At 40.0% G+C, this 144,179-nt stretch overlaps 3 protein-coding genes across 9 annotated transcripts in view; 2 read left to right on the top strand and 1 right to left on the bottom strand.

Annotated features, from left to right (window-relative positions):
- LOC145656494 (phospholysine phosphohistidine inorganic pyrophosphate phosphatase-like) overlaps nt 1–15,270 on the bottom strand; it is a 22,066-nt gene extending 6,796 nt beyond the window's left edge. For 2 of the 3 annotated variants that reach the window (XM_081709656.1, XM_081709657.1), the window contains exons 1-6: nt 14,165–14,312; nt 13,027–13,214; nt 12,159–12,312; nt 11,804–11,867; nt 11,508–11,600; nt 11,217–11,308 (exon numbers count right to left, since the gene is read on the bottom strand). In XM_081709656.1, the coding sequence (XP_081565782.1) occupies nt 11,217–11,308; nt 11,508–11,600; nt 11,804–11,867; nt 12,159–12,312; nt 13,027–13,214; nt 14,165–14,295 (722 nt within the window). In that variant the 5' untranslated portion in view covers nt 14,296–14,312. Of the gene's footprint in view, nt 1–11,216; nt 11,309–11,507; nt 11,601–11,803; nt 11,868–12,158; nt 12,313–13,026; nt 13,215–14,164; nt 14,313–15,134 lie in introns of those variants that run through there. The other variant, XM_081709658.1, reaches the window with a different exon arrangement.
- A 62-nt stretch (nt 15,271–15,332) lies between these two features.
- On the top strand, nt 15,333–29,625 carry LOC145656499 (ornithine aminotransferase, mitochondrial-like). 2 transcript variants are annotated; one of them, XM_081709688.1, is made up of 10 exons: nt 15,333–15,440; nt 19,819–20,043; nt 23,497–23,721; nt 23,882–23,977; nt 24,213–24,340; nt 24,681–24,803; nt 25,077–25,205; nt 26,979–27,092; nt 27,375–27,519; nt 27,982–29,625. In XM_081709688.1, exons 2-10 carry the CDS (start codon nt 19,827–19,829, stop codon nt 28,140–28,142), a joined length of 1,338 nt encoding a protein of 445 aa, XP_081565814.1. In that variant the 5' UTR covers nt 15,333–15,440; nt 19,819–19,826; the 3' UTR covers nt 28,143–29,625. The 2 variants fall into 2 exon arrangements, with proteins under 2 accessions (XP_081565814.1, XP_081565815.1); XM_081709689.1 differs by lacking the exon at nt 15,333–15,440 and adding an exon at nt 15,690–15,812.
- A 44,581-nt stretch (nt 29,626–74,206) lies between these two features.
- Nucleotides 74,207–133,858, top strand: LOC145656500 (carbohydrate sulfotransferase 15-like). 4 transcript variants are annotated; one of them, XM_081709693.1, is made up of 10 exons: nt 74,207–74,796; nt 116,214–116,471; nt 118,275–118,377; nt 119,366–119,725; nt 120,644–120,983; nt 125,112–125,255; nt 128,682–128,838; nt 130,006–130,162; nt 131,180–131,327; nt 132,148–133,858. In XM_081709693.1, the coding sequence occupies exons 4-10, from the start codon at nt 119,366–119,368 to the stop codon at nt 132,348–132,350; spliced, it is 1,509 nt and encodes a 502-aa protein (XP_081565819.1). In that variant the 5' UTR covers nt 74,207–74,796; nt 116,214–116,471; nt 118,275–118,377; the 3' UTR covers nt 132,351–133,858. The 4 variants fall into 4 exon arrangements, with proteins under 4 accessions (XP_081565819.1, XP_081565816.1, XP_081565818.1 ...); XM_081709690.1 differs by lacking the exon at nt 118,275–118,377; XM_081709691.1 differs by lacking the exons at nt 74,207–74,796; nt 118,275–118,377 and adding an exon at nt 113,217–113,386.
- Nucleotides 133,859–144,179: the final 10,321 nt, after the last annotated feature.

Here is a 144,179-nt window from a genome sequence, read left to right as displayed (position 1 = left end):
ACCATTTTATAAAAGCAGTAAACCACTCAAGGTTGTGCATCACAGTCATTTTATCTTTGATCCGTGTTAAACAGCACTCCTTAGCCATGGTAAATCGCTGCAAGACCACCATTGAGCGACTTAATGCTCCAATAACTAATGAAGTTTAGCTTTTAGAATCTATGTAGACCAGAAATCTCGCGCAGCCGAACCAGCATTCTAGAACGCTGCTTACTGAAAGCAAAGAGTATCTCTTTCAGGGATGACATCTACTTAAATAAACTATAGGCATTAATATAGAGCATTGCTATGGCTTTCTTTTGCGGCAAGTTGCTGTTACCGTTGCTGTTGTGTGTGGATGAACATAAGCTTGGAAAAGAAAAAGGAGGAGCGTGTAAAAGGAAGAGCCCGTTGCTCTGAGCAAAAGCTCAGCACCAGCCACACGCTCCCCAGAGTGATACTGGAACCCTTGCTGTCAGACACTATTTTGTTTGAGCATTTCTAAAGCATAGATGACCTTAGTGCACCTCGCTCACACTCTCTCGCTCTCTCTCTCGCTCTCTCTTTTTCTCTATCGCTCTTCCTCCCTCTCGTTCACTCCTTTTCCTCCACATCCGTCCATTTGTTGACTTGCAAACAAACAGGCGGCCCTGACACACAATGAGTGTATTTTTGGTGCTGATGACGCACTGGTCTGGGTTGGAATGGAGAAAGAACAACAAACTAAAGTGGTGTTTTGTTTCAGTATCACCTCACCCACATCCATAGAACTTTAATTGCAATTGTGACATACACGAATCAACACACACACACCTCAGATGCCCTCAGTTTATGTTCCTCCTTCTCTTTTACACACACACACACACACACACACACACACACACACACACACACACACACACACACACACACACACACACACACACACACACAGTCACTTTGTCTAAAAGCTCCTTGGTGATTCCTACAACACATCCTTCATTACATAAAGTATAAAATAGCAAGATATTTTCATTTTTGTGGTACTAGGTATGTCAGATAAAAGTCCCCCCTAATTAGGGGATCCTGTTCTTCTACTTTACTGAATACCCAATGACTTTCTCTTAAAGTCCTTTAGCATCTTAGCATAACATGGATAAGGAGTACTTGTTTTCAGTTGGCAAAATCTTAATCATATTCAAGCTACTGCAGTTCTATGAATCACAATTTGCATTTGGGCCAGGGTTCAGTTCCTTTTCGTACACACTTCTCAGAGTGGCTCAGGTTCCCAAATGTACAAAATCGATCAACTCCAGACAACTTTGATTTCAGTTCAAACTGTTTTTAAAAAAACTGAACCAGAGTTTGAGAACTATTAAGCATAATCTAGAACACAGTCCTGTATGGCTCTGCTCTAACATATGTCAAGGGTTTAATTATTACCTGATGACCTGAATCACATGTTTTAGAACTGGACAATGCATTAATCCCCCAGAACTAGCAGTGTTCACCTGTGGTCTTAAATTAGCTGAAAAATGTTTGATTGCTTCTGAGTTAGGCCAGGATGTGTGACGAAGGCAATGAAAATGTACGCAGTTTGCATGCACTCCAACATATCCGTCACAGCTCTTGCGCTAATTTCGGCCTTGCGGGCAAGAGCCACTGTGGGAAGACGAGTTTCCTTCCCATAAAGTGGCGCTGGATGGTTTCACAGCTGCCAAATGCTCATGAGCTGACACCATAATGAGAAAACACCCAAGAGCTGACTAATCTCGTAAAAAGATAAGATGACAGCACGAACGTGCAGGCTGGCTGTGCTAGGTCACTGCATGCTAACGCTGCCACCACAGATTGACTTAAGTGAGCCACTAACTATTCAAAGGCTACCACTCGTTACACTGGCTCTTTAGAGTTCCCTGTATTCATTTGTTAAATGTTCACGCACTTGATTAAATGATCTATGTTCCCCTTGACTAGAAGAGAGAAATGTGGGTGTTGTCACTGTCCTGTTCAGGTTGGGTTTTAATACCATAATCTGGGCCCAGACATTGGCTAGAGCTCAAGGCTTATGCTCCAAGTCCTTCACCAAGATTAGATGGGTTTCCCCCCCTTTTTAAGTGTTGGATAGTCATTGCAAAAAAGAAACCTGCTAGTCCTGGTACTTTCAGCAGTGCCCTGCTCTAACACACCAGATGACAACTCAGACACTGCGCAGTACTATAGTGTTCCAGGATTCGACTTTGGGAACATGCTTTGGGATTTTCAGTGGAGTATCCCCTGTTCATGAATCCAAGGACTAGACTTGACATGTCTTTGTGTGACTTTATGTATCCAGTTCTTGTTGTTTTATGATGTTTTGTTGTTTTACACAGAAATGTGTGAAACAAAACACACAAACAAGCAGTCACTGTGCGCCAACCCCCCAGCAGGAAGGACACGCCCGCCCACACACACACACACACACACACACACACACACCCAATCTGTTTCCAATCTCCCAGTTACTGATAATCACAAGCACCTGTTCCGCATTTACCCTCTTCTGCTATTCCCACTATTTAAAGTCCACAGGTAGCTGTCGTCGGTGCCGTGTGCTGCCCGTCATCCTGTGCTTGCTTCCGAGCACCATTTTGACTTGTGTAGCTGTAATTGCATATTGAGCATTTACTGCTGCCTAATCAGCTTTTAATTTGCATTTGCAAGCGTTGAGCTTTTTATGGAGAATAAAGACTCTCCAAACCTTTACTCGCCTCTTGCTCCCTCCCTGCCGTCAATGTTGCAATCTAATTGGAAGTTGAGGTAGAGTATTCTGTTGTGACACTACAAATTAAATGATACCCCTATATGTCCCATGCCTTATTAAATGTTATTTAAACAATTAGTATTTCTGCATTTCTTATAGAAACAGAAAGTTTGTGTTACAGAAATCCACAAGTGCAAGCAGTAGACTCTGATGTGGTTGTGGTTGATAAATGTTGCATCAAAACCAGCAGCCAAAGCGCTAGTACATTGCTTCTTCCACCAACCCTTCTGAACATCAGACATACTGTGTGGGTAATGGTATGTTTTCTTAAACCAAGAGCTGCTTCCTTGTTTTTGTTAGCATGTTTCAAAAACATGCATCATGCAAACAGTATTAACTGTTTATATTCAACAACAGTGGTCTTGAAAAGCTGCACTGCATTACAGATCTAATGTGTGACTTTGGAAAGCGACAGGCTTGACATACCACTGCTGATTAAAGACAAGAAAACTCAGAAGGGATCATTGAAAAATATCTGAAGGCTATACTCTGTAATTATCATGCATCTTAATTCTGGTCCAGGGTCAGTCCTACCATCCATCTCCCTAAGCAACTGATCACAAAAGTTGCTCTGATGAGTTTCTCACAAGGAAAAGGAATGAAAGTTTGTAGGATTTATTCCTATTATAGTCTTATAAACTCTCTATTCTCTCTCCACTGATTCTTGAAAAACAGCTCATAAACCACGATGTGAGTAAAGTAAATGCAAAAGCAGCATTAAGAACACAATGTCATTACTAGTCTTCTATCATAGCATCACATCCAGTTCTACCAGTGTTCCAGGACAGATACACATACACAAACACTCACAAAACACTTCAGATGTCCAATGGCAAAAACAGTTACCTATCTTTCATTAAGGTTTCAGAGAGGACATAGTGAAGGTACAGCTGTGTCAACTTGTGTCCCTACTAACTCTAATTTCCTGTTAGTAACATTAGCATAGAAATGTAAAGGACTACAAACAAGCACAGAAATTTGGTGTCTGGATGGAATGTTGTAGCATGAAGGACTGGGTCATACTCTATGCCTGTCATAATTCTTTTTAAACACATGGAGAAGAAATGGGGAACTTGAGGTAAGAATGCAGAACTCCCACACACTGCTACACACACACTGCCCCAGGTGTTCAATGATTTGCATGAGGCCCAGATGAAAGATGGTTCAACAGATATTTTGGTTTTCTCAGTGAAGCCTGTAGGCCTGTATCCTGTATACATGAAACACCTCATGAATGAGGGTTTGTTTCTGGGAAATTCAAAATGACGGATCAGATTGGTATGATCAGACCACTATGCTCCAGACCAGTATGTTCAGTTTATCTGAATCGGCAATACTACCGGGCCAGTTTGGCATTTAACATTAAAAGCTGAAAGATACCAAAAGGCACCAAAAGATAAGCACTAGCCAGTACTCAGTGCTCTATCAGGATCAGTTTTGCTTTATGCATAATGAACATGATTAGCAGAGACAGAATGGAGATATGATCCCATATCAAGCTTGCTGCTCCAAGATTCAAGGTTTATGAACAGGCAAACTATAAGATGCCCCAGAGGACCCGTTACAGCATGCTGAGAGATTAGAGGCACAGCATTTAATGTTGCAAATTAATAGTTGTGTACACAAAAAGGGTTTTATATACATGCAAGAATATCTGAGTGAGAGAGAGAGAGAGTGCTGAACAAACACAGGTGTGTTCCTATGGAATGTTGCCTACAGTAACAGTACATTTGCAAAGTCCAGAGCTCTCTACATTTGAACAATGACTTCAAGAGGAACTCAAGCTCAAAACCATTTATATGGTACTGCACAATAAAAATGTACTTATATAGCTACATCTGGAAAGGAAGGCAAACGTTATACCTCAAACTGTTTACACATGTCCCAGTGCTCTTTCTGTCCCATCACCTTTCAGTCCTTTTTCTTTCCTCTTTTTGTTGACATGACCATTTCTTACTCTGTGTGTCAGGATCAGGTATAGACAAGGGGGGTGGGGGGTGGAGGCCTAGAACCTAGCTTCAGGCTGAACTGTCTGAGAGAGTGGGCAAACAAGACAGGCAAGGCTCGTCTTTCCCTCGACAAGAGAGCTCCAGGGAGTGTTTAGTCTGCACAGCCCCTGCCTGGGGAGCATGGGACTTTTATCACCTAGCCAGACCTGCTTAACAGAGAGAAAGAGCAGAGCTGAGCAATGTAGAGGCAGCCATCTTGTTCACCTATCATGGATGTTTGTGTGAGTGTATGTGCATGATGCACCTGCTGCACCAGGTTCACATTCATCGATGTGAGAGGAAGTCGGTGTGCACATGGATTTTGGATTTATCAGTGGTGATACTGACTAGGACCCGGGGGAGGTCATGGGAGGTCCCCAGCCTCTTCTCAGGATTGTGTGTCCCACTTAGAGCCAGAGGACACCGGTAAAGCCACTACCTATTTTCCAAACACAAGTATATGTAAATGAAATTCAGTCCAAGGCTTCAAGCCATTAAATGATAACTGGGAGTCTTAGTGTGACTAAAGCAGAAAGCTATTGAGTGTCAGGGGGGAGACGTATGCAAAGGCAAGACTGAGGCCTAATGTTGAGTGTTAACATTCAGAGAGAGACTGTAATCAGACAGCATTCAGCTGCAAGTACAGCTTACTGTGAATATGCTTTACTTCTCTATGAAGCAGCTCAAACCCCACTGCAGCTCACCATTATACACACAGCTGAGCTGTGCTGGAAAGTAATTACAGGTGTACACGAGAAGGAATTCTTCATACAAAGTGGGATAGAATGCAGGTTGTGGTGGCTCGGAAGAAAGGATTTTACTTTGCGTGCTGGTGTAAATTACAAAGGACAAAGTGATCTTCCTCAGCTTGGAGAAACAGAGAAAAGGGAACCATCAACAGTTCTGTTACTGGTGGTTATATCAGATTGTTCTCACACACTAAAGATACTACAAGGGCCATTCTTTCTTCATGTATTTTTCTCTTCCTCTCTCTCTCAGCTGGCAGCTGTTGGGGCAGAACATATCAGCAGTAGTTCTTGGTACTGCTATGGTGCCCTCGAGCCAGAGCTGCAGGTAGTTCTTGTTTTCTTTGGCAGAATAGCAAGAGAGTCCAGAGGGCTGGTAGAGATGGATAAGGTATGTTGAAGAAAGGTACAAGAAAAGGTAAAAAATGAGAGAAGAGGATTAGTACGTACAGAGGGCCTTGGAACATGCCCACAAACCATTCCCAGGCTAGTCACTGAAGACTAGATAGAGGTTACAAATGGGTAAGCACTGGGCAAATGTAGGCTGGGTGGATCAGGGCTTGAGGTCTTAACATGACCGCTTCATTAAAACAACGCTAAAAGACTGGAAATGACCAGGGTCCAACTTTAATCTAGAACCATAGTTTATGGTCGTAAGATGTCAGCTTGGACTGAAAGAGCAAATTCTCAGATTTCCTAAGCCGCAATTGTTTCTTTTCAGACACTTTCTTTGGATGCCACTGTGATGTTACCTGATGAACAGCTTCTGTTGTAATATGTGTGTACTTCTCTCTCCGTCTCTTTGAAACAAAAGACATGTGGTCATGGGAGTGTGTGACCCAACAGAATACAGAGCAACCAAGCACTCCAGGAGGCTACCCACCATTTCCTTTTTCCAGTCAGTGAAGAAATTGTTTGTAGAAGGTAATAGCATGTAGCATGCTGTTACTATCTTAGATTCTTTCATGAAGCAGTCACCACTACCATCATTACACGTAAACAAAGTTCACCTCCCAAAGAGGCCTTTCCAAGCTGTTCTCTCAGGGCTTCAAAGGCTCTGAGGAGAACCTTACATGGATCCTAGGTCAGCCATTTCCAAATGCAGCCCTGCCCTTTCCAGTTAAGCGAGGGACCTTCTGGCTGTTCTAAGATCAGAGCGTGAGGAGGACTTTCCCCAACAGTGCTTCAAAGCGTGGCATCCTGTGTGTGTACTGCTGTGCTGAGGCACGCTCTTGAAGATAAGAGGACTGGGCCAGTGGGGGGATACTGGATCCCTCATTTGCAGTGGTGCAACAGGCTTCAAACAGACGCTCATTAAAAGTGCTAATTTGATAACTAAAACAACCCGTTCTCCCATGTCTGAACTGAAAACCAGAAAAGAAAAAAACGCTCTGAGCGTCAGGTAGCAAGGATGGCATAAATCAGCCATTGCATAGGAAAACAAACTCCAAATGTATAACATAGCCACATGGAAGGCCATTTTTAAAAAAAACTCTGGCATTGCCCCCTGCACAACAGGTAGGACCTAATCCGAAATCAGCAATGTCAACATCAACATTCAGCTCCACACACCACAGGTAGGACCTAACCCAAACTCAGCAGCGCCAACATCAACATTCAGCACCAGACACCATATCAACACTTATCAGCAACAATCACAAATCAAGATCCCGAGTTAATGAAGGTTTCAAGAGAGCTAATGTAGGATCACTTTCCACTGTTCACATCCTAATGGGTTAAATTATTTGGAAAGAGGGGGACCTGATCTCAGACCAGGAAATGGTGGTTAAACATGGGCCCAGATTCAAGTATTTATCTTAAAGCAGTCTTGTCTTCGTTTAGCTCACTTTAGAAATCCCTTAAGCATTAAGAGTCCCAAGGGATGTCTGATTTAATGGGGGAGCTTGTTAAAGCTCGCTATGGGAAAGTGGATTCTCGTTTGGAGGCAAATCTCCCTCATCTCTGCATTGCAGGAGAGAGCCTTCAAGATTCTGTAGTTGCATTACAGTGATTCGCAGTTAGCGATTAGCCCCAAGTTGCTTTTGTTCTCAGAGTAAGCATAATCTCAAAGAGCCATCAGAACAGGGTTTAAGTGCACACATTATGCAGGTCATAAACACGTGCACGCACATGCGTGCACACACCCATAGGTGTAAATGGGAAGGAATGACTTAATGGGTAAAATACCACGACAAGACAGTACTGCTATACAACATAAAAAATGGAGTTGCCTAATCGTTTGAATTCTTCTTGCCTTGACAGTCATATTTTGTAGAGTTATTGTTTTTCTTTGAAAGAAAAGACAAAAACAAGACTAGTGTAGTCTGACCAGCTAGTCTAGTTGAGGCAGATGTCTTGATATACACTTATAATGACAACACTTGCTAAAATTGCAGATGCTGACTAAGGCATTGACTATGTAATGAGATTTTATGACCCGTCTTATTAATATTTATGATTTTGAATATCTTGTGTTTTAATCTACAGACTAGAGTCCTTAATGTTCCATTTTAAACATGCAAACTGAAAGATTTATTCATTTTACATAATTATTAATTTTGGTGGCCAAAATGTACAATTTTCAGTATGAACATTTTTCAGTATAACATCTTCAGTCTCAGGATGATTTTGTTTTTTTGTGTGTGTGTGTGTGAGAAAGTTTGTCTGACCTTGGCTCACCATACAATCTTGACTGAAAGAAAAAAAAGCCCGGGTTTCTATTCTTGCCCTCTGTGCTCTTTGAAGCAAAACCCCAGTGGGTCTCTTGGACAGCCAGGCCTGGTCAGCATTTGGCTGCCGTGGCAACAGCTGTGTTTCTTATCCAAATATCCCACGGAGGCAGTCATTGCTTCTTGTCATGGCCAGATTCACTGAACTAGCACAGCTCTAAATCTCTCAAATGGTTTAAAGCATCACACAAACACCATGTCCTCCATATTTATATTAGCAGGGACAGACTGTGTGGTGTATGTAAGTGAAACTGTACAAGCCATGTCCACACCAACTCGTGTTGACAGAGGTACAAATGGAGTAAGGACTGTTAGTGACTTAGGGTCAAAGGTTAAGCTTGCGCTTGTACTAGAAAATTTTGAACTATTCCCTGTTCTATGCCCTGTGGGAGCTCATTTTGCTCTGCATCCTATTTTAGAAGCATTCTTCTACTGTTATTGTTTTAAAACTCAGTGAAACATACAGAAAATATGTTTGCTCCATTAAATTTGTACTGGGCAAAAAACAGGCAGCCTGTGTCACATTATCACCTTATACATTGTAAAGCCCCCCAATTAGAACACTCCAGCATCAGACTAAATTAGTATTAACATCCTGGTATTTACAGGTCAAATGTCTTAAACTCTTGCATAGCTTCATGAAGAGGAATGGAATCTGCAGTTTATATGACAAAAGCAGCTTCATGAGCACAAATGCTGACAGCCCACTCAGAACCATAAAAAAGCCAAATAAGTAAAAGAAAAAAATTAGAAACAACGGGAGACAAAGAGTGTTAAGATTTTCAAATTAAGTAAAACAGACATCATCTAGCACAAGTCAACGACTAGACAGACTGCTTAAACATTTCTGAAAACCTCACCCTGTAAATACTGCAGTAAATCAGGAGTGTATGCCAGCATCGAGGGACTTTACTTCCCTCGTTTCACAGCCAAAGGGCACTGGTGCTGCTCATAGGGCGATGACATCACGCAGTGCAGGGCTTTGGTGTCCATTCCCCTGCGCTTGCTCACGTTAGAAAATCTCAGTTCACTCGTGATACGCAGCATTTGTGGTTCCTCGTAAAACACATGGATGCATTTACACAGACTAGCCATTCTCTCCAGCAATACACACTCACACAAGAGTGCACACATGGGGCCAGTTCTGACGCCAGTGAACCTTTCAAACAACCACAGTGTGTGTGAGAGAAGGAAAGAGACAGAAAGTCAGACATGCGAGTGTGGATATATATGCAAAATATTTGCATCCATGTGTTGGTCATTTCACCATCACATGCATTATTTTGTGTGTACAGTATGTGTGTGTATGTTTGTGTGTGTGGAAATTAATGTGTCCATGAAGAAAGGCGAACATAAGATAGTGAATCAAATGCACAGTGCAGACCCCAAATGTTACTCACTGTCTGTCAGGCACACCCCATAAATCACCAGTATTTATGAGCCTTTATATCCCCATATATACAGGCCTAGCACGATGTCCACACCCTCTCTCCGCCTCTCTCTCTCTCTCTTTTTTTATCTCTATCGCTCAAGATTAAGTGTGTGAACTGCTTTCCAAATGTTTGGACATGTGTGAAATTGATGGAACACATAGACATCTTATGAAAGGTGAATGTCAGCACTTCCTGTGGAGCTAGGCTCTGGCTGGATTCTGGCACTGCTTGATTTTATTAGGAAATTCCAACTCGGTCACTTGTTAGTGTGAACTGACATTTTATTAAAGATAATCCCAGTCACTAATAGATGTGGGATTTTACCAATGCTGACTGACTGAAGGGTGTTGTAAACCACATTGATGCCTAGATATATGCAGACAGTGTGAAAGTAGGCAGTTAAACATTGTCTGGGCATAAACATTCAAGTAAAATCCAAGTGACAGGCAAGAAGTGAACCAGATTACATAATAAAGTGAGCCACCATCTCTTTTGAATAGATTACAATCTAATATGTACATTTTAAACATATTTCTATATGATGGTTTTGCAAAGTCAATTGTACAGACTTTTTTTACATCTAAAAGACCCTGAAGGGATATGATTGGTGGAAAACTTCAGGAGTGATGGGATTGGTCAGGGGGTGGATGACACAATAGGCTTATTTCCAGATGGCTCTTAAACCCGCCAAAAAGCCCAGATGAACAAAGACCAGTCTGGGCCCTCCCCCCCCCCATTTTTTAGGTTACATTTTGTTAGTGTCTATCGTGGTCAAATGTTGTTGACCATGAAAAAAAAAATCTAAGAGCTGACAATGGAGATAATTCAGGGAATATGTAAATGAATAAGAGGATGCATGTGATACTGACTCAAGCACTGTGAATGTGTGTCTGTGTGTCTGTCTATTCTACAGCTGAAGTTATAATTTTGTGAACATTCCCTTAACAAAGTCCTTAAATAAAAGTGGTAAATATAGCATATCAAACCTAAAAACACCTCTGCAGCACACGTACACACACACACACACACACACACACACACACACACACCCACATCTGTGTATGTCATAGTGTTCCATTACACAGGCCTAGTTCCTTTGGATTACAGAACAGTGTTCAAGGCTCGCACATTCAACACATTCTCTCACTGTCGTACATATATGCATGCACACACTTACTCTTTAGGGATTAAACAAAAAAAAATAACAAAGAGACCAGACTGACACATTCACCAGGTGCTCTTCCTCTCCCACATGCACTCTCACCCTCCTTCCCCTTTCTCTCTGCTTGAATGGGTAGCCATATGGTTCTGCAGTTAAACTGAACCCAAGAGAGCTCTAATCGCAAATATCTGTACTGGTTCTCACACCATGTTCAAGTGCTGGGCTTTGGTGCCCTCTAGTGGTTCAAATGGTGCAGTCTCCCAAGTGTTTCTGGGAGCCCCAGTACTGCACTGCTCACCAGGTATGTTAGAATAAGCAAATAGCTAAGGTGTCATATGTGGCTGTTTAGGCCTGCAGATAGGATACGGCAAGTGAGCCTCTCAGTATGAATACAAACCTGTATTTTCCTGTCCTGACCTGAAGCCCCTTCATGCCGCACTGCTGAGCACCGCCAACATCATTCATAAGATCATCACCAATCATTATTACCTGAGAGCCAGAGAGAGGGACAGTGAGAGGGTGAAAGGACAAGAGAGAGAGGATAAGACCTATAAGGAGGAATGTAACGTTATATATGGTGTCTGTACATGTAGGAAGTGCATTATCACAGCAAACATTTAAGATTAGTGTATTTCACTGTTTTGGTCATTCTGTAACTCTGCTGCGTGTATGAGTGTGTCTGTCTTACCTCATGAGGCTGGATGCCCATGTCTGTCAGAACACCTTCAAAGAACATGGGGGCAGGTTTCCCCACAACCTCTGCCTCTAAATCACATGCGTACTGTAACACACAAACACACCCAAAATTCATAATGTAGTCTCTCACTTTTGCTCAGTATAAACCTATAGTGTAAATTATGCAAAAGTGAAGTCCTGCACAATGCTCCTGAGCTCAGAAGTATGATAAAATATACCCAGTAAGGCTTTCACAGTAGATGGAGACTACTGTGTATACTGGAGTAGATTCACAATGATCATAGTCACCTCCAGAGCTTTCATATACACTCCAACATCCAGCTTTAGCCCGTCCGTCTCCTTATAGTAACGACTAGAAAAGAATTGTGGTTTAAAGATCAGTCAGGAGTTTTCTAGGATTTTCTGAGGCTCTTAAGGTTATGACACAGATAATAAGCATGTGACAGGGGTAATGCCATGATTTAATTTTTCATTCTAAGAACTTTTCACTTACAGTCCCAATAACAGACTATAAAAACACCAAAGCTAAGGTAAAGAGAAAACAAGAACTCCAACCAATCACTTTCCATAAAATACATGAGCCTGAATTTAGCCATTAGACAAAATTCAGCAATGCAGTACACTGTGACTGTGAATGACGTACCCTCTGCCCATTGAGAAGAGCACTGGCTTCTTCAGTCCAATCAGAACACGGAATGCAGCATTCATGTTCTGATAGGAGAAATAGTCTGCAGCATCCCCGATAACCACGCAGTTTGGATTGTTCTTGTCCACACTGTCAAACTCTGGTACCACATCTGCAATGATGTAAAACACACACACACACTTTCTTCTCAACAATCCACTGAATACCTAGCATGTTGTAACCATAAATAATGATGCTACTAAGTGTTTAATTTTTACAAAAGTGATTGGAACATTAACTGTATTACCTTATGAAAGGTGTAAAGAACACCTATTGCACATTTATTAATAAAAGAATAAAGTTTAATGTGGCATTCATTATGTAAGATGTAATCATACACATCTAAACCTAATACTAGCAAGTCTTGTACACACCATCCACAGAGTACAACTGAAGTTCAGTACTTTTCTTTCACTCTTTCCTTTTGTTCCTCTAAATACACGAGTCTAACATGACTTTTGTTTGGTGAAACTAATGTGAGCAAATCTCAGAGAAGTCAGTGATCTGTATTGACTGACTAAATTAGTACTTATTGCAGGGTATTGTTTATTACACTGATGTTGTTTAACAAACTCTAGCACTTATTATTTATTACACTTATCATTGTTTAAGATAGACCCTGTGCATTTTGTACTTCTAGGCATCATCAGTGATCCTTGTATTTCTACAGTATTCTAGATCATTGGTATATTGGATGTATTCTATGAGTAAATGACAAATCACTTTTGTTAGACGCTCTGGATAAGAATGTCTGCTAAATGCAAATGTAAATGTGATCAGTGTGATAGATCCCCGGATAAATGTTTGGACAATGTGCTTGTCATACCATCGTGCACCAGCAGGTGGGGTCGGAGACCGCGCTCCTTTAGGACAGCCACTACTGCGGGGGCAGGTGAGAACACTTCAGTGATGTCGATCTCGAAGCCCATACGACGGAGCTTCGCGACAAACTTCTCCCGGGTTGCTTGCGTCTCATTGGTGCAAAAACGAACCTGCAGGTCGGAAGCCTTTAGCCTGCACCAAAGATGATGAGTTAGTAAGGTAGTACAGAGACACTATTTTCATGAATACTGTTACAATATAATCACTACAAGCCTTCAGGAAATGTGAAACTTGAAGAGCCACTGACAGCACAGTTTAGTGGTTCACCTGACTCCCACTCAGATCATTTTTAATTCAATTCCAATTGTGTAGTGCTTTTTACAACAGATGCTGTTACAAAGCAGCTTTACAGAAACCTGATTTACAGCAAATTCAAGTGAAGATAACGGAAAACTCAAGAGGAAAATTCCCTAAGAGTTAGAGGATAAAACCTTGAGAGGAACCAGGGCTCAGAAGCAGAAACCATGACAAAATAACAACACTGCATAATTAACTTTGTGTTGTTGCTTGTTTTTTGTTTGTTTTTTTTGTTTTGTTTTTTTCTTGCAATTTTTTAAATGATAGCACAGACCTAAAATGTAATAAGGTGTGTTGGACCAGGGGAAACACTGAACTGTGCAGTGTTGTGACTATCCAAATACAATGTCCAACAGCTTGATATTTGATAATATTGTATGAAAATAAAATATAGGTCTGAGTTGATTTACTGTTTTTATACAAATATGAATTCCATTAACGCACAGCATCTAAATAAATAAATAACATTTTAAAAGCACTGCTTAATGGTAGGCCTACCTTAGGTATCGCTCTAAAATTAGGCCTAGCTAGTATTAGTTTTGGCAGGTCTCTGAACGCATGCGCGAGGCAAAATATGCCTTATGGCGACGTTACCGCGTGGACCCATGTAGATAACACATTAAATGTGCACCTAATCACACAAACAACCGATTCCGTGTTAAATCTGATATTCTATTCGAGTGAAACTGGGATTCATATTCAAATGGAACAAAATAGTACGTCTCACTCAGTACACGTTATTTAAACTGTCCGGAAATCGCTTAGAAGCAACAGAATAAATGGACCTTTTCACAGCTTCCACAGAACCTTCAATCGGAAATCCTCCACCTTCTCCACTGTCATATAAGACGCCACACATATCTAAAATAACTCCTTTCAGATTGTTCACACAATCCGTCCACTTATCGTCGGCCATAGTGATATCTACTGTAATCTGCGCCTGTGCTGACTGAGCTTTCTGGGAAACGTAGTTTATTCTTATCAGCAGAAGCGTCACGGAACTAATTTCAATTTCAACTCTTTTTCATTGGCTTTGGGCTAGCAGCAGTCAACAACAATAATTTATATGTATCCCCTTTAGCATTATATCGAACGACTGAATGAACAATGAACCCTTTGAAAAATTCAACCTACAATTCAAGTGTCAATCTGTTTTCTGGCGCTGTCCGTTCAGCACCATAGACGTTTGGACACTTTCAAAGTATTATACTGATGTATCACTTGCCCCTAAAACATTATGTGATGAAATGTGATGTTAAGGTGAAGGAAACGCGCCAGTAGGCCTTTCTCCAGGCTGAGACGGCAGAGTACTCCGCTCAAGGGCCGTGTTGTTTTTCCGTGTAAAATATTGGGGTTTCATGCGAGGCGAATTAATTCGTTTGATGGAATGAATAAAACGTAGTTCATTAGTTGAGTTGGAATAAGTTATATCATGCTGTCCAGTGCTGCGCATAAAAATGATGCTATTTTTATATAGTAGAAAACGATATGACTGGTTAGGGTGCCGGTGTCTTACTGTAGGTTAACATAATTTCAAATAAGCAGTATTTTACTATCATGTAAAATCAATTCAAATTTCCAGCTATTATATGATCATATGGATTCCTCGGAAATTAAATACTAAAAACTACAAAGCGTATTTGTATTTTGTTGTACAGCTCATTTTAAGCAAGTCTTAACATGTCAGTGTGATTAAATTAACTCGTGTGATCAGATTAGCAGATAATCAATTAATTTTGTCTACACAATACATACCAATGATTCTGTGAACTCGCTTGAATTTGATGTCGAACATTTTGTAATAAATCCATGATAAATTATCGCAAAATGCTACATTTATACCCCGACTATACTGAATTCACATTTCTCTATCTCGTCTAGGCTATTAATGTTTGTGCAGTATTATGCTGAGTTTCATAAAATGATGCAAGCGAAGCGTGTGCGTCATGAGTCCTGACATATAAAGGCGCGTTGAACGCCTAACACGCCCACCGGTGACCGCGGTTGTAGGGCATACGTCGACGCTCCAGGACAATATCAAGAATTCAGAGTACAATAACGGTAACGTAATTAAACACATTCTGTCGTTGACTGTTTTAGAAAAGGTAACACTGTGGCTTGGTACATGGTTTGAGTGAGTTCATTACATCCATATTAGGTGAACGCGTCTAGGTGGCATAATTCAGTTTACTTAGGCTACCATCATTCACTTAACCAGACGAGAACGTTTGGCTAACGTTAGCTTTCTCCCGCATGGATGTTCGTCTAGTGCGGGCTCCATCACCTGTGGAAAAAGGCGGGTCGTGTATGATTTAATTTTAACGTATAGAAAACTCTTATTTGGGCTTATTTCTTTATCGACGTATTGGTTAGTTATCCATGTGACGGTTAATGTTAAACGTACCAGCTGTTTGGTGGTTGCGGAATTGCTAGGTAAGTAGGTTAACCTAGCTAAGCCGGCTAGCGAGCTAGTCGGTAATTTTCCACGAAGTTGATGAGGTGACGGGATGCAGAAAAGGAGCCTCGGTACCTGTGATGTGCTGTGGACCGTGACCGGAATAACCGGATTCGTTAGTCCTTAACTAGCTAGGCAAGATCCAGATTTCGAGATACTGAATTCACTGGCTAGTTACCAGTCTTGGCTAGCTAGCTATAAATAACCAACGTTAACGCTAGAAAGATAGCTGAGGCTGGACAGCAGCGTTGCCTGTAAATTACACGTATCCAGGTATCGATGCTAGTGGTTAAGTTTGCTAGTTGGCTACGTAGGATAGTTAATGATACAACACCTTTCCCAATTTTTGGAGTGCATTTTATAAATATCTGGAAAATTACATCATTAAACTTCAGTTAGCTAAGTAGCTATCTTACTGTTCGTCATACACAAAAAGGCTAGCTAGCGTTACTAGTTAACTAGCTAATTAATTTATAAGTAACGTTGACAAAACAAGTTTGCATTATGCTAATGTGTTGCGCATGGTAAAACATGTATAGGCTTGTATTAAACCAGTTTAGCTAGCTACTTGGCTAGTCCTTTTTCAATATTCGGTGTGGTTTCAAATTTGATCTAACCCACGATATGGCATTTCCAGTCTGCACGCATGCACGTTTACTCAAATAGTCGTAGAAACGCTTTCCTAGGTAAATTCAAACGGTTAACTAGTTAACAAATCATATTTTCGGGATATTTTGCTTTAACGTAAGTACATGTAAAAAAAAAAAATAAATAAATCAGTCTGCTCTCAGCAGCTGTCTCAGTCATTCATTTAGTAAACCAGAGGGAGTGAGAGATTGTACATTCACTTCAACTGTTTTAAAAACGTGCGTTTTGGTTTCATGCTTGGTTTACTGCTTCATGCGGATTAGAAGATCGCGCGTGTTTGCGCGCACATGCTTTTCTTAATTTAGCAGCAGCCTAGTAGTGGGTGTGTGTGAGAGGGTGTCGCGCTGCAGCCTATCGCCTTCCAGTGACCAATTTTGACAGGCAAAACAAACGCAACTCTTTTCCCTTGATGGGGTCACTGTCCTTGGTGAGGTCGAAGCGCACATGTTATAAAATCTCACGGTTACAGGTTTCTGTAATATTCCCCCCTTTTTTAACTACTTCTCAAGAAGCAGAATATCATTCTCCTCGCCTGATGAGGCACGAGTGAAAATCATTAAAAAATAATTAACGAATGAAATAAGGAATTAAAATGAATCATGCAGACATTCGCATTATGCCTGGATTGTTCAACTATGTAAATCACATATTAACTATTTTGATTCTAAAACCAGGAGAATTATCTTGGGTTTGGACTTTAAACAGTTGAATACATGTCAAAGCAGAAGTTACACTTATTGTAGTACTGCATTAATTCAGTTAGTTTTTGAAATGGGAAAGTTAACTCAGTTAAATATGGTGACAGATTGAGATGTTGGTTAACCTCATCACAATTTTGGAAAAAAAACAATAGACCAAAACACTTATCAGTTTGCCTTTTATATAGCTTTAAATATTGAAGTTGAATTCTGAATCTTTATTTTAAAAATGTTACATGACATGAAAGGTCTGGATTTAACTGAAATTAGTGGGGTTGGTATAGAAACATTGAAGTGGAAATGGCCTATTCTGAATAGATTTCAAATGCAGCAAATTTAAATTTTGCTGCAAATATGGCATCTGTATACAGCAGCAATGCTAATAAAGACTATTTCAATGGCCACCATCTCACCATATGAAGCCATTTTTTTTAACACAAACATAATCTCAGATAACCTTTGTATCTAAATAAAGCCCAGTTGTGCATACCTCTGCACCTGGAGGTCCACAGGCCAGAACATTTTTGGTAATTTAATTACTTGAAATGCCTGATTCAACTCCCAATGTAATATCCAGTTTTAGGAGGTGTGTTTGGGCAGGGACATCAAACTGTTGGACTTTGCCCTTCAGGACCTGATCCTAGCATTGCTGCTCTGGAGCTTTCTGAACAGCTGTCCCTAAAATGATTCCAAGTATTGATTTGAGTCCAGAAATCCATGCCGAAGCTTAGAAAAAGACCAAAAAGAAAAGACATGCGACTCTGAAAATACAAAATGGTTGTTTGCTCCTCAGAATGGGCTAAAGTTGAATAAGAGAGGGTGGGGGGGAACTTGCAAGTTACTTGGTACAAATCTTAAAAAATAAAAATAAAAATGTAGTCTCTTTAAAGAGTAAGGTAAATTTTATGTGGACCTAGTTCTAGGTGTTTTGTCAGTTCTTGTTTTCTGATTAAATTTATCAGTATTGCCTCACCTTTCCGGTTTGTTTGCACGAGTCATTAATGGCATTGTCTGGGCACTTTGAGCTGCTGTTTCTGCAACCAGATACTCAACAAAATGGCAGTGTGTGCTAACAGGTTGGGGATTATGCATACAAGTAGTCTGGTTCAGGCATCATGAAAATCCCAGTTGTGGGTGTACAAGAAGGGTGCTGGTATGCAGGATGCTTATTTTGGTAGGATGCATAGTGCTTTGTGGCATTTCGTCTGCTGTGCATTGGTATTAGTTTCATGTGTTGTAGTTTAGGTGCTGTGGCAAAAATGGGGAAACTGGTTTGTTGCATACATCATTTCATGTGACCTTGCTTAAAGGCCAGAATTATTTCACCTATCTTGGAACAGGTAACCCAGAAATTTACATAAGACTATGAAATGCTTTATTTTGAAACAACACAATTTTGGCAAGCTAACCTCTCATCGCTGCAGTTATTGTTAAAGTACACGGATATAGGCTCTTAGGAACAGACCCAAGCGATACATGTGCAGTCACTTACTGCTTGGTTTTATGGAACAAATGTAACAGTGGAACAGTTTACCAGTCAAGATAAATATGACCACTAGACCTATATAGCTATAAATACACAGTAAATCTTTGAACTACTTTATAATATTTTGACCATGTTTCAAGTAAAGATGAGCTCTTTACTTGATGAGAAAAGATGAGAACTTGAGCTCACCTAAATACCATCTCTGCAACTACTCACAAATAGCTTGGATATCCACTAGTTTGAAAATGAATACAAGAAGTACTGAACATGCTCATCACCAAATGTACCTGGTCTCCCTCACTGCTTGCTAGCTATCTTTTCACTAGACTGAAAAGTGACTGCATAGCTATCTAGCAAGCTAATCTTAAAATGCACATTCAATCATGTAAGTACACAGCATAATGGTTAAAATAACAATTTGCACTGTTGTAATAAAGTGCTAGTAGATGTGTGCATAACAAAATGCAACAATTTGGGCCTGGTTTAGATTTTAAAATATTGACTGGTTCTTTTGCTTCAAAAACTGCTTAAACTATGACAAAATTGATCAGATTAGTCATGAATCTTGTCATGGTTTCAATAACTAACAATGTATAGTTAAATATCATATTTTGTGATATATCTGAATATACCAAAGATGGAGTTATTGCTCACTACCAAAAATGGGTAATGTTCTGCAAAAGTGCAGACACCAGTTCTTTGCCCTGAGCATTGTCACTGTTTAAAAATAAACTTTACTGTAATCAACATTAGCTGAGAGCCCTCTCTTTGTTACCATGTGTCATGCCATCATTCCTAATGTTTTTAGTATAAGAGCAATAAACCAAAATATGTCAAAACCGATTTGCTTTGTTTTTAGTAAGGCAGAGACAGATTTCCAACTCTCTTCTCACTGTTGTCAGATGCTCTCTTGCTAATGCTACAACTTGCTCGACAGAAATGCCTTGATTACTGCAAAGCAAAGATATAATTTAAAAAAACAACTGAATATTTCTTAAGCTAAAGCACTAGTAGTGTAATGATGCATACAGAACAAATATATGACCACAAATTAAGCAAATCAACATAAGTTCTAAGTTGGAGAGAAATTGTTTGACCTTGGAGGTTTTTAATTTGAGTTCTGTTTGTGTACTTTCTTCTCTGTTTCTGCAGGAATCATAATGAAGTCCATGTTGACCCATCTGACAAGGGCTGTGGGCAGGGCCTGTCCTGCCCTCAGCTGCACAGTGCATTCTGGGACACGGGCAGTCTCATCAGTAGCATCCCAAGCCAAGCATGAGGAGCGGCAGCTCACTTCTGAAGAAGTGTACAGTCGCGAGGAGCGTTATGGAGCACACAATTACCATCCTCTCCCTGTCGCCCTGGAGAGAGGAGAGGGTGAGTAAGACCTACAGGCAACAGTCACACTGCTGTTGTGGAATGGCTATTTATATTTTCTCATTTGCATGTTTGATAATATCTGTTATTTGCATAATAATATTTGTAATATGCAAATGATTCCTTAAGGAGTCAGGAATTGTTTTTGTATGTTGCAAGCTTAGGATCTTGGTTGGTTAAAGGGTTCCTTATTTTTAAGGGCACTATTTCATTACCATGTTGACTTCCAGGAACCCATAGCTACTCAAAAAACAAACCAATAGGTCACCGTGTTGCCACTTATAGCTTGGGTTTCCCACTGAAGTCCTGGGGCCCCACTGCTGTTCCATATAGTGCCTAATCTAGCACACCTCAGTGTTTGACTGTTTGAAGTATGTTAGGCAGGTTGATTGGTCATTTGCTGACAGTGTTTCCTCTAATCACAGATACTAGAGCTAGCTAGCAGTATTAAATATATGGCTAGCTAGAATAATAACTTGCCTCGCCAGGTTAGCATGCAATGTTAAGATAATAGCCTACCTTAATCCTCAGCACTGAACATTGACACAGTGTTAAGATTCATTCTCTCAGTGAGTTGAAAATACGTGACACAGTTCTCTCTTCATATCAAGAATAGGCAGGACTGTACTAATGTTTAGCAAGATTGTGGAGCCTCAAATTACTTCCAAAATGTAACAGTGATGCTTGAAATGATCAAAAACAGGAATGTCAGTGTTTATTACATTCAAATTCAAATCAGAAGGTGAACTCATGCAGGTATAAAATGCAGAGAAATGTGATATTCTCATTTGACATGTCGTAACAGCAACAGAAAAACATGAAGGTCAGTCACTTAATTCTGTCCAGGTGTTTTTTCCTCCAATTTTCCTGCATTTCAAGGATAATCAAATTTCAAAGTGATTACATGAGTGAATTTGAGTGGCATGTCTAGACTCTTATTTTAAACCACGTAATATTACTGCATTCTATTGTTTTGAAAAATTATTGCATGAGTGAGACCCTTTCTCCATCTGCAAGATGCTAATAAATTGATCTGTGCTCCCCCCCATGACTACTGTAATGTATTGATCATAGGACTTCCAGCAATAAACACGACCTCAATTTGTTTATTGTATATGCAATTAATAAATTGATAGTTTTATGGAAAAGTGTGTTTTGAACTTTTTTTTTTTTTTTTTTTTTCCCTGGGCCTGTTAAAATATACAAGGGGTGAGAAACTGATCTGCTGGCCTAGGGTGGACACTGTACCTGATCCATCTCTTCAGCACATCATGGCCTTCAGGGGCCATGAAGTTAATTGTTTTTTTTTTTTTTTTTTTTTTTTTTTTTTTACATATTTGTGCATTCACATAAGGCATGTGTAGTTGGGAATAAAATGTGTATTAAGTATTTCTCTTGGCAAGGAACATGGAAAAGCATAGGTTACTTACCCTATATAGTTAGTAAGAATGCAACCATTGTGGCAGGTAAATTAACTACAGAATAAATGCTAATATTAGAAGTTGGACTTCAAATTCTTTAGTAAATATTTTAATTTAAACACTGTGTTTGAATAGAAATATCCAAATTAATAGAAATTACCATTTTGCAACTTTGAAATGCAATTTGGATATGTCCATCATTAAGGGTAACTGAGAAGATCTCTGCATCCAAAAAGTAATATTTAAAGGAACAAGTCATTTAGTTTTGTATGCTCTAGCTACTCTTAGCCCTATCTGCTATGCAGATCATTTTAATAAGACCTTCCATATACACCGCCATGCAAAAGTTTGTGTGCCCCTGGTCAAAATTTGTGATGCTGAATAGTTGAGTGAGTAGATGATGAAAATGCATAAAATTAAAGGTGGTCTTTTTTCAAAATTAAGATTAGTGTATTTTTGTTTTGTACAATTTTAGGGTGGGGGGGGAGTAAAGGAGTTTGGGTTGCCCTTTGAGTTTTGAGCTGTTGGATAACTTTTACCAAGATCTCAGACCTTAGACTGTTAGGACTATGACTTGTTCAGTCATTTTTAGGAATGGCTAGGTGGTGCCAATTTTCAAAGCTTTATAAATGCTTGGATTCCTCAAACCTTGTGTTGACAGCACCAATGGTCTACTTTAAGCAGCTGCTTCATGCTCTGAAAGGGGAAAATAATTGATGCCCACAAAACAGGAGGCTTTAAGAGGATAGGAAAGTGTTTTCATATAGCGCTGTCTGCAGATCATGATGTAATTAAATGACAGTTAACAGGAATGGCGCAGTCATGCTGACGTTGGGAAGACTAAGAAAGTTCCAAGAGAACTGCTTGTAGAATTACTACAAATGCAAATCCTAACCCATGTTTGACTGGAGGGGGGAAAAAACCTTCAGGAAGACTGTTCAGACTCTGGAGTGGTGGTGCACTGTTCTACTGTTCAGTGACACCTGGACAAATATGACCTTCATTGAAGAGTCATCAGAAGAAAATCTTTCCTGCAAATGGAACATTTGCTGCACTGAGCAAAGGTATGCTTGGAGAAAGGATGCAAAATTTAATGAAAAGTATATCTCCCCAAGTGTTTGATCTCATGGCTTTCACCGTCCCCTGACAAACATTTGAAAATCTGTATATCGACCTCAAAAAAAGCAGTGCATGAAAAACCCAGCCCAAGAATCTCACCCTTTGAAGGATTTTCAGCCATGCTTCCTTTCAGTCAAGAACTGAGAGACTGCTTGGTACAAAAAGCATTTAGAAGCCATGATGCTTGTTCAAGGGCTGTTAAAGTACTATGCAGAAGCCCAAACATTTGCTTCAGGCCCTTCTCCTTTTTTAAGGATAAATATTTGCATAAAATGTGAAGTGTACGTTTAACTTTTATGCCTTTTGGAAATCAGCTGATCTGCTATACAGTAACGGAGGTTTTGACCAGGGTGCTTATGCCACGATCATAGAAAATCTAGATAGTATGTGAACCCTAAAACTGGGGGAGGGAGAAAAACAAAAACTGACAGAATGGAGAATTATACTGGGTGGCTCCCATTCCTGTATCAGATGGCTGTAGGTATGATGAACAAGCTGTCTTGTTCAAGCTGTCAATTAAGCCCTTCTTAGAATTCAAAGACTCTTTTGGTTTAGCTGCACTATTGTCTTATGGTTGTATCTAAGCAGTTATTAAAAAGCTAATTTTAGAACAGGAGTAGTGAACAAATCCTGTATCTGCTGTATGTTTGTATTTTATTGAATTTATTGCAAGTGGCTAGGGATACATGTGCCTAAGAAAAGAAAAAATTAAATGTAAACTGTTACCTGAATTCACAGCGCTTTCTCTTAGAGCCAGTTCATCTTAGGATTGCGCTTAATCATGGAGCCATTCTCATTCTATGTGTGCCAAATTTTGAGTGCATTGACTGACACAAATTTGTTGGCTGGTGTATGCCTGTTCATGATGAATTGAAGTAGGCAGTGTTTATTGTCTGCTTCATGTCCATTTCAGGAATTTACGTGTGGGATGTAGAGGGCCGTCGTTACTATGACTTCCTGAGTGCTTACAGCGCAGTTAACCAGGGCCACTGCCACCCGAAAATCATTGCTGCCTTGAACACCCAGGCCTCTCGGCTCACGCTCACTTCTAGAGCATTCTACAACGATGTTCTGGGCACCTACGAGGAGTACATCACAACCTTGTTTGGATATGACAAAGTCCTGCCTATGAACACAGGTTATTTAGTATTCTTCTGTTTTGAGTTTTTCTTTTACAGAATCTCACAGAACTCAGTCACTTCTGTAACACACCACAGGACTAATCTTTTGCTTGACTGTGTACCTATGTTTGTTACAGTGGTGGTACTTACTTTTTGCTGTTGTGTTGAATGGTTAAGGTGTGGAGGGTGGAGAGACAGCCTGTAAACTGGCGCGTAAATGGGCCTACAGTGTGAAGGCTGTTCCTAAATATGAGGCAAAGATCTTGTTTGCAAGTAAGTCCTTAGAGGAGTTGAATATCTGTAAATGTTGATTTATTTTTAACTTTCTGTATTTGTGTTTCCCTTAATGTTAACAGTATAAGAGAGCTTTACTTTTCAGCTATAAACAGCTACAGTATTTGGAGCTACAATATTTGACTTGGACTTAATGTCAAGCCACATGGCTCAGTAGTCACTGTTTGTAATGTGATGTTCTAGAAGATTAATTTCTGCCTATCTCTTTCAATAGAGGGTAATTTCTGGGGCCGCACTATGGCTGCCATCTCAAGCTCGACGGACCCCAGCAGTTACGATGGCTTCGGACCGTTTATGCCTGGCTTTGAGCTTGTGCCTTATAACAACATCCCTGCACTGGAGGTACTGCCCCTGCTCTGCTGGAGGCTTCATCTCTTCTCCACTGGCTTTGCCTTTCAGTGTTTACTTTTTCATTGCCTTTCCTTGTTTCAGATAATTTTTATTTTTGAATCCAAGTCATAAAAGTAATTTGTCCACAGCAGCCTACATGTATAGGAAACTGTAGTTTTGCAGTTTTTTGGTCTGAAGCACAGCAGCGACTCAGGTTTGCTTGGTTGATCATGCAGCTCAGTTATGATTTGCTCAGACACCCAAACATTTACATCCAAAAAACTACACCACTGAAACATAATCACATTTTAAACTCTGTGCTTCTGGGTTCTTGGTGTCTGTGTGTGTGTAGAAAGCCCTGCAGGATTCCAGAGTGGCTGGGTTCATGGTGGAGCCCATACAGGGTGAGGCTGGAGTAGTAGTCCCAGACCCAGGCTACCTAACCAAAGTGCGTGAGCTCTGCACAAAATACAATGTGAGTAACAAACCTACCCACAACTGTGGCTCCATCTGCACACATCACTTTAGCAATGACATGACGTGCTTTATGAGCCCCCGTCATGAAGCAGTGCAATGCCCCCACTCCTTGTTTTAAAATAGAGGGGGGGAGTGGGAATATGAATTCATTGAGTATTGCAGTTTGTGAATTAATGTATAACTGCCACAACACACATCAGAATTAAATGCAGTTTTTTGCTTTTAAGCTTTTGTGTGTGTGCGGGCGCGTGTGTGTGTACGCGCACCATAGGTCCTGTTTATTGCGGATGAGGTCCAGACGGGTTTGGCACGTACAGGCCGCCGGCTGGCTGTGGACCACGAGGCTGTGCGGCCAGACCTGGTGGTGCTAGGCAAAGCTCTCTCCGGGGGCGTGTATCCTGTGAGTGGCTAGAACACACAACACACTTTTATAAACATATACAAACACACCTGGTATTTCTTGGAAAGGTCTACAGGTATGCCCTTGCTGGAACAGACAAACATATCCACACAAACACTATGGGTTCTAGGAACAACTGGTGAGTGCAAGAAGGTGTTTATGTACTGTGGTGTTAGAAAAAGCTATAACAATATAAATAAATAAACAAATTTATGTTTACAATATTTATTTGATGCTTTTATTCAAAGTGACTTCTAATTGAACACAACTTGAGCAATTGATGGTTAAGGGCCTTGCTCAAGGGCGCAACACTGGAAACTTGGCAGTGATCTTCTGATTACTTGTCAAGTACCTTAACCACTGAGCTACCCCTGCTAAATAAACAAATCAATCCCATTGTGATTGATTTATATTAATATAATTATAATAATACAATATTAACAGTGGTGCAACACACTGTAATATGATCTTGGCACATTCCTCAGAAAGCAGGAAGTGAAGAGGCTTTTACTTGTTTGTCGTGATAACTTAAAGCAGGCTCATCCAGTTGCTTGCTACTACAGGGACACCTGCAATTAAAACCCAAACACCCCCACCACAACAGCTGTGCATGCCAGCAATGACATTCTTTTAGCAAGGACAAATAATTGTGGCAGTAATCCAAAACCCAGTGTCAGAAAGGGTGTGGGGCATGGTAAGTCTTTCACTGTGTAGGCCCAGTCCTAACGGGTTTAAATGTGTCTTAAACAATGAGGCATTGAGCTAGGATGGTCCTTTTCCACTTCTGGGTGTGGTCATATTTTTGTGATTTATTAGCTGGGTTACAATTTGCATGTTTGATCATGTGCTTCAGTTGCAGAGTCAAGTATGTACCATTTTGCTCAGGGACTACCACTAGGGGGCACAGCTGTATATGGTTTGATAATGGAGCGCTGCTGCCCAGCTTGCATCGAAGCTTGGTAATGTCTTATTTGTCATGAGTTGAATGACCTGTGTTTAAGCTGCCTTAGTCACTTCTCTTTTTGACTGTGTTCATTACTTTGTGTTATTTCTATATTCTCGGTAAAAGAAAACTCATTTCACAATAAATGTATACTGTTCTTCAGATTCCTGGTTTATTAGTTATGGGAATGCTGCTAGGAATGTCTTCCTTATTCCTGTTTTGATTTTGTATGTTTTAAAATTCTCCACATACGAGTTGTTCTGCGTGTTTTTCCTGAGTAGTCTTTGCGACAATGTTTAAACCACCAAGACACAGGTTGAGGATAAACATTTGGGTCTTAAATCTAACAACGATGCATGTTAAAATGGAAGACACTGCAATGTGATACACACAATGAGATCTGAATGATGATAAACACCACTTTAACAGGGCTGGGAAAGGAATGCACCCTTTGTTGTGATTAACAGTCTTGTGAGCGGACTTTTGACTAACACAGACAGTAATATGACTTAGCAGGGGAATGGGAAAAGAATGACATTTTCCGCTTTAGTGGAGGAGTGTAAGCCACAATTCTGCAATCCTGGCCTTTGAGTTCTGCTGCACTGCACATTTGAGGATCTTTTTAACCTCCCAACACATGCCTTTACTAAGCAGCTCAAAGTGTCTTTCATGAGTCTAGAAGTGATGTGTTTAGAGCATGAGAAACATTTGAATGTGTAGTGCTGTGCTCCTGCATTGCTGGTTGAGAAAGGTCTAGGGTAGATCTGGGCACTGTGTTGCGGGTCTGTGTCTTAGTTGAGTCAGTGGTGTAACTACTGTTTTTGTTCCAGGTGTCTGCGGTGCTATGTGATGATGAGGTGATGCTGACTATCAAACCAGGTGAGCACGGCTCCACCTATGGAGGAAATCCACTCGCTTGCAGAGTTGCCATCGCTGCCCTCCAGGTCTGTTTCCACCCACCCGACTCCTTATCTCGTCTTCCACCCACCCACACATGTAGCCATTTTGCATTTGTATGGAGCATTGCGTGATGTTTAGGCATTGCTTGACTGTGAAACCTGGCTTCTTGTTCTATATACCTCTATGAAGAGTTATTTTCCGTACCTCATCTAATGACTTTTAACCCTTTGATTCAAGTTCTGATTAGTTCCTGATTCCAACTACTTTTGTCCATTTCTCAGTTCATTGACTGGTAATGGTGCTTTTGTTTCTTCTCATCTGATCAGGTCTTAGAAGAGGAGAAGCTGGCACAAAATGCTGAGAGAATGGGTCGCATTCTGAGGGCGGAGCTTAGCAAGCTGCCCAAAGAGATTGTGACAGTGGTGCGGGGGAAGGGCCTCCTCAATGCCATAGTCATCAAAGAGACTGAAGGTATGACTCAGTTTAATATACAGGGCAACTGCTCAAATAGTATTCTAGGGCTAGTCTACAAACAGAGAGTTAGTCTCACATCATCAGGTGCTTAATGCATCCTCTGCTCCTCCTCTAGAGGATGAGCTGCATTTCACATGGTCCAGTCTATATGGCTTAATGTGAAAACGCAAGTCTTCACGGCAGACAAAAGTTCTTTAAGTCTTATCCAGATTCTGCAACACAGAAAGTAGACATGCCAATTACTGAGCTTATGTTTTGGTTTTTGTTTTTTTGTTATGGATACAGCATTGGGGCAGTGTTGTGTTGAGAAATCTGAACACTGCTATCTGAAGTTATACTCCTTGGTTCAGTGTATTTGTTCAAAGTCTGTGCCTCAGATGCTGCTGATATGATCTTGCTATAGCTATGAGCTTAGGCTAATCTGTCCTTAACAGAGACTGTGTCTGCTTGTTCTTTTAGACTACGATGCCTGGCGAGTGTGCTTGCGTCTCCGTGACAATGGGCTCCTTGCCAAGCCAACTCATGGTGACATCATTAGACTGGCCCCACCCCTCATCATTAAAGAAGACCAGGTCAGAGAATGTGCTGATATCATCCAGAGAACCATCCTCTCATTCTAAATTGAAGAACCCTAAAATAAACCTCAATCTCTCTCCATCTATCTATCCATCTCAAAATCTCTGAACTGCAGGTAGAATGTCAACCCTATGAGTACATATATTAAAATATAATTTTGAAATATATTTGGGTACTTATGAAGATTGGTTTTGGTTTTAAATGGAATCACATACTTTTTAAAAATATCCTTGACTTTTAGTGTTTCTCCATGCAGTTTTTAGTTTTATGACGGTTTCTGTTACGATGCAAGGAATATGAAGGGTTGTGTAATTCTGGGTGAAGAGGACCCTGAACAGTACTGGACTGTGAGTCTCATAGATGCTGCTAGTTTTCAAGTGTCTCTCAGTCCCAGGCCTGGACACCCTGCATCACTGTGTGTTCCCAGTTCTAGCACACCTGGTTCAGGTCCTCAGGTGATTAGCAAGCATTTTGCAATTGAATCCCGGTGTGTTGGGGTCAGAGAGAGCATCATTAGCCACATCTATGCACCAGTCTGCTGACTGATGCTGAGTCTAAGCTTAGTTTTGGATAACATTCAGTGTATATAGGGTGTCCAGGACTTGGACTCAGTGCCTCTTAGCTGTTCCTTTTTATTTGTTTTGTTTGATGAATGCTGTGTATTTCTGATAAAATCATCAAACTGAAAATTATTCGAGGGAAAAAACTTGACTTAGCCAGTCTAAGTATACAAATTAAAAAGCTATAGATGTATTTTTTATCATACATCTTATTGCACACATTTTTCGTTAAAAAAAAAAAAGTTGGCTATTTTAATGCAACAAAAAATGCTGCATTGAGATATCAAAAATGGTCATTGAAAAACAGGAAACATTTTAACATGTCAACTGAAATGTTACAAAAGCTGATTTTCTACTGAAAGTGACATTCATGTAGGACATATGTAAAATTTTCTTGTGCGCTTGCCAGATGGAACAGCTTCTGTAAGTACGCATTACAAGTGTTAAAACATTCTGGTAAGGTCTTATCTGCTGCAGTGTTGATTTAACCTCTGCCCTATTTGAAATAATTATATTGGTACCATGATGCTGTTGGAGGACCAAACCTTTTGACTAGGACTTTTACAGCAATAAAGAAAACAACAAAACAACCAAAAAATCCAGAATGCTTTTGTTCCAAGGTCCCAGTCTGAATACACTGTAAAGCAAAGCAAGTCAGTCTGGCTAAGCAAAACATAACCTTTTGGGTCACACAAACCAATTTCTGTGTATTTAGAGACTGGACTAATTTGTTTATCAAGAAATGTATTCTGCTCTCCAGAAGTGTGTGTCTGTGTGTTTGCACTTGCATAGACTGGGACACTTTCATCTTGGCTTAAGCCTGTGAGACTAAACTTATTTATCTGTACAGAATGTTGTTAAAATTTTAATGATCGATTGTTAACTAAACAGCGTGCATACGGATTCAAAGATGATGTCCTGGTTAAACTTGTTTCATTATTCTTAAAATAAATGGCTGATGAATCAGTGTGGTGGCTAATTGTTGTTCTTAAATGTTTTGTTTACAGTTTTTTCCTAGATTTGTAATTTTGTCAAATATCTTCCTAGATTTGCAACAAACAATGAGTAAAGAATGGAATAAAGATTCCCCAGGATGTAGTGCTACATCTGACATGAGAGCAGCAGATGCAGTGCATACAGACAAGAAATCTGATCAACACCAACCACAGTGCCACTGTACAGATCACTATATGCAGTTTTAAACAATCATTAAACACAAAACAAGAGAATGGATAATAGGTCATTGGTGGTACTGTTTTAGAGGTAATTTCAGTCAATGTGCAGATGACAATCTACAGATTAAGTGAGAAAAGTGACTAAATGAAATAGGTGGTGCAATAGAAATGAAAATTGGGCTGAGTTATTTAAGGTGGGCTTGAACCCAGGTCAGCTAGGTGATGACACCACGTGAGCAACCACGGCCCAACAATGGTGGGCCTGTGTGCAGAACAGTTAGAGCTTGGATCAAGTAAACCTAAAGGAAAAAACTAAACCACACTAAGCTTGGAAAAAGGGAGAACAAAGGATACCACAGGAAGAAATGGCAACCCCGATGTACTGGGGAAAAACAAACTAAAACTTCCCAAATAAAACCAGAAAACGGAGGAACTTGAATGGCTAAGGGAAGCCTCAGGAGAGAGACAAACTCGAGAAGGGAGGGTACATGTTAAAACAGACACCCTCGCAGAGCAGAAAAGTGGTGTAGCACAAGGGCTTGATGCCCAAAGTTACCAGCTAGGAGCTTGACTTAAAACTAGCAAAGACCCAGCACCGAATGACTGTCACTGGGCTTATATAAGGTCTAGCCCAGCTGTTGGGTGTTAAGCCTGATTAGTGGTGTGCCTGACTCGAGGCCTCCCTCTGGTGGCCGGAGGGGACCTCGGCCTGGCACCAACCCTTACAAGTTAGGATTTCAGTCAGAATGTGCAGGAGTCCATTTGGTTGATTTTGTTCAAAAACCATAAGGACATGGGTGTTCCATAGCCTCGGTCCCGCTGGGAGTGTTGTAAACGGTCTGTATGATCAGGAAGCGAGGTTCTTCCTGACGCGCCAGGCCTTCCTTATACACCACTCGGTGTAAATAGTAGGAAAACTTGACCCAGTAATGCGCCACCTTTTGAGCAACCCTCTACAATGCTTTCCTGTCTGAAGCGAAGTTTCTGTACCAGACAATGACTTTGGGCCGTTTGGGCAGCTAGAACCTTAGAAAAAAGCCTTTGCACCCCAATTCAAGTCCTGAAAGTAAATAATATAAATAAAACTAAAGCGCACAATTTTTTCTATAATTTTGCTGTTATACTTTAATCGTTTTCTCGTATCAACAACAGTATGCAAAGTGTGTTTGTAAATGGGCATTTGATTCAACGTGATGTATCATGTTGATTTAAATATTTAAACTTTAAATATTTAAAAAAATCCTTTGAGTATTAGGAGCTACAGCACAAATATGAAACCAATAAAGTATTGCTGTTATGTTGGGCGATGCAGTCATGACTCAACAGACACTGCAGCAGAGGACTCTGCACATGGCCCAGGGGGGCTCCGGTCTTTAGAGTGATGGAACCATCTCTGAATCAGAACTACCCTGAGCTCTTCACTCTGCTACTGGGTTCTTGATGTGTGAGCAGCCTCTGTTGCTCACACATCAAGAACCCAGTAGCAGAGTGAAGAGCTCACTCCGAGTTCAGTTTACTGATTTTTGAGGTATGATGGTGTTGAATGCTGAGCTAAAGTATATGAACAGCATTCTAATGTGTCCATGCTGTCACAGTGGCATAAAGTCATGTGGATGGCAGCCTCTGTGAAGTGGTTTTGCTTGACAGTTGGAGGGAGTGCGATTGTTATTAAGGCACATGACCAAGGGCTTCATTGTAACCAGAATGATGGTTCCTCATTTGAGCAAGTAAGGACAGCAGTCTGCTCCAGGAAGATGATGAAAATGTCCCTGAAGACATCAGCTAGCTGGGGGACGCACTCCTGGAACATGTGACCCAGAATGCTGTTGGGTCCAGCAGCTTTGGGTGGTTTCACCCCCAGTGTGTCCTGCTTACATCAGCCATAGTCATAGACAACACCTGGTCTCCAATGGGATGTGTGATCCTCTCTGCTGCGTAAGGTTTTTCAGAGCATCTGGAAAGGTGCTGCCACTGGTGTAGATGAGGTCATTATTCCTCCTGTATTTACTGCCAGTTGGAACACCCTGCCGCATGCGTTGTTTGTGAAATGACCATTAATTTTATTTGCATAGCTTGGCTTTACTGATATTGGTGATTGAGTGTGTTCCTGGCTGTCCTTTAGTAGTGAACAGACCTCGGGATATAGGCAGGGCGTCTGGTTTGGTTGTGCAGAGACTGTTTGAGTGATCACTACATTGTCCACACTCTTATTATGCAGCAAGTGACAGGTAATGCCTATTCTTCCAGCTCTGTGTGATCCTCATATGAAGCAGCATTTTTAAATCTGCTGCATGCAGTGCAGCTGAAACAGTGCTGCAGAGCTGAAACGGCTCCTTCTGTCCTCACATTTATGGGTTTTCTGACTGTTTGTTTTTCCCAGTTTCAGCAGTGGTTGTTGTGAGGCATCAGCAGTACAGAGTCTGAGCTGGAGGCAGAGGACAGTCCTGTGTGTGCTTTTTGTGTTCATGTAAACATGAGCCAGTGTTGTTGGGATGAAATGTTTGTAAAATTTGAGAATGTTTTTCAGATACATATGGTTGAAATAAAACAACAATGAATTGCTCCGAGTGTTTGTTCTGCAGTAAGCTGGCTGTGTCATATACTGCCTCCAGTGTGTCCTTGGCAATAGCATTTGGTACTGTGTAAACTAATTATGTAGATGGCCCAAAATTCCCTGTGGTGGAAATGGGGGTGTCATTTTTTTTGTCTATTCTACTGCTGCAGAGCTGTAGCTACAAACGACAGATGCGTTCATGCACAAACCTTTGTTCCCAGACGCACAGTTCACTTCCTCTGGTCTTCCCAGACAGAGGGTTGCTGTTTACAAGCTAGTTCTAGTTGAAGAAGTTGCCAAGTATGGAATGTGCTTGTGAAGCCATGTTAAAACGCAGCTTTTCCTCGTCTTGTGCTGTGCAGTCAGTCTGAGTTTGATTAAGTACAGATACCTGCATACATTTCAGATGCAGCAAACCAGATGGTAATTTGGATAGATGTTGTTTCAGAGACTTCATTTTTCAATTAAAACTGCAGTATCCATTGGATAGTAACGTAATTTGACTCTTAAAGTCCAGCCTACCCTTATCATTTGTAGTGCCTTTTGATTGCACACATTTTCCACTAGATGTCACCACCTCAACACTGCTGCATGCTGGGGTATGACGTTAAATACAGTATGACGTTAAACTTAGATTCAGGACATATTACATTTATTACTGGTAATCATAAGAGTGTAATTAATTGGGATAGCATGGATCAAAGTGAAAATAGAAATAGCCATTTGGTAAACATTAGTTAAGTACTAAGCTATGTCTGCTCTTTTGTTGTGATCCTTAGGCAGGAGCTTTTCAGAGATAGTATGGAGCAAAAAGAGAGATAAAAAGAGAGATTTGGTCACAAAAAATATTACCTCTTGCAAGAAAAAGTATCAAATCTAGTATGAGGACTTAAATATTACCCCATAAATTACATGCCATACCTTTTGAATAGTACCTAGTACCTAGTTGACTTGACTTGCAGATATACAAATCTAGCATGATTATATGCTCATAAATGTCAATCGTCGACTTATCTGGTAAACACATCCACACAGATCCTGAGATCCTGAGGTGAACACTAGCTGAGTAAATCTGGGCAGCTGGGAGAGTCTGTCTAGAATCATATAACTTCTTGTCTCTAATGGATATATTTTTACAATGATTTACAATTTGACCTGGTCAGCAGACAACACTCCTACATCTTTTAGAGTAAGTGTGTATGTGTTTGTGTGTGTGTGTGTGTGTGTGTGTGTGTGTGTGTGTGTGTGTGTGTGTGTGTGTGTGTGTGTGTGTAGTTAGCCTTTATACTTTATACTCTGGTTAACTGATTTACAGCAACATTTTTTGTTCTTTGCATGCTTGTGGCATGTTTCCTGTGGCTACTTCCATGTATGACCTTTAAAAGAAAGAAGCATGTGCTATCTGGTTATTTTGGATATGCATATATACAATCACTAATCACCAGCCATTTTTGTAGGATCGCCTATACACATGTAATTATCATGTAATTATCCAATTAGTCAGTTGTGGCAGCAGTACTATGCATAAAATCCTGCAAACACTGTTTAAGAACTTCAGTTCATTGTGACAGTGGCAGGGATGGAGCAAGATGCATGGTCAGTTGAGGAGTTGTCTTTATTCTCCATAACAAAGATAAATGAAAGGGTACAGCATCAAGCTGGAAAAACTAGTTAACAAAAAATGAAACAAGTTTGCTGGCAGTAAGGCTCGTATTTTGGCGATGTGAGAGAGCAGGTGACTCTGTGGTGATATCTTCTCAGGTGCTCTGGATGAGCAATGCTCAGCAAAGGACCTGTGGGCTTTATATAAGGAGTGAAAAGAAGGCACAGGTGTTCACGTTTAGCAATCAGGTGGTTAGGAGTGGTGCAGGTGCGAGTGTGTGTGTGTGTGTGTGTGTGTGTGTGTGTGTGTGTGTGTGTGTGTGTGTGAGTGAGTGAGTGTGTCCCTCATGCTGGATGCCTGGTGTACCATGATAGGAAAAATGTGATGTGAGAGCTTTGGACTGTGGCAGGGTTTTTGGTGTCAGATGGGCTGGTGTGAGTATTCCAGAAACTGCTGATCTTTTGGTACTTTCATACCCAGCAGTCTAGAGTTTACATAGAGTGGTGCAAAAAACAAAAAATATCCAGTTAGCAGCAGTTCTGTGGGCAGAAACTCCTTGTTGATGAGAAAGGTCACACAGGAAGGCTATGGTAACTCAACTGTGGTGAGCAGGAAAGCATCTCAGAATGTACAGTTCATGGAGCCTCGAGGTGTATAGGCTACAACAGTTGAAGAGCACATCAGATTCCAATCCAGACTAAGAACAGGAATCTGAGGCTACAGTGTGTACAGGTTCACTGAATCTGTTTAGTTCAAGCCTGGAAAAATGTTGCCTTGTCTGATGAACCTCAATTTCTGCTGTGACATACAGATGGTCAGTGGATCCATCCTGCCTTATAAGAACAGTTCAGGCACCCAATGGGCTCCTTAATACCAATCCAGCATCCAATTTGAATTCCACATCATATCTGAATGTTGCTCTTGACCATGTACATCCCTTCTTTATCAGAATTTATAATCTTATAATTGCTACTTTCAGCATAAAAAATAGGCCATTTCATAAAGCAAAAGTGACAACAAACTGGTTCCATAACTCTGAACATGGGTTTAGTGTTCTTCAGTGGTTTTCCCAGTCACCAGATCTGAATCCAACAGAACATCTTTGGGATGTGGTTAAACTGAAGATTTAAAGCATGAATGTATAGTTGATATATAATTAGCAAATAAATGATGCCATCATGCCAGCATGGATCAAAATCTCAAAGGAATGCTTCCAACACCTTGTGGAATCCATGCCACAAAGAATGAACAATGATGTGAGAGCAACTGGGGTTATACTCAGTACTAGAGTGGCATTCCTTATAAAATGACAAATGCATGGAAATGCATCTATATGCTATGTTGTATTCACAAACAATTTACAAGCATATTTGCGGTAAATGTACACTATAAGGCCAAAGTTATGTAGACACACCTTATATTTACTAAGTTTAGGCCTTTCAGCTACACCCATTGCTAGCAGGTGTATAAAATCAAGCACATGCAATCTCCATAAGCAAACCTTTGCAGTAAAAGGGGCATACTGAAGAGCTAATATGACACAGTGATGCCTTGTTGTCCACAAGTGAGTTTGTGAAATTTTTGCTACATATGCCCAGTCAATTGCAAGTGCAAATGTAAGTATATAAGAACAACAACAGCTCAGCCATAAAGAGGTAGAACATGCAGACTCACCAAACTGGCTCTGGAAGCAACATCAGTACAAGAACTGTGCACTGGGAGCTTCATGAAATGGTTTTCCATGTTCAAGCAGCTACAGACAAGCCTACGATCTCCATGTGTAATGTCAAGAATTGGCTGGAGTGGTGTAAAGAACACCACCCCTGTAGTCAGTCGCAATGGAAATGTGTTCTCTGGAGTGATGAAGCACATTTTGACAGTTTGATAAATGAACCTGGGTTTGGCTGATACTAGGAGAACGCTACTTACTTGAATACTTAGTGCCAACAGTAAGGTTTCGTGGAGCAGTGATTATGGCCTGGGGCTGTTTTTCAGGTGTTGGTCTAGTCCCCTTAGATACAGTAAAAACTAATGTTAATGCTACAGTATACAAAAATATAATCTTCCAGTTTTTTGGCAACAGAGTGTGGAAGGCCATTTCTTGTTCCAGCATGAATGTGCACATGTGAACAAAGCAAAGTTTGATGTGAAGGAACTTCAGGACTCTGGTAGTGGCCTGCACAGAGCCCTGACCTCAAACCCATTAATCATCTTTGGGATAAATTGAAATTAGATGTAATGGTCAGGAGGCTACATACTTTTGGCCATATACACCATTTGGCAATATGCACTCAGCTAAAACCTTCTGTTTGATCAAAAGCAGGTTGCATGAAAGTGACTAATGAAGATTGACACAATTAAACAGGATGCAATACTCAAATACAGTCAATCAAGGTATAGTTATACAGTAAGTGTACCTAATGAAGTGATCCCTTAGTGTACAAGACATGTCAGAAAAACAATGCTTATTTAGAGTTATATTCCAGAATAAAATTGTATTCTTCAGGCCAGAGGTTCTCAGTGCTCATTACTCTTCCAGCATTGCACATGTTACCAGGTAATGAAGAGGTCTTTGATCACATGGTTCCTATGTATAAGGAGCTGGAACAGAACACCTGGTCTGTCTGGGGGTCCCAAAGGACCGGAATGATGTTGGGAAACAGTTATGCACTACATTGCTTTCCCTGTGTCTCACTCTCTATATCAAACTGCTGCTTTGTTGAAGTGAAAGGAGAAAGTATTCTGACCAGCATGTCTCAGATCTGCTCTTTTTCCTGCCTCTCTGGCATGGCTTATGGCATGTAAAATGTGCTTTTCCCTGTTTTTTGTGATGTTCTAGTTCTGCACATTAAAGGAACATGTAATGTCCAGGACTGCCAAGATTGTTGCTGTCTGTATGAGCTTTCAGGACTCTTTCTTTAAGCAGTGTTCCTGCTAATAATAAACATAAATAGAGGTAAATAGAGACCGTGTGTGTGTGTGTGTGTGTGTGTGTGTGTGTGTGTGTGTGTGTGTGTGTGTGTGTGTGTGTGTGTGTGTGTGTGTAAAAGAGAAGGAGGAACATAAACTGAGGGCATCTGAGATTACGAGAGAGATTAAAATAAACATGAAGACTCTTAGACAGACATGAACCAGGCTTCCCATTTCTCTACCTGTACAAACAGTGTCAAAACATGCAAATTGCAGAGTTTCTAATGTCTTTTCTAATATCCTGTATTATGTCCTCCCTTAAACCCAGAAAGCCTTTATCAGAACACAGACCCAGCTCAACTCTGGGTCTCATTACATTCATGGTTGTTTTGTCCTTATCACCATAATCTTTCATTTCCATAATCTTGTCTGGGGCATTGGGGCTGGTAAAAATACAAGAGCACAGTGAAACTGTAATTAAATTATGAGAATGAACCAGGGAAAAACTAAAGGATTTTGCACAAATTCAAAGCTTTGTGACTCTTAGCTGTATTGTAGACTTTCTAAATTTTGCTTGAGCTTTAGTGTTTCGTGAGTGTAGAACACACAGGGCAAGTTTCCCAAAGCCATACTAATCTTAACACTAGACTTAGAAGAAGGTCTACTAGTGATTCACCATTGGCACTAGAATTTAATCCAAGACTAGGCTTAATCCATGTAATGAAGTTAAAAATCAATTTACTATTCCCTCATGTTCCCATCTTCTTTTGGGGCTCCTAACCTGCTATGTATTCATGGCCTATATGATCAACTCTGCCTTAACTTGGTTTATCGTCAGATTTAACTAATTTTACCTATTGATTTATCTCATAGATCCTTTCGCTGTATCATCGTAATGGCTTCATTTCTTTTGACTAATGCTTAGGTAAATTTAATCCATGTCTCTCAGTACTGCCTAGAGAAGGGCAGTTTGCCTTTTTGAATGTTATCTTTTCTCAAGTTTTTTTCCTCCTGTGGTTTCGATGAAGTTTCCTCTTGCCACATTCACTCTCAGCTTGCTCATTATGGGGCTGGACAAGGATTTCTATGAAGCTGCTTTGTGTCCATTATAAAAAATACCAAACTACACAAATAAATAAGGGGAATGAAATGGAATGAGGTAGATTTGTCTAATATGAACTAGATGTGAAGACTGGACTTCCTTTATCTTAGGCTTTTATTTGAAACCTTTCCACACAAAAAACTGCAGCATGTAAATTAATTCAATTTAAGATGTATACTTAATGTAAATTAATATAACTAATTTTAAATTTTCTCCTCTTCTGTATTTCTCATTTGTATATAATATAAAAATATAAATAAAATGTTAAAATATTTTGTATTGTTTTAGAATACTGTGTAATATACTTTACTAGCTGTTCCCCACTATTATATTACAGTATATACGATTGCAATTCCTGTAAAACTTCAGTCCATATGCTGTCACTGTGTTCCCCATAAAGGTTATTGATGCTGGTGGCCTTTTAGTGGGCACTTGAGGACCATGCTGGCAGTTTTTTTCCCCATCACCTTAGTTGTCACACCAACCTCAGATGAATGGTGTTCTTAGGCCAAGGTCTCTGAGGAATTCTTCCTCTTCGTCCCTCTCTTCCGGCACCAGAGGACATGCAGGATGAACAGTGCAGATGGGTTTTGCCCTCAAGAGCAACTGGAGCCTGCTAAGGAATTCTAAACATAGTCTGGTGAAGCTATGTTCTTCTGGGTTAATGGATGATTGGTGTGCTAGCATGTTGTACTGTATTTTCAGAGACTGCTTTCGGTCTGGCACTCAGCGGTAAACACTGTGGTGCCTCCCGAGCACCCTCTCCTGCTGTACCAGATGCCCCAGACTCACTGGAAAAGAACCTCTCACCCAATTGATTATCAAAGAGTCTTGCTAGTGGTTTAGCAGTGATCTGAACTTTTAAAATATTGACCAAATTTCCATTGGCTAAGGAATTGAGAGAAGGCCAGGTTTTATGTAAAGGTCTAAACTTTATAATTCTTATAAACATATCATCGGGTATGAGGTTTCCCAGCACAACATAATTTTAGTTTTTCTTTGTCTGTAGAGATTAAATAATCCTGTACAATTTTATGGTGATGTTATCTTTGTGATACTTTAAGGAAATTGCTTTAGCTTTGACTAATAAATTCAACTTGAACCATAACTTCAAGTGTTCTCTCATGGCTTAACGTTGATTTGGTAAGAACCATGTTCCTGAAACCAGGGGTTAGGTTCATGGCTGCCCATTTCTTCCCCTGAAACAGAGGAAGTGGATGCATGTGGGAATGGAATTAGCAGCTAATGTGGCAGAGAGCGTGCCCCATCATTCCACACAGACAACCAGTGCAGAGCACAGTCGGTAATTGGAGAGCCACCAGTCACTATCACAACAGCCTGAATAATGAGAAGCCTCTCACACACACACACACACACACACACACACACACACACACACACACACAAAAAGACCAACACACGTCTTGGCTACAGTTGTGCAGGCAAGCATCTCCCAATCTGACATATACACAGATGAAAACACCCACTCACTCCAAAAAGAGAAGCATTCAGTATAAATTGCAGCCATACAAGCAAATCAAATAGCCTCAATCTCATACACATAGATGAACACACACACACACACACACACACACACACACACACACGCACACACACAGTGAGTAGCAAACTCAGAATTACCCAGTGCAGTTGGACTGACTTGGCCTGGGGAGGTTTGGAATGAAGGCGCTCAACTTCATCAAAGAAACACATGGAGTTAGAGGTGACAGATATGGGTTGGATATGCTTTTGAGATTCTTCATATATAGTTAAATCTAAAATCTTTGCATGTTTTACAGAATAGTATAATTCTCAGACTGTAATCAGTATAAGCCATGCTCTTGGAGATTTTACAGTGATGTAGAGAGTATAATTATAAGGATTAATATGGGGATTGTGATGTTTTTGTAGAAAATTGGGTGTTGTTTCTTTTGACCTGAATATTTTTATTCACGTAGGTTTTCATAACACCATTTCACCACACACATTTCAATTTAAATGTGTCCCACTGAAGATCTCATTCGTTTAATTTACTGTGAGTCTGCCAAAAAAGATGTTAATGGTGAGCTTTGTAACTGTCATGATTTGTCCCACCTTGTGTGTGATTTCTGTTCTGATCCCTTGTTTACCTTCCCTTGTATTTTCCTTGATCTTGTGCTCCATTGTTTTCCCTGCCTTGTGCGCAGTTTTCCTGACTTGTTTTGGTCATCTTCTAATCCCTTCACATGCACTTTCTGTTTAGGTTTTAGGTGTCTCTAGTTTAGTGTTCATTGTATAGTAACCCTTGTTTGACTTATTCCAGAAAGTGGGTTTAGCAAATGGCTCAGCTCTGTTAACTTGGAGTTCGTGGATAATGAGGATTTTCCATTCCAAAAACCGGCCCGTGTAGTGTAGGTTAGTTGCTATGGCAACATATGCTCCAAAGCAAACCTGCTTTCTATCAGGTTTACTGGATATAAACCAGAGTTAATCGTCAGAGCACAGCCGATTCTGCAGTGTGAACATTCCTAATTCTATTCCTAGATTATTAAATTTATGTTGTGGCACATATTATTGATTGCAAGAAGGGATTAGACTTTCTTTAAATATTTTTATGACTTTCTTTACTAACTTCATCTGACTTAATCTTTTGAACATTCTTCACCATCGCATTTCACATGATGGATTATAGGATCCCAGATTCGTCCTTGGTTTAATTACAAACTGAATGCATTGGTATTCTATTTAACCACTCCCTTAACCCTCCCTTAAGGTTTTAACAGAGAGTGACGAACATAACACAGGGCCTGTTCTTTTGACCATTGTGTGTTGGTGTACTCAAAAAGTAGTGTATTCATCTTATTATTCAAACGTAGAACTCTGGGAATAAATCTGTGAAAGTCAACAGGATATCCATAGAATATTAAGTATTTAAATTAGACTTTTTAAATGATATGTGGCTTGGCCAGTTTAACAATATGAATTAATGGACGTTCTCTTGCGGGATGGGTTTTGGACACATGCACACCATCAGGACAACAATAGGACCTCTGGAAAGTTGGACTAGACATTAATTGCTTGATTTTTAATTTTTTAAAATTTATTTTTCTATTAAATTGTTATTGTTGTGGTGACTGTTGTCGGCCAGAGGATGCCCCCCCCTTGGAGTCTTGGTTCCTCTCAAGATTTCTTCCTCATGCTCTAGGGAGTTTTTCCTTGCCACTGTCACCCTTGGCTTGCTCAGTGTGGGCTTGGACTTGGACATTTGTAGAGCTGCTTTGTGACAACATCTGTTGTAAAAAGTGCTATATAAATTAATTTTGATTTGATTTGATTTGATTTGATTTGAATTATACCATGAATCTTACATTTCTTATAGCCCACATAGACCCACATTCCTATAACTGATCCTTCAGTAGTCGTTGTATATGAATAGAAATCTTTCTATTCTGTGCAGGCAATGACAAAACACCTTTTTAAAATTCAAGACTTTATTTTAAATAGATTTGCTTTTTTCCACTAGCAATAATATTTAATAATAGTTATAAATAATATAATAGTCGTTAATAGCCTATTAATAATTGCTTGTGTGATGGTACACTGTGGGCTACAACAATTGCACACAAGGCATGTCACTTCATGGCATTGTGTTATAATCACATTTTGCCTCCCATGTGATTAAAACAGTTGCTTTCCTTCTTGGGTAAGAGGGTACAGAGGGTAAGGTACCGCTGCCTGCTGTCTCTTATGGCACCACATCCTCACCCTTCTACAGTCTTGCCCACTGCAGTACTAGATCCAGGACTGAGACAGAACCATAGGCCAAGACATGCCCCTGAGAAGGCATGAGACTTTAGCATGGCTTGTCTGGTACTACAGACACCCTGCCATACCACACAGTGACCCAGAGGAGGAACCGCCACTGTGGTAGAGATGAGACACCACTGGCATAAAATTACTTCTTATTAAATGTTCAAAACCATCATCATCCCCTTGCATGTATGTTTGAAAAAGGCAGTAGATACTTTTTTTGACAAAGTTTTCAAATTTGTTTCATGTCAGGTGAATAATCTCCCCTTTCGAAATTAACCATGAATAGTTAAATTTGGTCTACTCTGAGTTGAATGACTTCGATCAATGAAATTTTAACCAGCATTTCTGGAACTGGTAAGTGGGAGTACGTCAGATCAATTTAGGTCAACTCAGAGTTCACAGTTAAGTTTAAAGTTTGTTAAACCCACTTTCTGGAACACCACCCCAGTGTCTTGCATTAGTGTGATAGTTGTTTTATAGTCTGTGCTCTACCTCATTTTTTTTCATATGTTTGAATGTACTTCTCTTTTTGTACTCCTCTTATTAAGTTTTGAGTTTTGTTTCAGAGTTTTTGTTTCCTAGTTCACTTTTGCCTTGGTCTCAGTCTCCCTGTATTTTTTTTTCATGATGGACTTCAATAATCTCATATTTTCATCCTGCTTTGTCCTTGTCTGTCAACACATTACAGTAACACACCCTTTTAGGCTCTGATAGTTCTGTCCCACTAAAAGGAATTCAAACAGAGTGCACCATCATTGTGTGGTTAGGGGTGTGTGTAATGTCCACTGGGTCATGTTAATTTTATACCGTGCCTCCCATAGAAGCTGCCAGTGTTAGCCAGTGTTAGCCAGAGGGACCGCAGAGAGTGGGCTCTCTTTATTGTTTGGTACTGACACTGACAATATTGAACAAGAGAATACAAATACAAACACACAACCACACACACACACACACACACACACACACACTTGATATGGGTCCATACATCAAATGTCACAAAATATGAATGATAAACACACACCAGCTGTGCCCTGTCCCTAAACTTGTATTCATTAGAATACAATAAATAAGGTAATATTGATCAGCACCCATTTGACATAAAAGTACATTTTCTGTGCCTTCAACCAGGTCAAAAGTTTGGGCGTAATTCACCTTCACTGACAGTTTGCTGATTTTGCAGCTTTCTGTTCTTTCTGTTTGGCCTGTTCCCCTAAAAACACTGAACAACAATGGTCATGTTCTTATAGCCCTGAGCCAAGCATTGCTACTAGGCAGTATTCATGTTTATATTTAAATGGTGGGCATTGCTTAGGTATTTGGTATTCATCCATCATTAACTTACATTCCATCTTTCTACCCATTTATCCATCAATTCCTTCATTCCTGAGTGTGACGTTTAACAGGTTAAGGAGGATGCAGGGACGAGGCACGTTAAACAGAACATACGTTTTAATCATAAGAACAACTCAACACACACAAACACACTACATGGGTCATACAACGACAACCGTGACGATACGACACGAGACTTATATACACTCATGACAATTACACACAACAAGGATCAGGTGCACAACACAAGAGGGCGTGGCAATATGAACACACAGACGCACACGCACACATTTGAGGGGGGAGGGGCTGTACCGTGACACTGAGTTACTCACCTGAGAATAAATCTTCCAAACATGTTGACCAATGTCAAGAGAGATTTTTTGCTCATCATGCTACATACCAAAATTAATTAACTACATCATTCCCTGTAGTGGTTTTGTAATTAGATACTGATCCAGCCTCTTGAGTCTCAGTTACTCTGCAGCAGGGATATGGCACACATCAGATCAATCAGCAAGCCCTCTCATCTTTATTTAATAGTGGAACCTGTCCAACATCTTATCATTGATTTGAATATATATAAGTTAAAAAGACAAACATGGTTTTAGTTCACATGCTTCCTCTTGAAAAGACTAGAGGAAGACACACCTAGCTGTGAAGTCTGTCATGATGGTGAGATATGACTGTTAACTTAAAGACTTACACAACTTCACACCACCTTCCTCTCTGGTTCTATCCCCAGATGATAGTGGAGTTATGCTATGTAAATATACATTACAGAGAAAGAAAATAGTCATATTTTAACTAAAAAGCAAAGAATAGGGGAACTCAAATTTTTGTGACGATGACTTGGGTAATTATACACGGGATAAAAACAGCATTACGCAGTATATTGTCATGGTTGGCCAGCCATCAGCCAGGAAGAACACAATCCTGAGAGGAGTCGTACTTCTGTTCTGCCACGAAAATCAAACAAGGGGCGGAGAAAACAAAACTATGGCATGGAATTCAATAACACAAGACAGGGAAAACACGGAACACAGAACCCGGGAGGGACTGATCATGATAATTAGTTCATTAGCCAGTGTCACCCACTCTTAGAACAAAGTTTTTCCTGTTTTTGTATTATCTCCAGCTATACACAGTTTGCATTTTAAAGCTGGATAAATCATTTCAAAGTTCTCCAAAGATCCTAGGTATATGAATACACTCATGTCATGCTGCACAATGCCCTCACTGTCTTTTTTTCCCCACACAACCTGGACATTTTTATTTTCTTGCCCCCTGCTAGGCTGGAGACCCTCCTGCACTAATGGGAATGAGGAAGTGATGTTATCTCCACTTAGATACCCATGTACTTTTTGAGTATTTGGATAGAGTGGTTGAATTTAACAAAAATATGTTTATTGATTTTAGAACAAAGTGATGATCCTAATAAATTGCTTTGAGCTGTTGGCCCATTAGATGGGATCATCTATACGAATAAATGTAGGCATATCCTCTAATAGAGATGTAAATGTAATTGTTTGGAAATGCTGTGTAGGTAAATCAAGCCTGGTGAACGGCACATTATTTACATTATGTCACATTTTCTCAAAATGATACATTGAGTCAATGTTTTCACCAATCCCATGTTATGTATTATTTTTCATGTTACCTTTGACTCAAAGGCCCTGCATGGTTCTACATGGTCCATGAATACATAAAAGATACTATCTTTGCCAATCTAATTTGTGTGGCTTTGTGAAGTATGATATGGTTTGGGGAGAATGGCAGAAACAGCAGTGTTCTCGGAAAGCGGCTGATGTCATAATCAGGACAATCCATCAAATGAAAACATCCTCTGCAAATTACCCGCAGAATAGATGGAACCTGGCGTGAACAGAGCCTGTGATTAGAATATGGGCCAGATATCCTCAAATCAAATCAGAACCTCAGCCCCAATCTGTCACACACATGGTAAGAGAGAACAAGAAGAATGGGGCAATGATGGAAAGGGATAGCTTTGAGCAGAGATAGATGATGGTTGACTGTGTTAAGATAGATGATGGTTGAATGCTTTAAGGAGTTGGGGAGACAAGCCATGGGACCCTGCCTCATCTTAGGGCTTATTTTTGGAATATGACATTGTTGTGCTTTTCTCTCTCTCTCTCTCTCTCTCTCTCTCTCTCGCTCTCTCTTTTTTTTTTTTTTTGGTCTGCAAAAAAAAAAAAAGAGTGGTGCATGCTAATGCAATCCTGCAAGAGTTAATTCATGTTATGGTGGTTATTATCACAGCATAATTTTGGAAATGTGTGTTTTACCTTTTGAGTGCAGAAGAACAATACTTTATTTGCCTCAGCAGTTGAAATCCAGGTGTCATGTCTCTGTGACGCTACGAGGCTTAAGCAGGATGCGGGGACGAGGCACGTTGAAACCATTGTTTTAATAACACAAAACACCTACACTTAGCACACATGCTATATTACATCAAACACCGACAAACATGACAACATATGAGACATATATGTACACACTCAATGATTACACACAACAAGGATCAGGTGGATGACACAAGAGGGCGTGGCACTACAGACTAATGAACACACGCACAGAGATGTTTGAGGAGAACGGAAGGGCCTTATCGTGACATGCTCTAATTGAAGCCCATGTGCTCAGCCTTTAACTGAAGCCTAGATGTCATGCCTTTAGTTGATTTGGATGAAAATTTGCAGAAAAAGCTACATGCATTATGAAACAACCACAAATATTTAAAATCATATTTACACATTGAAATGCAACTTGCAACAAACACATTTAACAAATAGAGAAGAACATATGCAGAGAGAATGGTTTGTGAGCTCTTCTCTGTGATTTTCTGTTCTTCACCCCTTCAATGATTCAACAACTGCCTCCTTCCCTCAGAGAGACAGCAGATGTTCACAAATACCAGAGCGTAATAACCAGAGGCATCATGATGAAGTGATAGTCATTCTGAAGGATAAAAGATCCCTTGGACAGAATTCTGACTGCTGTAGTGTCCTACCCTTCATCAGCTCTGAAATTCTTTCTACCTGCCTAGATGTTTTCATAAGGATGCAAATAAGTTAAATACAGTAGATTAGCTTGATTTATTATCTGTGTTGACTCTTGCAACTGGAAACACAGAAAATAAACAAGAAATACAATAACAAATAATGTGTAAAGAAAAGGACTTGAGGCTTATCTATTTGTGTGTGTGTGTGTGTGTGTGTGTGTGTGTGTGTGTGTGTGTGTGTGTGTGTGTGAGAGAGAGAGCAAAAGAGAATACAATATCTGTGTGACTTGGAGCATCTGGAGGGTAGATTGCTGTACCTCAGACAGTGGAGGCTGCCACACAGACTGACTGTTGGATAAAATATTCTCAAGACTCTCATACTGCAAGACGGAAGATCATAACACTCTCTCTGCTAAAGTGTTGTGCCTTATGTAACCACAAAAAAAACCCCTCAAAAAAACCAGACAGACTACTGGTGCTTTGCAAACAGTAGTTGCTCTTTTGTTCCAGTTGTATCGCCATTGCACCATCAGTCTCCTGTGTTCCTGCACATCTGATGTAGTCAGTAAAGGGTGTTGATAATTAAACACATCTCCAAAGTTATTGGAAAACACTTACAATATAACAAACACCTAGAATCATTGGTCACATTATAAGATACACTTGTGTTATTGCGACAGTTTAGACATATATAATTACAGACGAGGTGCATTGTTGCATTGTGCAATTGTTGCAATTTTTAGATATTCTGTGGCCATTTACTGCTCAATATTTGATCACACAACCACTGCTGACATTATTTGGGTGACAGACACATTCTCAACACAGCAGAAACACAGAACACAGAACATTTTCTGAGGGCTATGACATCATTTTGTGACCCCTGCACTGTGATGGTCATTTCTAGTAGGAATAGAAGGAATTCTGCTTGTAGGACTGGTACGTATATTCCAGCCTTTAGTGTAATCCCTCAATGTTGGCGGTGGAACCACAAATTTTAAAGACTTTCTTGTCACATATTAAAATATTCTTATTATGTTTAATAAGAAGATCTTTTCTATAAATTAGAATATTGCATTAAGGTAGAACATTGTATCTGAGCTGTAATCTGATGAAAGGAAGCAGATAGTTATTTGCCTGTAGCCCACTTGCCCATGACAGCTGCTTTAATTAAGGAGAGATGGAAGATGCCAACCAACATCAACTTTGCATTCTTTTCAGATTGCGTGCTCTGTCTTATGACATTTACAGTACATTTCCAAACATTTCCATAGACAAGACTAGCCCCTCAGGTGTGAGGTGGGGTGTGCTGGGGTTTGGGAGCAGGTAATCAGTCCCATCTTCAAAGCTAAGGTGAGAACAGGGGAACCCACACCACTTTACTCTTCATCTTCACTATTAATTATCTTATGGATATGTGTAGAATTTGGACCGAGCAGCAGCCATGCCATTTGGGTTGCATTATCAGAAGAGGTCGGGCATGAGTGGGAGAAAGAGAGTTTGTAAGGCAGATGGAGGAAGATAGGATCTGAAGTTGCATTTGGGCTGCATTATGAAGACCAAAAGCAGAGAGTCCAGTCAGCCATGACAGCTGCTTCAATTAGTGAGAGTCCAAGGATGCCAAGTAAGAAAATCTACTCTGTGTTCTTTTCAGACTCTCTCTCTCTCTACCTCTCTCTCTCCCTCCTTCTCTCCCCCTTCTCTCAGTCTAACTCTCTCTCTTACCCCTCCCTCTGTCTGTCACTTTCTCAAGCTGTCAGCCCTAATGTCCCAGTCATTAATTCTGGAAGCATTGTCATCTTTAGTTTTAAATGAGTGTACTAACACAATGAATGCTAACAAATCATGGGTTTCATGCTTATTAAACAGTACATAACAAAGGCATTATGGAGGCATAGTGAACCTTTATAAACATTGAAGATGCATGATATGGACAGAATATATTATGATTATTTTACACTGCAATATTGCAATATTTTTTGTGGTCATCTCCAGCTGGTTCTACAAAAATCCTTTATTGTCGATATTAGTATAGATTGTATAATGATTTAACATTTTCTGTATTTCAGTAAATGTACTAAGAATTTCAGTGTGCAAGAAATCACATGACATTAGCAATGACAACAAACTCTAAAAACTTCTAAAACCTAACAATTAAAAGATGTGCTATTTAACCAACTGGACTAACTGCAATGTGCTATATTTCATTCAGGCTCTGACTGCTGACTCTGATAGTGTATTATTAATCTTTTTGCTTTATTATAATAAGCCTACTCAGTCATGGAGAGCTAATCCATTAGCACATTAGTGCTAACGAGCTCCTCTAGATTTCCTCAGCCTGTTTGATACATCCTGCTTAATAACCCAAGAGAATAGGGAATTCACTTCTGTTTGGATTTTGTTTGACCACCATGTCTGTGCATGTCCAGCTCGGGGGAGGGGGACTCTGAGTGGATGCAGAACAGACTCATTATTGTTCACTGGCTCTGCCTGGATGAGGTTGGGGTAAGCTTTCCTGTCTGCAGGAGGGGCCATTATCTGTAAGAATGAGACATTAAGTGCTCACACGGGGGCTGCCTATCTTACTCCTCCTCTGAATGGCATTTGGGAATCAGGCTTGGGCCAGCACACCAGCTGGCCACTGCCATCTCTGTCCTTATTATGTGCAATGACACTCCACTGGCAAACCTCAGCTCTTTAAATGAAACAGTGGCCTCACCTGCTTCCTTAGTTCAGCACTGAAAACAGAACCACTGATGAAAGGGAAGATGTCACAAAAATATCACAAGCCATCAGGGAGAAACGTTTGAGATTACTGTATGTGGCTTTTTTGGAAACAGATGTGAAATAGCTCTGGGAACAGACTGGTTTGGTATCTTGACTCTATCTGCTTCACTGATACATTAATGTCTGCAAATGACATTGAATCCCAGTTCTCCAGAAGCCTTGGCATGTCCAATACTGTAGTATTTAATCCCACTGCAGTGCATGCATTGTGTTTACCCCACTTATAAAAAGCTTGGTAATTACCTGAGTAGTAGAAGCAGGTGTATTTGAGTAGGGGAAACCCAAAGTGCTCACCTGGACTGTAGCACAACCATTGGTCTGGTGTTTTGCTTATTTTAACCGAATAGTTAAAATCAACATAATTCAGAAAGTTTCACTTACAGTTAGCTTGTTTGGTCCTGTTGATGCTGGTGTTCTCCCATTTGTCTATATTATAAATTATATAGAAAAACACTGGAGGTGAGTGCAATTTCCTTATTTTTATGCAATTATTTTCAATGAATACATACATAAAAATACTTTTGACTAATAATAAATCAGTCTCAGTTGTCAGGCATTGGTGATCTGCTCAGGTATTTGATTGTGCTTAGCTCCATAGACATGTGGTCTGATGTCTTGGTGAGATATGAGGATCTTTAGTGTTTCTATAGTGGGTTATCTGTTTCTTTGAATGATAGGGAGGTCTATAGCAGATCAGCAGGTTGTTGTGGTTTTGGCTTAAAATGAACTGTTGTGGCATGTGGAGTTTAATATTAGGTTTAATTTTATAGTTGTTACAGGAGAATATTACAGGAGATTGAAAAACCTCCTCAAGACCTCAGTCTGTTAATAGAACCAAGAGTTAATGAGAGTGATAAATGATTTCTTGCAACAAGAGCTGTTTGTTTGTATTTATGTGAAAAGATGGGTGGTATTAGAGAACAGAACATTCAAAATATGTATGTATTAGTAGTGAAAATCTGTATAACAAAGGCAAGTGGATACATAACGTTACCTGCATACATAATCAAATCAAATAGTCACATAAGCATACAAATGCAAAGTGACTTGCATAACTCCAGGCAAAGGCATTTGGCAGGCTCAAATACGAACAATTTTCTCCTCCACACACCCCATCAATCTGTTTCCTTCACTATAACTCTAATTTTAACAGGTTCATTATAAAACATAATTAAAATAAAAACATTTCCATAGGTCATCCTGAGCTCCTAACAAGCTTCACCCTGAACCTCTCTTTCTGAACTGAATTTGTCACTACGTATGTTCTAAGCCAATAACTAGGAGCTGATTTCATAGACTCATTTACATGCACTCTAGCATACTTCAACTTGGAATGCTTCCTTCATAACACTCATACATTTACCCACAAAAAATGGACAATGGCTCTTGCTTTGAAGTGCAATCATGGAGACAGGAAATCATGAAGGAAGTTTCTTGTTCTCCAAAATGTGCCTGACCTGTTGTCACTCCAGTTAGTTTTGGTGTCATAACATCATACATGTGGAGAAATCTTAGTGTTTATATGTATAGTTGGACCATGACAATCACACTGTTCTGATTACATGATCAAATCTCGGTAGCCTTAATAAGACTAATATCTATAAATTGCTGTACATATACACAGTTAGTGGTCTGCTGCATTTTATTAGAGTTCTGTAGCTTCCATGTGGTGTTCTGTTTTTCCAATCGGTTTCTGGTTTCTGGTTTCCATGTGGTGTTCTGTTTTTCCAACCGGTTGCTGGTTTCTGGACAGCAAAGACCTTTTCACACTGACTTGTTCGTGTGAGTTGCCTACATACCAAGATTCTAGCTTTGGGAATTCAGTGGAAATTTGCTTAAAATGTCCAGGCAATGTGACAGCACTGTGCAGTGTAAATGTCATCTGGTGATCTGTTATAAATCTATAGCCCAGTGTAGAAGTTCTGTTCAGGGAGCATCTGAATTAAGCCTACTTTATTATGCCTTTTAAGGTGAATGAAATGGACAATATGTGTCAAGAGGTATTCAAACCACAGTCCTCAAGTTCTGGGTACTGTTTCCATTCTCTGTTTACCTAAGTAAGGTGTAAAGTGTGTGTGTGTGTGTGTGTATATATATGTGTGTGTGTGTGTGTGTGTGTGTGTGTGTGTGTGTGTGTGTGTGTGTGTGTGTGTGTGTGTCTGTCTGTATGTATGTATATATGTATGTATGTATGTATACTGTATTCATAGTTGCTGGGCAGTGCTTCTTACAGTGGGTTCTCTTTCAGTTCAGACAGCCCATCAGAAACTATAGAAAAGCATGACCAAATTCTCACAAATTGAGAAACAAATTGGCAAATTTGAACAAGAGCTTTTTAAATGAGGATTTAAGCACTGAGGAAAATATGTAAGGTTGCATGGGGGTGGATAACTGTGTGCATGCACACTTTACTAAGCTTATTTGTGTGTGTGTGTGTGTGTGTGTGTGTGGCACACAAAATTCTGTACCACTGTGGGCCCTTCAGATGGTGCATGCTGACCCAGACACAACGCTTCTGGCACTGGAGACCCAGCGGAAAAACCCAGGCATGGCTGCAGCTGAATTAGCCACTTGTTTCTGCTGTTTAAGGCACTCACTCATCCCCCATCAATACAAGACTAATGCAACCCACTCACAAAGTCACAGCTATTAACAGTTGGTAGTGATGCTGGTAGCTGGTCATAATGAAATGGAGGGTGGGTGGGGGACTGCTTAGTTTTGGCTTCTGCATTTTGTCTTTACTTAACTGGTGTGTTTTGTGTAATTGTGCAACTTACTGCACATGTTTTACTAGTTTTATAGTATGCCAATCTAAGGGCTTATGTATGCAAAATAATTATTGCATAACTAGTGATTCTGTAAATACAAGAAGAACATGTGGGAAAAGCCGATGTATGAAACTGTTTAAATACTTAGATAGAGCAGTATAGGACTGTCATAACAAAACAAAAGCACAAAATCATGTGTTTTATCATTAAAGTCACATTATAGGATGATACTGTACTGTGTGTGCTGAATTGGGCCATCATTTAGCATTTTTGTGTACAAAACAGTGTTCTAATGTTACCACTGGCCTCAGAATATTCTATATATTTCCAAAAGTCACACACAGATGCAGCACACAAAACTTTGGGGAATACTGGGTTAGTATGCTGTGAGTCTTCTAGCAGAGTGGCACTATATTGAGTATTTTAATTATTTGTAACAGTATGTGGTGATGCTGTGCTAGTGGGTGTCCTACTTAGCTTTGGCTACTAGATTTTTTTATTTACTCTAGTGGTGTGTAGCATGTAATCATATGAAGTTATGCTGTACATGTTGCACATGTTTTTCTAGTATTCTAGTCTAAGAACTAGTCTAAGAGTGGCCTAAGACTTCAGTGGACCCTGTGTTACAGAATGATATTTACAGTTCAGTTACAGTTCAGTTACAAATGATGGTTATTCATCATAAATTATGTTTTAAAGTCTTTAGAACATTGGCAAAAAGAGCCAACAAGCCAAATGATATGGTGTATCTGTACAAGAACATTCTATAATCTTCCAGCATTGACACACATGTGCAGCAAGCTAAACCAATGTTTGGGTTGGTTTGTGTTTCTTGGGGAATGTTGGGTGAGTATACTGAATCTTGAAACAGAATAGCACTGTATCAAACATGTTAAATTACCTATAACTGTGTGTGGTAATGGTGTGTTGAGTATAAGTGAATGATACTCTATAGAGTAGATTTTTGGACATGGATTACACCTTGTATTGACCTAAATTGCAGTGCCTTAGTATAGATTTACAGTGCATTTACACTGCACTGAAGTGAAACGCTTGTTTGTCATTTGGTGGCCATTTTGGGGGCATGTCTGTCCAAAGCAAGTGTGCACAGAGCTGCACTGTAGGCACTTCATGTGTCCCAATGACACTTTGACACCAAGCCTTGCCATTTACAATGTTCAGCCAGAGTAATTATCTCATTTTCAAAGGAAGTTTTTGTTGTGTTGAAAAATAAAAGAAAATATGACAGTAAAGATAATCTCCTCCATCTTGTCACGATGTGGTTTTCATCTTGTAGCTTGGCAATGGGTGTGACATAAGACAAATTGCTTTCTGCATGGCACTAATTGGCTGACACTGAAATTAAATTCTCATTTGCATATGGTTAATTTTTTTTTTTATCTTTCTCTTTGCCTACATCATGCTGCCCTTGTTCCCACCATTCCCAACTCCCGATTGACTCCATACTCCATTGAAATGAATAAGAGGTGAAGTGAAAATCACCTTTCTTTGCTGCAGTGTAAATGCTACACTCCCTGGGCTCAAGGCCAGTGTAGACAGATTATTTACCTGAAAAAGGCCACAAGGATGAGACAAAAGCGTGTGGATTTGGCTTTCAGTTACCTTTCAGATACAGTTCACTACAGCTATGGTAGCTAGTTATCCTGAGTGCAGTGCACTGTCACACAGCACCTCCTACTGGTGATACCCTAACATGAATCTGGAAGGTTCTAAATGACTCTGGCAGAAGATTAAAATACATCAAAAGAAAATGAAACAAAGTAAACGATAACAAACGTGACATTTTGTGGGTGTCAAATGAATGCCCCATTGGGCTTAATCTGGGTCAGGGGAAATGGTTCAAAGTTTTGATGATTTGGTGTTTGGTAGAAGCGCACTGCATGACCTGATTCTGTTTCCTGTACCTTTGAGTTTTGATGGAGCCATCATATTCCTCACAGTCTCTGATCTGACTTGCACCTATCTGTTAGTTCTCTAACGCAGCTGTTCAAAGGATCAAGAGCAGGGGAAGTGTGTGCATGGGAGTATGTGTGTGAAAAACAGAGTATGATAGTATGATGAACAGAAACACAGGGATTATGATGTGTGTGAATTGTCTGCTCAGTCTCGACAGGTAGTCTTACTCTACAGTTCTTGCATGTTTTTTTCTGTCTGTAGGATTGCCAGTTTCTGCACAACTTCCAGAGTCTGGTATGGATTACGTTCTTTAAAACAAACTTGGCATCAAAAATAGAATGTTAATTCTATTTTCTTCCCTAAAGACATGGTTCTTAATAACAAAGAAAAATGTTGATAACAAACTCCTAACCCTAAATAAACCAAAAGGGTAGAAATATAAAGCACAGACTGGCACGTGAGTGAGAGACTACTTTCCAACTGAACAGAATGGAGCTGAATCCTCTCACATTCCCATTCAAACTGACAGTATGTTAATAGCTCCAGAGAAACAAGCAATGAATGAACTCTACACAGACTAACATGTTGGGCTGCCTGTTGTAAGTGTAGCAAACAAACAAACAGTTTGCAATGGTGCTGCATGGTTCCAGTCAAAGCAAAAAAGCAACTAGTCACAGTGGGTTACATGTTCATTTTTAAAACTGGTTTATTTTTTGTGAAATAAGGCTCCCAATCAACCTTTTTTTTAAAGTGACTTTGCCTTGGTCTGATTCCTCGCCTGTGGTTTACCTGTATGAACTAGGGCAGGTTTCTGAAGAAGAATTTAGTCCATGACAACTCTAGAAGGATCTAAATTCCAGAATCCCCAACCCCCTGAGTACATGAATGGGAATTTCATAAATCCATGTGTTCTACTATCATTTTCTTGTAATGTTTGACTTAGTACTAAATGAGGTTTGAACCAACCCCAATGAACGCTCACAAGCAACAAGTCAGAATTCTGTCTTATTTCATCTAATTGGTTCTTTCCCATCAGCCAGACAGCCACCATTCTGGAAATTGTCATCTGCCTGCAGTTTGTGTTCTGTAGCTCTAGAGCCTGTTTCCACATCTCTCACATTATACAGATGCAATGTAAGGGTGAAATGTTTATATTTGTAATGCTCTCTGACTGTGTCTTTCTGTCTGTCTGCATTAAGACAGAAAGGGTATGTTGGTCAAACTGGGGCCTTGGTTTTCATATTACACCATAATAAATTCCTGCGGTGTGGTTGCACAGAGCTGTGAGTGTTCACAGACTCCTCCAGCTCTACAGTAACAAACTAACAGACAGGCCTATATTTAGTTCCTGCTTCAGGCCCACTGGAAAAGCCTGCAAATGGCACTTTTGACTAAAATCTAGATTCTAATCAGTCTAGGCGCATTCTCCCTATAACATCAAGGTTTGCAAAACATTTGAACTGTACAAGCCAATTTTACCACAGACGCAGTGACCACACTGCTTGACGCAAGCAGTCCTTTCTGCTTTTATACCTCTGATGTGTTTCTGCAATATAAAAAGTTTGGATTTTTAAGAAAATTCACCAACAATGTCCTAGCATCTCATGAATATAGTTTCTGCCAATGTGGAAGGTTCTGATACTTAACTTAGTGATGTTGTGGTGTATACAAGTACATGAAGAGACCATGGACGCACTTTGGATTTGGTGTTCTCATAGTTTTGTGCATCCAGGTTGACTCCAAATCTGGCCAAATTTGAGTATGGCCATGCCACAGTGACCTACCTCGGCAAGCAGGTGGGTAAAGGACCTGCTTTCCCTGCCCCCAAAACGAAGAGAGATCTTAGACGCTTCCTTGAAATGACAGGGTATTATAGCCTTTGTATTATAGCCTTCTCAGACATGGTCCTCCCTCTCATAAACCTCCTTCGCAAATCCAACCCTTTCATTTGGTCCCAGGTGTGTCAGTGCGTGTTTGATGCAATTAAAGGCTTGTTGTACACTTCTCCAGTTCTATCAGCCTCCGATTTTACCAGACCTTTTAAGATGCCAGTGACACTGGATGTGGAGCGATATGACTGCAGGAGGACTATGTCTCTCCCTGATTGGCTATCCCTGAGTTACAGAGTCTGTAACACAAACACAAAACACAAAAAACCTACCCAGGGTTGTAACATATGTTAATCAATGTCATCTTTAACAGCAGCGTTGTGGCACTCAGTACCGCAACGGTAATGTTCATGGCAAGCACAAAAGCATGCTTTGGGTCTATTTTTATGCTTGCCATGCATGGCAAACTAACAATTTTTGCCTAGAAAATGTAGTCTTTGAAAATGACATATTATTATATCTTGCAATATCTTGCAATCTAGGCACATAATCAAAACAGAAAATATTTTTACTCTGCAGCATTAAAACCTCAAGAAAGATAGAGACTACAAATGTTCTTACATTTTTACAGTATTTGAACTTTTTGAAGGAAAACTATGACCAAACTCATCAGAAAAGGTTTAGATTAATCCAGGCAAGAAAAGCACAAAGTTTTTATCAGATATTTTATTACTGTACCTCTGGGACTAGGCCACCACCCCTGCTACACTATTTCAGGTGCAAAATGGACTTTAGAGAAATAATTCATAGTGGACTTGTCACCTGCTGATGCTGTTTGTTTTATTATGCTTTGGGTATCTCACCTTGAAAAAAATGTTAGATTCAATTAAAATTTTTGGATATATGGAAAATTCTACAGTTCTACAATTATGAGGTGGTATATTGCAAAATGGCATTGTTTTATTTAACAAATGTGCTGAAAAATTGCCAAACTTAACATTTAACACTGTTTTAACATTTATTTAACAATGTCTACATTGTCTTTGTTTTCTTATGTAGCTCTACAATCTGTCTTATCTAAATAAATCTCCACAGGCAAACAAGAATGTAAACTTTGTTTTTAAAGAAACAAACTTCAGACAATACTGATTATCTTAAAATGGCATTTAATTGGCCTGATTAATTGATCACCAAATAATCAGGTGACCCCTAATGAGCCACGCTACCACTCATATTACTCAGGTAGTCAGCCCATTGAGCCGGGCCTTCTTTTTGAGTTTGTGCATGTGATGTTAACATGTAAAGGCATCTGACATGGTCAGAAAAACTGCCACCAAATCCAACCCAACAGCTCTGACCTTTAAATGAACCTTGCATGCTTAACACAGTGATTCAGAGAAGCAGGACAATTCATTTTAACAGATATTTTTTCCTCTTGACTCTTTCAATTTTAACAAAGGAATCTTACATACTGTAGTTTTAAGAAATCTGATTTGGATTATGACAATTTAAGTAATATTTCCAATCTCCCATTCTTCTCCAAATAACTGGAACATGTGATGACTTGGCCCAACATCAATCTTATCTTAACACTGTCCTCAATCCTTTTCATTATGGTTTTTGCGCTTTCCCTAGCACTGAAACTGCCTTGGAAAGAATGCCTTCTATATGAATCACAAGCACTATATTTCATTGGCTCAATTTACATCTCTAATAGAGAACAATTAATTTTCCTTAAGCGTACTCAGTCCTGCTTTTCCCCTCTCAATGACAGTGTCCCCCAGGGACAGTTCTGGGTCTTCATCTATTTATTATCTACCTCCTTTCTTTTGGGTGCCTCATGAGACACCATCACATTAATGTTCACTGTTAACATTGATGAGATGCATCTCCATATCTCCACTTGACCATATGTTACCAAACCTCCCTATAATCTCAGTTCCTGGACATTGAAAACCCATAACTCAAACTTAATGGAAATAAGAAATTTCACTCCTTGATACTAAATTCATAATGACCTAAATTATTGCCCCCAATATTACAATATATAACACAATAGGTTCCTTCTCCTCCACTGTAAGAAATCTCAGTATTGATTTTTGATACCCTGTCATTTGAGTTTCAACTCCATCAGTGCTGCCTTTTTTCATGCAGACATCTCCAGATTTTGTCCCTCTCTGTTGCAGTATTGAACTACTTGTTCATGCTCTGGTTACTTCTTGCTTTGACTACTGCAATTTTGTCCTCTCTGGTCTTCCCTCCAACTGCAGTTAGTACAGAATTCTGCTGCTTGTCTAATCACCCCTACCTCATGTGTGATCATATTGTCCCTGTTCTAAATAATGTTCACTGGCTCTGTATAAATGACTTGTTCAGACTAATATTCTCCTCCTCTCTTTCAAAGCACCTCAAGGATTGGCCACCTAGTACCTTTCAGACCTCCTATCCTGTCACCCTACCTCCACTTTGTCTCCCCATCACTCACCTCTGTTGGCTGAGCTCTCAGGTGCATGGCACCTCATTTGTGGAATGCTTCCCCACAACATAAAAGGTCATTGAATTCTCAGCTCTCATCTGCTCACCTTGGCCTACTCTTTTTCCTTTGGCCTTCTGTGCCAGGCACCCAGCCTGAGGGACACGCCCACTGCCCCCCACCCAACCATACACTTCACACCTTCCCTGTTCCCAATCTCCTGATTATTGATTACCTGCACATGTCGCTTCTTTGCCTCCCCAGCCCCTCTGTTTAAGCCCAGAGGAATGTTAACAATGCTGTGCATTGTTTACTTGCTGCTGCACTAGACGCACTGAGTGTTACTGTTGCTCTACTGCATCGCAGCACTATTCTTGGTGCTTTGAAAATGGACTTTTGTACAAAGTTATTTAAAGCTGTTTGTAACAATGTCAGAGGAGTTTATTGAATCAGTCTGAGGTGAAATTGTTTTCCTGAATGGTGAAAAACTATACCTAGATCCAAATCCCCCATTTCTGAGGAGACTCACGCTGTTGGACTGTAGTATATTTCTATGAATTATTTAACACAGTAGAAGAAGGGATTTCCAGTCACCATCGAGTGAAAGTATAACGAGTGAGCCTAGTGGTCACCCCCCCAAACCCCTTTATCTCGCATGTCATTACTGTCAGCTTTGAGCTTAGCGCATTTTGGACATTCCAAATTGTGAGAGACACAAAGATTCAGTTGAGACTGACACTTTGAAACAGCAGCATTAAAGTTTAATACTCTCCTTGACTTGGCTTCTTTGGTACCTGCTTTCACCATGGAAACACACACATGACAGCAGCCTGTCCAGTGTCTGCATAAAAATGGTTTGACTGACAGGGTTGAACAGTGGAGACAATGACCACTGAGGAGACATGTCTCTACAGCCTCTACAAGAGCCCAATATCAAACTCACACACGCACACACACACACACACACACACACACGCACGCACGCACGCACGCACGCACGCACGCACGCACACACACACAACTTTTTTTTTTTTTTTTACATTTCAGATTTCAGGTCTGTTTTTTAAATTTCAGAACTGGTGGGATGGATCCAAAACTCAAGCCTACCCTTCATGCAGTCATTTGGGTGTTGTTGACAGTTGGTCTTTTAATACTTACCTGAGATCACGATTTTCATCGTTAGAATTATGATGAGATTAGGAAATGGATTTTGTTAGGTTACAAATAAAACGTCACCTCCTACAGAAAGCACTGTCTTAACTCTCATAACAGTCTTGTAGTGTCTTTGTTCAAAGATGTATGTTTAGATCCTATCAGCTTTCTCCCAGAGCCTCAGCTTTTCCATCAGATAGAGAATGTGAATGCTTCGCTCTTCACTTTGACATAGTGCTAACACTGAAAAAAGAGCATGGATTTAACCTCATCTTAAATAACAGATCTACCAGAGAGACTGCACAGCACCTGCCACTCATAGCTGTGTGAAGCAGCATCACATAACTGTAAATGGGACACTGGACTTTAGATACAAAATATTTACTGCAATATTGTTTTTTTTATTGTTCTAATGACCCTTATCATCATGCTTCCCAAAAAGCATTCTAAATTGCTACATTCATTTTACTACAGTATGATCAGCAAATCTTTATTTATGTATTGTCTTATAAGATGTGTTTTGATAGTTCAGATACTAGTTTCGGGAATTAGGCATGTTAAGGCAGATTAACTGTATCTGAATTTTGCCAGGGAAACTAAATCTAATTACCTCATGTTGTTATAGTTTATACAGTACTACACAAGACTGAGGAGTGATACACACTCATTATATTAAGCATTAATGCATATTAGTGGAAAGGAAGGGGACCAAACATCTCTAACTGAGGAATGTTTTCTTATTTAAAGAAACACCACCTGTGTATCATTCATAGACACTGACGAGCTAACACACTTTGACACATTAAGATGAAAACTTTGTTTGGTTATACATGCAGGATTTATGAAGAATTTGTATCCTAACATCACATATGGAAGATTTCATGTAAATGCTATTGGAGTTTAATCTTGCATGCATGCCTAAACTGAAGGTACTTGGCCCTGTAATGAAATGCAGGGTTTCTGTTAGTCCTGAAAATTAATAAGATTACAGCTGAGGGAAGGGCCTTCTCTTATAATCTCTTATAATGCTCTACTGTTATGGAATAACCTTCCACATTTAATTACGGACAACATGTTTTTGTAAAAAAAAACCAAAAAAAACACTAAATACATTTGATTTTGACCTTGATTCAGTTTTGGATGATACAATGGCTACACACTGGCAATCTTTTAGAGCAATAGGAATCATAAGGTTCAGAGTCAGGAAGAACACAGGTGACTCTGAACATCTTTATTCAGCACATTAGAGAAAAAACACCACCAGTGGCAAATGCTGGGGGTTGAAACTCATTTTCATCAACAGAAACCTGGCGGTGTCCTGCATGGGTGCCAAACCAGCTGTGATGTGTTTCTGTGATGTTTCTTGTGATTTCTAGTCTCAGCAGGTAAACAGGACCTAGGAGGCAGAGAAGACACAGAGCTTGTTTTAATATTCCATTATAGAAGCACAAAAAATTCAAAAGAATCTTTGCTACTCTGTCAGTGACTTGGCTTTGTGTCTGGAATATCTCTCTTTATCTGGCTTTGGCAACCTTTTGTAAGAGAAATTGGCATAAAATTAGGTTGGCATTCACCATGCACAGGCGCAGCCAAATTTAAATTACCTGCTGGTTCACTAGGGCTGTCACTCCGTCTTGCAGATGCCTGGCCTCTCCTCCACGTTTTATGTAAATACTAAAGCAAATATTAAAATGTTAATCAGCATGTTATTTGCACATGGCAAGACCAGTAGGTAACCATGACTTTTAAACCTTGGCCCTCTGACCCCTCTTCCCTTGTCTAAGAAGAGAGAGAAAAAAACTGTATTCCAGCTCCGGAACAAGATGCTCAGCTATGCAATGAGCAAACAGCACAGAGCGGGCAAGAGTTATCACCAAAACAAAAATCAGCTAATTTCCTAAGCAAAATTCAAATCCTCCTTACAAAAAAATCACATTATCTCACAAGCTGTGTTTACACTTCAGTGGAATATAGAGACAACGGGACAGTGTGCAAAACGCATGACAGCCACCACCTCCTCTGACATAAAACCAACAAAGTTTCATATAGGCCTAAGCCCATTTACATCATGATAGCATACACACAGCCAAGCAGCTATTTAGGGATGGAACCATGGACAGTGAATGGAATCCACTACCACAAGCAAGCAGTATTGTTAATAAATAAGCTATTAGACTGACATAATGGCTTATTAAATATATATATTATGGTTTATTCAGGAAAATGGCCATTATGCATAATTATCAATTTTTCATTAAAAGTTAATCTAGAAAATGGGAGGATAATAGTTTTCCTCAATAGTAGTAATGTATGAATGTACATTACGTAACATAATTTTACTCACTTGCATCATAAACCAACAAGCTAGTCAATCTTTTTCCTCTAGTTTGTGATTCATGTCCCCCATAGTAGGCAGTAACTTATCATAAAGTTAGAGATAACCAGAGCTAATGAAGCCTACTCATTTAGAGGGAAGATATGATTTTTATTTATTTTTTACTGTCATTTGAAATCAGTCTCTCATTGAATTACTATTGCTCGGCCCTCTGTAAATTTATAGTTGGACCATTAATCAATAACTTGTTTTAACAGTATGCAGATGATATGTCCATAGCCACTTGTCTATTGAATGCACTGGCTAACTGTGTCATCCACAATTTACTTTAAAATACTACTGCTTCCTTTCAAGTGTCTACATGGTCTTGCCACTCTGTCTCTCAGCAGTATGATCAGGGACCCTCAACGGCTTTCAGATCAACTTATAAAAACTTGGTAATGGTGCCCATCACCCAACTAAAGAGTTCTGAGGCTGCCTTTTGTTGGCATGGCCCCAAATTCTGGAATTCTATCCCAGATGACCTAAGAGCTCCTGACAGCTTAAACACTTTCAAGAAGAAAGTTAAAACCTTTCTGTTTGATAAGGCCTTTAATTAAGCTGCTCTGCCTGCACTGTACCATTTTTACAATATTGTTTTAACCTACATATTTTCAAAATTAATGTTTTTATTTTTAACTATGCACTTTGGTTTTCAATGCAGCTGCAGTTTTACTTAAAATAATTAAGATCCATTAAAAATAATTAATAATTGAATTAATTAAAAAAAATGTTTTTAAAAAAGTTTTTTAAAAAAAGGTTTTTTTTAACTTTATTCATAGCTTCATAATTTAAATTGTGTTTTACTTTAAATTATGAATTCCTTTAATGTATTTTAATTTTTCATTGTATTCTTTAAATTTCTTTTTAATTTTGGCAAATATCATCATCAGGTGATAAATCTCAGCATGCCAGCTTTATTATTACTCCATATATTTTTTTGTAAAGCACTTTGTAATCTCTATTTTTTTAAAAAGTGCTATACAAATAAAGTTTACTATTATTATTATTATTATTATTATAACAATGTTTCAGCAACTGCAGAAGCAGGAAAAAGTCTGGTAAACAGACAACGGGGCTGCTTTCATTTAACCCTTCTAATTTGAACATAGATTGAAAAGATGGGTTATTAAATGTTTATTTGTTTAAATTTGTGTTTCTTTGGATGATAATTGTCAAGTGATAGAATAGATAAACTGAAATTAGAACTGAGGACTTTTAAAATATTATTTTTTGAATACCTTAGTCCTTCTCTGAGCGCATAAAAGGCCATGATGGTTCCCCACTGGGCAAGACACTGAATTATCTTTATGTAGGCATAAGCCCAATGCTGTCTGACCTAAGGAGCCTGAAATGATTAAACATACTGTTTAGATTTCAGAAAATTGTCAGCAAAATAAAAGAGAGCAAAAATGCTGTATGCATTATTAGTGATATAGCATGTAAATGTTGTGCTTATTAAACTTAACCAGAAGAGCACTCTTTTCATCATGCGTTTCTGAGTTGCTCAATGGCAGAAGAGGAAAAGCTTGTTTAACATTTTTAGTCAGTCATTATCAAATTAATTTATTTGATTAAAGCAGTTATACAGACACAGGAAGTGTGTGAATGACAGATGATAGTCTACTGTCTTTTTGGCCCATGAGACACCTCCTACGCGAAATATATTAAATAGTCTCTATACATGTTAAGATTATCCATAATTAGCCTAGCTAAGCGGTTGTAAATATTCATGAGCCAGTGCCAATTTGAAATGAGTGTGTTATCTGATCGTACTGTTGTTACTGGTTCTTTCAGTTCCTTTAGTAATTGGCACCATGTCCCTCAAATTGCATGTCTAAAGTAACTGGAAATCTCTGAAACAAAGCCCCACAGGTACCTGTGCACATCTACTCAACATCTCCACTACACCAATGGGCAAGTATATTATACTGAACCAATGAATAGATGGAACCAATGGTGAACCAATGGAATAAAAGATGTACAATGGGCTATACAAAGTTGATTTAAGCAATCTTTTTGTCATGTTTGTTTTATTCTGTGTTCTTTATGGATGCCTCCATTATGGACTGACTTAGCTCGCACTAGCATAACTTAATCTGCTTGCCTATTAAACCTCTCCAGCCACAGTTCTGTACTTGCCTTTCATTATCCAAAAGGCTTCTGTTTGCTCAGTCTATCTCCCATTAGGCCTCCGGAACAACACATAGTCTTTGAGGGTGTTCCAGACAGCCAGGTGCTACTCTGACATGTTGGCATAGATTTGATTCAAGTGTTAATATTCAGAAAGGACGTGAAGTGGCTCTTGGTGTCCGGCATGACTCTGACGCTATTTGTTTCCGGAAAGAGTGAAGGAGAAGTTGGTGAACAATACTCAAGAAATGGAACGTTTCATTACAACCCAGAACTCAACACCTGCCTCTCACTCGTTGTCTCACTCTCTAGGGTGTACATCTTTCATAGGTAGCCAGGCTGGAGCCATAATGGCTCCTCTGTGGTCTGCATTTACCTGTTATATAGCTGGATGTGGAGAAACCAGTCAGTGCAGAGAGAGTTTTCAGGCTCGGGCAATTTGGCATCTGTAAAGGCCATCGTTGCAGCATAGACAAAACTTTTCCAAACCCAACTACTTGTTCTTTCCATATTTTGCTCTCTGAAATATTCCCAATCCATAAATTAGTTTTTTTCTGAGATGTAATTGTATAACACTAAGTGCATAAAAATGTCATTGAAATTGAACTGTGAATTTAAGGCCCAAGCAATTTTTTTTTTCTGGAAAAAAAGGATGGATTTGTTTAGTATGGGAGAAAAGTACCGGCTGGTTTTATTAAATTATTCCAGCACCCTCCCCTGTTGCTGTTTCTGAACAGAACTACCTGTGTTATACCCCATAGAGTTATGCTTGTATTTTGCCTGAATATGATTTGATTTAGTTCAACTCTGTAGGAGGTAAAAGAATATTGGTGACTTTATGAGATTTCATTCTGATACTCCACATAAGGTGTACCAGAGCAGGTCATCTTGTCAGAATCCACTGGAATTAAATGTCCCTTTATATTGTGGGAGTTGTTGCAGAAGGTAGAAACTACATTTACAGCATTTTGCAGACACTTTTATCCAACGCAACTTACAATTATGACTGGATATAACTTTTGAGGGTTAAGGGCCTTGCTCAGGATCCAAACAGTGGCAACTTGGCAGTGGTGGGGCTTGAACTGGTAACCTTCCGATGACTAGTACCTCAACTACTGAGATACCACTGCCCATAAGCTAGTGGTGAAATAGGACAAGGAAGTGCAGCTGTGGTCAGAACTTGAAAGACTTTTGAGTTTTTTAGACAAAAACTTGTAACTGTGCTAATTTTGTGAATTAGTGTTAATGAGAAATTTTGTGTATGAGAATACTAATCTATAAATGCAATTCAAACAGTGCGCAAATACTTTATGGAATATTATTGCAAATTTGGAAGGAATTTGGAAGGAAATACACCATAATTAAGTAATTATTAGTTAGTGTGATCATATTGGAATGTGTCAATCACTCCAGTCCTATATTCATTATGTTATGAGTACATGTAACTCACACTCACTCATACTATATATAACCCATATATGCACATTCTTTCTTGTTTCTGGCCAGCCATTGGGAACATAGAGTTAAAACAATAGTTAAAAGGATAGTTAAAAGTTTCTGCTTATTTCCAAACTGTAACAAAATTATCCCATGGCCAAACTCAACCAGTAACCTCCTAGAGTAATAATGCTCAAAGCATCTGCACATGCCTTCTCCTAAAATATTCTTAAACTATCTTAATATGGGAAAGGTTGTGGGGCAACTTTTTTTTTTTTAACATCCTGACAGGTTGCCACTTCCTAATCTGTCTGATGTTCCAATCCAGTGAGGACTGTCACTGTCAGTGCTTATAAGTGTAAATTGGTTTAGTTAGAAATGACCTGGGTTATTAGATTGCAAGATTATAAGAAGTACTCAGAGTAAAAATGAGTGTCACTCAGCAATATTGCACAAGTGCCTGGCATACACTGAGCTGGGAATTTGGAATCAGGATACAGAGCCTTTGTTTGAGTGTGTGTTTGTGTTTGTGTTTAAATGGCCATGCATGTGTCTGTATAGACAAACATGACCAGAGCTGAGGAACAGAAGCATAATACATTCCCCTCTATTAAAGATGAGCAGCCTCTGCTGTCTTTGAAACTCGAGCCAGGTCTGTTTTCCTCCAGGAAGGCTGCTGGTATGGATATGGTATGATCCACAGCTTCACAGTGACAAAATGCAGAAGTAAAGTGGGCCTTTACAGAGCTGTACAACCTTTTCTCCTCAGCCTGCTCAAGCACTGCTTTGTCTGGGAGCTACCACAGCATTTAGACTGTGTAGCTTCCACAAAGCAGAATGTGGTGTGCAAACCTCTGGCCTACTTACAATTTAGTTTTTGTATAAACTGAGAAAAATAAAAGATAACTCAACATAATAAAAGGTAGGCTTTCTAAAATGTCTATTTTGATTGCACAGGGCATTAAATTATTTTTATGGCCAAAGAAAGAAAACAATTGTTTTGAGCACAAGATACTGTTCACAGAGTTCACTACATTCTGAAGGGAATAATACTGAAACTCTAGAGTGCACAGAGACTGTCAAAATGAAATTACTGAGAGCTGAAAGAGATGCTGGAATGGCAAGCAAAAAGTGTCAGAAAGGTGCAGCAGAGTGTCAGTTAAACCTGGGTGATAGCCTCATTAAAATCTCACGCACTGTTCTCAACATCAGCTGTTCACACACACACACACACACACACACACACACACACACACACACACACACACACACACACGCAGGTCCAGCACTGTCAGTTAAACCTGGGTGATAGCCTCATTAAAATCTCACGCACTGTTCTCAACATCAGCTGTTCACACACACACACACACACACACACACACACACACACACACACGCAGGTCCAGCACTGTCAGTTAAACCTGGGTTATCGCCTCATTAAAATCTCACGCACTGTTCTCAACATCAGCTGTTCACACACACACACACACACACACACACACACACACACACACACACACACACACACACACACGCAGGTCCAGCACTGTCAGTTAAACCTGGGTTATCGCCTCATTAAAATCTCACGCACTGTTCTCAACATCAGCTGTTCACACACACACACACACACACACACACACACGCAGGTCCAGCACTGTCAGTTAAACCTGGGTTATCGCCTCATTAAAATCTCACGCACTGTTGTCAACATCAGCTGTTCACACACACACACACACACACACACACACACACACACACACACACACACACACACACACACACACACGCAGGTCCAGCACTGTCAGTTAAACCTGGGTTATCGCCTCATTAAAATCTCACGCACTGTTCTCAACATCAGCTGTTCACACACACACACACACACACATGCACAAACACACACACACACACACAGGTCCAGCACTGTCAGTTAAACCTGGGTGATCGCCTCATTAAAATCTCATGCACAGTTCTCAACATCATCTGTTCACATACACACCACATGCAAGCACACACACACACACACACACACACAGAGAGAGAGAGAGAGAGAGAGAGAGAGAGAGAGAGAGAGAGAGAGAGAGAGAGAGAGAGAGAGAGCACCCTGAAGTATTTTTTGCACATTGCCCTGACTTGTCAGATGGTCCCTTGAGCAGTAGCGCTTTCCCCTGACACTTCAAGGTTTTAAGGTTCCTTTAATCATTGATTCTAGTCAGTGGTCACATTACGCCATATGGGGTCATTCTTTGACATTTTTACTCAGCTCTGGGATCATAGTGCAGACCAAATGTACAGTTTTCATCTTTTATTATTCTGTTTTATGGTAGTGTTAAAACTGTATAAATAAAAGGGAACTAAATTGGTTAAAATTTCTATAGGCCTCAGTTTTCTAGGCCATGTCTTGGACTACTCTTGCACTGCATTTTTAGATGAACTATATGAAGAGCATAATAATTAGATGATGTGTGGTGTGACGCATTAAGAGAAGGGAAATCACTCATATGTGCAGCTTGAGGGCACTTTATTGCAAGGACTGGGAAAACATTTGAAGTCTAAAATATAAATAAACTCTGATGTCTTTCAGATGCCCTGTGAATCAACATCTGCAGTAGCACTGCATTGTATCCTTTCCTTCCTCTCTTTGCTGCAGCCTTTGTTTTATCCATTCATTCCTCTCTCTCCCCTCCCATTTCCCTGTCCTGTGTGTTCTGCAGGAAGACAGAATAGGTTTTCTCTCTTTTCTTCAGCCACTTTCCCCTTTGCAGATCCAAGCCTGAGTCTAGCTGGAGCAGCCATACATGTCTGTCAGCATATTAAGGCAAACTCTTAAATAATCTATTGATTCTCTCAAAACCCATGTTAAAATGATCTTATCTGTTTTTAGATTCACACATTTTGCAAACTTGCACCAGAATGTTCCCAGTCTCTCAGTGTAGGCGATCAACCGATGATTATGCTTTGTTTCGGAGGTTTTAGCGTAGTGATTCATTTCTCCTCTAATGGGAGTGACCTGGCTTTGTTGTTTTTAAACCTCATCTTACACTTTTTAAATAATAATTACACAACAATAATTACACAAGTTTCCTTCTGATCAGAATTCAGAGCAAGTAAACATAAAGTGCACTTCATAACTGTGGAAATTAATAAGACTTGTTTTGGCTGTGTACTGTGTACTTCAAACACCACATCAAAATACACTGTTGTAATTTCAGGGTCTGCACATCCATAGTGAGAGAACTATGCAAGACTTTTTTGAATAGGCACAGTCTTCCTTTATTTTAGGTGATCAAAAGTAATTGGTTGCTCAGTTGATTTTTTGGCTCTTTGTGTATTTTAACATAATTGTTCTAAAATTTATTAACAGCATTGTGTGTTTGGAAAAAAATAGTAAATAGTTCCTTTAGTTATATATAAGTGTCTCTGGCCACTCCTTGTTAGAAGACCTGTACCTTATGTGGTAGGAGGACCATATTAGCAACACCAAGGTCATGGGTATGATTCTCTAAGGAGCAGCAAACATGCTGTCACTGTGGTACATATATAAGTTGCTCTAGAAAAGAGCATCTGCCGAATTCTGTAAACATTTTGGGGAATTCATTGCTGACCAAAGACTTACTCAAGAAACCCAAAAATTGTAAGTGACATATTTTAAAGCTCTGGTACTGTTCTCACTCATCAGGACAAAGCACAAATCCTCCTTTATCAGTGGGGAATACTCCAGTATTGGCAGGGTGGAAAAGGTTAGTACCCACAGCACACCTTTATGCACTGCAATTCATTCAGCTGATTTGCTGACCTGAGGCTGCTTTGCCAAGAATGGGGTGCTAGGTATTTATGCTTTTGGATTTTCCCAAAGTCTACTTGCTTAACAAGAGCACTCTTTCTTCCTCACCATGCTAAAGGGTCTAGTTGGCGGAGCTCGAATTACCTGGCTCCCGGACAGCCTTGCTTCTTTTGGGTTTTGGCTACAGGAGGCATTTTCAATTAGCCATTGCTGAGTCACAGATTTTCTGGATTTCTGCAAAGTATGTTTAGATTAAAGTCCAAATTTATTATAGACCAACCAGGTGCCTTCTTCTGCAGTGTGATCTACAAACATCTGTCACATGTGTCACGCTTCTTGCATATCACTGCTACTCTGTTTGAGACTTGCTTAATTTACACTGATTTCCATTCTGTGCTGAGCAGTAGAGGAGGAATTCACTCATTTTATATTTAACATAACACAAAAGGTTAGATGAATGTCATACACTCAGAAAACCACTTTGGGTTCTGCAGTGTTCTTGTTGGTTTTTCATCAGTGAATCTGCATGGCATGAATATTACATCCCACACTGCAGTTATTTGTATTTCATCTGCGACATGGAACACGCCGAGTGAGCATGCCGGAAAAAATTGACACTGATGAAACATAACTGCATGTAAATTGGTGCTGATTGCCATAGATTAGTCTAATAAGATATTGAAATTCCGATGCTAATTTGCATCACATTGAAATTAAATATAAGCTATGATTTTTTATTTTTTTTTACATTAGATTTTTCATTGTGGTGACTGCACATCTCAGATTTAACATTTAAGATGTTGATTTAAAGTATTTTTAACAGTTACTTTTAATTATGCTTTTATCAACAGAAAGTGATTCTAATGGGAGGCTCTGAAATGCAAGTGCAATTGTTTCAGCAAAGTAAATGCAGGTGAAACAGTTCCAGAGCCTTCCTGCATGGAGAATTTTAGCACCGCACTGGAGGAGAGACAAGCAAACATATTTTAAGAACCATGTCCCCCAGAGCTGAAGTGGGGTTGCAGGCATGCCAGTCTAAGCCTAGCAGAAGAGAGCCGGGTGGAGGAGAAAAGGCCTGCGGTTTCTGTGCAAACAGCACTCGTGTTGTCGCAAGGCATTCGGCAGACGAGTGAGAGAAAAAAAGCAGCCCAAAACAGGAGCCAGTTGTGTCTTCAGCTGCCAGCAGAACCATTTCACAACATTCACCTCTACCTAACCCTCTTAATGTGGCCAAACACACTCTAATGAGATTAAAGTTTTAATGAAATCATAGCTTGTTGCTGGACAAGGAATGAGTCATTCAGCAAAAGATAAAGAACAAAGAAAGCATTTTTACATTAAGATGTTCCCATATTTCTTCGCAGGCATTGAGATTTTGCAAATTTGTGCTTTTATGCAGCCTGTGTTTATAAATACATAATGATGTCCTTGATTTCTCAGTAAGTATACACTCACCAGCCACTTTATTGGGTACATCTTACTAGTATGGGTTTGGACTTTTGCCTTCAGAACTGCCTTAATTCTTCATGGTAACATGGTACTGGAAATATACTGGTCCATACTGACATGACAGCATTATGCAGTTGCTGCAAATTTGTTGGCTGCACATACATAATGTGAATCTCCCATTCCACCAAGGTACTCTTTTGGATTGAGATCTGGAGACTGTGGAGGTCATTTGAGTACAGTGAACTCATTGTCATGTTCAAGAAACCAGATATGGCGCGTTATCGTGCCATCAGAAGATGGGTACACTGTGGTCATAAAGGGATGGGCATGGTCAGCAACAATACTCAGGTAGGCTGTGGAAAATAAACAAAGTCCATTTAAACAAACGCCATTAAGAGGCCCAAAGTGTGCCAAGAAAATATGCCCCCACACCATTATTACCTGAGCCATATGTAACAGCCTGAACCATAGATACATGGCAGGATGGATCCATGCTTTCATCCAAATGACACATCAGAAATTGAGATTCGTCAGACCAGGCAATGTTTTGACAATCTTCCATTATACAATTTTAGTGAGCCCATGCAAACTGTAGCTTCAGTTGCCTGTTCTTAGCTGGCACCCGGTGTGGTCTTTAGTTGCTGTAGTCCATCTACTTCAAAGTTTGACATGTTGTGCATTCAGCAATGCTTTTGGCATACCTTGGTTGTAACGAGTGATCATTTGAGTTACTGTGGCCTGTCTATCAACTCAAACCAGTCTGGCCAACGAACCAGTCTGGGCATTCTCCAGACTAAGTCACTTAAATAACATTCTCTCCCTCTTCTGATGCCCAGTTTGAACAGCAGATCATCTTGACAATGTCTACAGCTTGATAATGTCTACATGCATCGAGTTGCTGTCTTGGGATTGGCTGATTAGATATTTATGTTAATGAGCAGTTAAACCTAATAAAGTGGCTGGTGAGTGTATGTTTTATTTAAAAAAAGTGATCCTACAAGGTTAAGAGTAAAATGATTTGTTTAACCTAGCACACTCATAAAAGTAATATGTCTAAGGGAGACATCATTAGGACACGCTGCTCCAGACATGCATGAGGGCAGCTGGAGGCAAGACAGCCTCATCAGGCCAGGGGAGTGCAACTGCAGGGGGTGGCTTGCAGCTCATTAGACATCCACGCAAGTTTTCACCCCATACTGCGTTCCAACACCTAGGCGAGTAAGTCACTCTGTTCCCATGGAAACATCCCAGGTATTCTGCACACGTTAGGTGCTGCCTCTGGTCAGAACAGAAGACTTGTATATAAGAAAGAGAAGAGGGTAGATACAGGGGCAGAATTCCTTAGATACAGCATTCAAATCCAATGTACTGTAGTGGAGTTTAGGTATAGTGTTATTGTGAACTATTCTTAATATCTTGTGGGTTTGTGTTTCTGCAGTGGGTTACCAAAGCATTCCCACACAGGTCTTCTTTAAGGGCCCATAGCGAGTGCCTCCAGCCTTGGTCTGCTTGTTAAAAGACTCAGATGGCGAGAGTAGAATGTTGGCTGAGAGGAGGAGCAGCTGGTGTAAAGAGAAAGCATGTTCCGAATGATGAGAAATGAGCCAAAAAGAACACACACACACACACGCTCTTGCACACTTACAAAATTTGCCACACATTTTTAATTCCCCTCTATGCCAACTACAGTAGAGGTTTGTTTATGTTTATGTTATATGTCCATGACTACTGTCCACACAGTGCCTTAGTGTCTCAAACAAGTCCCTTACAGGCAGGCAGGTGAGAAGTAATAGTGCAGGACTGATTTTTTACTATTTATATTTGACTTGGTAACCAGCAGGTAAACACAGTGCCATTGGCATTGTACCTAAGATGTTGTTAAAGATGTTGTTACTATAGACCTTGAGTTAAGAACATCTTTCTATTAAAAAAATACCCTCACTTGAAGCCTACAGAACTTATTATACTGCGATAATTGATCTGAGGCAATCCTGTTACTTATTTTATTTATTCTTGTCCAAGAACACAAAGCCCTGAATTTCAATGGTCTCAAGACATAAATAAATAAACATTAGATAAAACAGTTACATTCAAACACACTCAGACTCATGGTTAAATATCTAAAATGTCCCAGTCTAACTCTCCATCCAGCTTTATGAGACTTTATTTAAGCTTTATGAGACTGATCTTATTCTCCCAATGATAACAGGTCCTACTTACTTTCATTATGTTTCAGCAGTGTTATTGCATGCAGTGTCCTTTATTGTGCATTATGGAGTCCCGTGAAGCTAAGAAATCCAGAAAAGCTCAAATGAGTATTGATTTTCAGTTTATGGCTTCACTGCTCACAAACTTAATTAATGACTCGGTGAATACATAGTGGAGCCGTAGGACATGGTTGAGAGTTAAACACTCATGATTTATTGGTCATGCTGAAATGTGGAGATACTTTATAGTTCCGTTTATATTGGAAATAAAAAGATGTCTTTTTCGGCAGAAGAACTTTTTTATTCTGGTTTTGCCCCTGAACTGGGCCTTTGATAAAAAGGAGCAAGTGTTTTTGGCAAGATTTCCTTATGTGATACTTGCATATGATGCACTTCACAGTGAAGCAGAGCCCTAGCATCATAGCATCTTCGTGGCCTGTGCTGCTATAATCAGTGCCATGTCAGCTTCTGCAATCTATTACTTCAGCTGGTCTATGCTTAACGATCCTGCCTCTGTTTCAGTCAGTCAGTGCTGCTTCTGTTAGCTCTACTTCAGTCAGTGCTTATGCATTTAACAAACTATGGTTGTTGCAAGATTATTCATCATGGTCCTATTCAGATACCCATGCTGTCGTACAGCTGAAATGAAGCGAAATGCAAACTAAAATTGGGACTCTCTCATGCCTTTATCAAAAGGTGAACATTTTTCTGAAATGTTGGTTTTGATTAAATGTGTGGCATGGTCTCTTTGGAAGATAGTCACTGCAGAGTTGGAAAACAATCTAGGGAGTCAACGATTCTCTCACTGTCACTATATTCCTTCAGTGCATTCTGTAAATATTCGGGCATTGACACAGATTTTGTTGTTCTGATCTGAAATAAAATAACAAAATAACTGAGAAGTCAGCTTTAATTTCAGATTGTTTTGCAACTGTCCTATTTAAGCGACATTTTGTGAAATTTAAACCTAAAACGTCCTATACTGCAGTTTGGACTTTTATCTAATCATGTCGTAGAACCACTGTCCCAGAGAGAATTCTACTGTGAGACTGGGTAGAGGAAATTGTTGTCAAGTAATATCACCGACCTTCTGATTCCGTGTTCTTTTGTGTGTGTGTGTGTGTGTGTGTGTGTGTGTGTGTGTGTGTGTGTAAAACAAGACAAAATTTAAACCTCTTTATTATCAGGTTTACTAATGCACTACTGCGAAGTTCTCACTTTCGTATCATCGTTGCCTACATATTAGCCATATGACTTACAGGAGGCAGTTAGTCGCAGGGACATTGCTGATTTTCTTCTGTTAGACTATGTGGGTTTACTGCTACTAAGAGGAAAGAGTATATGTGACATTACTTTTACATTTAGCCTTTTGGATCAGGCGCCGCTTGAGAAATGAGTAAGAGGGAGGATGTGAAACGAAGTAAAATTATCTTTGCTTGAATCAAACCTGCATTCACAAATTTTGACTCTAATAATCGTTCACCGTCTGTACAGAACATTCCATGCAGGTTATTTCTAAGTTAATAAGATAATAACGTAACGACAGTCACATTTAAAACGGTGTAGGGTATATGATCGTGCTCAAAATATTGATATTAATACTTTTCTATTCGTTTTTTCTCGCCAAATTAAATGTGTGAATGTGTTTGTAAAGGAAACGCGGATTTATAGAGTAGGGTGTGAACGTCCTGGCAGAGAAAAAACAGCAATGTGCGTAACTATCTGTATTGTCATCTGCACATCCCCCCTGCCGCCACCCCCTCCTGTAAGCTCGCTGTTTCGAGTTGTTAAATCACGTTAAATACAATTGACGGGCCTTCGAAGGCTTTTCTCTTCGCGCTGTTTTGTTTCCATAAATAACCCTACCTAGACATTGATTTCTTTTGGCTATACCAACTCAAGTCCTCAAGGTACTTTTTCACGAAAGCGAAACTTGCAGTTAAAAGAAAACATCGAGATCTTCAAAACGAAGGTGGACTCGTAAGGAAATCGTAGCTATAAAATAGCAATAGATAAATCTTTTGAAGTCGAATAATTTCCTAAGTATAACTGAAGCGGTTTAGAAAGAGCCAATCGTTCGCGAACGACCCATCACAGGAGACCCTCGGACGGAAACAAGGCAGCGTTGTCATAACGTTCGCGCAAAGACGCAAATGTTACTGAACGTTTCACTTCTCGCGCTGTACCGGCATTCTAATAACTGATTGCGTGGAGTGGATTTTCTCGGTCGACAATCTTCCAGCTAGTACCAGTTCTCCAACAGGATCGAAAATCAATTCAGGGGAAGACTTGTAAATGGAAGTTCGTACTGACTCCCTTTGGACAATTAAGACTTCATCAGTTCATGGTAAGCTGCATCTGCCATATATTTCTACGATCTACTGTTTCACGATGACTTACGGTTTCCATTGTATTTCCATTTAACAGCTACTAGTCTGCATCCGATTATCTGTCTATTCCCGAGGTTTAACCCTGGGTTTGCCTCTATAACGACCGCTTTGAGGTGAAAGGTTCTGCTGCCGGTTTGAATGGCAATACTATGCATTCAGATATTCCCGTCCACTCTTGTACTCGCCACTTTCCAATGCATTGTATCCTAAAAGGCGTAAGTGGTCATCCAGCGTAAAGCCGCTTTTTTGCCGTTAACCTATTGCGAAACTGCTTACCGAGTCATAGACTACTGTACTGTTTCGTTTATCAAAAAGACTACACAAGGGAGTTTTAAACGTTTAATAAAGCAGAATTTTGATCAAGACATATAATCTCTTGTTATTTTGATCTACAAGTCTGAAGTTGTTTCAGTTTATCTGTGAGGGCATATACAGTACGGGCAACTCTGCTGTGCTTATTAGGCACGCGCTGACAAAAGTTAAATTTAAGCGCGAACACAGGCTCCAGTTTTTATTATATTACGTTTTTTCTTATATACATTCTATCACGTATTTTCATGCCATGAGTACATGCTGTGATGGTGCCTCTGTAAAGTTACTGTGCAGCCTGTTTACTTAGTAAGTATATGTACGTTTTATAAAGGTAAGGTTTGTAATATTTTGGATGTGCAGCTATACACTTTTGGATTAGGCAAAAGTATCACCTATTCAATATTTAAGTCACCTAACTTACAGTCTAGAGATTAATACTCGAAATGGGGAAAATCAAACAAAGAAAAAAATGAGCTGAGTGTTGACAGCTTTAAAACTGTAAATGAAGAATTTCGTTAAAACGGCCCCTGCTGCCTGTACATATGGAAAACAAATATTGTGTCTGCGCATTTGCTGCAACCCCCCCCCATACCCTATTAGATAGCGCATGCTCTTGAAGTGTTTTGCAATGACTTGCCAATTAAAGCAGTTCCTCATTAGGTTTTGATGCTGACAAACTCTGTCCCATCCAACTTTGTGTTTTATACCAGCTCTACACTTCCACCTAGTCCAGCACAAACGAATGAACTTCCAATTTCTTACCAAGCTCTACATGAAATGAACTAGATATGTTAGGTCCTAAATTGGATACCATACATTGCCCATGCTTGTGTTTTCTGTGAGCCAACACACCTTATTTTACCCATTAAATGTTTAAAAATGACCTATAAGTTGTGTTAAAGAGAAAAGACTAAACCTTGTAGTACAATGGTCCACCAGGGCTTGATTGTGACACCAGAAATTACACAATATACATTATATATCTCTATAGGCAAACATTTACAGTGGAATTACCCATAGTGAAGAGCTCATTGATTTTAAACGTGGTACATATAAATACAGAACATTATGTACATTACAGCAGTTAAATTAGCAATAGTGCAAATCCAGTGAATATGTGCAATAAAGTTCTGAAAGGGTATGTGGTGCATGTGGTGCTTGTCTGGGGGTTGTGAGAAGTGTTTTTGTTTAGGAGCACCGTGGTTGTGAAAAGTATGTTTAGCAGGACTGTGGTTGTGAGAAATGTGTTCAGGAGGACTGTAATTGTTGGAAGTGTGTTTAGGAGAACTGTGGTTGTGAGAAGTGTGTTTAGCAGGGCTGTGGTTGTAAGAAGTGAGTGGGCCGCAGAGTGCTGCGTCATGTAGCATTTGCAATGCCAAGTGTTGGCTGGATTGGTGTAAAGCATGCCGCCACTGCACTCTGAAGCAATTGAAACTGGAATGATGAATCATGCTGGTGGATGCCATGAGAATGCTACCTACTGGAATGCATAGTACCAACAGTAAAATTTTGTGGGATAATGGTCTATTTTTTAAGGTTTGAACTACACTTTAGTTCCAGTGAAGGGTAATGTTAGTCCTTCAGCATATGAAGGCATTTTTGACAATTTTATGCTTTCAACTTTGGGGCAATAGTTTGGGGAAGGTCTTTTCCTCTTCCAGCATTACTGTGCCCCTGCCCACAAAACGAAGTCCATAAAGACATGGTTTAAGAAGTCTAATGTGGTGGATCTCCAAAGGCTTGCACAAAGCCATGGCTTCAGTCTTACTGAACACCTTTGGCATGAATTGAAATGTCAGTTGTGAGTCAGGAGTTCCACAAATGCTCTTATGACTGAATGGGCCCAATTCCTCAGGCATAGTTCACACTAACATAGGTAGATTGGAAATTACATCTGTCTTCATGGGTTTTGCCCATGAATCCACATTAAAATGTTTTCACCACCACCATCTTTTCAAATACGCACTAAAAAGTCTGTGATTCTGAAAATAGAGCTTGGGAATTTCAGTGTGGATAAGGGAAAATGTATCTTCTAGAAAACACTGACAAAGTTGCTATCTGACCTCCACAGTTCCAAAATGGTGGAACCTGTTGTCATGCTTGCTGCAATAGGTATTTTAATTTCGTGTTTAGCTGATTGACTTTATCTGTCCAGGAAAAGAAGTTATCTTTCCTCACCATTTTGTCTAAATGTTTCCTGCTGTGTTGCACGTGACTTTGTAAACAAAGTAAAGTAGCTAAAAAGAAATATAAGTCATAGGTCTGTGTGACAAGAAAGAGGCAGGTTGCAAGTGCGAGTCAAGATCATGTTTAAACAAAAAACATTTAATAAAAACAAAAGCAAAAATGAGAACAAGAGACATAAATACGAACAAGGAACAAACGTCACGAATATATGCCTGAACGGCAACACAGATACTACATTAAATGATTTCTAACAAGGACAACTAGGGAGCCAAACAAAAGGATATTTATAAAAGGAGTCAAATGGGTAAGAAACAAGAAACAGGTGTAGTGAGGAAGGTGGTTAACGTGGTGACGAAATGTGGGAAACATGGAAGCAACACAAGTACATGGAGACACGTAAAACAGAACAAAGCACAAACAAAATACCATGTGGACAGTCCATCACATGGATGGATAAGTTGTGGAGGGGAGCATGACAGTGAGGCACACGCGCATGCTCACCAATCACCATTTCCATTGTTTTTAAGTTTGATTGTAGATGGGGAACGTCTGGAAAATGGACTGAAAATGCTAGTGTAGCCAACACACAAAAACAGTGTTTTTCAATTTACTCCTATTAGTGTGGACTAGGCCTCAGAGACACTCCCAACATCTTATGCAAAGCCTTCCCAGAAGAGTGGAGACGTATAGCTGCAAACAGGATGCAACTCCTTATTAATTCCCATCGCTTTGCAATGGGATATGCAACAAGCTCATAAGTGTGACTCTGTAACCATGAGGGGAAACACAGAAAGAGGACACATATGCAGACACAATTGAAGACAGTGTTCCACCTATCAACACTTTAACTCATGCACATACGCACATACTCACACACAACACCTTGAAGAGTTTTGCATACATGTACTCTTTTGTATATTCTATTTTTGTATATAAAAGGTCAATATGGACATGTATTTCCATATGGCTTGGGTGTTGGTGTGTAATAGAGGTGCCACATTTAATTTCTAGGTGCCATTTTATCTTATTCCTGTTTAGAAAGTCCTTATTCCTCACTTTTTATTTATTTTGGCCAAAATAGGGCATGAAGGGTTATATAATTAGAACATAACTTTTTTTGAGACAGTATTAGCTACATTCCTGTTACTCCTGGTGTATCTGCTTTCCTCATTCGAGTGGTTTGTAGTGGCTTGCTTAAAATGGCTTTATAGAGAAATGAGTCAGAGACAATGTGGGAGGTCAGCCTCAGTCCCGACTTCTCAGCGGGTCCATTTGTAACCCGAAGAGACACACTCGACCAACTCTGGAATTAGATAAGGAGAGCTCAAAAGCTGTTTCAAAATGATCATGAACAAGAGGAAAACTGACCTTAATGCAATATATAAACAAACAGACATGCTTTTTCTCTCACACTGGATAAATTGCACTCTCTGGATAAGAGCTTAATAGCTGGAACAGGAAACTTCACATGCAGTCAACGAGTGATGGCTTGACTGAGATCGAAAAGAAGGTTCAATTTATGGAACAAAAAGTGGACAAACTGGAAAGAGACTGTGGTATACAGTTGAAACTAGAAATGCAGGAATTGGGATAAACAACGGTTGATTGACTTATGAGGAGAGACGTTCAGCTAAAAAGTAGGATAGTCACACAAATCCACAACCTCTGATGAGTTGGAAACCAGAAACATGTCTAATGCCTCCACCACCTCTGCCACCAGAAATCACAGTCGGGTGAGACAAATCACCCTACTGAAGGATGTACAATTACAAGTACATTTGTATGAGCTGGCACAGCTAATGACTGGTGATTATGCAGAGAAAAGGTACATTCATGGGTGGACTTAATTGGGTGGACTTCATATGTTCCTGTCTGGAGGCAGAAGTTGGAAAGTGGATCCAAGAAAGGAGAAAAGGAACACAAAAACCCATTTAAACTTTCACCTTTTGGTACATGTCTGAAATGGAGATGTTCTATATCAGAGAAGCAAATTGTACAGGCAGTTGTACATGAACTGCAGTTCTCACCTTGCTAGTTAGGTTAGAGTTGGAACAAAGAAAGAGACTTGTCAGAAGGTAATTGGAGTTAGGTTAACATGTGTCTTCCACAACACTAGGGTTAGGGAGCATCCCAAGGCCAGTCACATGATCCCTCCAAAAAGCCTGAATAAGTTCACGGTCCAGCATGTGACGGGAGGGGACTGAGGATTGTTGCTCGGGCCCGCATCCCTCCCAGTCCACACAAATACTGGACACCACCATGAACCTGCCGGACGTCCAAGAGACGCTTGACCGTGTACGCCAGTGCACCGTCCACTATGCACGGACCCGGCAGGTTGGAGCGGCCCACCGAACACAATACGGGCTTAAGGCGAGACACGTTGAAAGTGGGGTGGATCTGCAATAACGGGGGAAGGGCAAGGCGATAAGAAACAGGGTTTATGCGGCAAAGGACCTTGAATGGCCTGATGTAGCGAGGAGCAAGTTTGCGGGGCTTCCCACACAAAGGCAGGTCGTTGGCCGATAGCCAAACACGCTGTCCAGACCGATAAGTCGGCACTGGTTGCCATCTATTGTCGGCATGTTTTTAAGCAGCAGCAGCAGCAACAGATAAAAGAGCCCAGTGTGCCCTTCGCCAGGCTAAGCGGCAGTGCCTGACTGTCTGCTCAGCAGACCAAACACCCACGTTGGCTTCTTGGTTGGGAACCATAGGTGGAGCACACCCAAACTGGCACTAAAATGATTACATGCTTAAGGAGGAGTGCCACGGGGTGTTGTGGGCAAACTCTGCCCATAATAGGTGCTCAGACCAAGACAATGGACAAGAAGAGGCCAGACAGCGGCGAGTGCGCTCGAAGTACTGGTTAACCCTTTCAGTCTGGCCATCTGATTGGGGATGGAAGCCAGAGGACAAGCTGGCTTCTGTGCCTAACAACTGACAGAAGGCCTCCCAAAACCGACTAGTGAATTGAGGCCCACGGTCTGACACGATGTTGCAAGGCAGCCCAAGAAGACGGACCACCTGTGTAAGCAATAATTTAGCTGTCTCCTTCGCAGATGGCAGTTTTGGCAGTGCAAAGGATTGGCCAGCCTTGAAGAACCTGTCCACAACCACCAAAATCACTGTGTTGCCCCTTGATGGGGGCAGCCCTGTAATAAAGTTGAGTGACAGGTGAGACCAAGGGCGTGAAGGCACAGCCAGGGGGTGCAACAGACCAGCGGGCCTTGTCCTGGGGTCCTTGAACTGAGCACAGGTGCGACAGGAGTTCACAAATGCTCGGACGTCGGGTTCCATGCAGGGCCACCATAACCGCTGATGGAAAAACTCAAGCGTCCGTGTGACTCCTGGGTGCGCCGAAAAGGGGGATGCAGGTCCCCATTTGAGGACCTGAGCTCTAACTGCCTTAGGTACATACAACCGCCCCAGAGGGCCTCCACCTGGGTGTGGTTCAGCAAGAAGGGCCTGACGTACTGCCTTCTCAACCCCCCACTGGATTGGCGCTATGATGTGGGCCCTGGGAATAAAGGTCAAGGGCGGAGCAGAAGAAGACAAGGATTCCCACTGGCAGGAGAGGGCATCTGGTTTAATGTTCTCAGTGCCCAGCCGGTATGATAATGTATAATCAAACTGGGCAAAGAACAGTCCCCATCTGGCCTGGCACAGATTAAGTCGCTTGGCCTGCTGTATGTAAGCCAAGTTCTTGTGGTCCGTCCAGACCAGGAAGAGGTGTTTTGCCCCCTACAGCCAGTGCCTCTGCTCCTTGAGCGCAAGCTTGACCACCAGGAATTCATTGTCACCACGTTGTAGTTGCTTTCTGCCGGGGACCAAAGCCGAGAGAAGTAGGTGCAGGGATGCAGTTTTTTGTCCTCGCTGCATCGCTGGGACAGAACTTCACCAACACCCACCTCAGATGTGTCCACCTCAATGATAAATGGAAGCTCTGTATCAGGGAGCCAAAGAATAGGAGCCGTGTTTACATGGCGCTTTAGTTCTTCGAATGCCTGCTGGGCTTCGGTGGACCAGCAGAACCGACCAGACATCTTCCTGGTCAACGTGGTCAGTGGGTGGGGCTGCAACCATGCTAAAGTTCTTCACGAACCTATGGTAAAAGTTTGGACCAGACGCAGCGAGGTGGGTCTAGGCCAGTTCTCCACAGCCTGTACTTTGGCAGGGTCCAGGCATAATGCATTGTGGGAGACAACAAATCCCAAAAAGATGGTTTGCACATGGAATGTGGACTTCTCCAGCTTGATGAAGAGGTGGTTCTCGAGCAGGAGCTGGAGATCAAAATGGGCTTATATAGAGCTAGCCTAGCTGTTGGGCATCAAGCCTGATTAGTGGTGTGCCTGACTCAAGGCCTCCCTCTGGTGGTTGGAAATGGGCCCATATGCCCGTTCTGGTGATATTTTGAAGGTTTCTGTAATACAAGTCTATTAGCAAAATGACAGGAAATCTGAACAATGATATTGATGATTTTCACTATGGGGACAGGCCTATATCAGCCTGTTCCTTTAAGAGTTCTGAAGAAGGGTCTATGCATTATTAGTAAAATGTCACTATGTAACATATTATGGTACATTAGCTAGCCAACTTTAAATGGTGATGACAAGTGAGGGGGAGTGGATTTTTCCACCAATTTTGGTCATATCCATTTCCCACCCATCAGGTAAGTCTCCCCTGTCACACAGCTGCGAACCAGGGAGGGCAAGGGCTGTCACATGCCACATCTTTCCCCAAGATGCAGCTCATTCAACATAAGGGGTTGGATTAACATGCTCAGAGGATTGGACACCCATGATTGGACAGTGCTGCTATAAAATATGCTGAAAATATATTGGGCCATTACTGCTAGAAGATTAGCATTACCACCAAGATTATTGATCTCAGCATTCAAAAGAGCAGGATTCCTGAGCACTAATTAAGGAAACCAGAAAGAACAACAACTCACTATCAATAGTTTCGCTGGACCTCACCAAGGCTTATCCCATTGTTTCTCATAAATCTCATCAAAAAGGCACTAAAGTACTATCAAGTGCTATATGATGTGAACCTGGTAATGCACCACATGGAGATGCTGAAGATGCCTTTTACTGTTAAAATTTTTCCAAAAGGTGGCAGAAACTGGAAAAAGGCATCATGGCTGGATGCACAATGCCTATGTCCCTTTTTACAACTACTATGAATCTGTTACTGAAAGCAAGGGAGATGGCATGCAGGGGCCCAAAGGATGATGCAAGGCATCCAGCATGTAGGGACTTCATGGATGATATGGTTGTAATGACATTATCCATTGCAGGGACCCAATGGGATCTGATCGCTTTGGAGTGCATGACTAATTTGGCAAGGATGAAATCTAACATTAGAAAATCAAGGGGTTTATACATCCAAAAGGGGAAACTAATAAAGAACATATTTGTTATCTAGAATGACCAGATTCTCATTATCCAAGATAAATCAATCAGATGCCTGGGGGAGCTTACTGAAAGTCTGTTGTATCATACAAGATGTTAAAGGCAATCAACAACAGCCAACTCCTGGGGAGATTCAAAGTGTGGAGCTTTCAGTATGGAATTATACCCAGGCTCCACTGGGTATACAAGCAAAGCAGTCCTTCTCTACTAGCCCCACACCTTCAGCAGTACGAGCACAACGCTCCAACTGACCTAAGTACACCAACACTTGGCTCTCATTATCTGTTCCTCAGCTGTTAGTTATTTATCAGTCCATCATCTTATCCTGCAACACTGCACTTCGCCACATGCTCTTGCGCCATTGTTTTATCATTCTGCAATCTGGTTAATTCCTATTTCTGCGTTTCATTGTGGGGTACATGTATTTAGTGTTTTAGTACTCTTTTATGGCTAGTTAGCCACGCGGTGTCTTTTTTGTATACTTTCGTTTTGCATTCATGTTCTAGTTAACTGTGTTCTCTCTTTTGTTTCTGTAGGTTTTACTGCTTGTCCATTCTCCGTGTTATCCATTAAACTTGGTAAAGCATTCATCCTTATTTGCTTGTCTTAGGTTAGTTTAGCAAGCTAGTCATCACTAACCGTGTGCTCTCTAGACATTTTAATTCAGGTTCAAGTCATAAACTTGAGGCTGGGAAGATAGTGTAGCATAAACTTGAGGCTGGGAAGATAGTGTGATGAGAATGCACAATAACACCAACGCTAACAGTGGAAGTGATCTCACAGTCATGATCAAACAAGGACACAAATTCTGGGAAAAACTCAGCAAAATAATTGGCCAATGTTAGTGAATGCCTTCAGGTCAAGGACCTGTCAGCAACTCTGAAAAGTGACACCAGTGTTTATTCTAGTCTTAGCTCCAGCTTTGTCACTCTCCCTTGCTGGCTTACTTTAGTTCTACATTTCTTTGCTTTGATCACGGGTGAAGCCGCAGAAGACAACTGGCTCTCCATATTCAGCAAAATTGCTTTCAGTCACTAACTTTAAGCACTGTGAGCCCCCATTAATCTTACTCAGGTAACCAGCCTATCAAGCCGGGCATTCTTTTCAAGCTTGTGCATGTGCCAACAACATGTAAAGATGCGTGGGAAAAGCTACCAAATCTGACATGACAGCTCTGACTTTTGAATAAATATTTCATGCTTTACAGGGTAACTTGCAGCAGCAAAAGGACAGATATTTTTCCCTTATCACTCAGTAAGGCAACCTGTTTTCAATTTTAAACAACCAAATATGACATAGTGCAGCTTTAAGAAAACCAAACTCTTGTTCAGACAGGATTTTTAGCTTGTTTACATGATTAAGTGTTTTGTTATAGTCTTCTCAAGACATTTTGAAAACTCTGGTAGAACTGCTTAGGTGATAGTTGCTGAATAGTCTAGGGTCTCCTGTTATGGCAGCTTTACTGCCATTTAGAATGACACCTGACTCCAAAGATTTTGACAGGATACTATATCTTTTCTAATGAAGTGACTGTATGCATATATACACCTTTTTATTGGTATCCATTATCAAACTGGGGAACTGTCCCAAAACATTTCATACTACTTATTATTAATTTTTAGGGACTTGCAAAGATTGTATGTGATATGTGTTCATTTACTAGTGTTCTACCAATGAGGGTAAAATGCTTAACAATAACAAATTACACCACTTATAATCCTTTATGCCAAACAAACAATAAAAAAAAGAAAAACCACGCCTACCAGTTGGTAAAGGGAATCAAAGGTTTCTAAAGTTATCTACAGTTATTAAGATACATAGCATGCATTATTCATTTCTATCAGAGATAATTTAAGCATTTTCTTCATTCATTCCCATCCCATCAAGTTTTTCTGGTTTTAATTATAATGGTTCTAATATGTATTGACTTAATTTGCCCATTTTGTTTGAAAGCAATACTTCTTGCCCAACCTTGTGATTGAAGGTGAAAAGACATAAGGTTTTTCTTTGTAAAGCTAAATTATGTAAGAAACATCTCATGGATGCACTGGGACGCATCATCAATGATGTAACCTGGAGTTGTCGGATGTTTTGGGTCTCTCAACATCAGAAACCCTCGCCCAGGGGACCCAGCCAGGGTTGATTAAGCCCCAACTTGCATCCCAGCAGCTACCCATGGATCAGCCCTTTTGTGCCAAAGCCATCTTGTGGCTTTCTCTGCGGTTCAGTTGCAGATTGTATGGCCCTCTTCTTAGCCATTCCTAAGATGCCCACTCAACTGAGAGCTCTGCAGAGGGAGCAACCTGCAAAGTCTCCATAGCCCACTTCTGTGGGCTCATAACCTGTCCTCCAGCTTCTGCCTCTGCACATCTCCAACAGTACATGATACTTGGCACGTTTCCTCTCGTTGGCTTCCTCCTTGCGCTCTTCCCAGGACACTGTAAGTTCCACCATGATCAGTTGTTTCAAAGCTGCAGAGGTGATGATCATGTCTGGGCGGAGTGATGTTTCAGCTATGTGCTGAGGGAACTTCAGCTCCCTTCCCAGATCAACCTGGAGTTGCCAGTCAGAGGCTATATGGAGGAGGCCTGTTGTTGTTCTGGGTCATGCCTGAGGTTTATCTCCCGCTTTGATAAAGGTGATTATCTTCTTTTGGGCGTGATTGTGTTTGCTGGTGCTGATGGCTAGGGCTATGCTCTCAGCAACTTGGCAGAGCATCGTAAACCACCTGCACTAGGAACCAGTCATGATGGAAGTCTGCCTGCATGATGTTTGACCAGGAAATCCTGCGCTGCAGTGTGCTCTCCCACCTAGTCCATGCTCTCTGTTGCCGGAATCCCACTGCCCTGCTGACTCGCTCTTCCTCCACACCTGCTCGGATCTCTTCCTGGAGTAGATGGTGTCTCTCCTTGCCCTGGGCTTTGCTGACCTGGGTCTTTGGGAAATAACCCAAGCCCGCTCTGCCCATCGCCAAACTACCAACCAGTGCATTTTGTCTGACGCGAGACTCTGCCACCTCCACTTCCTTTTCAGCCTGCCATTTCCTTCCTGTCCTCACCTCAATGCCGGCTGATGAAACTTTAAATGTTTATTTTTACCTCCAAATATGCAGACTATTCCTGAATTGACATCAACTTGAACTGAAGGTTTCCAAATATCTGAATTGCTTTCATAACTGGTTGATGACATGTCATGGTTAACATCTCCAGGGCAGGGGAGGAGTTAGAAGTAGTACGTGGTTAGGTGCATGTAAGCACACATAAGCGATTATGTCCCATCTAGTGTTCTCAATTTTGTATTGATTGGTCATTTGGACAACAGGTAAGCTTTACAAATAATCATTTTCATTTTATGATTTATCAGTAGAATTAACAATTAACTTTTTTTTTATATACACCTCGGAAAAAATGCAGAGATCCAATCTTGGTCACATCGGTGGCAGGTTTGGCCATGATGCTAACCTATGTTTAACATGTAAAGACCTGACATGAAATATTCTAATGTGGGCACTGAAAAGATCTTATGTGACAATGGATATCACAATACCAGAGATCTGGTAGTCAGTACCAATACTGTTGAAATTCTGTGGTTCTTGATACTAATTTCAATACCATGACAAACTGCAAACCAATAAAATGAATGTATTTCAACATGAACCCCTTAAAAAAACAACCCAGAACATTTTAGTTAAAAAAGTGGGACAGAACCTTCAAGTAAAAAAAGACTACTGTTATTTAAAACAAAACAATAATAAGACCAAGGTATTTTTTTATGGTTTTGTAGCATTTCTACTGCAGTCCCCAGCTGTCTGAAATCTGAAAAAAATGCAAATAAATATAAATAGTGTAGGTGTAGGTTAATAAAAACCCAGTGGCATGTAGCCTTCAAGTATTAAAAAGGAACAATACCATGCTTAAATAAAAAACAATTAAAAACTCATTCAAACCTGTTATTGCACAGCATTTCAACTGTGGTATCTGGTCATGACACTAAAAATAAACAGGTAAACAGTTTGATTAGAATAAGAAGACCACTGACCCAGTTCCTAGTATCCAGCATTGACATATAACTTAAAAAAAAACTTTCTTTGCCAACTTAAGTTTCTGTAAATAGCACTAACTTATCAGTGTTGTCTAGGGTTAATCTCAACCATTTTGAGGTAACAATAAACACCTGATTTGGTAAAGATTTGGCAATCTGGTGAAGGCAGATATGTTTTTACTAAGCCTTCACAGTGTTGCAGATGTGTCGCCAGTCCTGATAGCTTTGTTGACTGCAAGGTGCAGATTGTGGTCAAAATACCAATATTATTGATATAATATGTATTCATCTTTGAATCCATGTGTAGGTATCCTTTGAAAGCTTTTTTATTACTGGGAGCACTGTCTGTTGTGATGCCTGTTATTATTGAAATGTCAAATTCCATTCATATTCAGTCTTCTCATTAAAAGCCTCAGTAAGTTGTGTGTTCTCAAACACCCCAAATGTCATGAGTGCATCTCCCTTGACTTAGTTATGTACTGCATAATAATAAACATGAAGGTGTCTGCATCTCTGCTTGTTCACAGATCAGTTGTGCAGGCATAGAATGGTTTCTCTCTGAAATGCCAGGTTATGTGTTCTCTAGTTTCATTGTAGGTTTTGGAGATCTCTATGTACATAAAATAATTTCTACTATCTGGGGTTGAATTATTCAAGCATTTGAATTCATTTTTTCCCACAGTGTAAATGGAAACCTGATCCATGCATATAAATTCAGCAACTGTCCTATCCAGTTTCCTTGCTTCATGTGAGTTGTCATATTTTCTGTGCCTCTGAAAAGCTTCAGATATGGTTGGCTGTGTGTGTGTGTTGTCTACTTTGTGCTCGTCTCTCCTCCTCAGCATCCTCAGGCTGATACTGTGAAAAGACAATTAGGAGATTTCAGTTGTTATGTATAGCTCAAAGAAAACCAAAGAGACTGCAGCACACCCAGTAAGCTAACATGAATGAACACACCACTATATATTGATAAGCTGAGTGGTAATGTCAGTAGCCTACTAATGTTAGGCTATGATAATAACAATCTCATGTTATTAGCTATAACTATGTTAGTCTAAACAAGCTAATGTTGCCTTTGTGAATGTTGAGTGTGGAGAATTGCTATAACAGATGCAGCTGTCACAATTCACAAATAACAGTAACATTTCAAGATATGACGGTTTTTGATGACATGTTAATATAAATTTACTACTGTTACTTGTTCACCATAAACTCTGTGTATAGATCTCAATGCCTGTCCTTGATAAGTTTGAGGTGTTTCTTCTTTTTTTTCAAAATGTTCTGGGACACTGTTTGCATACTGGCCTTTGCTTGTTAGTAATTGGTCCCTAGTCAAGCACAAAATATGTCCATAAACAAAATTTGGGGTGTGTTTTTTTCCACAATTTGCAGCACACTTATTGCTCCACCTACCCTTGCTGACACATATTTCTACATGTTTGTTAAATTGTTACCTTCCTCCTTCATCCCATTGCATTTGATGTTAGACTACACTAGTAGGGTTATTATGCTGTCCTTACCAGATCCAGAGAAATCGCAATCTCCAGAACTTATGATGGCTACGGTACTTTTGGTTCCTTTGGTGCCATGGGAAAGGAGTACCATCTTGTTTTCAGAATTTTGGACTTGGTATAGAAGTATCAAAAGTATTTTACAATCTTTTGTATTGTGAAAATAGTAGGCCCACTTTTAACATAGTCAGGATTTTGGTAAAGATTATTATAACAGATTATTGTTGAGAATTATATGGTTGTTTATATTTTGTTTATTGCTAAGTTAGCAGAGAACTAGTTAGAGGACTGACTTTCCTTGTGAAGGTAGTATGCTTGTGTATGTAGGGAATGTGTGTGTGGGAGATACAGGACTGTATACCACTACAGAGAGGTGTGTGTGTGTTTGTGTACATACTTTTTTTTTGCTACAAATCTTTGAAAACAAATAAGATCAAACAGTTTAATTATTAATCATTAATCATTACTTCATTTTTTTAGGAACGCAAAGTATTGCTTCCCTAAAGAGGCATCATGTCACAAGATCTGGTTACAGTTGACCTAAAGAATTGCTCAAATTTGACAGAAAGTGTAGCTCTCAAAATCTCACATCACCAGAGGTAAATAACAACACGCTATATTTACTCTGTTGCATTTGCTTACGTAACATTCTGAACAAACTGTACTTTTAAGTGTTATTTTAAAAGATGGTTCTTTATACTCTTACTTGAGTACATTTGCACTGCAGCTTTCCAAACTGCACCACTGGTTAGGTTTCCCTTTCTCTACATTTTGTTTAGAGGAGTGCTGCTATGCTAACAGATATTCCTTATAAGAGATCTTCCATGCAAAATCCACTGTGTATTTGTACTGGTTTCAAATCAGACCTACATGGATAAATAGCACATCAAAATGAATCAAAGTGAATCGTTTGCATTCTTATATTCATCTACTTTTCCTTCAGTTACATCAAATTTAATTCAACACACATTTTATGCATTTTTGAACTCCTGGTGTCCTCATAAATTGGACTGTTAAGTGATCCCTAAAGATTACCCCTGAGTGTCACTGCATTGCTTGAGTAAGTAAGCCAACTGGATAACAGACCAGCAGCAAACAGTGAATGGAAAAGATTTTCCGCATGGGATGAAAGATAAAATTGATGAAAAATAGCTGTATTTTCCTTAAAGTTATTAATGAAATCAGTTAATCATGAATCCAATTATGTCATCAGTATTCTGATGGATAAACAATGGCGAGCTAGCTAAATGTATAGTAAAATATGATCCAGTTATGTCATCAGTAGTAATATGTTGTAATCCAATGATGTTGTTGATATTCTGATAGATAAACAATGGCTAGCGAGCTATACTTAAACTTAGTATATGTGTCTGATAGATAAACAGTGGCTAGCTAGCTATATATAAACTTAATACATACAACAAAAAGTAACAAATGCAGCAGCTGAACAAAGTCATGACATTCAGTATGCTTCATGCTGAGGGAATCTTTCAAGAGACATTTTCTGCTGTTATAATGTTTAAGCTTTGTTAATGACTGTATAAATTGACAATTCTTTCAACCTCCTACAGGTGCTGTTGCTTAGATAAGCAATGTGTCCAGCCGGTCTCACTAACCATTCACCCAATTTCAATGTAAATATCATGAAAAGTAAAATGTCTAATTACCTTGAGCAACTCCAAGTTATTCCCCCAATTTATGCTAATCACAAAGTGATTTGTTACACATACATGTGCAATAATTAGCTGATATCAAAAATCGCATGTAGCCAGCTACAACACATTGGGTCATTAAACACCAATGACAATTTCTTACTGCACTTACATCTCCCAGCCAATAAGGCTGAAGGTGTCCCTGCCAAGATTAAAAGCAGTCATGTTGGAACAAATAACGTAAAGGACAAAGGAATCAATTTATGTGATTCCATTAGCGATATGTTATGGATGCAGACATGTTGGCATAACGTGGGACTGCATTTATTTAACCTATATGAGTAGATCCAAATGTCATTCTTTTATCTTTATTCACAGTAAGATGCTGAAATTCTGAATCTGTTGTCAGATAGCAAGAAATTGAGCAAAACATTTTTATTCATATAGTGAATAAATGTGATCATGTAGCTTTGGTGTTAACTTGAGTATGCTTTTCAGTTTTAGATCATTGTAATATTTTGGTTTCACCATAGTGTGGTCCCTGAATTCAGATTTTATGTTGGATCTATATTTTGTGATATGCAGACAGAAATATTGACCTCAGATTTTAAAAAGAGCTTTCTTATTTCAGAAGTATAGTATTAGATTATTTGAGTATTAGGCTTAGTGCTTGCCATTGTGTTGCAGTGCACAGAGGTCAAATTCCATCTCTTGCTCTGATAATCTGGATTTTTAGACTGCATTCCATTAATGGGAAACTGCGATGACTATAACTTGGTCTTTCTTTTAACTCATCCCATGATTTGTTTTAAGTGTTTGGTATGAAGATGGTGGAGACCAGCAGGTTTTGGCAACCCTCCCCATTCTAGTGAGGGTCACTGTCCTACTCTGATGTAGTCTGCACACTACTGACACTGTCCTGCTTCTTTAATAGACCATTCAGTGCTTCATCATCACTTTCTCTCTGTTTACTATATTGTGTTGTATTATGGAGCAGAACCTGTGTGTGTGTGTTTTAATAAAGGGTGTCAGAATTTAAGCAGCAAGGCATGCTGAAGTCAGACATGTCACACAGCACTGTCCCAGACCACTCTGTCTCCTTTTCTTCTTTCCACTCCTCTCTCTCTGTCTGTTCTAAATAAGCTCTTAGAGACTCAGGAAATGGCTTATATGTAGAGTCAGACATGGCAATTCTAGGTGATCTACATGGGCACATTCTCAAGATGAGTATATCACAATGGCAAGGTTAAATAGATTTTGTATTTTATTATTGTAAGCATCATTTACAGTCATTGAGGTCCTGCTCAGTTATACCAGGAGGATTTTTGACTGCTGAGTAGTAGGAGTGGGTTTTATTAATTCCATTAAACAAAAGACTACATATTGGCATTTTAATCTCAGATTGATTAATTACATCCATTTTACATGTTTTAGTTATTAGTGAGAAGTTGAGATCCAAAAAAATCAAATTTGAATCTCTGTAGCAGTAGTGGGAAAGGTACAAAAATGAAAGTGTTGGATTCAGTACACTCCCAATTTCAAAAGGGCATTACTCAGACATCTAAAAAACTTGAAACTAAAAGGAAGTTCAGTGGGGTCCACAGGAGATCAGGACCAGGTCCATGCACTCATAACTAAGGATGTGGGATTAGCACATTTATTGGGGCTGAGGACACAAGGTGGCTGTGATGAGATCAAGCCTTTAGATTTTTGTCTGAAGGAAGTGCACCATTAAAGTTTGATACCTTTGATTAAAGACTACCCCAAAAAAAAAATAAAATAAAAAAAATAAATAATAATTCACTCATCTTTGCTCATCTGAAGTTTAGGAGCTCAGGGATTGGTCAGCTTTCAGGAGAAGGTCAGTGGAGTCATTTTCAGGGCTCTGCACTAGTGAGATTGAACAGGCTTGCTTCAGGTGCCTCCTGAGGTGAATGAGGAACTGGAACAGAAAACATGCTTGGGTTACATGAGGCATTGTAAAGCATGGCAAATGGGAAGGTTACAGGCACTGATGGTACTGCCTGTAGGCCCTTGCAAGTCTTTTAGTTAGGGTGGACTTACTAGTAGTATCTAGGTCTTGTGTAACATTGAGCGGTAAGGAGGCGGCACCGGAACAGCAGACAGAAACTGGGGCAACAGGAGAAGAACCAGACACAGAAACCGGGGAAACAGGAGTGACAGGCAAAGAAGCAGGAACGGACATGGAAACAGAACCAGACTGAGGACGAAAGAAGTGCCGGGAGGGAGGACGAGGATTACAAGCACAAAACAGACCAGGCTAGGGACAGGAACAGAAAAAGGGAGACACAGGAACTGGAATGGTCACTGAAACAGGCACAGAACACAACAGGAACCAAAACAAAACCAGGCAACAGAGAAGGCAAAAACAAATGGGGCAGTAGGAGCCACAGGAGAGCTTTGAGGAGTGACCAGGGGTACAGGCCTGGCAGGAGGCACGGGGACTTGTGGAGTGGTTTCTTCCAGAACAGGAACTGGTGGGTCCAAGGGTGCGGCTGCGATGATCAGCAGCGGCAGGTCTGGGGGTTCCAGAGGCAGGGCTGCGGCCATCAGCGGTGGCGGCAGGTCTGGAGCTGCGGCAGAGGAAGTCAATGGCAGCGGGTCTCAGGGGTCCAGAGGCGAGGCTGCAGGAACAGACCTGGTAACAGGTCGGACAGCATCAACTAGACCGGGAACAGGGACGGAACTGGTGGCATCCACTATGCCGGGAACAGGAACCAGATCAGGACGCGTGGCGTCTCACACTGGGAACAGGACCAAGCTGGGTGGCTTGCGGGATAGCCACAGATACTGGTGGGGTGACCCTGGAGGAAAACACGGATACAAAACCCTCTCAGTGGCTCCCAGAGCACGCACAGGCTATGGGGAGCTCACATTTGCGCTTGAGAACCCATTTCTAGGCACTCGGTTGGTAATCTGCGCATTCACTTTGCCTACTCACATCTTGCGCTGCAGGCCACTCCTCCCTGCAGCATTGGTCAAGATGGGTAGACTCTTGGCACTTACCTTGGATCTCATCAAAATAAACATGATCCTGCTTTTTCCAGGAACAACAAGATGACCGTGTACCCACAGCACCAGGGGATTTGCCATCTCGGGTTTGGCGGCAAGACGCAACAAACTCAGACTATGTAGAAACAGCTGGAGTTTCGCCCCAGCGAAACCACCTCCCAGAGTCTCGCAGACACACGTGCTGAGAGGAGCAAGATTTATTAGGGACAAACCCAAAATCAGAGTCATTTATACAGTCCAGGGTCACAGAGCCAACACAGTGAGTACGAGGAAACATTACAAAACAAAAACACATGAAGGCAAACCAGGCTATAACTAAGGCAAGGGAACACTCAGGACTAGGGAACACAAAGGCACAGAATACAAAGAACCAACCATCAAACCTGCAAACAATGAACCACAACAACAAAGGCACACAGCAGGGTTTAAATACATGAACTAGAAAGGAGGGACAGGTGTACGCAATCAAACAATGTGAGGACAAAACGAAACTATGGAACGGAACAAAACACAAAGACATGGAAAACACGGAACATGGAAAGGACTGATCGTGACATCTTGCCTGAGGATAACTACTAATGAGCTGCCGGAGAGCAGTTCTTACCATATTGCCCAAAAAAGGAGACCTCACTGATTTGAAGAACCAGAGGTCAGTAAGTCTACACATAGATCAGGGCTACCGTGGCAAACTGAACATAAATGAACTTTCCCCATGTGCTGAAGGAATGGCAACAAACTGCTCACTAGGTCAAAGAGACAATCACACATTAGACCTTTACTGAAATCACTCCACTGGCTTCCTTTTTTGGTAGATTCCAATTTAAGATTCTTACTATTACATATGGTACATTACATGGTCAAGCCTTTGTCTATTGTCAGACTCTTTGCTCATGTACCATCTCGCTTTCTTAAATCAGGTGTGCTAGGTCTCTTATATGTTCCACGTACTCGTCTAAAGACTGATGGAGATCGAGCATTTGTAGTGGTAGCACCTAAACTGTGGAATGCTTTTCCTACTTCTATGAGGTTTCCAGTCTCTGTTGATTCTTTTAAAGAGCAGCCAAAGATGCATATTTTTAAACAAGTCTTTGAGCAACTCTATTGCACCGGGGTTGTATGTTTATTAATATTTGCTGCTTTACTGCTGTATTGTGGTTTATTGTTATATCTTATCGTTTGTCCTACTTGTGGTTTTACTGTCTTTCTGTAATCGGAGTTTGTAAAGCACTTTGTGACTTACACTTCCCTGTACTGGCTACTGCAGGAGATGGTTGTCCGTGGGTCATGATGGACTGTCTCAGCAGATGGGCTGCCTAAATTATCTCAGCAGATGTGTGCCTGCATGATTAAATTATAGATTAATAAATTATTTTAAAAACTCAGATCTCTCTTTCTCCTGTCGTTGCCTTTCTGTTCTCTCTTCATTTGTGTGTGCTCAGCAGTGCTCACACACACCCACCGCACTTCAGATCATTACCCCCACAGTGCAGTTTGTAAATGGGTGGATGGAAGTTTTTGCTGTTTTAGCTCCTTCCTGCAGCACTATGAATTTGAAATGAAACATTGATTACACTGGGCAGCAAAACCTTTTGCTTACCAAAAGAAAATGTTATATATAATATAAATGTTATATATAATGTTATATATTATGCTGAATTTGATTGTTTCCTTGGTACTGCTTTTCCATACTATACATAATGACATATGAGTGTACTGGAACATTGACGATGTGATCAGAAAAGATGGCATGCTACACAAAGTTCTTGGTTAAAGTCTTAAAGATAGATTAGAGAAAGGATGACCTGTAACAAGGTGAGGGAATAAGGAGATCATACCACCTGACATGTGGCTGCTACCAGAACTGCCTCAACTCTCTGTCGTGGCAAGATTGCCAAGTGTAGGTGGAAGTCCAGTCATGTAGCGTGATGGCTGGAATGTTCTTGACTCATCGATCGATCCAAGCTGAACCCCACTGTGCATTCCTAACAGTTTCGGTAGACAAGACCGCTCAGGAACTTCTCTCCTTTTTTCTCTCTCCCAAGGCTTTGTCCTTTTTCAGTACAGAGCCACTCCCTAACAGCATGACTCCTGGTGTGCCAGCTTATCAGGCTGTGGCCCTGAGACCAATGCCAAATGGCTAGGCCAGAGGACCGAACAACCCGCGCAGCCAGCGTGAGCAAGATAGGGGAGAAGGACAGGGACCAAAACAACAACAGTTACAGGGATGGACACACTAACTGGCACAGGCACAAAACGACTGGTACAAACAATGTGACAGGGACAGACACAGTGACTGGGATGGGTACAATATTACTCAACATATTAACCAGTCCACGTAAGCTGGCAAGATCCTCGGGCTGTTCCTCAGTTGTCGGCTGGGCCACAGTTCAACCCCCCTGTGGGGAATCAGCCCACGCCAATTTGGGGGGCGGCAACCTTTGCTGTTCTGCCTCAGGAGGCGCACCAGCCACCTTGCCCATCTCTGGGGTGGGCACTGGTGGCGCCTCCTTCCTGCCTTTACTAGGCTTCGGTACAGGCGCACAAGTTCCGGGGCTGTGTGCCCTAGCGAAGGGAGTTTCCTCCTCGAACGAGGTCACCTCTAGATATTTCACGTGGGCTGACTTGCTTGCGCCTAGGCAATACTTCCTGGGCGGAGCCTTGAGCGGTATTGTAGGTGCTGGGGGTTCATCGTTCCCGGAGACGACAAACTGAATGTCACTGTCAGCGAGAGAATCCCCATAGAGGACCTCCTCCACCTCCATTGGTGGATCCTCCACATAATCGGACCCCAAGTCTGACTGCAGACTGCTGTTGCTGTACTCCCCTCTCTCTCTACTTACTCAGCGTAGCCCTCATAATAGTCCATGTAGGACCCAGCAGAGTCCACTTCCTTGTCGATCCTCATAGTCTGGCTGCACTCTGTGGGACCTTGCAGAGTCCGACCATGGCCCATACCCAGCCCCCCCCAAAATCGTCCAGTGGGCCTCCTCCCCTGTTTGTGGACTTATGGAGTGAGGCCAGGATAAGGGAGGATCTTTCTGCGGGGTAGTAGGACCCTATGGAGTCCGACTTCAAGTACTGGACGTCATTGTACCAGTCCCGGTAGTGCAACGTGGATCTGTATGACTCCACTGAGTCCGCACCTGGACCACACCCAGGATCCCCCGCAACTCCCCCAGTCGCACGTTCGCCTGCTGTGGGAGTCAGGAGTGTGCCCAGGAATGTGGAGGGCTTCCCTGCGAGGGCGTTTATGTCCTTTCTCTCCCAGGCATCCTTCCTCGGTCGGTGTTTCTGTGACGAGGAGGTTAAGCAGGATGCGGGGACGAGTCGCATAAACAAGTACACACGTTTTATTTGGGCATATAACACTCACGACGTAGCACTCAGGATATAGGGTGCGGTCACATTGAAGAACACTCATACACATTCAGGGGGAGGGGCTGTACCATACAGTTTCCTGTTCTCTGATTACCTTTCCCTCTATGTGGCACCCAGGGAACTTTGCTCAGCTTCAGGCTGTTACACAGCAAAGTTGGTTGTGTTGGTGGTGCTGTTTGTTAAACCCCAGCTGTCATGGTCATTCCACCCAACTGGTTAGCCTCATACAACAGGCATAAGCAACATGTTATTCACATGTCCTTAAGATGACACTTTTATCCAACACAATTTACAACTACTGCTTGAGCAATTTAGAGTTAAGAGTCTTGCTCAGGGACCCAACAGTGTCAACTTGGCAGCAGTGGGGCTTGAACCAGCAACCTTCCAATTACAAATCAAGTACCTTAACCACTGAGCTACCACTGCCTCAAACTTCTACTTCATAACATCTGAACATCTGTGTGACTCATTTCATCTTGTTTCATCTCATCTCATTTTCTTCACACAGTTCATTACAGGGTTGCGATGGCAGTAGGGTGAGTAGAGAAGCCGTGGTGTCTCAGTGCTCAGCCACTTCCTCCAGCTCCTCCTGGGGGAGCCCCAGGCAAGCAGGGAGATGTCGTCCCTCTAGCAAGTCCTGGATCTACCCTGAGGCTTCCTCCCAGTTGACTGTGCCTGGTATACCTCTAGTGGGAGGCAACCAGGGAGAATCCATATCAGATGCCTGAACCACCTCAACTAGCTCCTTGGATAGCCGAGCTTCTCACCCTGTCATGGATCGAGCCTCGCTATCTAGTGGAGAAAGCTCATTTTGCCTGATTGTATCTGTGATCTGGTTCTTCTGGTTCATGACCATAGGTGAGGTTGGGTATGTAGATTGAATGCTAAATTGAGAGCTTCACTTTATAGCTGAGTTCCCTCTTCACCACTGCACTCTGGTACAATGACTGCATTACTGCTGTCGCTGCACCTAAACAATGGTTGAGCTCGCAATACCTCTTCTCATCACTTGTGAACAAGACCCTGAGATACTTAAACTCATCCTCTTGGGGGAGTCACCCCATACCTGGAGGCAGCATACCATCCTGGAAGGAAGAGGTTCACGAGTAGTTTTATGCCCATGTTTGTCAAGCCTGTCGGTGATGAACAAAAAAGCTACAAGAAATAGGACTATGATTTAAAATACATTTGCAGTACAATTATTTATCTTGCTAAAAAAAGTATTTATTTAATCATTTTATCATATTTTCATGAAATATCAGTTGTGCAGAATTTATTATCGTGGTATTGTGTGACAAAATATAAGCACAAAGATCTTCTGATTTTGTCATGGTATCTGCAGATAGCTGTTATACAAATATTTGTGAGCTATGCTTCTTAGATGTCTATTCATGATGGGATTCATAGAGATTAACCATTTTATTTAAAGTCGTTGGACATAAACTTTTTGAGCAGGAGTGTTTATCCCTTGTTGCATTAAGGAAAAGCACTCAGCTCACAGGAACAGACAGGTTTGCTGACTAAAGTAAAAGACTGTGCAATTCACAGATGCTGTCTGCAAACCCCCAGATTCCAGGGTCATTGACTGCACTAATGACTCGGAGAGAAATCAACAGCTGTTTATTATTCTCTCCATCCAAGTGTAGGCAGGAGTGTGTGCATGTGCGTGTGTGGATGTTCGTGTGTGTGTGGGTGGGCTATTCACCCTATTCACTCTCCATCCGGCCACTCAGTTATAGCGGACAGTGCTGTTTGTGGCCTCGTTTAGATAAGGCTTGTATTCGGCAGTTGGAATAAGAGACAAACACACAATGCAACCAAATATTACATAGGAGCACATTTTGAATTTATTACTCTGTGAATGACAACTGAAACATGTGAATCCCCCCCGCCACAATTTATATATATATATATATAATTCATAAATAGTGCATTTGAGTGTTTCTTTATATATCTACTTACATTATTTATACATTCACCTGCATTACCTACATTTATTAGAAATGAAATCTAATTTACATCTCGTTTAAATATCACCTTTATTACATGTGTTTCGCCTAAAACTCCTAGGAAAAGCAGTATTAAACAATAATGAATGAGAATATTAATGAGATAAAGTGACCAGAACTGAGAATTTAGTACGAGAAACATATTAGCCTATGTTAATAAATGAATTTATAATGTATTGCTTATTTTACAGTGTTTTCCCCAGATACACAATAGAGAAAATATTTATAAAAACTTTAGAAATACAGAAATATACTAATAAAAGACTTGTGCTCTTATAGAAAGAACAAAGTTCTATATTTAGTAATTTCTGTAGTATGTATATAATATACTTTAATAATTATGCTATGTTATATTAATTACATTTGGAATGTTCCAAAAACATTACAAATTGAAATGACCTAGATAATTTCCCCCCTACTTGTTTAGTTTGGGCATCATGAAATGTAATTCAGGGCACAGTTGTAGGACATATTGCCTATTGGATTGAGACGAGGCACTTAAATATGCTATATTTCATAATCCTGTTTCTCTAGCTACTGTAAAGTAATTAATTAAACAATTGTCCACTTGACATACAAGACCCAACCTTTCCTTCGGGCAGGGCTTGGCTGTCTTTTATCTTAAGCCTTGTTTGAAGTACTTTTCTTTCTTGAAAGAGAAAAACTTTAGATGAATACCAGATACAATTAAGTAAATGTACCAGATTGATAAAAACCTGCTTTTGTGCACATTTTGTGTGAACTTTGGTGCATGACTACCTTGGGCTGGAGATTTCTACATGACGGATGACTCCTCAAACAGCAGTGGCACTGACACGTGTACAAATCACAGCAACACTGCAGTGCCTGTGTATCTTATACCAGTGCATCACTGACTACCACACCACAGTGGTCCTGTAATCAGAAGCAGACTAGGGATGAATGATATAGAGGGTGGCAAACTAATTAGGCATTACAACAGATGGCTTACAGAAGGCCCGGTTCCAAATCAGAAACACTGAGGCGACATTAAAAATCAGTTGGGGTTGTACCCATCAGTGCAAAGCACAATATACACTTCATGCCTATACAAACCAACCACTACTGGAGAGCAGGGGAGGTCTTTATTATTTATTTATTTATTAGTACTTTATTATTTATTTATTATAGATTAGGAAAGATCAAAGAGAAGATCCTATCCTCCAGTGCAGATTTCATTGTGCTGTGGAATTACAATTTATTCATCATTAAATTTCATATGCATTTTCACTGGAGTGGTAAAAACTATCTAAAGTTTAAGGTTCGTATTGTTCAGTTTAGCAACTAGGACTAAGTTTCAACATGGGCCCTTTAAAAGTCCTTTCCCTCAGCTTCAAGTCCGTTGGGAATTTCTGTTCATCTATTAATTTCCTGTTATAATTATAGTTACCAGATTTCCAGCATGCATTGCAAAATACTGAATAATTTTTCATGAATACTCAAGCTAGCCTACTTTTCAAACACCAGGAGCTACAAAGGGAAAGCTCAATCACATGTATAAATGACTTGGATATTTATCAAGACCAGGGCTCTTCTTCCTAACTTTCTGTGGAGTTCAGCTTCAGTCCAAACCTTACTCACCAGATTCAGCTAAATAATGCACTCATAGCTCTTTCTTTCGGTGTTAGATGTATGTTGGAGCTAAACTTGACAGTAAAGTAGCTCTCTAGGGGGAAGGCTGGAGATCCTGAAACTAGACACACCTGTGCAGGCTCTTTATCACCAAGATTGCTGGCTCTCCTGCAGTGGGAATAGTGGTTGGAGGGTGGGTGGAGGCCTGCCACTACTGTCTCATCTGCGCTTAGTTTATAGGTGAGGCTGGTGCTGTTTGTTCTGGGCTTAATTAATTGCTACACAACTTCATGATGAAGATGAGCAATTAATGGTACTGGTACTGGTAAACAGCCATGCTGTTGTTTGAATTAGTGATTTATTTGAAGTGGTTGTGCCTTTGCACCCCTTAAATACCAGGCAGTCCAACCTGGGCTGCAGTCAAATTCGCCTATAGGGTAATAATGGTCATAACAATGTGGACAGTGAGAGTGGCTGCAGGGTTTTTCCAGTAAAGATGAGTGTATATTGTTTTATATTTGTCATATTTGAAAATTGAACATTGATTTTGTGCTCAGATTTCTTTTTTTTAAAAATGTGGTCACACATTTTTAGAGTTTTCTAATCAGTTTGATACTGTAAGGCAAAATGTTACAGTCACCGTGGAAAATGTTACAGTCACTGGAGCACAACTGGTTTGAACTAGAACTGAATTTGGTCATAGCTCAGCTCTTTCTGTTCATCATATATTTGACCAGACTACTTCTCTTTTTCAGATGAGGCAATGGCACTGTGTTAAGGAAAAGTCAAATGTCAAACCCTCAGACAGGTCAAACATTTCAGAGCTGAACGTCAAGACTGCTCAGACTTCTGGAAATTCAGACTTCTTCCTTGTCTCCAGGAGTCCCTTGTATCACCCTTGCAAACATCACACACACACACACACACACACACACACACACACACACACACACACACACACAAACACACACACACACAGAGAGAGAGAGAGAGAGAGAGAGAGACAGAGAGAGAGAGAGAGAGAGAGCGCGAGAGGAAGAGAGCTTTACTGCTTTTTGGACAGTGTGACAGTCTGAAGCTAGTGTCTGTAATGGGTCATCTACTCTTCTTCTTCATGTGTTTTTCCCTCAACTGAATGAGGATATAATTTGTTTTTCAACACAGGAAATACCAGAACCATTTCCAGAGAAAAGATAAAGAAATTTTATCCTGTTTGTCCTGACTTTGCCTGAGTTGAATCTGAAGTAAATTAAATTGTATTTTTATGTTTGTCAACCTGTTTTCCGGCTTCACAGGAGTCAGACTGATGCCATTAGCCTTCCCTGACATACACTTTAAAAATGACATGCAGGAAATTGTGCAGCTATAATGCTTTCCTGAGAGCTGGGTAGAGGCTAAATCTTGGCAAGTGGGATCTCATCTCTTTCTGAAAGTAATGGGGTTATTTTGACCATTTATCAAGAGACAGTGTTAGCCCTTTTAAAGATACTGCGCCACTGTTAGCTCCTCGCTGGGTGTTATCTCTCGCTTACTCTGGTAAGGAGGTTTATTGACAGGAATCTGGAAATGGTATTGGAGGGCTGTGTCCTGGATAGAAAAGAAGAGATGGCTGGTAAAGTGACAGAACCCTATGGCATTTCTTAATTAAAAATTCAATGAGCAGTACATAATAAAGGCAGTTCCAGCTCCTGACTTTTGTAAGAATACCATGGATTTATTTTTATATGATACATCTTACCTGAAAAGGGTTTTCAACCCTTTTCTCTGACTTTAAACAGGGATTATATAGAAAAACACTGGATGTACTAAGGCATGATTTAGAGTTATGATTTAGAGTTATAGACCAAAGAGAATAGGCTGGAGTTATTTGTTTCTTACGTACAGCTGATCTGTTTTTACCCTTTGGATTGAAATAGGGTATTTATTTGCTGAAGTGCGGGGAAAAAAATGCCAGGCAGCTATGTCGCTGTTTCCCCTCTAAGCTTTGTTGATGTTTGCACTGAAAGGGATTGTGGGATACAAATCTAAACTAAACTTTTACAGATGTGTCAGAAATGTCACAGCCTTCATGAGTGATGAACGAAATGGAAACAAATAGTAGTTTCGGAAGCTCTGGATCCATTTAGGTTCGCCATAACAGGCAGCATAAAAAGAGCTCCCGTCTGAACAGTTGCACCACTGTCACAGAGCAATATGAACAGTCATCTAGAGAGGTTCCTCTGGACATTCTGTGCAGTCCTTTAACTATATTTATTTTCTTCTGCTTTTATGCAACATTTTTATTTTTTCAAAAATGCTGTTCTGGCTTGCTGCCATAAATCTTTCTGTGGAGCAGTAAACAGATTAGATGAATTAGTCATTGCATTCACTTTGTTTGGCTTGTGCATACCAGCTTAAGTGGGGAGGGTGTTATCTTTGGTTGAAGCAGAGGCTGATGTGTTTAGTGAGGTTTGTATTCACAGCATGGCAGATGGCTGGCTAAGATGACACCAAAGCAGAAATTCAGGGTATGAGGGCAGATGAGAGTGACTTCAGCCAGGAAATCAAAACCAAGCTCTTATGGATGGAAGCTAGCTACCAGATTCCACAACTCGCAAACCCAGAACACCCATGCGCATCATAATCATCCTCCCAACAAAAACATTTTGGATTCAGAAAGGTCTTTAAATAATTAATAAATAAATAAATACATACATTCTGCCTTCTAATACATTACCTGCCCTGCTGCCTTTCATAAATGCTTAGTCAGCACAACTGTGCTCTCACAGCAGAAAGAGCTGAGTCAGAGTTGGCAGGCAGAAGGCCCCTTGCTGCTCTTTTCAGTTCCAGGTACAGGAGCTAAACTGCTTCACTCAAAAGTATTAATCACCTGTACACCTATACTTGAGCTAGAACTTCTTGCTCAAGAGTATTAATTATATTAATTGCAGAGTTAACTCAGAGCTGAAATTCTTCAGCCAAGAATAGTAATGGATGGAGCTGGAGAAGAGGAGGGTCAGTCTCAGGCCAGCTTGTCAGACTGCAGCTGTAGAATGTATAGTGAGAACCTTTATATGTCCAGTACTGGACTGCAGAGAGTGAGAGGTCCATCAACAGGCCTTCACTTAACCTGACAAAGCCCCTGGAGGATATCACATTTAGACCCAAGGACAGAGCTATGTTCTATTTTTTTTCCACTTTAATTTACATATTAAACATTTGTTTATAAGATTGAGATTATAGAGGACAAGTTTCACATCCAGTAAGCCTCACTCATACTGCTAACAGTCCTCGCCTCTCAAAGAGGTCATTGCATCCTCTGTGTAGTGGGTGTTTGTTGTGGTTTGGTGTGGGCTAGTCCACAGGGCCTCACAGCATGCCAGGTTTCCATTCCACTGTTCAATAATTCAGCAGTTAACTGCTTGTTTTCCTTTTACAGTTTGAAATCCCATCATGTGAACTTACTGTTCCTTCACTTATTCCTCTTGCTTGAACATGAGGGAAAATGAAGTCTGCTTGGAAAATCACACCATCATATAGAAGACATGATTTCAACCCTGGCAAACTGGCCCTCTGTCTGGTTGGGGTTTAACTGTGGTTATAAAAGCCATCAGGAAAAGGAAATCCATTCATACCTCTTTTCAGTTCATTTCAAGGTCAAAGGTCATTGTATTCTGTGGACTTGCTGTCAGAGTCATTGCGTGGCCACAGAAGAAAATCCAGGGGATCTAAAATTGTAATTCTAAAGCACACTCATGCTCTGTTGTTTATCGATGTGTGTTGTATTCCACACTCATTTTGAGGTCAACTTTATTTCTTTTCCAGCATTTTTCTTAGACCTGTTATGAAATATATAATACTATACAATATAATGAGGTTATGACCTCTTAGGTCTGAGCTTCTAGTTTATGGCCCCCTTAAACTAGTAGCTGGAAAAAACACTGATTTGAGTAATTTACTGATCATGCATAATTCATTATTCCCCCCCTAAAAAACCCATCATTGCAGTGTAATAATGTGAATTGAATGCCATATGATGCACTCTGATGGCATTACAGCTTAAATGAAAGGATGATGTTGAATGCTGCAGAGCAGAGGAGGTGTGATGTGAATTGTGATTGCTTCTGAATAGGCATTTAGCTGAAACTATCCACACTCATTATCTCTGCAAACTGGAGGGATGGTGGCATGTCTTTGATGCGGGTGCTCGGGTTTGGCCCTGCATCTCTCTCTGGAAGTGGATGTATCTCCTGCCATGCTCCCAGTTTCCGGACCGGTTACAGGCACCTGAATTGTTAATTTTATTCTAAGATCACTACCTTCATAAAACAGAATTAGCAGATATGGTGAGCTCAGAAGAACTAATGAGCAGCAAATGAGAGTGAGTGAGAGACTGACAGAAATTGCACAAGAGAAAAAGAAGAGCGAAAGCATGAAAAGCAGGGTTGGGGAGATAGATAAACAGAGAGAAAGCAAGAGTATGGAAGTGTTCAGCAGGACCCTAGCGCTGCTAGTCACAGTATCTCTCACTCTCTCTTTTTGACACACACAGTCTCCTCTCTCTCTGTGTCTCTCAACCACACACTTTGCCTCTCCTATTTTTCTCTTGCTTGCCTCCCTGAACACAATCTCACTCTCTCTCTCTCTCCACCATGCTACTTTATATACATACTTTTCATCTCTTTTTGTCCCTTACTCTTTTTCACATACACAAATTCAACACACACTATTATTCTCTCTGCCTCTCAGGCAAACATATACACACTTTCATTCCCCCTCCCCCATCTCTCTCCCATTCTCCCGCCCTCTCTGTCTCTAACGCTTACACAGTCTATCCGTTTACTGCCCTGTTCTCTTTCATTCGTCTCTCTCACTTTCTGTCTCTAGTTCTCTTCTTCTGTTTTTATCAGATGTCTGATTTCCTCTCTTTCTGTACACCGAACATCCTGCCACCTCACAGATTTCTCATGTGGCTCAAAGTGTTGTTTTCATGCTAGAGGTCGTCAGACAAACTGCAATATGTATTGTCTCAGCTTGCCTACTGGCCTCATAGAGACTCCAGCAAGGCCCTGAATTTGTTTCAGCACACTGAGCCACAGTATCTCTCTGACCTGCCAGATTCTGTATGTTGTTTCATTTTGGTGAAATTGCCCTTGAGAGGAAATGAACTACAGATGCCTTCTTGCTCTCGTCTCTGTGGTTGAGGGGATAGAAAAGCACGATCGTGAATTAGTTAGCAAGATCCTCTCAGTTCTAGAGAAACTGAGAGGAGTCGCTTCCCATATGCAATGTCACAGTTCTCAGACTGAAGACTGTAGATATGTGAGAAAACATAATCATTCCCCTTACACTAGTTAAAGTGTTCAGTAAAGAATAATGAATGCTTCTGAGATCAAACTTCACTGGTGACCTGAAAAAGCACCTTTTAATAATAAATCAAAATAAGATATATATTACAATGTATAAATCAATAAAATTTAAGATCATCCACTGCCCCGAAGAAATATGCAATTTGCTTGTAGTGTTACTTTCCTTGCAAACATCTAAACAGATTTTTGGATATTGAGCCCGAATGCAAAGATTCAACCTTCAGCCCTTGTGTTCTGCACATTTTAAATTCTCTGCTTTTCACAGTTTGACACCTGTATGTATTTTACTGTGTGATCTGATGCTATAGACTGGTGTGGCAAACCATCTGGCAGAGTCATGGTTTGGTGGTGAAAGTGGAGTGAATGCGAACTGTACTTTGTCTGGATGGATTTTCCTGCTAGAGGATACACTGACCTCAATATTGGCCATCAGATGGCTCCAGGGTGCTGGAAGGCTTCTGCGACAGGCTGTGAGGGAGAGTTCTGATTTGATGTTCAGTCTAAATTTGACTCAAAATTAGATAAGATAGACATAAATATCATCAGGATTTTTTTTTTTTTTGTCACACAGTGGCTTGATTAACCCAGGCAGTATGGTGGGCTAACATTATATTTTGCTACATGGAAAGTAGTTATGTTATGCTAACTATCTAGAGAACAGGTCGAACATTACCTTGCTATTGCTGTATGCAATTTTATGGAAGGAAGGAACTCAAAAAGAGGTGGGAGTCACTCAGAACTCAGTATATTCACTATACAAAGCTTGCACCTTTAGGTAGCATTACCTTTGGGGGATATTTCTTTTGTGCAGGTGCAGAGAATGTACATGTGTGTTGTAGTCTGCTGTGTTCAAATGTAAACACAGGTGACAATGGGTGCAAGTGAGCTGACATAAAGCGATCATCAGTTACTCACCATTGGCGTTACTTCTTCAGTGTCAGTTTGTTGTGTCCCTAGTCTTACTGCTGGCAAACACTGAAATAATTTGTGTCTTTTACACAGATATATTTTAATATTTGTATGGGATTGTTTTCATTAGAAAAATGAAATTTTCATTAGAAAATTGAATCAGTTTGGCGTGTTTTACAATTGTAACGTACGGAGGCTAAGCAGTATGAGGGGACGAGTTACGTTGAACATCAGTGAAGACTACCTATCAATTAAACTAGCATAACATCAAACACAGACAACAGAACCATAGGGGTTTATATACGCACGTAAATGACAAGCAATGACAAACAGGTGTGACACATGGGGGTGTGGCCACACGGACGAACACACACACACACACACACACACACACACACACACACACACACACACACACACACACACACAGAGGGAGACACTTGGGAGGAGGGGCTGTACCGTGACAATAGTGTAACTTTCCTATTTAAATTTGGTTGGTTCCATCTAAATGCTACAAGTAAAATCTTTGCAGTAAATTCAGAATTGTATCCCCATATGTGGTTTCAAATAAAAATCACACAACTTTCTATTTGCCTTGGCTGGTCTCTGCTGCATGGTCCTGATTTTATGGTTACAGCATTATCTAGATAAAGCACCACTGTGATGCTGGACAAATGATTTCTTGAGTCACTGTGGTGGTCTGCATGACTCATGCTTTGTCAGTTAAAAGTTGTGCTCCAAGACATATGACATTTAAAAAAAATTCTGCTTTCTGTGTATCAGTGTCATAGATTAGGCTGTGACAGGTCTCTGTGTGATGAATTTAGCCTGTATTCCCGATTGCCAGAACTGGTCAGCGTGTGATAGATTAATTTTTCTCCTATTCATGTAGACACACACTGAGCAGCATTCTGTCACCAAAGCAAATGCCATGCCAAAGACATGGGCACTCATACAGGACGTCGACTCTAAAGGCGAGACTTAAACATGCTTTTAGGGATCATTTAGAATTTATTTAACATGGGAGCAATCACAAGTAATCACAAAATTACATTTATTGCAATGCAATTCTGTGTTCATTTCTATAGGCTTATTCACTTCCACTGGGTTTCTAATACTGTCCCCATGTTATTGATTAGTTCAGTTTAGTTCTTGTTTACTTCTTTATAGTTTTCTGTGAGTAAGTTTCCCTTTACTGATATTGAATCCTGGTTGACATCCTAACTGGCATCAGGGGTTTAAAGCCTCCTGTTCTATTAACACGGTTGATTGATTAATTAACAACAAACTGTTCTAATCTTGTGAGTCTATCCAGACATGACAGTGTTAAAGAATTGTTAGCAGAAGCAGATAAATCTTTGCTGTGCTCTCTGACACTGATGCAAGGTGTGATAAGAATCAGAGGACTAAACTCAGCAGCATAAATGCTCTGGACACGTAAAAGACCGGAGCCATGGGCCATGGGTCTCAGGGGCGACTGGGAGACAACCAGGATTAATGAAGCGCAGTGATATGTGCTTCCTTCTGACACAGTGAGTCTATTGTGTACCATTATCCATATGAAAGATGTGCTTGGCGCATTTGATAAAGGAACAAAGAATTGAGACACACACACACACAAAACCCCGACATGGCTGGATCTTTTGCCATTCTTTGGGATTAAAGCACCAGGGGAGTGTGGAAGTATAACAGAGCAGACTCCGTGTCCTCAAGTTTGCAAAAACTATAAATAGAACATTGCCAGAATGGAGTTCAGTAAGAATAGCCTGGATAGAACACTTTAGCTGTGTTAAATTATGGCAATGACACCTGCCCTTGTGCAATTCTCTTTGACACAAGCAGATCACCATGACTCGGAGAAAAAATATATATCTCACTTTGATATGTAAGTTTCACTTTGGTAAGACTTCATGTCCATCTGTAATAATTGCATCTGTTCTTTGTACATTTGCTCATATTACCATGTTTATTTGCGTTTTTAGTCATAACGAGTTTAGTGTAGAATGAGTATGAGAATCAATGGGTTGTTACACAGAAAAGATGAAATGTACTGCTGTCATGCTTTTCAGAAATATGGCTCAAAGGAAGTTCTGGCAATTTTTAGTTTCCTCATATTAAGATTTCCAAATGCTCTAGCATCATATAGTGTCACATGTGTTTTTCTTTCTGTGTCAGTAACTCTTGACATGAATCAATGTGATTCATTCCCAATCCTAGATGGCAGACTGTTCTAGTTAAGTTGGTAATTCTTTTCTTTTGCATTTATGTGTCACATTTTTACTATATTACCAAAATCTGTTCTACTGTTTTATTTTCTGGGCACTGATGATCACTCAGATACAAAAAGGTGGACTGGTGAAACTGTTCTATTACATCTTGAGGCTCTGCAGACTCTGTTGTCTGTCACATGCTCTGGGATTAAGACCAAATAAAACTGGCAGCACAGCAAACACACACACACACACACACACACACACACACACACACACACACAAAACCAGTAAACACCTACACTTAAACATCTTTGAAAAATAAAAATAAATCAAATATATGTGACCTGTGTGATTCCTTTGCTGAAAAAGTTCTCTTTGGACAGCACCTTAAAGATTCAGTGCAGTTTTGCTTATTTTAATGTTAATTCAACAAAAAGGGAAAAAAAAGAATGGCAGATAGTGGAAGTTGATTATGGTTTGGACTTGCAGGAGAGTGGACACAATTTGCCATTTGATTGTGGAAATGAAATTGGTTGAAATAACAATGGTTGAAGGTTGCCTTCCCCCAGATTGAGGTGTAAGTGGCTTTTAGTTTTGCGCTGCGAGGCAGGTGATTATGTGCCCTTTTCCAATGGAGAGATAGTGACGTAGCACTGTGGAAGCTGCAGAAAGCAGGCGAGGATTTATTCTTGCACACAGCCATAATCATCAGTGACAAGGTATGAAGAGATGCTATCACCACTACTAACCCAATCCCATCACCTGCTAGAAAGGGGAAGATGCATTATTATGTGTTATTATGTGTTATAATCTGGTATAATTTCCGTATGCCCTCGTTCACATGCATATGTGTGCGAACACAGTTGAACATGTTATCTGATAGTCAAGATGCTCATAGACAGGGTTGGAAACTGGATGCAAAAGGTGAGCTTTATATTGCAGTCATGTACAATGTTATTGAAAACCCTTGGATGCCAATTTGATTCATCTCTCTCCCAGACTGATGAACTATACGTAACAAATAAGATGGAGGCCAGGCTGCATTGATTTAAATTAGCCAGTACAGATTAAAATGATAATTTATGTAGCATTATTATTATACTAAATGGAAACAATTCAGTCTGGGATTTCTTTTTTTATGGTTTTGCTAGCAGCTCCAAGCACCTTCCATAGTTTCTCTGTGGTTGCCATCTCCTAAACCCCATGACTGCAGGTGCCACTGAATCTCTGCTGGAGAGAAACGGAGACAAGGCTGCAGTCCAGACATGCACCGCTCCATGCTTTTGCACTTGTTATCTCCATCTGTGCCTTGCTGAGAGTCTGTGTGAGAAATGTCATTTTCTGATAGTCGGTTCGCTGTATTAGCACAGAGTACCTGCTGCCCCTGCAGCTCCCAGTACTCACAAGAACAGGTACTGGTACTGTTGCTTTGGGGGTTTTTTTTGTTTGTTTATTTGGGTTGAAATTAATGTGCAGTTTCAGTGTTTTATTTGTGAAAACCCACAATGTATGAGGATGAGGTGTGTGTTTGTGTTTTACACATAAACCACAAAAAGAAGCATCTTGAACTCTACATTACAATAATCTTGGATTAGGATTAGAATTAGGACTAGCAAAGCAACAGAAGAGGCAGCAGGTGAGTATATGATAAAGATAAGAACAATTTGAAATTGTGATACCTTAATCACTCATAAATCCTATATGAACACCGGAGAACCCTTGATGTGGTTAAATGATGGTCCACATCATTTTGACTAAAATCATTTTTGTTGGGCCATGTGAATACTGAATACAAATATACACCTGCACTAATCTGGAAGATCTTAATTTTTTGTGTCAAAATTTGTTATAGAGATCAGTTACATAATCTACAAAATCAGCATTGTGAAGGCCAATATTGCAATAATGAAACAATACATTGTGCAGCTCATTTGCACACATCAGAAAAGACTTAGATGTGTCTTGTTTGGCACAAGTTGGAGGTCTGGTTTTGTTTATCATCAACAGTTGGATTCACAAACACAGGTGTGACCCATCAGCCAATGCTGTGGATGGGCTCAGGGACTGGCTCCAACATTTGGTTTCACACATAATATCATGAATGTGAGTGTGAAATGATGAATAAAAGAAAGCCCAGATTGGCTACCAATCAAACTGCTTCACTCACCTTGTTTATAAAAATTAGACAAGCCAGTGGTGACCTAGACCTCAACTGATGTCCAGCATGAGGAGAGACAAAATACTGCTCAGGAAGGGTGAGGTAAAACCAAAGATGACATCACTGCTGTGGAAGAACTGAACAGTAGAATGTCTGTTTTGTTATTGAAAATGGATCTGTAAGAACTGAAGTAGGTGTGTTGGTGAATTAGATACTGAGCCTCTCTCTAGCTTGTTATTTACTCTGGATGTGGATGTGGGATGTCTGGTTTCAGACTCAGTCATGAGGTCATGCTAATGAAGGCAGATGATTGACTATCTCAGCAAGGGCAAGCAGCCATTCTGTGTTTATTTAAACCATGGAGTAATAGCATGTCTGTAGAGGGCTATACTTTAAACTGTGTATAGTGTTTGTGTGCTGTATGTTTGCGTAGGTTTGTTTGTATAGGCGCGTATGTGTGTCTTAAGTTTTTAATAGTTTTGATGGCGGGTGATTCCTTACTGAACCTTGGCCCCATGCTGATGCTAAATGCAGAGGCCCACCATTTTCCCAACCTCAGCACTTTTGTCCGGATATGTGCGACAACAGCTCATCTGGTTGCGCAACACTCACCTCTAACCTAATGACTCATCTCTTCTCACAATTTATAATGTGATTCTCGAGAGACAGAAATAGAGTGCATTATGCATGCTTCGTTTCCCGTTTAAAAGCCAGAGTAAATTTCTCATGCATTAAGTTTGATATATGCTTTTGAAAGTTTTGGAACTTGGAGTACAGGCAGCATTATATACATCAGAGAAATTGAATCAGTAATTCAACATTTTTGTTTAATAGCAGTTGAGGTAAGTAGCTTTTTATCTGTGAATTATAAATTACTCAATTTTAGAATTTTTTTTTTTTACATGTGGTTATTTAAGCTTTTTAAAGAGAAATATACATCGTGCCATGTTTTCTCAAAACAACAGCAACATAATTTGTTTAAACAGAATTAGCTTTTTAAGACAACAAAACCAATGGGACAGGTTAGAGCTACAGTCCCAAGTTTGTGTTTATTACATCTTGGGGCATTGAGAGCAATAAATGTTAGAAGGGTTGGAATTCTGTTGGCCCATGTCTGATGCACATACTGGCCAATCATGTGTCTCTATGGTTTAGTGGTCTCCTCTGAGTGTGCTGAGGCTTGTAGTGATGCTTTATAAGTGAATTTTTGTAAAGCTACTTTGGCAGTTTTACACTGCATAGGATGCGGTGTGGCTGGGCTGGCTTACATGTCAGAAACTGGCCAAGACTGAAAAGGAATAGAAATGTTTACAAAAGTAAATTTGCAAATATCCTTCTCTGTCACTTGAAACAAAAGTGAAGTTAGTTCAGAATATCTTTCTTTCTAAATAATTTGTGTACATACCTTATTTGAGGCATGGCGGAAATACACAAATCCTTTACCTGAGTAAAAGTAATTTAATAAAATATTACCCTATTACACATGAAAGACCAGCATTCAAAAAAATGCTCTTCAATAAAGGCATTATTTTAAAAATAATATATATCAACAAAAAATGGTATAATCTTTTAAGGTTTATGTAACGTTTACTCAAGTTTGAGGATGAATTTGCTTTTGTTTTTTATGCCATATGTTCATATGATGTATTTTGAGCAATGTGCAGTGTCAAGTCAAATTTATTTATATTGCAATAGACAGCACAACAAAAGCAAAATAAGTAATAGATGTCAATTCTGGGTTCCTAGACATCCTAGTCTTGGTTCAATGAGTGTATGTGTGTTTGAAACCTATCTGACACAGGAGCAACTCAGGAACAGCTTACTGATACCTAGTGGATTCCACTCTTGTCAATGGCTTCTCAATGTTCTGGTAGGGGAGGGAACGGAGTCGTCATAGAAATGGGTGGTTGTGTGGGTTGTGGAGGTAGTCAACAGGGTCGGACTAGGACAGCTAGAACAGTGCATCGTCCTGCAGTTCACAAATCCATGTGCATGCAATTACTGAATCTGCTAATCAAAAGAGTGCTCATGAGTGCCCTCAATGCACTCTTATTGTGGCTGTCAGTGAATACCGGACTAGCACCCAAAATCTCAGAAGTCCATGAGATACAGGTGAGTGGATGATGTTGTCAAGCAGTCTGAGCAAAAGGGCAGAGAAGATTATATCCAAATGTGAGTTACATTTGTCACAATTGCCCCCTCCCTGGCATCACGGTTACCATGGACACACCTTCTATTTTGTTTTCTTCCTGATCTTTTTTACATGTGCTTCCTTGTTTTGGTTTAGATTTTCTCCTCTTCCTTGTTTAGTTCACTGCCTCTTATTGTATTCACCTGTGTCTTGTTAGGCCTAGATAGTTAGAGTATTTATGCCCTGTGTTTTTTTTTATGCATGTTGTTTGTTATTTTGCATGTTCGATGTTCTTTGAACATCGATGGCGGGTGATTCCTTACTGAACCTTGGCCCCATGCTGATGCTAAATGCAGAGGCCCACCATTTTCCCAACCTCAGCACTTTTGTCCGGATATGTGCGACAACAGCTCATCTGGTTGCGCAACACTCACCTCTAACCTAATGACTCATCTCTTCTCACAATTTATAATGTGATTCTCGAGAGACAGAAATAGAGTGCATTATGCATGCTTCGTTTCCCGTTTAAAAGCCAGAGTAAATTTCTCATGCATTAAGTTTGATATATGCTTTTGAAAGTTTTGGAACTTGGAGTACAGGCAGCATTATATACATCAGAGAAATTGAATCAGTAATTCAACATTTTTGTTTAATAGCAGTTGAGGTAAGTAGCTTTTTATCTGTGAATTATAAATTACTCAATTTTAGAATTTTTTTTTTTTACATGTGGTTATTTAAGCTTTTTAAAGAGAAATATACATCGTGCCATGTTTTCTCAAAACAACAGCAACATAATTTGTTTAAACAGAATTAGCTTTTTAAGACAACAAAACCAATGGGACAGGTTAGAGCTACAGTCCCAAGTTTGTGTTTATTACATCTTGGGGCATTGAGAGCAATAAATGTTAGAAGGGTTGGAATTCTGTTGGCCCATGTCTGATGCACATACTGGCCAATCATGTGTCTCTATGGTTTAGTGGTCTCCTCTGAGTGTGCTGAGGCTTGTAGTGATGCTTTATAAGTGAATTTTTGTAAAGCTACTTTGGCAGTTTTACACTGCATAGGATGCGGTGTGGCTGGGCTGGCTTACATGTCAGAAACTGGCCAAGACTGAAAAGGAATAGAAATGTTTACAAAAGTAAATTTGCAAATATCCTTCTCTGTCACTTGAAACAAAAGTGAAGTTAGTTCAGAATATCTTTCTTTCTAAATAATTTGTGTACATACCTTATTTGAGGCATGGCGGAAATACACAAATCCTTTACCTGAGTAAAAGTAATTTAATAAAATATTACCCTATTACACATGAAAGACCAGCATTCAAAAAAATGCTCTTCAATAAAGGCATTATTTTAAAAATAATATATATCAACAAAAAATGGTATAATCTTTTAAGGTTTATGTAACGTTTACTCAAGTTTGAGGATGAATTTGCTTTTGTTTTTTATGCCATATGTTCATATGATGTATTTTGAGCAATGTGCAGTGTCAAGTCAAATTTATTTATATTGCAATAGACAGCACAACAAAAGCAAAATAAGTAATAGATGTCAATTCTGGGTTCCTAGACATCCTAGTCTTGGTTCAATGAGTGTATGTGTGTTTGAAACCTATCTGACACAGGAGCAACTCAGGAACAGCTTACTGATACCTAGTGGATTCCACTCTTGTCAATGGCTTCTCAATGTTCTGGTAGGGGAGGGAACGGAGTCGTCATAGAAATGGGTGGTTGTGTGGGTTGTGGAGGTAGTCAACAGGGTCGGACTAGGACAGCTAGAACAGTGCCGAACTCTTCGTCCTGCAGTTCACAAATCCATGTGCATGCAATTACTGAATCTGCTAATCAAAAGAGTGCTCATGAGTGCCCTCAATGCACTCTTATTGTGGCTGTCAGTGAATACCGGACTAGCACCCAAAATCTCAGAAGTCCATGAGATACAGGTGAGTGGATGATGTTGTCAAGCAGTCTGAGCAAAAGGGCAGAGAAGATTATATCCAAATGTGAGTTACATTTGTCACAATTGCCCCCTCCCTGGCATCACGGTTACCATGGACACACCTTCTATTTTGTTTTCTTCCTGATCTTTTTTACATGTGCTTCCTTGTTTTGGTTTAGATTTTCTCCTCTTCCTTGTTTAGTTCACTGCCTCTTATTGTATTCACCTGTGTCTTGTTAGGCCTAGATAGTTAGAGTATTTATGCCCTGTGTTTTTTTTTATGCATGTTGTTTGTTATTTTGCATGTTCGATGTTCTTTGAACATTCAGTATCTTTGGTATACGTTTTGTGATCTTCATTGTTTCTTGTTTGTTATTTATTCGCCCTGGTTTCGATTTTGTTTATGCTTAAGTTTTCTAGTGTACCTTCCCAAGTGTTTCGTGTTGCCCCATGTTTGGTTTGCATTCTTTGCTTTTGTTTGTACATGCTTTTAGTTATTAAAGGTTCCTCCTGGCACTTACATGCTGCCTCTCGCCTTCATCAATATGTTACAGCATTTCTTTACTAATTTAGTATGCGGACACCCCTCCTAATTATTAGGATCAGTTGTTTCAGCCACACCCATGGTTAACATGTATATAAAATCTTTCCCATAGCCATGCAATCTTCACAAACAATCATTGGCAGTAAAATCAGCTGTACTGAAGAGTTCAGTGTCTTTAAATGTAATGCTTTCATTGAATCTTACAAGTCTGTTCAAGAAATTTCTGTTCTGCAAAATCTGCCCTGGTCAACTGATAGTGCTGTTATTGTGGATTGGACCAACAACACCTAGGAGCAACAACATATCTACGCCATGTACAATGCCAAGCATCCTACATTAGTAGGAGCATCCTACATTTTTTCAGGGTTTGGACTAAGTACTTTAGTTCCAGTTAACATTACAATATAAAAAAATATTTTAAACAATGGTATGCTGCCAACTTTGTGGCAACAATTTGGGGTTGGTCCTTTCCTTTTCCAGCACAACAGATTGGGTAAGGCTTGGTTAAGGTTTTTTGGACTCTATATGTACTAGCTAAGAATACTTTTCTGAGTAGACAGTTTGTGTAAGATGGATAAGACAATCTGATAAATTCCATTTCCATAAATGTATAATTTTCTGTTCTAGTATGACTGTACCCAAGTGCACAAACTGAAATCCATAAAGTCATGAATTCATGACAAACCCCAACATCCTGCACAGAGCCCTGACCTAAACCCCACTAAACACCTTTGCGATGACCAACTGTGAGCCAGGCCTTCTTATACAACATCAATGTCTGACCTCCCAAAAACTTTATAGATTGAAAGGGCACAGATTCCTAAATTCATACACTAAAATCGTCCTAGAAGAGTGGAAGCTGTTATAGCTTGGAGGGGGAATGTATATTATCATCCGAGGTTTTGGAATGGGACAGCCAACAAACTTCTACAGGTGATAGTTATGTGCTCAACTATACTTGTAAAGTATGTCTTATTTCATTAGCTGTGTTTTATTTTATTTTCTTACAGGCAGAAACACTTGCTCCTGATATCATGTAGGAAAGTTGGTACAAAGAACACTCTCCTTACACTCCATGGATGAAGGAGCTGACCCGCAGCCACCCCTCCACTGTCTGACCCTGTCCCTCCCCCAAACCCCTTCTCTCTGGCTGTGAGGGTGGGCCCAGTCTGCGTGGATCTGGAAGTGCAGTGGCCCACATGCACTGCAAGTACAGCCTGCTTAGCCCAGCAGCAGAGGAGTATCATAAGAGACTGCTGCCTTTGCAGGTATATGAAACAAAATAACAAAGTATACCTTCTTTGAATTTTGTGGTTTAGTGCATATAACGGTGAGCGGTAAGGAGGCGGACGCAGGTGGGGAGAAGAACAAGATTTATTAGGGGCAAATCCAGAGTCGTAGTTGTCAGAGTAGTCCAGGGTCATTGAGCCAATATGTAGAGTACAGGGGATACATGATAAACACATGAAGGCAAACAGGGGAAGCAGGCTGCAACAGATGCTATGATGAACTCAGAGGTTAACAAACATGAAGGTTAGGAGAAAAACAAAGGCAAGGAGTACAAACTTAGACACAGGCAGATACAGACATTCTGACAACCATTCAATGAATAGCTAACACACAGGCAATCAGACAGGGTTTAAATACATGAACTTAACATGGCTAGAAATGAGGAACAGGTGAAAGTAATGATGGGCGTGGAAAACCAAACGAGGGGTGGAGAAAACGAAACTAAGGAATGGAACAAAAATAATACATATGACAGGGAGACCATGGAAGCTGGGAGGGACTAACTGTGACAGTGCACCAGAACAAATCACCTGGTCCTTACTAGGTCTTAAAATTAGGTAAATGCAACATGGGAAAGCCAAAATGGGAAAAACTACAGTCCACTACACAAAAACGTATACCCCATGAATCAATAGCTCATAGAACCTGTAGCAGTACCTTTAATAAACTGTCAATTACAGATGATAAGTTTAATTGGGGCACCACCCCAATTAAAATGTATTAATTTTAATTTATTAATGATTAAGTCTCAACTCATGAAAGTCACCAATTCGATACATGATTATTTCTCATCTACCAAACATTAGAATATCACTCTTAACTCGCAGACATAATAACTAAGGGTCACTTATGGAATAGGCATATACAGGAAAAACATACACAACAATAACTAAGATTCTTCTAATGACCAGGAGGATTGAGTTGACTAGCATCACTATAATAATCATAATGCAACCAAGCGAACATTAACACAAATGATTTGTGGTGGATAAAGGTAGCTAAATTGGCTAAAGATGAAAAGAGAAAAATGAAGAGTACCATTTAAGCAACATATAGGGATGATAAACAGGGTAATCTACTTATCAACCAACAAAGGAGACTTATTAATCATGCAAAATATGTGATGAAAGCATACCTAAAGTGTAATGGAAAAATCATGAGAAAAAGAAAAACCTTTCAGAGGGGGGACTAATTATAGGATTATATTATATAATTGAGGAGGCTGTATCACAGGTGAGTGGAAAGAGTTAACTGAGCTAATTTGATGTGTAAACAAAAACATTACTATTGATACCAACTGGTAACGTAAAAAAGGAAATGCCAGTTCTTATGACACTTTGGTGTTCGACCATGTGGAACTGTCTCGGAGGGGCACTGTCCTGTTTTTCAGTCATTCTGTTGTAGATTTGCTGGTGTGCTTGTAATCATTGTCCTGTTGCATGACCCTATTTTGGTCAAGCTTTAGCTCTCAGATAGATGGCCCCACATCCGACACTAGAATACTTTGATATACAAAGGAGATCATTGTCAACTCAATGACTGCAAGGTGCCCTTGGTGGCTGCAAAACAAGCCCAATTCACCCCTCCATCAGTATGATTGAGAGTTGGCAAGAGGTGTTCTTATATGCTGTATTTGGTTTTCACCAAACATGGCACTGTGAATTATGGCCAGACATCTCCTCTTTGGTCTTATCTGTCCAATGGACACACGCCTTGTGGTTTGTTCCGATGCAACTTAGCAAAAGTTAAGCTATGCTACGATATCATGCCATCTGTAACAGCCCGAGTGCCACAGGCCAAGGAGCAGGACGTACAGACTCCCTCGACGGAGACGGACATTTATCGAAAAATACGGAAGACAAAGGCACTCACATATAACAAACGGTAAACACGAAGACACATACGATTAGCATGATCAATAACTGACAACACCGCATACACCAGCAGGGGTTTAAATACATATAGACAAACAACACTAAACCATGTGCAGGTGTGTGCTAATAAGGAGGGCCTGGCTACAAACGAGACAATAACAATGACTTCCCACTGCACGTGACGGGCCGAACCACGTAACTAGTGGGGAGAGGAGCAGTCGTGACACGTTCGTAGAGTCTGAGACGACCTCCTGGGTGTTTTGCAATTTCTCTGAGCATTGTATAGTCTGACCTTGAGGTGAATTTGCTTGAATGTCCACTCGGGGAAGATTGACGACTGTCTTGAATGTTTTCCACTTGTGAATAATCTTTCTCACTGTGGAATGATGGAGTTCAAATTGTTGGGAAATGGCCTAATAACCCTTTCCAGATTGGCAGGCAGCAACATTCGCTTCTTTTAGCCCATTGCTGATGTCTTTTCTCCTTGGCATTGTGTTAACACATCTGAATGCTCCAGCAAACTACCAAAACTTTTTAGAGATGGACACACTTTCTGATGATCAGGTAATCATTTGATTACCAGGACATGGCTGCTATTTACCCTCTTCATTCCTATGGAAACAGCAGGGGTGTACTTATACTTTTTAGTAAGCGTAATTTTTCACACACTGCTTCTGCATTTTTTTGAATGCAGGTTTTTTTTAAAATAAATAATAACACAGTATAAATTGTCATGTGTTGTTGATCATCTGAGGTTATATTTACCTAATTTTAAGACTTGCTCAGGATCAGATTCTTCATGTCCTGATACATAAAACCATAGAACTCAAAGAGGGTATACTTTGTTTTGCAAATGACTGTATATGCATGCAGACACACACAAACACACAGAAATCCAAGCATATTTTACTACATGCTACATAAGACTCTGCAGTAACTAAAGGTGTGTGTAAACATGCTATTGCTGTGACACTCATATCCTGTCCCCTCTCTTTCAGATGGTCTATGCTCCCATGGGTGTGTCTGCTGTTTTGGAGGTGCAGAGGGATGCTCAGCAGCCCTGGGCCTTCCTCTCCTGCCCCCGACGTCCCAAACTGTACAGCTTTCTCTTTGGCTTCACTGTCGTCTTCCTCATAATGGCCTCCTACTTCCTAAGCAGTGAGAGGAAGGGGCTGCTCCTCACACCGTCTCCATACCGTGACGATCCGTTCGTGATCCCTGCCACCCTCCCATTCAATCTCTCTTCTATTAGAGATTACGCCCACATCAGACAGGTGGTGCACCAAATCGTGTCCAAGGTGGAATTTAGTCACAGAAAATTACCAGAACTGGATAACCTGGTGCATAACGAACCACATGTGAGTACACAATTTTACAAGGGCTGTTTTATTTCTTGATATGGTTTTGTGCATCTAGTTCTATCTGTTGTGGCATGTAGTGAATGATTGAGTGCTGGTTGTTAAAGCAGCAAGCCATGGCTGGGGATCTATTTGCACCAGACTTTTCAGGGTCGTGTCATTGAGATACAGGCTAATTATAAAACCCCTTTCTAATGGCTTTCTGAACATGATTTGAAGCCGGGACTAAATCTGTCATTTTCTCCTTTGTTCCCGTCTCACCTCATCTTGACACCTTACCTAATTTCTTTTCTCCTCTCCTCATGTTGAAGCCCATTTCAGTTAGCCTGTTAAAAAAACAGACTTGCAGTGACTGTTCTCATCCCTCCTGATTGGCTGATGAAGGAGGAAATGGCTTCCAATGTAATCAATATGTCAGTGGAGCATAAGACTCGGATTAATTGGGTCTGGTTTAATCAGAGTGGGGTGGTGATGCATGTCCTCTGGCACACTCACACAACACAATCACACGGGATTTTATGTCAGACAAAGGGGAGAGGAAATGCTGTAGTGAAAGTTGGCACTTTACACCTTCCTACCTAAGAATCTCACACAACACACACATGCAGAGTGGGAAATAAATTGCCTACAGGCATTTCTTTGATTTCAAATTTTGGAAAATTGTTTTACAAATATGATCATATTACTTTTAGACTTTCCATCTTATTTTAATGATGTCACAATGGAGTTCTCACCATATTGTCTTTAGATTTTTAGTATTTTACAGTATTTTGAATGATTAGATAATTTAAGATATTTTATGCATAAATATAATATTTGTAAAATATGACGAATATGTATAACAAAACATGGCTTATCATTATTAGCTCATCATGATAACATTACTACCACTCTCTTGCTGTTCTCTCCCCATCACAGTTGTTCTCTGTGATCCCGCGACACTTCCTACCAGGTCTTAAGAACCCCTGCTGGTATGAGCAGCTGCAGGGGAATGTTAGTGCCAATCCGTACCAGAAGAACCTATACGCCCGCTATTCACGACAGTCACACGCTGTCTTTGATTTCCTGAGGCGGTCATTCCGGAAACACCTGCAGTTGCACAAGGGGAAGTTCTACCGGATCCGCTGCCTGCCATACTTCTATATCATCGGGCAGCCAAAATGTGGCACTACTGACCTGTACGACCGGCTTCGGCTGCACCCAGATGTGCGGGTCACAACACTTAAGGAGCCACACTGGTGGACCCGTAAGAGATTTGGTGAGGGAGGATAACTTGTCTTAACTTTGTATTATATCATAGAGCACTCTTTCAGAATATTACAGAATAGATTATTTTGCATCATATACAGACAGAATGAAAAGGCAGATGGATTAACTGAAGGTGAAAGAGAAGAAAAATAATACAAGCAAAAACCCGATACACAACTCGTTTTCTCTTATCGTATGCCTCCTTTTTGCTTTAAATTTTCTTATTTTTTGTCTGCTTTGTCTACCTATTCATTTTGTCTATATATAATATAAAATATTTAAACATTTATTAGCAGACTTCAGTCATGCAATTTACTGTGTGGGATGTATACTTTACAGAATGATAGATGGACTGCTTGTGAAAGGCTAGGCTTTTGCTTTTGGATCATTAAAAGTTGTCATGTAGAGTTGGGTGTGCTTATTGGGGCTGTTCATGGGATTAAATGGGTGTGCTCAGTGGGGCTGCTCATGGGATTAAATGGGTGTGCTCAGTGGGGCTGCTCATGGGATTAAATGGGTGTGCTCAGTGGGGCTGCTCATGGGATTAAATGGGTGTGCTCAGTGGGGCTGCTCATGGGATTAAATGGGTGTGCTCAGTGGGGCTGCTCATGGGATTAAATGGGTGTGCTCAGTGGGGCTGCTCATGGGATTAAATGGGTGTGCTCAGTGGGGCTGCTCATGGAATTAAATGGGTGTGCTCAGTGGGGCTGCTCATGGGATTAAATGGGTGTGCTCGTTGGGGCTGCTCATGGGATTAAGCCATGCCACTGTTTTTTAGGCTTTTCACATCTGATTCGCATCTGATGTCACAGTCGGTGAGTTCACCTCTGCTCCGCAGGATCCCTTAGCCCGATCATTCAGATTGGTTCTGATCAGAATCCATCTGCTATGTCCTGAGCATCACCTCTCTCTGTCTTCCTTTCCCTTTCTCTCTCTGATCATTTCTCCTTTCCTCAAGGCTTTCTTAAATTCCTAGTAAAGAGTTTGATCTTTCTGAAGTTAAGCAAAGAGAGCAAGAGTGTGAGAGTGCATGCGGTCACAGCGAAATGTGGGACCACTGATTTATGGTAACATGCCATGCACTGTAAAACTGATATTTATTGGCTCACAAACTCTTTCAAAGTGCTCTTTAACAGTATAATTTAACTTAATTGGAAACTGTTACATCTTAGGAAAACGTCCTGATTGCGTCTAATTTTAATTTCTTGGATTCAAAGCATGTATCTTTGGAAGCCCACAATTGTCACAAGTTCCTCTATTGTATTTCCAAGAATAAATATAGGATTCAAAAACTTGGACTAAACTAGTCAATGTATTCTGTTTTTCTTTAAAGACACGAATGAACCAAACAATTACATAAAGAGGAAATGAAGGCCAAAAAGAAAAATGCAACTTTAATTTGTTCAATTTTTAAAACTTTCAACTTTAATGAGTTCATATTCCATTGCATAAATGTATTTAAAACCATGGAAAAAGCTGAGAAACAAAACTTCTGAACATTATTTATAAAACAAATAAACAAAACTTATAATTGATGGCGTAATACAGTGATTTATTTGGATGGATGTTCAGATGTGGAGTGATGTAATGGATGGAATGATGCTGGACTTTGTGAGGGATTTTGCTAGCAGCGTTCATATCTGACAAAGTGACATGAAGGCGCCAACAGGTCCTTTGGTGTCTGGCTGCCTCCCAAAAACGTTTACTCTTTTCTGTCTCTCTCTGTCTCCAAACAAAATCCATTGTTTTATATCTCCCTCCGTCTGTCTTCCAAATAACATCCAGTCTTTTCTCTCTCTCTCTGGCTGTCTCCCAACAACATAAAATATTTTCTGTCTCTTTTTGTTTTTCCTTGTCTGTCTCCCACCCCAAACATCCAGGTTTTTCTATATTTCTCTGTTTCTCTCTCCCAAAACGTCCAGTTTCTCAATTTCTCTCCCTAAACACCCAGTCTTTTCAATCTCTCTGTCTCTGTCTTGCAGCATCCAATATTTTGTCTCTGTCCATTTCCAATAACATCCAGTCTTTTCTCTTTCTGTCTCTGTCTATTTCTGTCTCTCTATCTCCTAACATCCAGTCTTCTATCTCTCTTCCTACTCTTTCTTTCCAATTTCTCATTCTCCAATGTTCTCATCACTCCATCATATTGAACTTTAAATTTTTTCGATTTCTTGTTATTTCTACCTTTTCATCCCTCACTGTCTGATGTTGCATTTATATCACTCTCTTGTCTACCTCTCTTGTCCTTCTCTATATTACATACACACCCCTCCCTCTTTTCTGTCTGCCTTTCTCTCTGTCTCTCTCTCTTGCACTCTCTGCATCTCTTTTATGTGTTGTTAAAAGTGATTACAGATCCCCAGTCATAATGGACAGATCGAGTCCCTGGCTTTAGCCCTGCACCCTGCTGACAGCGCTTCCTGCTCCAGCACGCCTCTTCTGGCAGAAGATACTACTCACTGCTTTCCTTTTCCCATCCACTATCCCACAAAATCAGTTCTAAATAGCTTCATTCATATTTATTCATTGTAGCAAAGGAGAGAATGATTGAGTGAGTGAGACAGTAAGTGACAAAGAGTGGAAAAGAAAGGGGGGGTGTGTGTTTGTGTCTGGGTGTGTGAGGAAATTACGCACCTGTGTCCAAATTCACAGCAATTTGCCATCTGGCCATGCAGCGCTTGAGTCATCAGCACTAGGTTGCCAGCCCCCTGCAGTGCTCATGCACACCGCAGCTTACTAACCTAGCAGTGTGGAGGAGCAGCTACTGCACACAAGAGACTATCCCGCACCACCTGCAGCACCCACCCACCTGTGCCACTGCCAAGCTGCCACCACCGCTGGAGTTGTCTGTTTATGTTCTACTACACTGAGTGTATGCAGCTAGCCAAAGTCTGGAAAGAGACCACTGTGCCTTTTTGAGATAGTGTAGGCAGAGAAGCATACACACTGTGAGTGCACACACGTGCAAACACACACATATGTAAAGACATACACACACAAATGCTTTATCTGAGCACCCATAACACACACAGTGAGCAGACATAACACACACACATTGTGTACACACAGTCTTATTATGTGGAATGTAGAATGTAGTACACATTCCATTCCCTCAGTCCCTTTTGGTGGATTTTCTTTTTTCTATTTTTGAAGTCTTTGACTTCTTGTCTTTTATGTTTGTTTTTTTCTATTCTATGTGTGTGTGAACAGTTGCTGCTTATTTGCGTATTTGTGAAGGTGTGTGTATGGAAGTAGTTATGCTGGAATATGTGGGTGGATGTAGGCACTAATCAATCTAGGAGAGAGTGTCCCAGATAGACCAGTGTCTTCCTCAGTGTGACACAGGGTACATTTCTTGTAATGGATAAGGTTAGGTATTTGGTACTATATTTTCTGAACTGGTGTTAATGACAATGGTTGTTTGCCAGTCAGTTTATAAAGCATAAATGTCTACTGCGTAGTCTCAGTAAGTCTTTGATCAGATGTCTGATATCAAATGTGAGAGATTAGCTAAGTCTGTAAACCACACACACACACACACACACACACACACACACACACACACATTTAGGTATAAGACAAACATTGTGGGAGAGCCTTGTTCCTCCTGGTTTCTTCTTTTCTAAAATCAACACTTTGTCCAGAAGTGTATGCATCGAAAGTTGAGTCAGACAGAGAGGCAAGATATTAGATATGAAAGAGTCAGAAAGAAAAATTAGTTGGAAAAAGAAGGAACAGAATGAGAATTTAAGGGAAAAATTTCAGATGGAAGGAATTTAAATGAATAAATCCTATAATCCCAAAATACTGGCAAACCTCTTACCTATCTGAAAACATTTTTTTTCTGATTTCCTGACTTTTCTGTATTTTTAGTTTTTTGTTCTTTCGCTTGTTTAGTTTACTGAATGTCCAATGGAATAGTTTTAATGGAAAGTTCTCATCCTCTCAGGAGAAACTCTCCCACAAGAGCAAAGGAAATACTTATAAATGTGATTTGAGAAAAAAAACTAAGGACTGAACATTTTCTAAATGACAAAATAACCTCTTCTGTTATTTTACATACATGCAATGATAATGTGTGCAGGGTTCTAAGATCTTCACCTCTCACACACTGCTCTCTCTGCTCTCTCCACCCCAGGTATAATTCGCCCCAGTGAGGGTCTTCATGCCCGCTATCCAGTGGAAGACTACCTGGACCTTTTTGACCTACCTGCCCATCAGATTCAGGACCAGCTGTTGGCAAACATCACTGGAGGCTCTGCTCAGTCTACTATCATTATTGGTAACACATCTCTGCTCTGTTAGACCATCTCCCATCACTACATCTAGCAGACAGCCGACTCAGTCTGGTCAACAGCTCATGTAAAAGGCACTTTAATTGTGAAAAAGCACCTCTGCTGAACACCTGGCCTTTATTTCCTTATATTTTAGGCCAGGTTAGATATAACTACTACAGAAGAGTATTTTTTATCTCAAAGAAAGTGTGTTGATGTGCAGTAAAATCTTACAATCTTCTGACTCTTCTACACAAGATTTTTCTAATCATGATGTGTTCACTAGAATGATTTTGAATTGCGCTGTCTGAATTGTACTTTAATGCAAATTGCAAAGCTTTATCTTCTAATCAGATATTAAATTAGAATTTGGTTGTCAGCCAGTGTGTTTTGAGTGAACTGTTTCTCAACAGCATCCTGTGAATTTGATTGTATCTTGTATGATTACTGATATAATCTGACCTCTATGCTCCATGGGTGTCATCATGAGTACAGGGTAATGCCTTTCTTCTTTTCTTAGCATGGTTTCTCTTGCAACATTCTGCACCATTTTCCCTAACATACCTGAAACAGCAGTGACTATTAAATAGAATAGAAAACTATTAGGATAGGCACACCACTAACAGAAATTCACATACTGTTTGTTACACTTCTGAGTTTGAGTTGTTTGCGTTATGCATTTCAGTTATAAATCAATTTCTGTTTTCAACTACTAAAACCATTAATAGAGTTTCAGAACCGGTGTAGTGATGACTGACTTTCCTTTTTAATGTTTGCTATGCTTTGTCAAAGTAGAATGATATTCAAATATGAACAGACTGTAAAACTAGTAACACTCCTTGCTTTTTATCTCTATTGATAGTATTTTGTGCATACTAGACACTTTTTTAGAAACCTTTCTATAGATTCTAATTCTGTAGATACCACTTGTATGAGTAAAGTTATGAGTAGTTCATCTGTTCCCATGAATAATTCATGTTAGCCATGCTGTGTCTGACATCACAGCAATGCCACTATATCAGTGCTAATGCTTGGCTGAGAAAGGCAGGCGTGTGGTGGTCCTATAGTCTGATGGTCAAAAACTGAACTCTGATCAATGGGGTAGCTGCTATTAAACTGGGTATACAGTATTACTATAAGATACAGCATGTAACTATAGGATTGTAAAATAAAAATGGATCTACCCAATAAAGACATTAGTGTCTGTAGGTGCTAAAGGTTCTGCACAAAAGTGGGAGAAAATTGAAGCACAGAGTGGAGAGACAGGAAGGCCAGTTATGCTAGGGGAGCCCAGGGGACTAGAAGGATTACAGCAGCTCTAAGGTAAACATGAAGCCAGAAAAGGAGATGACTCTGAGAACTATGGAAAGAGGCTAAGAAATGTGCACAACCACAGTCCCAGCCTTCACAACAGGAGCGAGCCAGGGATAGACATAGAGCATGTGGCCAGGTCAATGGGGCAGGAGCAGTTGAGCCTGGTGTGAGCGGAGTGGCAGAGTGTGGGCGGAGCTAAGTTTAGACAAGAGCAGGGTGGAGACTCCTGTGGGCAGTATGTTTTGTATTAGTGTCATTGTCTCATGACCGTGTTACAGTGAGAATTACTTGTTACAAACAGAATGTTACAATTCAGCTGAAAACAACTTGCTGTATAAGGTAATGTTACATAAAGGATGTGAATTATATATGGTACTTGTGAATAGCAATGGAACAATATAGTAATTTAATAATTATTCCACATTTACACTTTTAGAGACTATAGTAGAATTAACATAGAGATGTAACTAATAATGGAGAAAGACTCAAAAGTTACTGAATAGTTAAAGAGCTTCTGCTAAAAATTGTATTTTCAGTCAGGGAACATAATATCCCATATATATATATATATATATATATATATATATATATATATATATATATATATATATATATATATCTCATGGCAGGGTTTCTATGTTACACTGACAGAGAGTATCTGTTTGGGTTGAGTTAAAAATCCCAATTTCCTGTTCCTGTTTACCCTCCTGCACCTCCTTGTGACTCTGCAGTGACTCTCCATATCATACCTGTGTATCCTCCTCCTGAAAGACAGCTGTCAGGAAGAGGAACGTTAGGGTGTATTAATATGCAGCATGTGTTCTTTTTTTTTTAATTTTATTTTTTAGGAAACACAAAACAGGAAGTGGTTATGGGTAGTAATGACTGAGGAAACAAGAAACATGCATCACTGGGGATGTGGGGCAGCCTGGGAGAGAACTAAAGGCACTCTTGTGAGAACAAGTGTGTGATGAGATTGCTTGTTCTCAGTGTTTTCACAGCAATATCCTTTCTGTAGCAGTTTAACTTAGCCGTATCAAATTCAGTAAGTTTGAGGAGGGGAATTTCCAAACTAAGATTGATTCTGGTCTTCCAAAACCAGAGTTGGTCACCCCTGGCCTGTAGTGGTCTGTGGATAACCTACTGTAGTTCCTCTCTCTTATTGATCATGATGTAGCACATGCACACACCAAACTTCCTGACTTTTGAACCTAGTCATCACAGAAACCACAGAGCTTGTGGCACTGAAGTGCTAGCACTTGTGTTGTGCAAATATTATCAGTAAGATTCTCAGGTTTAAAAGTTTTGGTTTTAAACATAAAAGTAAAAAAGTAGTGAGAGGTACTTCACTTTTTTCACTTTCATTCATTCATTCTAATACTAGCTAATGCTGAACTAATGGACAAAGCCAGTTGCTGGAATAAAATCCTGGGGAAGAGCTTTAATTTTTTTAATTTTCAGTCTTTTGGGAACCTGATCCTAGATCAGCTTTATTTTATCTCACAATATTATGATGGTCCTGGATGTGTCAGCATCTCCCTATGTGACTACTGATTAGGATTACATATATTACAAATGCCGAATTGTTTTCATTTGATGTAAATTAAGCAATTAACGTAGAAAGAATGTTTAGGAAAATAGAGGATGCCTTATTAATAATGAATTTGGATGTATAACATTTATTATATGATACTGTGCTGTGTAGAGCTGGAAACATCTCTAGTATGATTCACCTTCTGAAAAAAAGAATGTGTTATTTAGCTTCTGGCTCAGAGCCGTTCACAAACAACCTTGTTTTGACATGATAATATCTAACTGCTGAGTTGTGTGCAAGATAGAGATGAACCCAGTGATAAGTGGTTAACAGTCTGAAATTGTGCATGTGTCACAGTCATGCATTTTTGTGTGAAGATAGAAACTTTATCACAAGTCACTTCAAGTCACTAAAAAATATATTGAAACAAGATTTTCTAGCATTGAATCCCTAAAAGTATATATTATGTATTAAATCATTTGTACATGTTTACAGATCAAATATGTACATGTAGATATGTATGAGATCTGTGTTATTAGACTGAATCACTTTAGTTCTCCTTTTAATGACTTTCTATAATTGGCAGGTGAGGCTAGTGCATCCACTATGTGGGACAACAACGCATGGGCCTATTTCTATGACAACTCCACAGAGGCAGAGCCTCCCTTTCTGATCCAGGATTTCATTCACGCGCTCCAGCCAGAAGCACAGTTCATCGCCATTCTGAGAGACCCTGTTGAAAGGTCAGAGGTCAAATGTTAAATGAAGCTCCTAATTCAGTGTAGAAAAATTTGGCAGGACAAAACCATTGTAATGCAGGTAGTGGCAGGAGTGCGATGGTATGGTCCCAGGCAGACTCAGGACCTTCAGCTGTCATGCTGCTGTGCTTTGGAGGAAACACACTCAAGTGAGTGTGAGCTAAAATGACCCTTTGAGAAACTGAGCTGCTAATTAGCAGCAAAGCAGTTCTATAAATAATGTTTGTATAGATCAGGATTTTTACCTCCAATTCTGAGGTCCCTGTGCCCTGCACAGTTTCAGGTTTTCCCTGCATGAGTACATTTGGTCCAGCTCATGATAGGCTTGATGATGAAATGGTGTCCTGGAATAGGTGTACTAAAGCAGGCAAAACTTTAAACTGTGCAGGGCAGTGGGATTCCAGTGAAGGAATTCATATGCGCATTCTAAGTACACAATATTCTTATGTTCATTTATTATTATTCCTTAATTATTTCTTAAATGATCTGTGCCATGGTGCCATGTGTCTCTATTGAAGAACACGCTAAGGTTAAGAGATAATAACATTCCCTGAGCTGAAGCCTCTGAGATCTCATCCACTCATTCCCTATCCATCTCCCTTCTCTCCTTCTCTCCTTCTCCTCCTCTCTCTTCAAGTCTGACCTCTCTCCAGTGTAGTTAGACTCACCAGTGTTAGTCTAGTATCCTTATGTTAGAAAACTGACCTGAAGATAATCTTGTGTGATGACAAACTCGAGTGGAATACCCTGCTATAGCTAACTATTAAAACATCTGGTACCACCTTAGTTTACTTATAGTTTTTTAATGTACAAATTATTCTTGCAAGTCATAATAGTGTATAGCAGTTTGTAAAAAGGGCACAATCAAGCATGTCAGATTCTTCTTAGAGAGTTGGTACTTTATTTGGCGTTCTGCTGTTCAGTACTTGGAGTGGATGCATTAGTCGTGAACCCCTAACAGTGTGGTTTAATCCAAGACTGAGTCTGGATCACACACCAGCCAGTGGCCAGTGCATAAAGTGACAAAAGAGTCTATGTGCAAAGATGTTTCCAATAAAAAGTGTTATGTATGTAAAGTAGAATAAGAATATATGTAAAAAGAAAAATGTAGTCTTTTTAACTTTTTTTTTTTTTTTTTTTTTTTTTTTACAGATTGTACTCTGATTATCTCTACTTTGGGATGTCCAACAAGTCTTCAGAGGATTTCCATGAGAAGGTGTGGGAATCACTGCAGCTGTTTGATGCATGTCTGCAGGATTTCAGCATTCGGGCATGTGTCTATAACAGCACATTCAACAACGCTATGCCTGTGAGTAGCACATGACACACACAGCCACACACACTGACACACACACAGATCTGCAGTGACAGACAAGGGGAAACATCAAGGAGAAATGTTTTGACAGGTCAAAAGGATTCAGTAATTAGCGTCATAAATGCAACCTCAATGATGAGACAGAGAATGACAGAGAATGAATCTTGTGTGTGTGTTAGGAAAAGAGAAAGAAAAAAAGAATGGAATATGCCCAGGATCCAGCCGTTGAGCTCACAATAAACACCCTGGTGAATCGCTCAGCTCCTGAGCTGGAAGGACTATTGGGTCCTTGTGGCCTCCTTGAGAAGCTCTGCCCTGGGCTTTGGTCTTAATATGAATCACATTCTCTTAAGGAAATCTCTGTTCACTCTGCCTAAAAATGACTCATAAAATGCACAGTCCAAAAATAAATAATAGACTTGTTATAGTTATAAAAAAGAAACTCCTTTGAGCTGACAACCATATTTTTCTCCACATTTAACACAACAGCTCACATAATGATGGCTAATATAGTGTAGTTTGTTATTGATCTTGGGGAGCTAAAGCATCGATCAGTGAAATGCATTAGTGGAGAGCTTTCAAGTAATTGGAAAACTGGAAAAACTGACTAGTCTGGATGGGTGAAGTGTTACTTAAGGCTGACTTGTTTTTGCACGGTTGTGCATGTAACTGAACAGCCAGGGGACTTCAGAGTCCTGGTCAGAGAGGCGGAGTCTGCCAGCCGGGTTGCAGTGTCAAAGTGGCTGGAAATCAATGGGTAATTATTGTACAGAAATGGGTGTATTACTTGGAAATCTACAGACTGTAGATTGCAGGTATTAAAATGTTATTGTGCAATATAGAGGTGTTGGGAAGAACCTGATGGGTGTACATCCAATAATACTCATCTGTGGGTTATGGATTTAAGAAAGCAAATAGCCTAAAAACTTGCGTAAGGGTGTGCATCACACTTTGTGTGTGACATACCAATGCTAAGTGTATGATGGCTTGCTCATCCTCTCTCTCTCATAGGTACGGCTGCAGGTGGGGCTGTATATCATGTACATCCTGGATTGGTTGTCCGTGTTTGGTAGGGATCAGCTCCTTGTTCTCAGACTAGAAGACCATGCTGCAGACAGGAAAGTCTCCATGCACAAAGTCTTTCAGTTCCTTCATTTGGGTATGGAGCTCAATTACATGCACTGGCATACATGTGCACACACACACACACACACACACACACACACACACACACACACACACACACACGTGATGTGTTGATGGAGAACAATTGGGTTCATGAGCCAGCTCCTTTATGTGAACAATGGGAGGCAGATCCTGAGATTTGTTTTCTTAGCTACAGGCACTTTGTGCAATGACTGAATGTTGTGTTAATGTGTGTTGGGCAACCAATCACAGGTGATGACAAACAGGGATCATACCATCAGGTTAATGGGGGGTTGACTATCTCCAGAAATGAGGAGCACACAAACAGCAGAAAACAAGATGAATGATAGTCGCAAAATGTCCATTATACATGTGTATTTGTGTTTTTACATTAATGTTTTTCTAGCAAACAAAGTTATGATATTATGTTGGAAATTATGGAATAATGGAAATTATAGTGTTTGCATATATTTATTCAATGTAATTATACTAATCACAGCAAATTGGTCAAACCACTGCTAATTGTGGCTGAAATACAAAATAGTAGTATTAAATGAATAGCAGAAGTAGTATTAAATTAATAGCTGTTTGGGAGTCAAAAGAGCTGGCTATTTTTGCTGAGGTAAGCCAAATTGTCTTACTAAAAAGAGCTGGAATTCCCATCACTTACTCACACACAAAGCCTTTTTGTTATTGATCGTACTAGAGGTACTGTATATTTCCCCCTTAATTTTTGTGTATTTACACACTTCAACCAATAGGGGACAGCACAGCCTTACCATAGTGTTCACCATAAGTGTGTGTGTGTGTGTGTGTGTGTTTCTCTCTCACAGGGCCTCTATCAGAGCAGAAAGAGGCTGAAATCACTAAGCGTCCAGCATCTAACACACGGAAGCTAGCAGATAAGAATCTGGGCCCAATGCTTCCACTCACGCGAGAGATCCTTACCAACTTTTATGCCCCTTTCAACAGGAAACTCGCAACTGTGCTCCACGATGACTCTTTTCTCTGGAACAAAAATTCTTCACACACTTAATAGACATGACATAACCTCATAAAAACCACTGCCTCCAATATCAAACAAAGTCTCTTCAGTGTAATCAAATCTGCCTCTCTGAGAAACAGTCAATTCCCTAGGGGAAACTTATAATGTAAATAAAATTATTATTTTTTTATGTTATGGGGCAGGTTTGACCGAGACAAAGGTTCAGTGTTTGCTATGAGATTTTTTGATGGGGTTGATTTTTATATCCACTTGACACCTGCATATTTAAGGAATATAAGTGAAAGAAACACTTTTTGACATCCTTTTTACTGGATGATATTTGAGACAAAAAAAGGGAAACACAAGGGTAGTGAGAAGATTGCTCACTTCTCACCACTTGTATTGCATGTACTAGTCTTCCAGACACAGGCAATGGGTAACAATCAACAGTGTTTTTGCAACTCAGTTCTCAGGGACCCATAAAAAATACACTTCCCAGTTGCCTGTAAGCAATGTTCTTGTTGTCTTGCTCCAAGTGTGATGGGAGCTGGATTAGTGCAAAAACATGAACTGACTCAGGCCCCTGAGATCTGGATTAGAAAACACTGCATCAGATCAGTAATGTAGTTTCTTTGCAGTCTAGCACTCAGACATGCCCTGAACTATTTTGTGCTTTCTCCATTCTAGGACAGTGGACCCAGCTCTTGAAGGACTTGATAATTAGGTGATGAGCTGAATCAGGTGTGAATGGGAAAGAACACCAAAATGAGCAGTGCATCTCTGAACTGAGAACCACAGAATTGTCTTTTGTCTGTGTTGAGGATAGTTATTCCTCTGTGTTCTTCATAGGCTAGAACTATGTTTTATCCACACAGAAGACCTTGACACATTACTGAGTGCATTTCATGTATGCTCAAAGCTGAAAATTCACTTAGATATCCAGTAAAAATATCATTCCTGTAAAAATCAGCCAAGTCATTTACTCAGCAATACTATCGTCAGCATTTAGAACATACATTTTATTATCTAAATATTTTTTACATTTTGTCCTGTTAAAAATGTTGATGGACTAATTTTACATGTAAAATGACATTGATGGGCTAATTTTACATGTAAAAACACTCAGTATTGTTTATAACTATCCAAAATTCCTGTTGAATCATGGCCTATAATACAATGAAATAAGAAAGTTTGTGGTGCTTTCTCTGGCATTTTCATTGTATGCACATGTGGTCTGCTCCAACTTATAGTAATGACAAACTCATCAGCTTGTAATAGAGTACATTTATACAGTAAATTCACTAATGTTTCACATATGCAAAAGGTGATGGAAAAAATATTTATTTATGCAATCAATTTTTAGAGAAAAAAAAATAACTGTGATACTTGGGTTTAACTGAGGATAAATCATAATCAAATACAAATGTTAATTTTGTATTAGCGCAAACAAAGCAATCAAAATCAATTCAAATGTTATGAAACAAATTCAAATTGTTAAAGTTGATTTGTGAAATTAAGAATTATATATCTCCATTAAATTGTATGTACTTTTTCTATCAGACGGAAGGTAAGATTCTTGTTTTGGGTGTGTGTTAGTCACAAGGTTCAGTGTTACGTAGAACTAAGAAGCGTATACAGCGTTGCCATAGAATGTAATTTGCTGTCCTTAAGGATGCTATAAATACCATGTGTAGACTATTATGCAACTTTCGGCTTTGGAAAGTGTAACGAATTGATTATTTCTTAATTTAGCCAGGTGTGATTTTAGTATTTTTCCACTAGGAGACAGGCTTGCACTATGATTATTTCAAAACTAATCCTCTGCAGTCAAAGACGACGACAGAGATTTAACAACTGAGGTCGCTTCATTCTGTAAGGCATATGCTTGAGTGTCTTGCTTTACTAGCTGGGGCTAAAGGCATTATGCAACTTTATACTGAATTAGAAGCTCCCTAACAACCCATGTCTCTAGGTTTCAAGTAGATCTTTTCTCAGTAAGATCTAAGTCGTAATAAATGGTTAATTGGGGGTAGATCACACTTATGGTACTAGTACCCTGCATCGTGGTGAGTTAAAAGAAAGATCTACCAACAACTGGTAGAGTTGTTAATGATTAAAACACAATAACCATGCTAACTTAATTAGCAACGTAACAGCGATGATCGATCCTATTGCTAATAGTTAAAACTGAAAATTTTGTATCGGTTACAGTTACGAAGTAAATGCACCATTAATCCGCACAGCCCCTGAAGGCTCGCGTCGATCTGATCCTGATGGCTCTCGGATCAGGAAATGATTTTTTAAAGCGCTGTGCAATGTAGCCCTGCTTGCTACGATTTGGTACAGTCAGAGATTAATCCACTGCCATCTTTTTGCACGGTTATTTAACTTTCAACGAAGGTGAAATGAAAGATGTGCAAAGCCTCGCTAAATAAAGCCATCATCCGCGAGCCCGTGGACGGCTCCATGCAATCTTCCGTTAACATTTTCTTTTGGGAAAACTCGGTTCACGGACTTTTCGTCACAATGCCCTTTAGTGAATTCATTAGCCATCTTCCCATCCCTCATTAGCGTCCTTTATTAGCATCCTCCCTCGAAACAGGGCTATTTGTAAATGGGGGACGCTATTATCGTTCAGACCTCGAATTTTTTTAGAGACTCAAAAGAATTGCCGTTATTGTAGAGGAAACTTTATAACATTTTTCTTACTTTTTTGTACATTCAGCTAACGTGGCTACGTCTGGGAGTTTATACGAGCTTTCAAGTGAAAACCTGATCAAATTCCGGGGCGTTTCTAGGATCTGAAAACATATGGAGCTCAGCACAGGACATCTGTTTCTACTAAGGACGTCCAAAGATATCTTCCCCCCAAATAATTGTTTTCTAAAAAGTATCTTTTGATATTTATTGGAAAAATTTTCAGGCTATTTGAAGATCAAAGTTTAAGACCTTTCGCAGCATAGATCAAGTACTGTACAAATTATACAAATTATACTAATTAGAATAAATTTTATTCGCCAGTACTTGTCCGATACAATAATTTACATGATAAAGCTGCTCTTACATGACGGGACAGGGGTGCACTAACATTACTGACAGCTATGGAATAAGTGCACAAGGTTTGATGCAAGAACAACACAATTTTCAGTATGTACATAGTAACGTTAGGGATAAATGTACAGTTTACAGGGTAAGGGGTCAATTTACAGTAAAAACGTTTCTATGTGCAAAGTGTATTCAATTTGACATGTAGTGAAATGTAAGTTGCCATTATGTAAACATTGTGTGAGGTACTTCAATTGTGATATCAGTTTAGTGTTTTATAACCACTACTTTCAGGGATGGGTGGCAAACAGTTGAGGCAAAACTATTCTCACATTCCACAAACAAACACAATCATTCCTTGTAACAGCATCTTGCACAATAATATCTTATGAAAATGTGCATTTTGGGCATTGAATCCTTTATATTAATATAATCTACATTTAAATACATTACTAACTATAGGTTAGGCAATCAGAAGCTTTTTGCACAGAACAGCAGCACAGAACATAAATAGTAGATCATTTGTGTTAAAGAGGTACACTGCATTATTGGAATGTTTATATTATGGTTTAAAGAATAATCATAAGCTCAACTATTTGTCATATTTGTTTGAATAGCCATATTCAGTGACATAATAATATAATAGGTAGTAAGATAGCTCTAAAAAGTTAATCTGTGGTATGAAGAAATAAAAACCCTCCATAGTCAGGTTTTAGTTTTCTTTAAGAAAATGGCCCACCTTGTTAAATCTTCAAATCTGTATAAAATTAAGTTGGACTGTTGTTGACTAGATGTGTTTGATCACCCCATACTTTCTGATTACTGTTTTTTTTTTTATAAAACAGTTTTTTAAACAGTGAGCATAGATAAAAATGTAATAACTTCACCAAACAAAACATTTGGGGCTAAGCTCATATTAATCAGGGCTCAAGCCTCAAATGAAAAGCCCTAGTGATGCTACTTATTGTAAGCCCTTTCAGTTCAGGAAAAAGGTAGGTTTTAGACTGTTTATTATGAACTTCCTCATTTCTAAAATGCATTTATTTATAAAATTGCATTTACCACTTACTTTTATCATGACCACATCAATAAAAATGTAATATTTTAGACATTTAATTTTAATTTTATTAATTGAGTCAATCAAATGACTTTTTAGACCAAATAAAATCAAGTACTTTAAGAATAAATACTTGTCACGGTTGGGCAGTCATCCAGCAGGAGGGACACACCCACTCCTGCTTGGGATCACACCACACACCTGCCCCGCTCCCACTCACCTATCTATTAATTGTGTTCACCTGTTCCTGATTTCCGTTGCACATTAGCAGGGTGTCGGGTATGTGTGTGTGTGTCTGGAGCTTTTTAAAATATATTTTGGTAGTGTGGCCTCTGCTAACATTATGGCCAAAGCTGCTGTTCACAGGTGTTATAATGAAGGAAAAAGCCTGCTAAAGAAATGACAGCCAGATGGTAGGAAGCAGTTTTGGCAGTGCAAAGGTAGCACAGGTATGTTGGGTTGCCAGTGTTGCACAGAAACTTGGCTTCTATAGTCTAAACGGTATTCAAATCCCAGTCCTTTTTCCATCCTCCCTTTATCTAGGAGTCAGGTGTGATTACAAAGTGGCCATCCAGTTACATCAACTACAGTTGATTACAAATTCCAGGCATGGATTTGGATGTGAGGTCTAGATTTGACCACTGCTGGTCTAAAACCTGGACTTTTGACGTGCAAGCCATGGGTTATAGTGTTAAGATGTGTGTATGATACTTCTTTGAAAGCATATAGTACCAGGTCCACTCTTGCGCTCTTTTATAGTTACAGTGAAATATGGTGAAATTGAATTGGAAAATTTTTAGTGATGTTTAAAATGAACTCTCTCTCTCTCTCTCTCTCTCTCTCTCTCTCTCTCTCTCTCTCTCTCTCTCTCTCTCTCTCTTGCTGTCTCCCACTTTGAACTGATTTCCTGTGTTGTAAACCTGGTGGGGAAATGGGAATCCCAGGCTTCCCAGATTTGGCCTTAAAACAGCTGAAAATGTGCTGCCCAAATGTCTGCAGCACACTTCAGGGAACACTGTGGTCATGATATCAATGTACGTTTTTTAGGCATCATTTCAGGTGAGAAAGGATGGTGATGCATTTTGTCTGATCCACATGTCTGGATCACATGTTTATCAATTTGTTTTGACACAAAGTAAAACAAGGTTATTGAACTTTGGATGAAATTCAGCTGGATTTGCAAAATGTCATTAAGATGTCATCTCATAAATACTTTATAACTGTGAACAAATTGATACTTAGTGGAAAAGACCATTTCAATAAAACCTTAATGTATTAGGTAAAATTCAAGCTAATGCTCATGCCGAACTGAGGTGGTATGTCTGAAAGGGGAGCACATTACATCTGCAGTCAGGAATCAACAAGACTGTACTATGCACTGCCATGTCATGTTAGGCCTGGAGGACCATGCATTTATAATACCACATAGAACGGATGAATGGTTTCAAAGTTTGTTGATGAATTAAGTCCAGTGTGGAGTGTGAAGTAGAAAAATTACTGAGGGACTCAAATAATCCCCAGAGCCAAATCTGCCCTCCCCCCTTTTCTAATCACATGCAATTAATTAAACAGTTTGTGCAGCCAGCAGACTGGTGTGTCCTCTCCCCTGTCTAGGCGGAAAATACGACTGAGTGGAAAGTCTGTGTGGGCAGGATCTCCAGCCAGTTTGTATGCTTGATCTGTTACAGCTCAGCTATGGCTGGGTATTGCCAGCTATCTCAAAATATGATGTTCATCATGATACTTAGGTCACTTTTCTAAATATCATTCCGACATCGCAGTTTGATCATTATTTTTCTATAGGTTCTTGTATGATACTGCTCTAGTAGAGACTAGCTACTGTAGACTTTACATAATTTTTGTTATCCACATAAACTGAATTATAGCAGTGGTTAAATGCACATATAAACAACAAATAAATATATAAATACAGAAATATTGATACATGGGTTCAAAGTATAAATACAATGATATATCATAGTATTTACACAGCTCTACTGGCTGCACATCGTAGGCAGATAACATCAGTCACCCCATGGTAGCATGACTCAGATGAGCTTGTTCCTGGGAAAGAATAATATCCAAAGTGTGAGGACTGGGTAAAGAACCTATATTTTCCTGGGTTTACCGTTCATCAGGTTCTCTGCTGGTACAGTAACACAATTTGTTGGTAGTCAAACAGATCTATCTGTTTATGCTGATTTATCCGTGCCCCCTCCTGACCCTATTGTATACAGGGATCTGTGTTATTTTGTCAGCTGTGATGGCTTTAGCTGCTGTAATGGATCAGAGAAGTGAACAGTAAATAGTGAAAGCAGCAGAGGAAGCCCTTCTTTCTGATTAGAAATACAGAAGTGTCTTTGCTATTCAGCACTGTTCCCCTTCATTGACTTTGTCATCCTTTACTGGAATTACCTCTGGCTCTGGTTCCATTTTCATTGGATGCCTACAGGAAAGTTTTGGTGCAGCTCCACAACAGCTTCCTAATACGACAGCTGTCAAAAGACCATTTAGTGGCACGCATAATACATGATGATTTTAGCTAGTAGTCTTAGGGTCTAGGGCTGGTCTGTATTGGCAATTGCAGTGGACAATTGGGGGAGAAACGGCAAATTAGTTACAGCTACAGGATTCAACTGCTCTTGGTCCAAGGAAATAAAAAAATCTAATTCAGTCAAGCTTTTATTTATATTTAATGTTTGGAGCCTAAAAAGTCCCCTCCCCACACATGCACACAAGAGATATCACTGTTGTGTGCGTGTGTGGGGAGGGGACTTTTTAGGCTCCAAAAATGACATTTTCATATGTTTCTCGCTAAGTCTGAGTTTTGGCACAATACACCTTCAGTTTTTAATTTTCCACCAGGACCAGGAGCACCTCTAATCTCATCCTTCATTTTAATGTGATCTCACTCTTTGCTTAAGGGAGGATGCAGTGACAGTTCATTATGCAATCCTGCTATGATAGGCATTTCCCAGTCCAATAGGGGCCACAGCAGTACACAGTTTACTGTTCTTGCCAGTCTAATACACCTGATGTAATCCTTCTAAAGATGATAATTAGTATGTAATGAACCCTTTGTTTCTACATATGTCAGCCTGGAGACTCTTAACTGTAGACTGCTCTATTCACCTAATGATATCCTGTTGATTCGAGTCTTCGTAGTAAGATTATCTGAAATTTGTGTAATCTATCCTAGCATAATATGTTGAATGAAGGTTTGACCATCTAGATTTGTGTCTAGATAGTTTCTGATTCAGTTTTATATTATATTTGATAGATTTACAGCTAAGGTTTATGTGATTTATGATTCTTTAAGGTTAAGGTTTATGATTCTTTTGAATGTCTTTGGCTGTGACCTTTTCTGTGAGTTGTGCCTCTGTGAAAGCAGGCTACAAGGTCATAATGTGCTCTGAACTGAGCCTCTGAGACCCCATCCACTCCTTCCCCCATCTATCTTCTCTCCTCCTCTATTTCGCCTTCTGTTTAAGCCTGACCTCACTTCTGTGTTGTTAGACTGACTGCCTGATGTTAGACTAGCACCCTCATGCTGAATAACTGATCTGAAGATACTCCACATGTGCAAAATAAATAAATACTTTATTGATTTTCAAATTATCATGTCTCTTCATTGTTGAATTTCTAACACCTTATTCATCCTGGTCATTGTTTACAATCCACCACATGCCTGCATGTGAGATGCACTTCAAGCTTCTTAGCAGCCAAAGTACTGGGACTATTCCCAGTGGGCAGCTATTTGTCAGGGCCATTGAGAAAGCTGAAAATAGAACCCGATTTAAGTATAATATTGAAGTGTATAATGGCTCACATTATCCTTCGTGTATGTCCATCAGCCATTCATGGAAATGCCGCCTCCCCCAAGATAAACCGTAATCACAACAACAGGTAAAACATTAGTAATGAATACAAAATGGAGAAAGCATCAAAAAAGCACAAAGGAAGTGCTGAAAAGGCACGTGATAAAATAAGATACTTCAACAAGATGCAGATAATTGCATGAAACTGCACTTGTTTTGCTGTGAGAGTAAGGAAAAGATTGGTTACATTACAGAAAAGGTACATTCAGTGTTCAGAGCCTTTATTTTGTTATCTATCTTGGTAATTTCTGATTACAAGACAGCAAGTTGTGTCATATGACCAGTACTGCTTTGAAAGTCAAGTACTGTATCCATGGTATAAGTTATCCAGTTCGTCCAGTCTGGTGGTTGAGTAAAGACTATCAGCCTATTCTCTACCACTGCAATATCGCCAAACATTTCAATTAACAGTTATTGAATGTTATATAAGGAGTTATCTAAACTATTCCTGAATATAAATGTCTTTAGATTAGACATATTATGCACTATTTGGGTGGAATTTCTGCCAATTCCTGTCCAATATAGTGCACTACATACCTTCTCAAATGAGTTCCTTCACCGTATCATTAGTCTGCTCCTCAGAAAAAGTCAATTGCCCAACTGTTTCTAAAATAGAATTAAAAACACAGAGTTCCATTCATAAGATTAAACTTTAGGAATAGTGCTTATTAAATCCCTTATGAACTTATTAAAGATTGTTCTCCTTATTCAAGAATGGAGTCATGACATGCAAAAGTGTGTGTGTGTGTGTGTGTGTGTGTGTGTGTGTGTGTGGGTTGGGTGGGGGTGACCTGGGGTAGAAGTGGGCTGATCTAGGCTGAATTTATTTCCCAGTCCAACCTTGACTGCTAAGCCAGTAGTCATCACTAGGAAAAGCTGTGGACGCCAAGCTAGAGCTACAGGACTGCTTTGAGCAGACTGACTGGAGTGCGGCTGTGGATCTGGACAAGCTCACAGATGCTGTCGTGTTGTACATTAGCTTCTGAGAAGACCTAGCAGAACTCACAGGAAATTCAACAATGACAAACTGGTTCAGAACAAAATTCTGACATCTTGGACAGGATAAGGGGGATACAGGGTCCAGTACAATAGAGTCATAAATATACTGACAGCTAAAAAGAATTATTCTAAAAAGCTGTATATTACCAGCGCACATTCCTAGCTAATGACCTGGAGACAGTGTGAACAATTTATAAAGATCTTACCAACTACAAGAAATCATCCAATTCCCAGACCAGAATCAAAAATGGTTGAGGACCTTAGCATATACAAGTACAGGTTTGAAAAGTCAAATAACCAGCCATCATCTCCCACCATAGACCCATTCACCTTTCCTGTTCTTCAGCCAGCCGTAATGATCTGTGACGAGAAAGTGTAATGCTTATTCAAAAAAGATCAGGAAGGATCCAAGACTTGACATGGTATATCCATCACATCTGACCAGTTAGCACCCATCTTCACACAGATTTTCAGTAAGTCATTTGAGTTGTCTATTGTTCAATCTTACTTTAAAAAGCACATCTGTGATGATTAAAACCTTTGACAAATAGTGCTGTTCCACCTGAAGGACATTACAGACCAGCTGTTGGACCCTCACAAGTTTGCGTTTAAGGGAAACAGTTCGGTGGATTGTGTTGTCAGCATGGGTCTGCACTACATACATACCTTGACAGCCCAGATCCCTAAGCCAGGGTTTATTTTTGTGAATTTCTACTCAGTTTTCAACATTGACATTCCAAGTATTGTTCATCATAAATTGAGCCAGTTGTCTGTGCCCAGGTCCACCTGCCATTGGGTCACCAACTTCCTGACTGACAGAAAGAAGCAGGTGAGGCTGGGTAAAATCACATCCAGTACTCTTAGTACTTTTACTCCCCAAGGGTGTGCACTCTCTCCCCACTTCTACATTTCCACCAATGACCTCACCTCCATGTACTCTGTCAAGCTTCTGAAACTTGCAGATGGTATCACAGTCTTTGGCCTCATCCAGGACAATGATGAATCTTACATACGGACAGGAGGCTGACAGCCTTACACTTTAGTGTAATAACAACAGTCTAGTGCTAAACACCCTCAAGACAGTAGAAATGGTGGTGGACTTCAGAAAGAACCCTCCTCTACTGTCTCCTCACAGCGGCCACAACTGCACTGTAGAAAACACAAAATCATTCAAGTTCCTAGCCACTATCATGTAAAGACTTGAGATGGGTGTCAAATGTAACTTCCATCACAAAGAAGGCATAGCAGAGGATATACTTCCTACACAAGCTGAGGAAGTATAACCTACCCAAGGAACTGCTGTGTCAGATCTACAGAGACATCATTGAATCTATTTGCACATCCATCTCTGTCTGGTTTGGCTTTTCCACTCAGCATGACAAGTCCACACTGCAGATGAGCTGATCATTGGCACCAGCCTGCTCTCCCTCCAGAATACCTGGCACCAAAACATCCAGATACAAGAACAGTTTCTTTCTATTATCAATTAAGATAATGAACACTCACTGTAGTTGGGTGCACTGATTATCACTAACACCACTTACTCTGTCCTGCGCAAGACTGTATTTTGGGACTTTGGGCAATACTTTAACTCAGTGTTTTTGGACCTCAACACTTGTAGTAAATTCAGCACCTTGATCACTCCTCTCAGGTATTGCTGCACCCGCTTTTGTTGTTATATACTGGTATTAGTAAATATATTTTAGCTTTAAATTCTTTCTTTTGATTGGAAATTGTATAAATTATGGCTGTTGTCCTATTGTTTTATGTAAACACAGTGTCGATTATCAATTTAACAATATTTTGTGCACTATAAGGAGTATTGTAACATGGAAACATACTCCTTATGTGTTCAGCATATGTTGCCAAAAACTGTAACATAGAAACATGCTCCTTGTGTGTTCAGCATACGTGGCCAAAAAAAAAAAAAAAAAAAGATTCAGATTTGCTATAATTTATGGCCCACCTGTGTGGTACATTAAAAATAATGGTGAAAACAGTCACTAATAACCTCCACTACTGGTCTTGATGAATAGATTTATATGGTGCTTTACCTAGCTTAAGGAAGTCTTTGTATTGCTTCTTTTCTTCTCACAAAATCTAATTACTACAATCAGTCTTCTTGTTACGTTCTTCTGTTACATCAGTGTTGCCGTATATAAAGATTTTACAGCAACTGGAGCAGGACTGATTTGAAAATGCTAGCAGGGTTGCAGTACATAAGTTTAGAGTTGATTTTTTTCAGTTGCTTCAAATCATACCTAGTTCTTTCCCTGTCACAAGTAAGCACAGTTTATTTCTTAGCTCTGTATAATAATACCTTTATCTTCTTCTTGGCCTTGCTCACACTGTTTAATTCTGAAATAGTATATTTCTGACAAGTTATGTGACTTGTCATAATCAGGGTAGGAAGTACTGTTAACCTGTTGTCCCTGTGCTGTAAAAGAGAATGGTCACCTTGTTTTTTTTTAAAATCTTATTATCATCTTATGGTCCTTAAATGTTTTCTACAATACAGTAATATACATCTATATATAAAATGGCTGTGTGAAACTGTCCTGATTTTGCTCATTTGACTTGCCTGATTTTGAAAGGTGCCGTTGCAGAACTTCCTTTGTGTGAGCACAAAGGTAGAAACTGCACAGAGCTCTTTGGCAATGCACACTAGGTGGAGGGTTAGGACAGGCTGCCTGTGCCTCTCACCCAGCAGAACACGTGAGGCCAGGCCACTGCTCTGGCCAGTGTTTTACACAGTCTGTGTGTTTGCAAGCATCTCTTTGTCAAGTTCACTCATGCTTAACTTTAATAGGTGATGTAGCACGAGAGGCGTTATGGATGGTTTTTTTTCACAGTGAAAGAAGTCTTTCTGATTCTGACATGCTTATAAAGAGATAAAAGTAA

Source organism: Electrophorus electricus, unplaced genomic scaffold (genome assembly GCF_041902795.1).
Source record: "Electrophorus electricus isolate QZ-2024a unplaced genomic scaffold, ASM4190279v1 Scaffold70, whole genome shotgun sequence".
NCBI lineage: Eukaryota > Metazoa > Chordata > Actinopteri > Gymnotiformes > Gymnotidae > Electrophorus > Electrophorus electricus.
This window is presented reverse-complemented; position numbering and strand designations above follow the sequence as displayed.

Coding starts and splice junctions, on each gene's coding strand:
- LOC145656500 (XM_081709690.1), top strand. CDS start 116,403: ATGCACTGCAAGTACAGCCTGCTTAGCCCAGCAGCAGAGGAGTATCAT. Junction 125,256..128,681: donor TCAGTCTACTATCATTATTG/GTAACACATCTC, acceptor TATAATTGGCAG/GTGAGGCTAGTGCATCCACT. Junction 128,839..130,005: donor CTGAGAGACCCTGTTGAAAG/GTCAGAGGTCAA, acceptor TTTTTTTTACAG/ATTGTACTCTGATTATCTCT.
- LOC145656499 (XM_081709688.1), top strand. CDS start 19,827: ATGAAGTCCATGTTGACCCATCTGACAAGGGCTGTGGGCAGGGCCTGT. Junction 23,722..23,881: donor AGTCCTGCCTATGAACACAG/GTTATTTAGTAT, acceptor TGAATGGTTAAG/GTGTGGAGGGTGGAGAGACA. Junction 24,341..24,680: donor ACAACATCCCTGCACTGGAG/GTACTGCCCCTG, acceptor GTGTGTGTGTAG/AAAGCCCTGCAGGATTCCAG.